Source organism: Quercus suber, unplaced genomic scaffold (genome assembly GCF_002906115.3).
Source record: "Quercus suber isolate HL8 unplaced genomic scaffold, Cork oak 2.0 scaffold_503, whole genome shotgun sequence".
Lineage (NCBI taxonomy): Eukaryota > Viridiplantae > Streptophyta > Magnoliopsida > Fagales > Fagaceae > Quercus > Quercus suber.
Genome location: NW_027069952.1, coordinates 355,420 through 490,262, shown reverse-complemented (window position 1 = coordinate 490,262; position 134,843 = coordinate 355,420). Strand labels below are relative to the sequence as shown.

Here is a 134,843-nt window from a genome sequence, read left to right as displayed (position 1 = left end):
AGCTAATTGTCCCACAGAGCACAAATTATAGGATAGGTCAGGTACATGGAAGACCCCAGGAACAGAGAGGTTAGAGGTCGAAACAAAACCTAGACTATTCCCATGCATGGTGGAACCATCAGCTATATGAATATTAAGAGGATGTGGTGCAGGGTCAAGTTTGGAGAGTAAGGATGAGTGAGGTGTCATGTGATTGCAACAGGCAAAATCAAAAAGCTAAGTTTGAGACTTACTGGGCAGAACTGAGAGAGCAGTGGAAAGAGATGCATTACCAGCCATACGAACAGCCTGAGCTATGATCTCCTGTAGTTCAGTAGGGGAGAGGTTGATAGTGGATCCAGAAGACTGGGACTCAGCTGAAATGGAAGGCATCGGCGGAGTAGGCTCAGTATTAGCAACAGCAGCAGTAGATTTGTTGCAACGGTAACAAGTCTCAATGGTGTGGCCAGGACGCTTGCAATAATTGCAGAACTTCTTGTTGGTCTGCTTGCGACGATTGCTAGAGCCAGAGGAATCACCTGATTGCTGAGGTTGTTCAATGAAAGGAGCAGAAGGAGTAATAGCCAAAACATTGAACTTATTCTGGGCTTGAAGGGTTGCAAGCCGAGCTTCTTCTCTAACCAACTCGTTTACAGCAGTATCAAGAGAGGGAGAAGGGCTGCGATTAAGAAGCTGACCTCGGATGGGCTCAAAGTCCTTGTGAAGAGACATCAGAAATTCATAGAGACGAAATTCATCTCTAACTGTAGCATATTGTTGAGCATCTTTTGAGCATGCCCAAATTGGATCAAAAAGGTCAATACGGTCCCAAATGAAGCGAAGATGGTCATAGTAGTCATTGATGGATTGCCCTAGTTCTTGTCGAAGTTGATGCAATTCAACTACCAACTGATATTTCATGGATCCGTGAGTAGTGAAGTACCTTTTGCCCAACATATTCCATGCTGATTTTGCATCATCAAAGCTGCCCAACAGATTGGAGATGGAGGGAATGGAAGTGTTCCGAATCCATGTGAGGATCATGTGGTTATGACTATCCCATTCAATCATGCGACCAAGGAAGGCAGCATCTTCTTCACTTGCTCCCTTGACAGGAATGGTAATTGCACCAGTACAATAATGCCAGATCATGCGACCTTTAAGAAAACTGCGCATAGCTTAAAACCAAAATAAGTAATTCTTGTTTCCCTCCAATACAGTATTGATGGGGCGAGGAAGAAAAACATCATTTTTATCCATTTAGAAACACAATATGCAAAAACAGACTGCAAAAATGAAATCTACCCAAAAAACTGGGTAAGGAGAACCTGGACTGTAAAAAGTCAACTCGTAGAAAAGCCAACGGTCAAAGTCAAACCTCGGTCAAAGTCAACGCTGGTCAACGGTCAGTCAACGATGACGTCAGCTGTGGTGGATGATGTCAGCAGATGAGTGGATGATGACGTCAGCCCTAGGTGACGTGGCAAGATGACATCACGAATGACATCAGCAGGACTGAGGGAGGCGCGTGAAGGCGCGTGACTGAGGCACGGCTTCTTCAGGCGGCGCGTGAAAGCGCCTGCAGGCTCCGATGCTTGTGAGACTTCCACGAATGCGTAGATCAAGGCGAGATGATCATGGTGGTATGTGAAAAAAACATTATCGGAGGAAGATGCACGGCGGAGACGGTGATTGCAGTGGTCTGTGTGGTGCGGGACTCCTCAACGACGGCGGCTGCAGTTCCAGAACCTGAGGACAACGGCTGAGAGACGTCGTAGGTTCAACAGTGAGTGGCTACAGTGGCTATTGTGACGGCGGAAGCGATAAGGGTGGAATAACACCAAGAGAGACAAGACTGCTAAAAGAAAGGTCAGAGCAGTGGCTCTGATACCATGTTAGAAATACTGAATAATTGTATTGTATTTCTTAATCAAGGAATATACTTGTGATGCCTTTATATAGGAGGCATATGTGTGCGGTACAAGTAAGCATATGTGTGTGGTACAAGTAAAGTGTAGTACAAGTACAAGTGTGCTATACAAGTAAACTAGCTGGGCCTAAAGCCCAATCATAATATACATTAACAATAAGTAAATGTTTTTTATGATAAAGCCTTGTCAATTGAGAATTTATTAACATATCATATGCGATTTCCACTCACACTTGTATATCAATCATACAAAACTATGTGTTTTATCTTGCATGATAGTTGGTGCTCCATAATAATTAGTATAGAGCTAATAATCAAAATTTGCGTAAAAACTTTTTTATATAAAATTTTTTCTTGATGATGTGCCTTTTCTTTTTTTGGTTTTAATATTAGAAATTTAGAAGACTGGTTTGCACATTGTATTTGGTTGAGATGATAGAGAGTGTTTTAATTTTTCATGTATGTTTAATAGAAATGATGGAAAAGTAAAAATATGGAAAAAAACATTTTATTTGAAGAAATTTACTATTATACCCCTATTACCTTACGAGATGAAGATGATAAAAAATATTGTAATTATGAGGGACAAAATAGTAAATCCCATTTAATAATTTCTCTCCACCTTTTCCTATTGTTTTTGGTAGGTCCTATGAAAAACTTCATCCATCATTTTTTCCATTCTCTCTCCTTTTCACCACATCAAACAATGAAATGCTCTCATTTTCCATCCAATCAAACGAACCATAAAACATCAAAGGGGATGCCAAATATGTGAGAATCTATTAGCAGCTCTATTTTTGAAATTTGAACCCTTCTAGCTTATTCTCTTTCTTATTGAAGACAAACTGGTTCCTTATAATTTCTCTCTTTTTTTCATTCTATGTATGTACCAAGGACTGGAAATGCCCCTGTTCACTTAGCCATCAAAATTTGGATGTTTGTAGACAAGGAAGACTAAGCCTTTACTATACTTGTCTTTTAGCCCATTGGGCCTTTTCTTGTAATCTTCAAAGAAGAATTCCCATCTTTTTAGTCTTTAGTCCTGCATTCCATTATGAATTCTTCCTCTTTGGTCTTGATTTGAACAAGAATTATCCATCCAAATAAAAATAAAAACGTGTATCATCACATCAAATACTAGTTGGTCTTTGCGAAAACAAAAAACAAAAAATAGAAAAGAAAGTTGGCCACAATGCTACGGATGTGCCATGATTGGCAAGATTCTCATAAGAAGAATTAAATAGAAGTAGTGAGAATTTTCGCACCCCAACTCATTTAATATATATATATATATATATTTGCAATTCTTATCTTCTCTTGTGCTCCATTTACGAGTGACGTGAGCTCTGGATTTACAAAACTCCACCACACCACCAAACTCTTCCTTAATATGCATTTTTCTAAGGTGTTTGGCAGGGCAGAATCTCTGAATCTGTTAGATAAAATTTATAGGATTGAGGTAGTTATAATAATGTTGGTTACGATAAGCCAATGACACAAATGATTAGAAAGACAGCCATGCACAGCTCAACCATTGAGAATTTGCACCATATTACATATAATATCCTGAAGAATGCCACCACATATATATGTTTTTAGACCAATTTTTCTTATTATAGATGAATAGTTTGGTTCTCAAGGAATGTTTGAGTGCCTAATATATGCACTAATAAGCAAATTTAAGAATAATATAACGCAGCCTACACAGGTACTTTCTCTATCATATGTGCACGCGTCATTTCATGTAGCGTAACTATAGGAATTGCATGTGAAGGGTCGGTGATTGCGTTTTTTAAATGAATAAACTAATGTCCAGCTTATATAGTTGTTGATCAATAAAGAAATATTGAATCTAAGCTTGGAGTTCGCAAAAAAACACCTTTCTTTGACAAACAAGCTAGCCTCCATTCTCCAAAAAAAAAAAAAAAAAAAAAAAAGCTAGCCTCCATTCATGGAAAGAGACATAACAGTCCCTTTTGACTCTCTTATATGACACTCAAATCCAACCAAAGACCAAGCAAGGTGAATGGGTATTTGTGTACATTTTTGACAATGTCAATGCTTCCGAGTTTTAAAAACTATAAATTTTGGTTTCTTAACTTATAGCCCCAAAAGCTAATATTTAATTAACCAAACTCTTTTGGGGTTCACTATATATAAATCATATATAATCGTACATCTCAAAAACACGTAGCGTGCTAAAGATGGAATTGAAATTGTGTGCAATGGTGACGCCAAAGCGAGTGTTTCGGCAATTTAGAGCTCAGAATCAAAAAAATTCAAGAAGCAACATGTTGGAAACAGTTGTGAATGTAAATGGTGGAGGTGTTGTTTCTTGTATTGAGAAAGATGGAGTTATGAGAGTGAAGATTGTTGTTAAGAAACAAGATTTAACACAAATGCTTGAAGTGATGGGTGGTGGTGGCAAGAGCAAAGCTCATCTTCAACCATCAATTATGCCTTCATTGTCAGCAGAGCAACGCCTTAATCTTTTGCAGAAAAAGCATGTTTTGAGAGCTAATACAACAAAGGAAAGCAGCTCAAGTTCTTGGAGTCCTGCACTACAAAGCATCCCTGAAGAACTCTAAGCTGGTTTTCTTCTTTTTTTGAGAGAGCTACAAGGTTAATTATATATATTTCTTTTGTGTACAATGTTGATTTTATTTAACTTGTCAATGTGTAGATTTTGTTCCATTCATAATATTGTTTCTCTCCTTGAAGTTGAAATCATCCTCTCTTTCTTGATTATTTATTTATTTATAATTATTATGTTTTGTTGTTGTTGTGGTTTTGGTTTTTTAAAAATACATATGGAAACACGGAACTTTTACTTGTGCTATTTTCCTTGACGGCTAGTCCTCAAATGAAATCTATACGGTATATTGCTGCCAATTTTAACTCACTTTAATCTTAATTGATGTCACTTTGAATAGTTCTACCGGTGCACATCATTACATATATTAGGGAAAAAGGATAAAGAAAAAAAGTTTCTTTATTATAAATAATTCGATAAATATAATAAGGAAGGAAAAATTGAATCTTGAACGTTTCTGTTGGAAATACTAAAAATTGTCAATTGAGTAACCAAAAACTCTTAGCAAAGGCGAAAAAAAAAATCAAAACATATCAAACATAGTTTTTTGACGAAAAAAAAAAAAAACTATGTTTGAATGTAGGTTTGTGTGTGAATGTGTGGAAGGTGGGATGCTTTATGGAAAGATCGTGGAAATCAAGGTCTTTCGCCAATTCTAATATGCACAAACACCAACACAAATCTTGTGATCACATGGTGTTCACTGATGACACTTCAATGATAAAGTCAGATTGGGTCTAGTTTAACAAAGTAACAACTTATTATTATGAGTTTTCATGGTCATCCCTTCATGTGAAAGTGCGAAGACTGTTTACACTTTACAAGCGTCATTCTTTTCCTCTTTTTCTGTTTATATATATCCCACCAATCTAAGACTTTAGGGATGATGTGATTCTCATCACTTTGACGCAACATTCTATAGGGCACAATCCGGTGGCCTTGGTATGCCCGATGAGGAGCAGATTACATCACATTATATGCAATGTAAATTAGTTGTGGCGAAACAAATGTAGAGATGATTGCATTTGAATGACCAACGCCTCCTTTGAGATAAAGCTAAACGACCAACGCTTCTTTCTAGGCTAATCTTGTTAACATGATGCTCAGATTGGACAATAGGATTCATGAGATTGGCATCCTTTTACATCTTTACCCTCCATTTATTGCAGAGTTTATTCCTTCTTCAGTCTCACCACTCTCTACATCGTTATAATAGGCTTGAATTCCCTGATCAATCTTTTTCTGACTGCGAGGATCCCACCAGGCTGCCTTCTAGTCATAGTGACCTCCTTTGTGAGGAGGCACCCCTTCTCCCAAAGTTATGGGGCTATTTTGTCGGGTTCCTAGTTCATCTTCAAGTTGTCCTGCCTTGGCTTTGGTTTTGAACCCCAACATTTTGTTTTGTTTTTGTTTTTTTTTTTTTTTTGGTTAAAACCACATTTTGTTCTATATTTTCACGCGATTTCTACTTTGGTCCCTATCTTTTATTTTCACCACTTTTACTCCCTATTTAGAAAAACGCCTCCATTTTAATCTTTTCGTCAGTGCTCTAAAACAAAGTCCTACGTGCAAATGGAACTATTAAAATAATAATAATAAAATTTATTTTGGCATTAAAAATGCCACGTCAGCATCTAAATTAAAAAAAAAATTATTAACTTTAACTAAATAAAAAAAAAAACTTAAAAACAGAATTAAAAACCAAAAATCACATGAATTGAGATTTAAGTGGTCTTGAACAAGAAAAACAAATAAACAAACCCAAATTTAAGAACAAGAAGAACATTTTCCTTTATTTGACATTTTCTCTTTTTCTTTTTCTTAGAAAACAAACACAAAACACAAACCCAAAAAATTAAAATAAAACCAACACAACACTCCCAAAGGCTCTCTCTCTCTCTCTCTCTCTCTCGTAAATTCTTTATATCTCTCTCACTCTCAAACTCATCAAAGGCTCTACGATTCATCACCCACCAGTCCTTCTTCTTCGTCGTCCGATTAGGCGACCTTGACTCCCTCAAGCAGCTCTTGGATAAGCTGTCTGAAGATGACCCATCAGATGCTTCCACCATCTCCAATCTAATGGGTTTGTAGAACGATGTAGGGGAGATTGCCCTGTTCTTGGCCGCAACCAATAATCTGCATGAAATTTTCAGCTACTTGCTTAGCTTCTCTGATATTCAAACCCCAAATTTTTAGCTACTTGATTGGCGTGGATTTGTTGACTAATCAGTGGGTTTGGTGACTACTTCGATGGGTTTGGTGATTGATTGGTGGGGTGGATCATTGGTTTGGTGACTGATCGGTGGCAAGGGTGGTGATTGGTGGTCTAATTTGTTCATGTGGGTTTCGGATTGCAGGGTTGGTTGGTTGATTGGGTTCGTTGTTGTTGTGGGTTTCGGACTTGCTTGAGGTGGGTTTGCTGGGTTCAACGTTCATTGTTGTTATGGGTTTTGGACTTGCTTGAGGTGGGTTTGCTGAGTTCATCTTGCTTGAGGTGGGTTTGCTGAGTTCATCTTGCTTGAGATGTGTTTTCTTGAGTTTGAGATTTTTTTTGTTTGGATTGGTTGTGTTGTATTATTGGATTGATTTGGTACTTTGGGGCTTTAGGATTTGATGATTTTGCTAGGTTTGAGAAAATGGTGATTTTGAAATTTTTAATTTTTGGATTTTAATTTCTGGGTTTGTGTTCTTGTTGTTCTTGTTCAAGACACACTTAGATCTCAATTCATGTGATTTTTGGCTTTTAATTTTGTTTTTAATTTTTTTTATTTAGTTAAAATTAATAAATTAATTTTTTTTTATATAATTTAGATGCTAATGTGGCATTTTCTAATGCCAAAATAAAATTTTTTATCATTAATTAAATGGTTCCATCTGCCACGTAGGACTTTGTTGTTAGGGCACTGACAGAAAGGACTAAAATGGAATGCGCTTTTCTAAATATGGAGTAAAAGCCGTGAAAATAAAAGATAGAGACCAAAGTGAAAATCGCATGAAAATGTGGTTTTCGCCTTTTTTTTTTTAATTAGGATTTTTTTTTTTTTTTTTTTCATTGTGGATCAATTATGTGTGAATTAAATCTAAGCTTGTGTGATCAATTGATAAATCCATTTAGGAAAATATTAAAGTTATTACCAATTTTACTATAAAAAAATTTACTAACTTATGTGGTAAAAACATAATTGGTATCACTTAAACACCACTATAAATCCTTTCTCAAAAAATAAAAAAAATAAAAAATAAAATAAAAAATAAAAAAAACCCTCTATAAATGAATGTTTGAACATGTTAGTTTGTAAGACTTATGTTATAGAATTGAGTAATGCGAGGAATAGAAATTTTTTTACAAAAAAAATTTGTAAACTACTAATGTGATAAGTGGTTATTGGTAAATGAAAAAGTAATATTAATAGTGGCCTAGATGAAAACCAATAAGAAGTTAGTCAAATTAACAGTTCGAAAAATGTTGTAAAATAGTTTGTGACTGTAGCATTATTCTATAGAATTTGTAACATCTCTAACATCAATCATCCATTAATTACACTATGTAAAACACGTGGCGGTCTAAAACAATTTTTTCAAGTGATATCCAAGCAATTATAAAACATAATGTCAAAATAGAATTTTTCATAATAGAATTTATAAGTGCAGACCCTTTTAAGGTTGTCTAGCAATTTACATGTGAACTAAAAATCATTTGTCCCACTTTTTGTGCCTCAATTTATTTTTCACTAATCACAACTTTTCATGCGTAATTTTTTTTTAAAATTTTAATCTTTGATTATTTTATAAAGAAAGAAAAAAAATAATATATGATAAGTTGTGATTGGTAGAACATACAATTATAGGGGCAGCAATTCGTGTTCGCGGGTCGGGTTTATGTCGTGTCAAGTCATGAGTATTCAGCTATATGGGTTGACCCAAACTCGACCCGATTAGTAAAATTGTCAAAATCTTCAATCCTAACACGACCTGTTTATTAAACAAATCTGCCTGACATGACACATTTATCTCATTTAATTAACAAGTAATGTAAAAGTCAATACAAATAACTCATTTAATAACTTGTTTGATTAATAGGTCATACCTAACTTGAATAACCTATTATCAATTCCCATATATCTAAAATTAAAAAACAATTACAACAATAAATATAGTAATAAACATATAATTACAACCATAAATTAAGCAATAATAATAAAAGGTAATTTCTTTATAAGCTAAATGAGTCAAACGAATCAAAACAGGTTCGCATGTTGAACTCGAACACAACTCATTTATTAAATGGGTCAATTGTGTTAACCTGAATATGACTCAAACCTATTTAGCCTCAACCTATGACTTGTTTACAAATAGGTTAGTCATGTCAGGTTCACAAGTTGCATCAGATTTTGCCACTCCTACATAAAGTGGGCATGATTTGTGCCATTTCAACACTACGATAAAATGAATAAATAAATGCTTGAACACATCAATTTGCAAGACTTAGTGTGCATTTAACATTTGATTATAAGCTAATTATTTGCTTATTTTATGTATTATTTGTAAATCTCATATTACCATTTGTCTTAACTTTATTTCAAATAATCTAAGTTTAGCTTTTAGAAATAAGGTAGTTTTCTATCTTTTATCTCAATAAAAGAATAATTTTTAACTTTTTGTCTCACATACAAATAAGCTATCGAAAATATATAATAAAAAAATTTCCAAATGGACACTTATTTTATAAAGTATCCATGACCTCACTTATCTATTAATTACGTTAGGTAAAACTCGTGGAGTCAGATTTTTTTAAGTGGTATCCAAACAATTATAACACATAAGGTCAAAATTGTGCTTTCTTTTTTAAACAGAATTTATAAGTGCAGACCCTTTTAGGGTTGATCTAGCAATATACTTGTTGAATAGAAATTCTTTTCCCACTTTTGTGTCCTAATTCTACCAATCATAACTTTTTACGTGTATTTTTTTTTTTTTCATTTTAATCTTTTATTATTTACAAGGAAAGAATAAAAAAATATGTAGTAAATTGTGATTGGTAAAACATAAAGTAGGACAAAGATCTTTATTCCAAAAAAACTTACAAAATGATGTGATAAGACATGATTGAAACCACTTAAACACTACAATAAATGAATGTTTAAACAAATTAGTTTGTAAGACTTATGCCATAAAATTTATAATATTTTAATATCATTCATTCATTATAATTTTTATTTTATTTTATTTGAAAAAAAAAAAAGGTGAGAGAAGTTTTATTGATACCAAAGTTCTCTTTGGAATATAGCATCTAAATCAAGTGGAAGTTTTTCCATCCACACGTAGCATAACTCATTCATTGTTTACCAAAAAAAAAAAAAACTCATTCATTAATTACACGTACTATTTAAAACACATGGCGGTCTAAAACGTTTTTTTCAAGTGGTGGCCAAGCAATTATAACACATAAGGTCAACATAGAATTTTTCATAATATAATTTATATGGGCAGACTCTTTTTTATTTTTTATTTTTTAGTTTTTGATAAATAGTTTTAATTTATGACGTCCACTCTTGATGATAGTTATTTATTATTAGATCAAGACACCAATCAGTTTTTTGTGTAAGTGGATATTGAACCTCATATTTAGAAGTGTGTATGGGTTTGGTTGAGTCGGGTTGAGGAGATTTTTTTACCCAACCTACCATAGTGGGTCAAAAGGGTTGGGTAAAAAAAAATTTAACACAACCCAACCCATCACATAAGTCCAACACAATCCAACCCACATGGGTTGGGTTGGATCGGGTTGAATTTATAGGTTGGACAATTTTTTATTATTACTATTATTATTAAATTGAGCAAAAAATATATATCACACTTGCCACCTGAGTTGATAAATAAAATATATTTTAATATATAAACTAATATTCTAATTCAATTGTAAACAAAATATGTTTAAGTATCTAACTGAGTTGATAAACAAAATATAAATGAACTAGTATCCTAATTCACTTATAAACAAAATATACATGAGTTCCTAACTCAGTTATAAACAAAATATATCTAAAATTTTTAAAATTTTTTTATTAAATTTTTATTAAATATATAATATATTTTAAACATATATTAAAATATGGGTGGGTAGAGTTGGGTTTAGCGGGTTTGTAATTTTATGACCCAGACCCAACCCGACTCGTTATAAAAAAAATTTGTAATCCAACCCAACCCACCAAGCCCTAAAAACCAACCAAACCCCGCGGGTTGGGTTTGGCGGGTTGGGATTGACGGGTTTTCTGCACACCCCTACCTATATCTCTTATTCGAGCATCAAAATCTCTTATTCAAGCATAAAAAATTTTACCAATTAAACTAACTAGATTTTATATGTGCAGACTCTTTTAGGTTTGACGAGCAACATAACTACTAAATAGAAATCCTTTGTCTCTTTTTTGTGTGTCAATTTATGCTTCATCAATCATAACTTTGTATTATTTTTTTTTTTTTTTCTATTCTAATCTTTGAGTATTTTATATGGAAAAAAAAATATATATGGCGTGATGCAAGGGGAGTCGCGAACACTTTCACAAGTAATGCTCATTATATATATATATATATATATTTATTTATTTACTGTGTGTGTGTGGAATCTGAGTTAGAACCAAGAATTTTGACCACATTTCCATTGTCACCAAAATATCTTGCCCACATTTACATGGTCAGAAACGCATTGTACATGGTCAGAATAGCACTAATGGAATTTTTTTTGAATATAATTGTCCAGGGTACTTGGCCTTCTTATTTAATTCTAGATTTGTTATGTTTATAAAATATGCTACAACAAGTCACCAGCACCTTGTTCATGCCACTACTCTCCAAGCATGATGAAAAGCAAATGTGGGACGTTGAAAATATGATACACTCGCAGAATCAATCAACCTTAGCAAGGTGTTAGTTACTGATTTCTATGCAATATGCAATAAAAGAGTTTGATTGATGGAGTGAGTCGATTCACATAAAACCAATTAATACTGCCACATATATTGTAAAATTGAGTTAATTTATCGTTTGTAATTCATGCATACATTTGAAAAGGATCAAGGCTAGTATAAGTAGTACAAAATGACATTTTATATGATTAAGATGGTGACAAAAAAATTTATTTTGAATACAATAGAATGACAAAGAAATTAAAGATATATGAAAACAATCTCAATTTGCCTGTGCAAAACCCATAATCGATTCCAAAGTTTAGTATAAAAGAAATAATGACAATCTCAATTTGTTTGTGGCTACTTATTGTCGTTATTGTTTGTATTTAAAGAAATCGGTATGATCAATAAGTCTATGATTGCTTAGAGATAACAGGATATAGTGTTATATACTATTCATATTTATAATAATTTCATGCTTTGATCTTAAATTGAAAGAACAATAATATTTCACTTAGGAAAATGCTAACGGATGCTTTGATCTTGAAATTGATGTGATCAATCAGTCTATGACTGCTTAGAGATAACAGGATATAGTGTTATACACTATTCATATTGCATATAATCATTTCATGCTTTGATCTTGAATTGAAAGAACAATAGTATTTCACTTAGAAAAATGCTAACAAATGCTGACAAATGCTTTTAGGGTAATGATTAACAATTCATTTTTAAAAAGTTTTTATAAATTGTTAATCATTGTCATAAAGACACTCGTTAGTATGACCCTTTAATTTATTCAACGAACAGTTTAAAAAATAAATAAAAAAATAATATATTTATTACTACTATATATTATCTTTTCTTTTCTTTTTAAATAAAAAGATAATATATAGTAATAATAAATATGGTAAAGTACAAGTTGTTCTAATAGTTTGAACTTTGAACACAAGGCATGCTACCTTACTACCTACACGTATTAATAGACTTAGAATCTAACAACTAACTTCTCAGAAAGTCTTAAAGGTTCCATTAATGAAGACTGCGTACAAAGCTTTGATAGTCCACACATCAATTCAATAAAGTAGATCACAGAAAATGGAGCTGAACCAAGAAAATGCTAGAAGAAAGCAGTTGGAAGCCATAGCAAGAAGAAATGGTGGAAGTGTTGTTTCACATATTGAGGAAAATGGGGCTGTGAAGATGAAGATTGTTGTGAGAAAGGAAGACTTAAACCAAATGTTACAAATGATTAGAGGTGGCAAGAACAACGCTCATCACCAACCATCAAACATGGTGTCATTATCAGTAGCAGAACATCAGCTAAAATCTTTGTCAAAGAAGCATCAATTTAGAGCCAATATTGCAGTGAAGCAAAGCTGTCGGAGTTCTTGGAGTCCTGCACTACAAACCATTCCTGAAGAGCGTTAAGTTTACCCTTTTTCTTTTTCTTTTTATGTTGTTGTACTGCAATAGGTAATTAATCAAGTTTGAATAGAAATTTAAAGCAATTTCAAACATGAGCCAGCTATAGACTATAATAACTAATATATGTTTTGTTCTCATCCATACATGTCTTCTTTTTTCTCTTTTTTATTTGTGGTGATTAACTTTTGGTCATATTGTTTTCCTATTTGTAGGTAGAAAAAACCTTTCTTTTGATGAGAATAATACCTGTCGATCTTAATAACTAGACCAAGGAACTGAAATTTTTTTTATTGAAAAGCTTGCTTGATTAAGAATTTTAATTATTTCTCCCATTATGATAAATTTTGGCAACATATCATTAGATGTGACAAGAGAAATAAAACGTAGAGTAGAAGAAAAATCGGGACTCTCTGATATATAATCTTCTCAAACCTAAGTGAAATAAGATGGTAACTAACTTAAATTAATTTGTTATTCTTCATTTTTTTTTTAAGTTCTATTGTGGGTAGCTTTTTAGAATACCTCGGCATCTCACCAATCTTGGATTAGTATAATTCTCGAGTCTCACACACACCAAATAATATAGAAATGAAACTCTAAGAAGTGGCCTCACGTCCTGTTGTTCGTCTATAGTTGAATGGTACATGATGAACTTTTCACACGGTATTCTCTGTAGGTTACCCTGTACTTGAATCAAATTTGCTTTAGATGGTTTAATAAGCTTGCTTTATACTCTAATGGAATAAATTTGATTTGTAAGAAAAGATGGTTTCATGGACATAGCCTTGTGAAGTGGCACCAGTTCTGGCTTTGCTTCCGGGACTTGTAGAGTTGTGCTTGCTTCCTTCTCTTTCTTTTCTTTTTTTTAATTATTGGAAAATACATTAAAAGGCCAAATTTTATGTCTTATTTTATAATAGGTTTCAAGTTTTTAATTTTGAAAATTAAAAACTTAAGTTTATGAAACTATATATTTCAATTTGAAATTCATTTCCATTCCTGTTATTCCAAGGAGTAGAGAAAAACTAAAAATTGTTGTTAAGACTTGGTATTTCAGTTAGGTAATTAGCTTCCATTTTCTGTCAATCACTTTCCATTCTAAGCAAAGATTTTCCTCTCTAAATGAAGCTTTCTCTCACCCTATCTTTAATATTCAATAACAGCCAAATTCATTATAAAAAAGCATAGGTGAAACGTAGAGTTTAATCAGTAGTTTTCACTTTTCTCTACTCCGTTACTTTCTAGAATAAAATAAATTAATATCATAGCTGGACAAAGTTTTCAATTGAAAACGATTTCATAAATTTTGGGACTTTAACTAACGAAATTAAAATTTTGAGAAATAATTTGATATAGGAAAAAACTCAAGACATTTTGAAGTAATTTCCCTTTTATTTTTTTATTTTAAATAATCTTCATATAATATATGTTGTATTGGCAAAAAAACCTTTTTTTTTCTCCCTTTACCTTCTAACCTTCTATCCCTTGTCATGGTAGGATTTATTTTAAAACCTCATATGTCAAGTACTTCTAATTTTTTCAGAAAAAAAAAATGTACTCCTAATTTTAAACCAAGTTTTAAATCTCGATAAGATCTTTCAGTTATAAAAACCTTAAATAATATTTTAACTAAACATGATATAGTGCAAATCAGTAACACATCAATGAAAAAGAGCAAAAATGATAGAAATATCAACCTAAGTAACTATATAAATATATTTTAAAAATTAAAAATTAAAAACTTGAAATATATTGGTAAATTGAAATTTATTTATAAAAAATGGCTAGATATGTCATATCAATATATATTAAAATAGCAATTATTGTAATAAATATTGAATTATAAAAAAAAAAAAATTGCTTTTATGACTTTGATTAAATTATAATTTGATGAAATGTCTATCTCACTAGATATTATGAAATCTTAATAGTTTTAGTATTTAAAATATTTGCTTTAATTTGACCATTTGCTTAAAGAAGTATCAAGCACATTCCATGACATTTGATGACATATTCGTAAATATTTAATATTTTTAAAAATAATTTTATTAACAAGTGTCCTAATTAATGAAAACATTTAAAGTATTTTTATTATTCTATCACATAGTTTTCATTATTTAAATAAATAAAGTCAAATTGTACATATATTTTGAGAAACGTCAACACAACTACTTTGACTTTATACACATGTTCCACTAAATCATTAATAAGCATATTTTTGCTTGAAGGAGAAAAAAGAGTATCATAATTTATAATCAATCATTTAACATTCTATTATTTTTGTACTTAAGACAACCAATAACAAATCCCTTTAAAATCAGGGACAAAGTTAGAACTTTGAGATAGGGGGGCGGTTTTATTGTTGGCTGTGTGCGGGGGTTTCAACCTCTGATTCTGCTACTTAGTTGTTGAGTTTTTTTTTTTTTCGGTAAGAACAAAATTATTTTTCTTTAGAATTTTTTAAAAGGCAGGGTTATTTATTTTGGATAAAATTAGTTAATTTTTAGTTTTACTGATAATTTTTGTTGTTGAGCTATTTTTTTTAGGCTTGTATATTTTGTTTTAGATTTTAGATCTATAATTTTTTTTTATAGTCATTAAAATGAGGAAAATGCTAGAGTTACAAGATTTTTTTTTTATAAATTACTGATGTAATAAGTTATTACTGGTAAGTGAAAAAATGATGTGAGTGGTGTGCCCGTATGCAAACCAATAAAAATTTGCTACCATAACAATTTGTAAAAATTTTATAAAAAAATTTGTGAGTAGAGCATTACTCTTAAAAGAATCAATAATATTGCTAAAGGGAAACAAAATGTAATTTTATAGAACAAAATTGCTAAAATTAGTACACACACAAATATATAATAATATTTTTTAAAAAAAAAAATTTAGGGGGGGCAGTCCAAGTGTGGTTTCGTCCCTGTTTAAAACAAATCTGTTTTAAAAGTATTTAAAATATTCTATCGGAATTTGATCAAATAGTTAGAAATCATCAATATTTTTAAAAATAACTTTGTCAAAAATTGTCCTAATGACATAAGCTAAAGTATTTTTATTATTCTATCACATCTTTTTTATCATTTGAAAAAAAAAATTAATGCACACATATGTTGAGAAAAATACACAATAATTTGACTCTATGCAGGTGTTCCACTAATCAGTAACAATCATTTTTTTTTTTCTTTCTTGAAGGAAAAAAAGTGTATTTTAGTTTATAATCAAACACTTATTATTCTATTATTTGTGCACTTAAGACGCCCAATAACAAAACCCTTTAATACAAATCTTGCTTTAATTAATCACCATGTTAATTAAATATTCAAACACATTACAATTCATAATTCTTTTTTCCAGCAGAAAAATATATTGATGTTCCTTTAACCCTTTTAATAATCAAAATCTTGCTTTAAACCACTTGGTTACCTAACATCCAAACACATTTGCATACTTTAGCCCTCATGTATTCTCTCCAATAATATGTTATTTCAGTGTCAATAAGTTTTGTAACACGATTGTTGATGTGGCCTATTATGAATACCACATAGTAAAAATAATGTTAGTAAAAAATTCATGTGAAACCAATGTTACAATAGGATGAGTAAAATTTTTTCCATTCATGTGAAGAATGCCACATTGTTCCAAAGAAGATTTCAGAGACCACGAGAAGAGAAATAATAGTGAGGGATTCAAAGGTCTTTAACCACACCAGAGATGGGGCATTTGCTCATGTAGGTTTTATTGGTAACCCCAGTTTCTAGGAACACTAGGAAAAATTGTAAAACAGTCTTGGCTAGATATGTTGTATTAGCACAAAGAGGCAAAGAATCTACCCGACAACGTATATATTACTTAAGAAAGTCAATACATTTAATCAAACGAGGAATAATTGCATGCGAAGTTTATTCAACTTTCATGACATTGACTTATGCAACTTTGCTAGTTTCCACAGATTAGTCAGATATGCAGGCAGCATGATAGACTAGCTAACTTGATTGAAACCTTTTTCTTTTTTTTTTTTCTTTTTTTGATATCGACTTTATTGAAACATTGAACAAGCCAAATGCTGAATTAAAGAACCTATTTTCAAAGTGGTCTCTATGCAAATTCATTGATAGCTAGGAGGACATAGCCAATTGAAGTTTTTCACAATATGTGAAAGTAGAATGGTTGCTGTATGAAAGCAGAATAACTGTTAAGGAGATATATTTAACGAGGATTAAAGGCTACTCTACTATTTTTTAGGTTAGTTGCACTTTTCCCTTTCAACTATTGGGTCCACTTCAATGAGTTCAATCCCCACTCCTAAACTTTAAAATCTACCAATGCCCCCCATCGTTTCTTAATTAATACCGTTAACAAAATTTAAGAATTTTGTAACGACAATGTGTGATTTTCTAATTTCCAATTCTTATGGAGGACATTGCTTAATTTTAAAGTTTAAGTGGGTTCAAAGACTAACTTATATACCCAACCCCCCACACACACAACAAAAAAAGACAAATAAAAGTAGGAGTTAATTGAATTCTCACCTAATTAGAACATTCACATTGGTGAAGCTAAAAATTTAGCTATTTAGCACTTATAAAAGTCACTTTATCTATTTTACTTCTTCACTTTACAATACACCCAACATCAATAAATTTATACTTTTAACTATTTTATTATAATAATATTAAAAAATCATTAAAATAAAATAAAAAATATCCACCACAACAACCTTTCATCCACCCACAATCACCTCCACCACCACTCCACCAACAACAACCTCCATGTGCTAACTACAGCCCACAGCAAGAAAAAAAAAAAAATCAAACTACCACCAACATGGTCACAACCAAACTTACAAACAAAACAAAAAACCAAACCACCACCATAGCCACAAATCCACCACCACAACTACCATCACCACCACAACCACCAAACCCATAGAAAAAAGAAAATAAAAAAACCAAACCACCATCATAGCCACCAAACCCATAGAAAAAAAAAAAAAAATCAAACATTGTGCCACCACCATAGCCACCACAACCAGTCAACCACCACCACCACCACCACAGCCATCAAACCCACCAAAAAAAAAAAAAACCAACACACCCAAATTCTGATTTGAGCAAAGAGAAAAAAGATGTGTTAGGTTCTAAAAACTTAGGATTTAATGTATTTAGAACTCTAATATGTATTGTTGGCAAACCATGATCAAAATAGGTTATTTAGTCTTGTTTAGACTTGCTCAAAGTTGAATTATTTATGTAAAGTTGGAACAAGATGATGCAGGAATTAATAGTGCTTCTCGGCCTGGTTCGATTGATCGAAACTTAGGCTCGATCAATCGAAAATCAGGTCAGATGCGTTTTTTCTGCAGAATTCCAACTCAACCCTAACTCCTAAAATGTTTAGGGTTTTATGTTTTTTTCCTTAAGTATATAAGGCAAACCCTAGCCACGTTTTAGAGGTTGCTCATATTACTGTTTTGTGTAAGTCTCTTATGAGATCTAGAGGAGCTTTCCTTTACACAAAACTTAGGATTTTTAAGAAAGAGATGTTATCTACACCTTGATGATCAACTTAGTTGCTGCCATTGAAATTTAAAGAAAAACAAGCGTGGGTGCTTATACTTGCTGTGGTTGTGTTAGTAAGTTCTACTGGTGGGTAGCAATAAGAAGTTGAGTGTGGAGGCTTATAAGTCTTATTGTATGAACTTCGATTCTTTCAAGATAGTGGATTCAAGTTTACCTTGAGGATAGCTAGGTTAAAGAAAAACAAGCGTGGGTGTTTATACTTGCTGTGGTTGTGTCAGTAAGTTCTACTGGTGGGTAGTAATAAGAAGTTGGGTGTGGGGACTTATAAGTCTTATTGTATGAACTTCGATTTTTTCAAGATAATGGATTCAAGTTTACCTTGAGGATAACTAGGTTAAATCTTCCCCAGGTTTTTACCGCATGGTTTCCTAGGTCATCATATCATTGTATTATTTACTTTTCCACTGCTATATATTTGATATGATTGTTTAATTGTAATAACTTAGATTTGCGTAATTTGACTAAGTTAATCACTTGGCTAATTAACTAGGTTAATCTGGTTGGGTTAAAGGGTCTAAAAATTGTTCAAGATGGATTCAAGGGCGTGACCTAATCTAAGATGAGAGAGGGGGATGAGAGAGAAGAGCTAAGCTGAAAGGAAAAAATGTAATAAAAAGAGAGCAAACGAATAAAAAAATATTAAAACAATTAGCTACTTACTATAGTAAATAGGTACTGTAGCATGTAGCTAAATTTTTTATTTATGGCACCACTAATGTAGCACAATATTTTGTAGCTTGAGGAGGAAAAATAGTATTATAGCAATATGCCTCCACCAATAATGATACTCTTATAGGGTACACTTCAATGGCCCCTAAACTTTAAAATAGACCAATGTCCCCCTGAAGTATTAAAAATCAAGTTTCTCCTGCCCATTACTAAATTCCATGAAAATTAAACTTTTGTTACAACTTGCTCAAGTAGTAAGTCATGAACGGTGGAGTAAAAGTGATAGTAGGTTCATAATTTCATCACTTATAACTTGCTACATAAGCAAATTATGATTACCACATGAGCAAGTTGTAATCCTAACATTATTTCAATTTTAATATCACCACAAACCGGCACCTAATACAAGTCGGTTGGGCCTTCTTTTCTATTAGACCTCATCCACGTCAACATAGTTTTGGGCCTCACTTCTTTTTTTATTCTTTTCTTCTTTTCTTTACTTCATGGCCTCACTTCTTAAGTCGGCTTGATAATCGGCCTGGCCCACCAAGCATTCAACTTGTGAATTGTTCAGCCTGTACACGTGGATAGCCTTTACTTTCCATAAAACAAAGATAATATATAATAAGTCACAATATAATATAAAAATAAGGTTAACAATAATACTTTATTAAATATATTTCATTCACATCAATTGTCATCTCAATTCCTAAACCGAAAGAATCATTAGCAAAAATTTGACAACAACCATTAAAATCATCTTTCATTAGCTTTTTCATTAGCTTTTGTCACAGAGGCTGAATTTGAATCCTTATCAATATATCATTAGCCTATATAATATAATTTCACGTGACTTGAGAACATGGTTTTAAAAACCGAATTTGCCTCTGGTTTCTAGTTTTGATCAATTTTGGGCATTTTTACCTGGACCAGACTAAAACTTGGTTCCCTATTGAACCGGTCCGGTACGTCTGGTTTGGTTTTTAAAACCATGCTTGAAAATGGATTTTTGTTTCAAAATTTGTATTAATATAATTTTTGATAATCAAATTTGTATTATTATAATGTGTGTATTATGTAGTTTCATATAGGGGTGTCAATTCGTGTTCGCGGGTCGGGTTCTTGTCGTGTCGAGCCATAAGTACTCTGCTATATGGGTTGACCCGAACCCGACCTGTTTAGTAAACGTGTCAAAAATCTTCAACCTTAACCCGACTTATTTATTAAACAGGTTGACCCAACCCGACACGTTTAACTTGTTTAATTAATAAGTAAAAATTAATACTAATAACCTGTTTCATTAATAGGTCATACATGATCTAAATAATCTATTATTAATTTCTATATATCTAAAATTAAAATACAATTACAACCATAAATATAATAATAAACATATAATTACAACAACAAAAATTAAGCAATAATAACAAAATTTAATACCTTTATTACCTAAACGGGTCAAACGGGTTCACATGTTAAACACGAACACGACCCGTTTATTAAACGGGTCAGCTGTATCGACCCGAATATAACCCGAACCCATTTAGCCTCAACCCATGACCTGTTTATAAACAGGTTAGTCGTGTCGGGTTGGCGGGTCGTGTCAAATTTTGCCACCCCTACTTTCATAATCATAATACAATATTTAAAAAATTTTAAGTTACCTTATTTTTAGTTTTAACCACTCTTTTGCTATATAGAAAGCTACACTTGTTATGTTATTGAGTTAGAATATGTGCTTATAGCTCTCTAAATTACTATGAAGATTAGAAAAGACTACTTTAATTTGAAGTGTACTTGAAACTAAGGCTTATATGGTCATCCATTGATGGCTTTCATTTATACACTTAAAAAAAAATGTATACACTTAAGTGGCAACAACTATCCCATAAATTTGTCAATATACACACACACATATATATATATTTATAACACGTATCTATGATTTCAAAAACCGGACCAAATCGGTCGATTCAATCAGGAGCCGGATACCAATCCGGTTCGATACAAATTCTCAAAATCGATCAAAACTAATCAAAAACTGGAAATTAAAGGCAAATTCGATTTTGTTCCTTGTGCATTTTTAAAAACCATGCTTATGTCAATAAAGCCTAGATGTGAAAAGAGTAAGGTCAATGACCTAAAGCAAGTCTAGGCCCGACAACAACATATTAAGTATGGCATGTCACATGAGCTAAAATCTTACAACCTTTTAATAAACGAAAAAAATAGAGCAATTTCAAAGAAAAAGATCAAAAAACTTTCACCAATTGACTTAATTAGTTGCCTTCTAGGAGAAGGTAAGATTTTAATTATATTATAAAATAAAATTGCCAACTTTACTCTATAAAGTACTGTGAACTTTATGCAGCAAAAAAATAAAAAAAAAAAGGAAAAGAAAAGTACCGTGAACTTTTGAGGAACATTCTCTTGTAACTTGCACCATGTTCTATGACTAGAAAAAATTAGGACAGGTAAATGTAAGTTGAAACATATATTTTTAATCTTTAAATAATATTACACATATTTTTATATATTTTTTTATTTATATATATTTTTAAAAATTATTATTTAAAACACGCAGCAAACCTAAAATTTCAAGATAATTTAGCAGTGCTAAATTAGCACTGGCCCATTTTGTACTGTTGTACACGTGCAGTCTAGCGTCTGGGCTTGACGCTTATGGAAAGTATTTGGTCCTTTGGAGTCCTTGTCATGGATGAATTGGCCTTATAATAATTAAACTCACAGCATTAAATACCTTGTTCACCCACCATTCTCCATGGCAAAAGTGGGAGATTCCAATGTTTGAATATGACGTAAAATTTTGGACAACTGTATTTGCAATATTTTTATAATATTTATAATATTTTCATAATAAATATTAGAGTATTAATTGTTATTAATTTTAATTTAATTTTTTTTTGTAATCTTTTTTTTTTATTGGTAATAGTCAAATCCTTGTGCATTTTTAAAAACCATGCTTATGTCAATAAAGCCTAGATGTGAAAAGAGTAAGGTCAATGACCTAAAGCAAGTCTAGGCCCGACAACAACATATTAAGTATGGCATGTCACATGAGCTAAAATCTTACAACCTTTTAATAAACGAAAAAAATAGAGCAATTTCAAAGAAAAAGATCAAAAAACTTTCACCAATTGACTTAATTAGTTGCCTTCTAGGAGAAGGTAAGATTTTAATTATATTATAAAATAAAATTGCCAACTTTACTCTATAAAGTACTGTGAACTTTATGCAGCAAAAAAATAAAAAAAAAAAGGAAAAGAAAAGTACCGTGAACTTTTGAGGAACATTCTCTTGTAACTTGCACCATGTTCTATGACTAGAAAAAATTAGGACAGGTAAATGTAAGTTGAAACATATATTTTTAATCTTTAAATAATATTACACATATTTTTATATATTTTTTTATTTATATATATTTTTAAAAATTATTATTTAAAACACGCAGCAAACCTAAAATTTCAAGATAATTTAGCAGTGCTAAATTAGCACTGGCCCATTTTGTACTGTTGTACACGTGCAGTCTAGCGTCTGGGCTTGACGCTTATGGAAAGTATTTGGTCCTTTGGAGTCCTTGTCATGGATGAATTGGCCTTATAATAATTAAACTCACAGCATTAAATACCTTGTTCACCCACCATTCTCCATGGCAAAAGTGGGAGATTCCAATGTTTGAATATGACGTAAAATTTTGGACAACTGTATTTGCAATATTTTTATAATATTTATAATATTTTCATAATAAATATTAGAGTATTAATTGTTATTAATTTTAATTTAATTTTTTTTTGTAATCTTTTTTTTTTATTGGTAATAGTCAATAACAACCTGCAATTTAAAATTTTATTGTAAAAATGTTGCATAAATTACTTAAAATTGTCACTTTAAACCTTTTTTTTTTTAGTTTTTTAATAAGAAATCACCATCTATAACTAGCTGGATTAATTGTAGCAGTTAAGTATTTTGAGAAAACACCAGTATTAGAAAGAAAATGACAACTAAAATACTATCCACTTATATCTAAGAAATTTTTCAAAAAAAAAAAAAAACAAGTACAACCGTACATCAACAACAACAAAAAAACAAGATCCTTAACATACTAATTAGAGTCCATCTTAAGAAGAATTCATTTTCATTTGTCTTTTGATAAATTAATATTTCACAAATATTTCAATTAGAGAATGAGTGTATAAGATTTTTATTTTATTTTATTAAAAGAGAGTTTTTCTCGCTTTAACATGCTTGAGATGGAATGAAATGTGCTTTAAAAATATTAGTATTATCAAAGAAAATATACTTTAAAGAAGTCTATTATTCTATTCATTTTCCTTTTCCTCTTTTTCCATCTTTTAAAGAGATCGCCTCTTTACTAAACAAAAGAAGATTTAGAATACAATTGGGATTATTGAAATTTCTTAACATTTGATCATAATTTATAAACAAATTTTTGTTTCCCATGAATAAAGGATGATTCTCATTGCTATGCCAATCTTATAAAAATAAAAAATAAAAATAAAAATCACCACTAACACATATTGTTAACCAACCCTCAATCACGCCATAAATTACTTTACCTATTCTTCTAGAATCCTGCATCAACTACACATTGTATTGGGCATTGACCCAATCAAGACAATACTTATCTAATTCTTCTTCAAAAAAAAAAAAAAACTATTTCATGTGCAAGCCAATGAACAAACCACACAGCAACAAAAAATATAATAAAAAAATTAAAAAAATATCTCTTGATTATTATTATTACTATTATTATTATTATTTTAGAAGCAAAAAATGGGGGTCTTTATGATCATATTACACCCCCGGGCAGGAAGCCAGTGTCCTCGGTACCCGTTTTATACCCTCTGTGTGAGAATCACCTCACATTTTGTGAGTACACCTTACCACTAAGTTTACCTATCAACGAAAGCCTGCGAGCAGTGAGACTCGAATCTAGGTGAATAATATCTTTTGATTATTATTATAATAAATGAAAAACACAATCCATTGCCACGAAGCATATTCTTAATATCTTTAATCATATTTAAAAATAATAAAAAAGACAACCTTTAATTTATTATATACAAATGTGTTTGGCTTATATCTAATATTCTAATTATTTAACAAAACATGAAAACGACGGTGCATAGAAGATCATAAAGGCATTTTTAACGTGTTACATCTTTCACTCATGTAAATATAAATTTTTCTTTCAAATTCTAAATATGGAGTACACTAAGTGAGACTCGAATCTAGGTGAATAATATCTTTTGATTATTATTATAATAAATGAAAAACACAATCCATTGCCACGAAGCATATTCTTAATATCTTTAATCATATTTAAAAATAATAAAAAAGACAACCTTTAATTTATTATATACAAATGTGTTTGGCTTATATCTAATATTCTAATTATTTAACAAAACATGAAAACGACGGTGCATAGAAGATCATAAAGGCATTTTTAACGTGTTACATCTTTCACTCATGTAAATATAAATTTTTCTTTCAAATTCTAAATATGGAGTACACTTTTATATATAAAAAATAAGGTATAAATGTATAATATACAAGATGTACTGAATAATTTCATGACAATTCCAATGTCTAAATATATATAAAAAAAGATGGTATAATATCCCCACAATTTCAATGTTTTACATCGCTGCCCAAACAGCTTTGTTATATGCAAATCATCCACCCAAAAAAAAATTTTAAAAAAAAAAAAATCAATTTACAGAATTTGAAAAAATTAGAATTCCTATCCTATCTGCCAGTCCAAGCTGTGAAATTACAAAAATACCCCTTAAAACCCTTTAGTCAACTTTCTCATCATCAACATCATCGTCGTCTTCGTCCTCCTCATCGTCCTCCTCCTCCACAACCACAACACTCCTCCTTCGCTCCCAAAAAAACACATCCTTAACCCTCGCGAAAACGACGTCGTTAATCCACGAAAAGCAACCGAAAAACCCGCCCCCGCAACTGTCGGCGCCGCAGCAGCCGCAGCACGTGCACTTGTCTTTCAACCTTCCGAAAATGCCCTTTCGCCGAACCTCCTGACGCGTGGACATGGGCTGGAGATAAGCCAAAGCCGCGTGTTTGACCAGCGGGTTCTTGATTGGGATCTCGTCGTACCAGCTAGAGTTGATCATCATCATCATCGCCGGAGTTATGGCGGACGGCGGCGATGACGACGACGACGACGACGGTAACAGGTCCTTGAGGCTCGTGTACGTGACTGAAGGTATGGTTATCATTTCTATGTCCGAGTCTGGCAAGTCCGCGGAGTTGAAACCGTTGTGCAAGAGAAAACTTGGGGAATGGGAATGAGAGTGAGAGACTGAGTGATAGGAGTTAGTGTTAGTGTGAGGTTTTATTGGGAATTCAAGTCTTGGGTTTTTGTGATTTGGATCCTTATTTATAGCTACAGGGGTTGCCATAGAAGTGAGATTCGGAAAAAAAAAAACTAGTTGTAGTGGAAGTAGGATTTTCTTTTCTTTGTGTGTGTGTTTGGTATTTGGGTTTTTGTTTTTGTTTTTGTTTTTGTTTTTTTTTTTAACTAGTTAACTTAACAAATTATGAAGCCAAAAAAAAAAAAAAAAAAAGTCGTAATATCTCAAAGAATTTACTTGTGAAATAAATCGGTATGCATAATAACTAACATGCAACATAGTCGTTAGATAACAGTATCTGTTTATTTGAAAGTGACGAGATACCAATTTACATTTAAGTAGTATTAATAATGATCTATGTAAAAGTAATTTGACACCGATCATAACTTATTATCTTAATAAGTTGTAAAAATAACTGTCTCTAATATTAGTCAGAGATAGTATTTGTGAAGTGGGTGGGTGTAGATTAACATATTAATATATTATACATATTTGTTAGATGAGATAATTAAAAAAAAAAAATTATGTCTATTTTTTTATTGTAATGAGATGCCGCTTCACATGATAAAAGAGACGATGCTATAAAGCGTACGTGTGTAATTGTAAATACATTTGTAATTTAATAAACTTTTTTGTTGTCGAGGAAATTGTAATTTAATAGACTATATTCTTAAAATATGACATAAATTAACAATAGTGGCATTTGCAAGTTAAAAAAAAAAAAAAAAAATTGTAGTGTAAAGCATGTGATATTTGAGTGTCATTGTGTCAGCTCGATGCCAGCAAGCAGATCTTGCCACCTAAGTGGGTAGTCAGCAAGAAAAGTTCATGATGTAATTACATGTCGAATTTGATCATACAATTTGCATAATACTCTATTTCACTATATGCATGATCAACCTTCTTACTTCTTCAGTTCTTCTATCTCAAATAATAATAATAATAATAATAATAATAATAAAACCCTTCTTACTTCTTAGTAATACATGCTGTGTTTCCAAAACAACTCTTTTGTTATGCAGTGGCATTGACATGGCAAGATTATATGTATGCTAGCTTTCTATTGGATTTTGCATGAGTGTTTTTTATTTATATAAATATGATAAAACTTAAATCTATAACATTTGTTTTATGATATTCGACAATAAAGAATTTTATTTATTTTCAATATGTCAATAGTGAAAGAGGAGAGTAAAGGCTTCAACTACAAATATGAGATTTTACAAAAAAATATCATTATTGCCGAACTATTACTAAATTAATTATAATCTAGTGGAAGCAACTATTCTTATTATATGTTTACAAATCATTTTTTGAGAATAAAAAGCAAAAGTTTGTTTGTGGCAATGCAAATTATACCCCCACAAATCATCCACATGTACTACAATTTACAAAGTTCAAACTAGTGCAATTTTTTTTATTATGACTTAATGCAACTCTAATCTATATATAGCAATTTTGTTTTTTTGAGGCGGGTCTATATATGGTACTATAGCTAAACTAACATAAGTCATATGATACAAGCTCAAAAGCATTCTTTCTTCTTCTTTTTTGTTAAAAACTAGAACACACCTTAATTAGAGGACTTTCTAGTGTGCCAAATGGGATGGCAATGGAGTGGGGCAGGATTGAAGGATGGGGTTTTCATCTCCATCCCATATGGTTTTGTCTTGCCCCATCCCCGCCCCACCCTGCATGAGGGAGAGAACTTTCTCACCCCATCCCCACCTCTTGGGGTCCCGCGAAGCCTTTCTCTACCCCGTAAAACTTTACTTTTTGTTAATTTGCCCTACAATTAGTATAATTTTTCTAATGAAACCTATTTCATTAATAAAAATATACTTGAAATTACAACTAAATTTATCCCATCAAATCAAATTAATTTTTTTAAAAAAATTGAATAATATATCCAAGCGTTTAATAAGACAATAAAAAAATAAAAAAACTCATAGTATAACATATAACAAAATAAAGGCAAAAATCACAATGGGTAGAATAAAATAAGCTAATATTGATATGTTTATTTAAATAGTAGGACTTTAGGGTATGAAAAATTTACAATTATAATTCTAAGCAATGCGGGGACGGGGAGGGGCTAGGCGAGCCGGGGGCGGGGAGGGGCGTGGTGGATCTAAAAAGTCTAAACCTATCCCTGTTCCGCCTTGTAGTGTGGGGTTAAAATCTTACCTCATCCCTGCCTCACCATCTTTGCGGAGTGGGAAAAATTCATGCGTGGTGAAGCAGGAAGGGGCGGGTTAAGCGAGATGGGGCAAAATTGTCATCCTTATACCAAAGCTTAGATTGAGTCATTGAGATTTGGTATAATAGCTAGTTGTTATATTGTACAATTATGGCTGTGTTTAGTTGGGTATAAAATATTTTCTAGTGTTTGGTTGTGTTGCTAAAAATGCTCTAAAAAACCCATTTTTATCATGTTTCTCACATTTTCTTAGGATCCAAATAAATATTATTACAGAGAATCAAAATATATAAACAACACAAGAAACAAAAATAAAGACAAAAAAATCAAAATCACAAGACTAATTGTGAGAGAGGGACAGAGAGAGATTGGTTCATGGGTGCGACTCGCCGATGGATGATCGGTGATAAGGGAGGGGTGGATCGGTGATGGCTGGCGATCGGTGATGAGGGAGAGGCCCGGCCCAGACAGCGGTGTTGTTGATCTCAAACATGGGCTAGTGGTCGGTGATGGCCAGATCGGTGACGTTGAGCGGTGACGGCCAGATTGCCCAAATCGGGAGAAGAAGCATTGAGGAAGAAAAAAAAAAAAGCTTGGCCGGCGTGTGATCTAGGTGGTGGGGGCAGCACAATCTGGGCTGGCCAAAGCTTGGCTGGCTGAAGGGGTGTGCTTTCTCTTCTTACTCTCTCCCTCTCTCTCTCTCTTTGTTTGCAAGGGCTGGAAACCATTTGAAGGTAAAATAGAAACTGAAATTGATTTCCAGCTTGAGAGGGGTATTTTACAGTCAAAGCTGAAATTAATTTCTGTTGACTCTATTTTCCTGTGCTTACCAAACAAATATAGGAGTGTAAAATGATTTCCTGAAACCATTTTCAGTCAAAACAAACTGATCCTATATTTTAAGTTTTAATGAGTGAGATTAAAAGTAAACAAAAGTTCAATTTTTTTAATTTCAACCTTTAGATCAAAATTTTTAATTTTTAATTTTTGCTTTCAGCTTTTACTTACGTCAATATTATATGGTATTTCACATCAGATCCAATCAATATTTCTTGTGCCCAACCCAAGGGCCGTTAATTGCAATTCATCATGCCTAAACAAAAAACTTGAGAAAGGGCAAAAATCTCATCAACTAACCATTGAGCCTTTTAAGCCATGATAAGATCAATCGGATATAAGGGATTTATTACATGGAGAGAGAAGAAGAAAGATATAAAAGGACTCCTCTTCAGAAGGAGGGAGAAAGCAAAACAAGGGCAATGAAATAGAGTATAAAATAAATATCCTTTCTTTTTATCTTTGCTAACTTAACCATCAAAACGACTCTAATAGTCCTCCATGGGGCCGATCTTTGACTTCTCTGTAGACTATAGGTTTTCTTATGGTTCAGGAATGTTGATTAATGATGGTGGTGCTTAGGAAGCACCTTTCTTCCACACTTGTGATCGTTCTACCCATCAAACTTACCCATTTTTTCTCCAAAAAAAAAAAAAACCTTACCCATTTAACATAAATAATGTTCTCTTCTCAAAAAAATAAAAAAATAATGTTCATTATTTTTTAAAAGGCACGTTTTAAGGTGAGTTTCGTTTAGTTTTTTAAAATTGATCTTTTTGGCAAAAATAATAAAATAAAATTAAAAAACTTTTTGTTGTTGCTACTCACATCGTCTAATAGATACACAAAAAAAATCACTCTGTTTTAGACCCAAAACCAAATGGCACAATTTGTAAATTTTACATTAAATGACCTTTTCAAACCGCAATCGTAAGTTTTTTGCCAAAATCTTGGTAATCAAACGGGGCACTTAAATCTTAAAGAGCGTTAGGCTTTCAGCCGTTGGATTTGTAGATTTTGAGTTCTCTGTCTTTCTTATCTCCGTCTCTCAGAAACATGCCAAGTGGGGCTCTCATTTCATGGCGTGTCGGCTTTGCCAAAATCACACACTCATATCTAACGTTGTGTCACATCTCTACCAAACAAACCACCATAGCTTTCTCCTCGCTCTGTCTCACTCCCCTTTTGAAAGGTATGTTATATGTATCTTCTTCTTTTCTTCTTTTTCTTTGTTTATGTACTCACACTTGAACTTCAAGTCGTTTTGATCTTATGGGCTTGTCTGTCTCTGAGATTGTTTACCTTAACCCAGTGAGAAGTAATATTTTCATACGTTTTACTTTTGGGGGTATGGATGAAATCTACCCATCAAACTTACCCATTTTTTCTCCAAAAAAAAAAAAAACAAAAACTTACCCATTTAACATAAATAATGTTCTCTTCTCAAAAAAATAAAAAAATAATGTTCATTATTTTTTAAAAGGCACGTTTTAAGGTGAGTTTCGTTTAGTTTTTTAAAATTGTTCTTTTTGGCAAAAATAATAAAATAAAATTAAAAAAACTTTTTGTTGTTGCTACTCACATCGTCTAATAGATACACACAAAAAAATCACTCTGTTTTAGACCCAAAACCAAATGGCACAATTTGTAAATTTTACATTAAATGACCTTTTCAAACCTCAATCGTAAGTTTTTTGCCAAAATCTTGGTAATCAAACGGGGCACTTAAATCTTAAAGAGCGTTAGGCTTTCAGCCGTTGGATTTGTAGATTTTGAGTTCTCTGTCTTTCTTATCTCCGTCTCTCAGAAACATGCCAAGTGGGGCTCTCATTTCATGGCGTGTCGGCTTTGCCAAAATCACACACTCATATCTAACGTTGTGTCACATCTCTACCAAACAAACCACCATAGCTTTCTCCTCGCTCTGTCTCACTCCCCTTTTGAAAGGTATGTTATATGTATCTTCTTCTTTTCTTCTTTTTCTTTGTTTATGTACTCACACTTGAACTTCAAGTCGTTTTGATCTTATGGGCTTGTCTGTCTCTGAGATTGTTTACCTTAACTCAGTGAGAAGTAATATTTTCATACGTTTGTACTTTTGGGTGTATGGATGAAAATTGAAACCCCATTTGCTTCATCCTTTGGCTTGTAAAACCAACATTGTTGTTATTGCTGTTTTTGTCCTTTTTTAGTAGTCTTTGTGTATGTACGTGGGAGTTGCTGTAAATTTGTTTGTGTAAAGGATTCAAGATAAGAACTTTGAGTCTTTATTAAGAAACGAAATTGATTTTGCAGAGAATAGAGGAGGAACTTAAAACTACAGACTTAATTTTATGATCCCACAAAATGATAAAAAAGATCATACACTTTTTTTTTTTTTTTTTTTTTTTGAGAAAAGGTTAGTGAAGGATCATAATTTGGTATAAAGAAAATGTTGGCCCTTATGTGTGATGCATGATTGTGTTTGATGATCAGAATTTGATATTTTATGGATAAAATGAGTTAACAGGAGACCTATTAGGTATTTGTTGTAAAAATGAACTAAAATGTGCTTAGTTTTCATTGTGAGGGCTATGCAGAAAAGCTTCCTCTAGTGAGAATTTATTTAAATATGTGAGATTGCAGAGTTTTTGTTTTCTCTTATTTCCATTCCATTTCATTNGGATCATAATTTGGTATAAAGAAAATGCTAAAGTTAATATTACCAGTTTGCTGCAAAGCATCATAATGTGATTGGTGTTGTTTCATCAATAATGGTGTCATTTCCAATAACAAGCTTTAGTCCCAAAATTTTAGAGCCGTCAACCTATGGTAATCCTCCTCTTTTTGTGTGCAACTTTTTGGGTTTGAAACTTACTGATATATGAGCAGAACATAATAAATAAATATTTAAATGACTTTTTTTTTTTATGTGACACATCACTTTGTATTTGTATTTGTATTTATGGAGTAAAAATGATTGTTGTAATCCTTTTATAATAAAAGTTTTTTTTTTTTTTTTAATTACTAGTTCTATATTACATGCAGAAACAGAAAAATTCATTAACTAAGCAAACTTCTGCTCAAATGATGGAGCATAATACCTCTGAGTATGCTGTTTTGGGTGAAGCATCATCTCCAAACTTAGATAAATTTCAAAAGGTATCAATTATACCCCTAGTTTTCCTAATCTTCTATGAGGTCTCTGGAGGCCCTTTTGGTGTTGAAGACAGTGTCAAGGCTGGGGGTCCCCTTTTAGCTCTTCTTGGTTTTTTGCTTTTTCCATTTATATGGAGCATTCCAGAGGCCTTGATAACTGCAGAGATGAGTACTATGTTCCCTGAGAATGGTGGATATGTTGTTTGGGTTACATCAGCTTTGGGACCTTTTTGGGGGTTTCAACAAGGTTGGATGAAATGGCTTAGTGGGGTTATTGATAATGCTCTATACCCGGTTTTGTTTCTTGACTATCTGAAATCAACTATCCCAGCTTTAGGAGGTGGTATTCCTAGGATAATAGCAGTGCTGGCTTTGACAGTGGTTCTCACTTATATGAACTATAGAGGTTTAACCATTGTGGGATGGTTTGCTATATTGCTTGGAGTGTTTTCACTTCTTCCTTTCTTGTTTATGGGAATTGTTGCATTTCCAGACTTAAAGCCTTCAAGGTGGTTTGTGGTTGATCTAGGAAATGTAGATTGGGGTTTGTATTTGAATACTCTCTTCTGGAATCTGAACTACTGGGACTCAATTAGTACTCTTGCCGGAGAGGTGGACAACCCGAGTGAGACTCTCCCAAAGTCCCTGTTTTATGCTCTTCTATTGGTTGTTTTTGGGTACTTCCTGCCTCTTTTAATTGGCACAGGAGCCATTCCACTTCATCGTGAGTTTTGGTCTGATGGGTACTTCTCAGATATTGCTAAAGTACTGGGAGGCGTATGGTTGAGAAATTGGATTCAAGCAGCTTCTGCCCTGTCAAACATGGGGATGTTTGTGGCCGAGATGAGTAGCGATTCCTTTCAACTTCTGGGGATGGCAGAGCGTGAGATGCTACCTTCTGTCTTTAGCAAGAGGTCTCGCTATGGGACTCCTCTCACTGGAATTTTATTTTCTGCATCTGGTGTAATTTTACTCTCTTGGTTGAGCTTTCAAGAGATTGTAGCTGCGGAGAACTTCTTGTACTGTTTTGGAATGATTATGGAGTTTATAGCATTTGTGAAATTAAGGATGAAATATCCGGCAGCATCTCGGCCTTATAAGATACCAGTTGGTACATGTGGAGCTATTTTGATCTGCATTCCTCCAACCCTGTTAATTTTTGTGGTTTTAGCTCTTGCTTCTCTCAAGGTCATGGCTATCAGCTTATTGGCTGTGATGATTGGGATGGTAATGCAGCCTTGTCTCCAATACACCAAGAGAAAGAGATGGTTCAGGTTTTCCATGAGTTCTGACCTTCCAGATATCCTTAATGCTCATCATCAATGTAATGAAGAATGAATGGTAGCAACATTTTTTTATTTTGTGGTAACTTATACTTCTGTGCTGTACCATGTTTCTAGACATCTTAAGTTCGCAAAGAATATTTGGTGAAAAGCTACTTGTAATGTATAGAGTTAGATATAAGTTTTTAGAGATAGGTATAAGGATTGGTTGGCATGCAATTTCACCAGAGATTGCTCAAATCACATAGGTGTCCAAGTTCTGTTAATTGGAAAGGCTATTGATGAACTTGTGTTGACCATGAGAGGCCTTAGAAAGGCTAATTTACTGGACTTCTATTAGATTATCTGTAAGTTAAATTTCATTTCCACTCTTTTACATAACACCAACTGCCTATAACTTTCTCTTCGATATCATCACATTTTTCTTTATCTTTTGTTATTTTCAACGGGTACTTATGTTCAACTCTCTCTATGAATTATGTTTGCGCATATTAAAAGAATAAGATTGAGCATCCAAGCCAACCAAGTGTTCCAAAAAACAAAAAAAACAAAAAAATACTCCCCAAATTCTTGTTAATGACAAAAAATGTCAAAAATAGAAAACCTACAGGTGGTCTATATGAAGCTGGATTTGGGTTGGCATGTGTCTTGTTTATATGCCCTGTAGAATGTATTTAAAAGAGTTTTTTTTTTTTTTTTTTATAACCTTATTTAAAAAAGTTGGTGTATTAATTTTAACCTGTATACTTTTTACTTATGCCTTCTTTTAAAAATTCCCAGCCTTTGGTTTATGAGATCTGCATATTGCCAGGATGTCAGAGAGACATTTGAATTTGAGTTAAAACTAAATGTATATCCCAATTAAATAGTTCTTATTTGATGCTAATTATTAGGCATGTTGTTGTATATCCCAATTAAATAGTTCTTATTTGATGCTAATTATTAGGCATGTTGTTGTATTAGATTTGCTTCTAGTTCTAATTACTATGTTTCCCTTATCTTAGGGATTTTTTTTTTTCTGATTTTTATTTATTTTTTTAAGATTATGAATCCCTTTTATCTTAATTTCTATAAGACAACATTGTGTAACTTTCCATTACGACAAATCTTTAGGCCTTGGTGCTTCGTACTAAAATTGTTCAGCCAAAAAAAAATATCTTCACATTTGATCATTCAAAATTGCTAGTGTCAAGCAGGTTCAACCGTTTTATAGAACTAACCACTGTACTAAGAGCCATTGTTCCTTGGTTAAGTTATGCTTTATACGTGTATGTGTGTGTGTGTGTGTAAATTCATGTTTTGCTACTTTTGTTTTACAATTGATCCAGTATGCTAGTGAAGGATGTGATGAATAAACATAGTGGATTTCAGATTTCTACTATTGGTTTGCAACATCAAATCAGATTTTTTTTTACCCATAGATTCAGTGTAATTCTCATAATAGGAGTTTGAAAAAAAGAGATTGATGGATATCCTTTTTCATTGTCCTCTTCTTTTCCAACCACCATTCTCTTCTCTCTCTAACTCTCTCCCTCTCCATCTTACTTATTGTTGGTCACCATCCTCTTTTTATTATTGGTTGGTAATTTGCCTCTTCAAGAATCTAGCGGTCATTATTAACTTTTTTACAACTTTGTTGCATGTCTGAGCCTCTGGGGCAGTCTGCATAGTCTTTGTTAAATCTATTTCATCCCACTTTGATCTGCTACACTTGGTAGTTTTAATTACAATAGCTCCAAACAGTCCGTTAGAAAGCCAACTTCTTGTATTTTCTTAAAGCCACCTCTTCTTTTCCAACCACCATTCTCTTCTCTCTCTAACTCTCTCCCTCTCCATCTTACTTATTGTTGGTCACCATCCTCTTTTTATTATTGGTTGGTAATTTGCCTCTTCAAGAATCTAGCGGTCATTATTAACTTTTTTACAACTTTGTTGCATGTCTGAGCCTCTGGGGCAGTCTGCATAGTCTTTGTTAAATCTATTTCATCCCACTTTGATCTGCTACACTTGGTAGTTTTAATTACAATAGCTCCAAACAGTCCGTTAGAAAGCCAACTTCTTGTATTTTCTTAAAGCCCTTCCTTTAATAGATGTGGACCCTTTGATTCAAAACCTTCAGGTAGGAAGGTTGGCAAGGCACATGTATGCGGTGTTGTCTTGTACCTTTGGCTAATATGCTGTTATGAGGTGACACAAGCTGTTATTCATGGCCACCAACTTACAATAACTAGAAAAGCCCACGTGGCGTTCACCCACATGAGGAACAGTAACATAGAAGATCCACAAGGACTTTTATCACTTTCCTTGTCACATTGCTATGAAAATTCCATAGTCAATTGTGGGTCGGATATTACAACTTTTCTTGTCTATAAAACATCAGCTGTCCTTTTGGCCTTTCTTTCAGAACCCAACAAAAAACAGTGATCGGTAGGAATACCTAAAATTTCCTTTGAGGCCCCTAGAAAAGATATAATCATACATTTCTAAGCAACCATCTCTGATGGAGGAAAATAGAGAGGGTAGATAAAGAGGTAGCTAATGGATGGAATCAAATAAAAAAATGGGTGCTCGCCGATGAGATCAAGCTCAACTGACACTTCCTTCTCTTGAAGTTTCTAGGTGGAGGGCAACGTCATGAATTCAAGACCCATTAGGTTTGAGTTCAACTTACCACCAATCGAAAAAATGGGGGCTCAAAGAAAAACCCTGCAGGACCTCTTTAATCTGGAATCCTATAATATGAAAAGAATTAAGCATGGCAGCATCACTAGCAGGCTATCCTTTTCTAATTCTATAAATGAAGACATTCTTTCTATTATCTCTCACTGTACGTTCATCTTCACCTTCACTGACCCTTCGGAATCTCCTTCAAAGCAAGATCTCAAGCGAGTCAAGCTCACTCAGCTCCTCTCCATCTTAAAATCCTCAAAAAAACTCCAAGATCAAATTTTAGCGCCTCTCATGTCCATGCTATCGACCAACCTGTTCCGGCCACTCCCTCCACCTTCCAACCCCAGCATCAGCTCAGACTTGATTGATGATGAAGACTCCATTTCTTCTTTTCCACCAACATGGTCACATCTCCAAATTGTTTATGATATCCTATTAAGATTAGTTATCAACATGGATCCTGAGACACTTCGAGACTATGTCAATCATCCTTTCCTTCTCAATCTCCTCTCTCTTTTCCGATCCGAAGACCCAAGGGAACGTGAGAGCTTGAAGAATGTGTACCACCGGATATATTCAAGGTTCATATTCTATCGTTCATTCATGCGGAAATCAATGAATGATGTGTTCTTGCACTACATATTTGAAAAGGAGAGGCATTGTGGCATCGGAGATCTTCTAGAGATATGGGGAACTCTCATCAATGGATTTACAGTTCCACTCAAAGAAGAACATAAGTTGTTTTTAATGAGAGTGCTAATTCCTTTGCACAAGACCAAGGGGATGCACACTTACCATAGGCAGCTGGCTTACTGTGTTTCTCAGTTTGTGCAGAAGGAGCCTGTGCTTGGAGTGGTTGTTTTTAGAGGAATTTTGAGGTATTGGCCCGTCACTAATTGTCAGAAGGAGATTTTACTATTAGAAGAATTGGAGGAGCTGGTGGAGAATATAGATCCTGATCAGTACACAAAGTTAGCACTTCCTCTATGTACCCAGATTACGAAGTGTTCGAACAGTTGGAACTCACAGGTAAGCTCAATGATACTCTCTCTCAAATTGAAACTCTTGGTAAATTCTGTTTAAGGTCTATCCTTTATTGAGTTCTAGGATCTTTAGTTTTAATGAATTTTAGAATAGAGTCCTACAAACTTTGTTTCATCTCTCATGCATTCCATTGTATTTGCAAATTGATTGTACCAAAGAAAAGATAATTTGGAATTAACTACTACTAAAACCAGAGTTGCCATTCCAAGTATTTTATTTTCAGTTACTTTTTTTTCTCCCATCCGTCACACGGGAATGTTGATAAATCTTTGACTTATGGGACTAGCTGCTGCTTAATATTGCTATGAAAGTCAATTAGCTTTTATTTTGGTTCTACATATCCCTCTCCTATTTCCCTGATGAACTTAAGTGTCCTATAATTTTGGATTCAGGTTGCTGAGCGTGCACTATATGTATGGAACAATGAACACTTTGTGAAGATGGCAACACTGGAAATAGAAAAAGTATTTCCAATTGTCGTTGAAGGTGTGGAGAGAAATCTCAAATGGCATTGGAGTAAGAGCGTTCGGCAATTTACAGAAACTATAAAGGAAATGCTGGAAGATTTGGATTCAGCTTTGTACTCCAAATGCCTGCAGGAAATTGACCTCAGAGAATACAGAGCTGGCCAAGAAGAGATCAAGAGGAGAGAAAAATGGGAGAGAATAGAAATGGCAGCCAAAAAGAATTAGTTCCTCCAACCATCACATCGCATATGTGTTTCTTATTGAAGAACAATTGTCTACAAGGAGAGAAGGTATTTCATGCATCTGATATATGCTTCCTTCCTTTGATAGCACATGGGTCAAACACAGCTGTGGAGCCTAAATCTTAGGAGAGGGAAGACGCATATATCCAATGTGTGAGATAAATATTGCTACTAAATCTTTGTTGGCAATTAATGCAAAATCCCATGTAACATTAGTATCATGGAAGAACAGTAGCAAGATTGCTTGCTACTTGATGAGCTGGACTGAGAATATTTCAGCAACAAGGAAAACCATCTTATACCTGAAACCAACAGGACATGTATGCCAGCCAATCTATGCATATACACATGCAATATGTATATTAAATTTGAAGTGGTTAGTTTTCCAACTAAGTAGGTTCCAATCATCACTATAGGATGATTTTGGTGTTGAGATTTGAGAGGTCCATGATGTAGTGAAGGTTGTAACACTAAAAGGTCAATCAATGTCCATTAAACCAGTCATTGAGATCAAGCCAATCAAGTCTTTTTATTCCCAAAGGTTCAAGGCACAGAAAAGAATCGGCAAATATAAAACCCACTTTCTTCATGCTTCAACAACCATATAGGTGAACAATAAATTCGAAAACATTTGACATAGTTTCAACTCTAATTTGTTCTGCGTTTGCATAGTCAAGCGGACATTATAGGTTTCATTTCAAATATTTTATTGGATTACAAAAAGGAAAAAAAAAAAAAAAATTGATGACCCTTCAACTTTAGCCTACTATAATCTTTTATTGGATTACAAAAATCACTGATCTAATCATCTAATAGTCCCTTAAATCTTTTAGGTAGTATTGCATCCTGTAAGATTATTATCTGCTCATATCTAAATATCTGTTGAAGTACCACGTGCTTGCGAATAGTTAATTCACCACTTTGGTGTATACATGGGATTTTCAATATTTTTTTCCGCATTTTCTAATCAATGTCATTTGAAAGGAAGATTTTATTCTAATTGTGTTAATAATAATAATAATAATAATAATTGTGGGACTCTAAGCCAAAAATAATTACAAGTGCAACACTTGGTCTAGGCAAAAATTGACCCCACAATAATAATGTAGAAGAAATTTCACAATAAAACTTACACAATAATCATAAAACAAGCCCCTCCCCCCTCCCCCACATATTCTTTGGTGATGAAATGATCACATCTGCAATGAAAAACAAAATTTGATGAAGTAAAAAACCAATAAAGAACCAATACCAAGGGAAAAAACAATTCAAAGGTACCTCTACTCCAATAAGGAAATTCACTATATAAAGAAAAGTTTTACAATATAGCTCATACTTATGACTCTAGACTCTACTCAGAAGATAAACTTATTAATGTGGCCCTACACCAACTCTAAAGACTAGACCTTCTAAACTCTTTGTATATAAACCCCTTCTCACAATCGCTCGAAGAGTAAGTCCAACAAAATCCTTTAATTTTTAGCCATTTGCTCTCCTTTCATCCTCTCTATATTCTCAATCACTGTGAAAGTAGTTTAGAGCAAGCAAACTGAAAATTGATTTCCATCAACTCAACTGAGATTTTTTGCTCAATTGGGATTTTCTGCTTAAAATTCAAGTTGTGCCGTAAAAACCCAACCAAACCCCCACATTGAGCCTTTATGACTTATAAGGATAAAAAGGTAAATAAATCTTGTATATACAACAAACAAACCCATCCCGAACACTTTTTATATACTCATGTCATTTACACGTTTAATGTTGTTTTATCACACCACAAACAAATGCCAAGTCCAACTCTTCTTTTTTATATAGAGTAATATAAGAAAACCATTTGTGCCTTGTTGTGTGTGTATATAGATAAGGGCACAAAACAATATAATTGTGAAAAAACACATAAACACAAATGTTTGTAAACATAAACAAAGAAATAATTTTTATATATATTCACATACACCAATTCATTGTTTTCTAGACATTCTTTGCATTAAACAATATATCCCAAATTTGTGTGTACACACACTCACACACACACCAATTAATTGTTTCCTAGACATTCTTTACATCAAACAATATATCTCAAATTTATAATGTGTTTAGCATTGGTTTGTTTTAAGTTGTTCCATTCGGCACAAATTCTCATGCTATACATATGTCAAGATGCACTTATATAAGACAATAATTAACATTGTTGTGGAATTTCAAAAGTAGACACTTACTTTTGCCCATTTAAGCCTATTAGGACATTCATGTTAATCATACATTAGGCACGACTTCTTAAGCTATATATGTGTCAAGATACACTTATGTTAAACAACAATTAGCATTGTTGTGGAATTTCAAAAGCAGACACTTACTTTGGCCTATTTAAATGTCTTTGGGCATTCATACCCTATTTGACCTGACACTTGTTTTTGCGAGAACATGACTCCTAATATATGGTCTAAGTACAGATTTCTTTGTAAACGAAACTTTATTTGAAGCATGCTACAGATACTATCCAATCCAATGGATAACTTGTAAAACTTCTTTATACCCTAATTGAGGATACTTTTTCTCATTGCAATCATAAATTAACTTATATAACATACTTTGACCTATTGTAAAAAGATCTAATGATCAAAAACTTATAAAACAAGTGATGAATTACATATGGAAATATTGCATATGTATAAACAAATGTTTTTAAAAAAAGTTAGATTAAGCTAAAGGGAATTTATGACATTAGATGATATATCATGTTAAGTCTTCTAATTTTTATTTATAGAATTTTCAATGATGAATATTGTCAAAACTATATTTCACAACAAAAAGGGAAGATAATATTTTAATTGACTCTTTGATCTTGTGTTTTTTTTTTTTAAATTGCAAAATTTAGTGTAGAATCAATCATAAATGTTTTCGAGATTTAAAAGAAAAAGAAAAACGTATGAAGGTTCCCAAGACTTCACATTCTCTACCAATTATAGTATGGATAATTTTTCTAGGTAGCAACTCTTAAAGCAAAGAAGCATTGAATAACATAAATAATATGTTTACAAATCAAATTTATAATTGATGGTGCACACAAATAATTGAACTAAATTTAATATGTAACTGACCAACATGGTAAACTTGAATGTCAATACATATATATACACATTATAATTAAAACTTTTCTATTATCAAGATAAAAAAAAATACTCTTTTAAGAACTCAAAAGTAAGATAGAAAAATTATTTATTTTTAAAAGTAATTTGTTAAGCACATATAACTTTTAAAGATAAAAGGTAAATACATCTCGTATATACAACAAACAAACCCATCCTAAGTACTTCTTTTATACTCATGCTGTTTACATGTTTAATTTTTTTTTTTTTTTTTATCACACCACAAACAAATACCAAGTCCAACTCTTCATTTTTATACGGTGGAATATAGTATAATCATGCACACCTTGGTATGTGTATGTATATATAATGGTACAAAACAATACAATTATGAAAAAACACATAAACGTAAATGTATATAAATATAAACATATGTATAAACATAACTTTTATATGGGAAATTACACTTTTGACTATCCTAAACTATGCATCATATTACTCTAAACTATTTGAATGCATACTTTGCATCCTAAACTATCACACTTTGCACCCTAGTGTTACTTTTGCTATTATGTTTAACGGAATACTACTGCACATGACAAACACATGCTTCTTATTTAGGTGGAACAAATTTAAAAGACTGAAACACCCTTCTTCAAAATCAATTAAAACAAAAGCTAATTTTTTCCACATCTCTCTTGCATGTGTGCCTCTCCCCAAATTCAGATTCTTGTAAACCTTAAATCCACAACTCAAAAATTGCTTCTGCTCCACCACCGCTCCACCATCCCTCCACCACCGCAACACCATCCCAAATCGAAACCTTGCACTCTCTCACTCTCTCGCTACTGTTGCAAGTGCTAGATTCAAGGGCAGCAAGTGCAAGGGCTGTTTGCACTATTGGTTTAAGAATTTCAACTGTTACATTAACAATATATGGTGGTGATGCTAACAATGAGCATGTGGTGGTGCCAACGTTGGGAAAAGCCATTCAAAGGGTGCAGGCTAAGAAGAAGAAAAAACCTTGGCTTTGAGAAAATAGAATTAGTTTGTGTTGGGTTGTGCAAGCTTTTTGTATTAGACAAAAAAAATTATGTTCAATGTAATCCATACATTTGGGTTTTTTTTTTTTTTTTTTTTTTTTTTTTTTTTTTTTTTTTTTTTTTTTTTTTTTTTTTTGTCATTGTCAATTTGTGAACAATGATTTTTGCTGGGTATTTGCAATTTAATGTTCTATGTAATCCATACATTTGGGTTATTTTTTGTATCATTGTCATTAGTGAACAATGAGTTAATGACAAATTTGATATAGTCATTGTTACAAGTGCCCATTTTTAATTCTCTTATTGTTCTACAGTTTTTGTTGATTTTTGTTTTTAGGTAATGCTAATTCTTTAACATGAAGTTTAGTTGTCAATCTCTTTGGAGGATATAATGTAAATCCACTTTATTTTATATATTTTAGTGGGAATTGAGTTCTTAGTAAAGCTATTAATGTCAAAGCACTTTACTTTGTGTATAGAAGACAAGAAGTAAGGATTTTTTTTTGTGTACCTCATTATTATATGTTAGGTGAGTGTACTAGTGCATTTACTAGAAAAGCATGACTAAATGCGTCATAAAACCAAATAACTAATATTTTTTCTAATTAGAAAATTGAAAAAATTCATGCCATTGATGACTTCAAATTCACCTGTAAGATGAATCTTATTTCTTTGTAAATGACAACAAAAGCAGTATTGAACGCTAAATACATATCTAGTCATATCACTGGAGAAATCAAACAAACAACAAAAATCTCCACCTAACAACTAACAACGAAAATATCCACCTGGTTACTATAAAGGATTTAATTGAAATTCAAGACTTTCTTACAACCTCTAACTCAAGCTAAAACATCATCTCTAATCACCTTCAACAGCCATCCTCTGTTGTTTTTTCTTTTCTTTTCTTTAGGTTATACATTGTTGGTGCAAACACAATAATAATGGAAACAACACTAAGAGAAACTGTACTAACATACATATACCCCACTACCTCACTATCTAGCCTCCATCCCATCATTATGAGAGGAAACAGGCATCCTTTGTTCTCCATGTGGATGCTTAGAAATGAGGTTCTTACATTAGGAGAATCTCTTTAGCATTTTTTTTTTTAAAAAAAAAAATTCATGTCCTAACAACACTGAAAGCAACTCTATAATCATATTTCAACAGCAACACCATATGGATATATTCAATAACATACCTTAACCTATTGTACAAAAACTCAATGATAAAAAAACTTATAAAATAATTGACGAATTGCACATGAAAATATTGAATATATATATATATATAAACAAATGTTTAAGTAAAAGGCTGGAATAAGTGTAAGAATATTTAGGATAATTAGATGATATATCATTTGCTACTTATAAGCATACTTGTATTAAGTTTTCTAGTTTTATATATAGAATTTTCAAGGCCAAAATGGCCAAATACTATCTTTGGCTAAAATATTTAGCAATGAACTACTGTTTGTGAAAAATTTATAAGCATGCTTATATTAAGTCTTCTAGTTTTTTGAGAAAGTGCTTGCCAATAGTTAATTCACCACTTTGGCATATACATGGGATTTTCAATGTTTTTTCCGCATTTTCTAATCAATGTCATTTTAAAGGAAGATTTTATGTGTTAAAAAATACTAATAATAATGTAGAAGAAATTTCACAATAGAACTTACACAATAGTCATAAAACAAGCCCCTCCCCCCCCCCCCCTCTCTCTCCCACACATACACACACATTTTTTGTAATTAAATGATCACATCTGCAATAAAAAAAAATTTTGGTGAAGTAAAAAACCAACAAAGAACCAATCTCAAGGAAAAAAAAAATTCAAAGATACTTATACTCCAATAAGGAAACTAATTATATAAAGAAAACTTTTACAATATAGCTCATACCTATGACTCTAGACTCTACTCAATAGATAAACTTATTGATGTGGCCCACACCAATTACAAGCCTTCTTATCTTTTTCTATATGAATTCCTTCTCACAATTGCTCATATAATAAGTCCAACCAAATCTTTTTTTTTATTTTTAGCCATTGGTTTCCTTTCATCTTCTCTATATTCTCTATTAATATGGAAGCAGTTTAGAACAAGCAAATTGAAAATTAATTTTCATAAACTCAACTGAGATTTATTGCCTAAAATTCAAGCTGAGCCCACATTAAGCCCATATAACTTATAAGGATAAGAAAGCAAAATACATCTTGTATATACAACAAATAAACCCATATTGAGCACTTCTTTTATAATCATATCGTTTACACATTTAATGTTGTAACTTTTATCACACCACAAACAAATACCAACTCCAACTCTTCTTTTTTATATATAGTAATATAAAAAAAATAAAAAACCATGTGTGCCTCAGTATGTGTATGTATTTACAAGGTACAAAACAATATAATTATAGAAAAACTCATAAACGTAAATGTATGCAAACATAAACATAAAAATAATTTTTATATATTCACATACACACCAATTCATTGTTTTCTAGACCTTCTTTGTATTAAACAATGTATATCAAATTTGTGTGCACACACACCAATTAATTGTTTTCTAGACATTCTTTACATCAAACAATATATTTCAGTTTGTAATGTATTTTCCATTGGTTGTTTTAAGTTTTTCTATTAGGCATGACTTTTTTTTATGCTATACATGTATCAAGATGTACTTATGTCAGACAACAATTAACATTATTGTGAAATTTCAAAAGCAAATACTTACTTTTGCCCATTTGAGTCTATTTGAGCATTCATCCATCAGGTACGACTTCTTATGCTATACATGTGTCAAGATACACTTATATAGAACAAAAATTAGTATCGTTGTGGATTTTTTCAAAAGCAAACATTTATTTTTTCCTATTTGAATCTCTTTGGGCATTCACAACAATGATACATTAACTTATATAGCTTACTTTGGCCTGACATTGGATCCTGCCAGAATGTAACTCCTACTATTTGGATTAAGTTTAATTTAGATTTCTTTGTAAACAGTGGCGGAGCCAGGAATTTAGGTCAGGGGGGGGGCAAGATTAAAAGACAAGATTGGAAATAAAAAATTAATCTAAAAAAATTAATTGGTATTAATAACAAAATAAGTAAACAACTATATGATTACGTAATTGTTATACAGAATCTAACATAAAATGTAAACTTAAATTTATTTTTTCACATCTAGCTTATTTTACTCAATTGCCCTTGGCGATTTTTTATATTTTGAAACCGCTGCATGATTTATTCACACTCAATAGTCTTGAATATATCTTTCTCAATATATGTGACTAAGCAATCATTCATCACTGATCTCCTATTCGATTGCGTAATTGATTTTTAATTATGTTCATTACTGAAAAAGCTCTTTCAACAGTAGCTATTGTAACATTCTTTTATAATCATATCGTTTACACATTTAATGTTGTAACTTTTATCACACCACAAACAAATACCAACTCCAACTCTTCTTTTTTATATATAGTAATATAAAAAATATTAAAAAAAATATTAAAAAAAAAAAAAACCATGTGTGCCTCAGTATGTGTATGTATTTACAAGGTACAAAACAATATAATTATAGAAAAACTCATAAACGTAAATGTATGCAAACATAAACATAAAAATAATTTTTATATATTCACATACACACCAATTCATTGTTTTCTAGACCTTCTTTGTATTAAACAATGCATATCAAATTTGTGTGCACACACACCAATTAATTGTTTCCTAGACATTCTTTACATCAAATAATATATTTCAATTTGTAATGTATTTTCCATTGGTTGTTTTAAGTTTTTCTATTAGGCATGACTTTTTATGCTATACATGTATCAAGATGTACTTATGTCAGACAACAATTAACATTATTGTGAAATTTCAAAAGCAAATACTTACTTTTGCCCATTTGAGTCTATTTGAGCATTCATCCATCAGGTACGACTTCTTATGCTATACATGTGTCAAGATACATTTATATAGAACAAAAATTAGTATCGTTGTGGATTTTTTCAAAAGCAAACACTTATTTTTTCCTATTTGAATCTCTTTGGGCATTCATGACAATGATACATTAACTTATATAGCTTACTTTGGCCTGACATTGGATCCTGCCAGAATGTAACTCCTACTATTTGGATTAAGTTTAATTTAGATTTCTTTGTAAACAACAACTTTATCTGAAACATGCTACAGATGCTATTTGATCTAATAGATAACTTGTAAATCTTTTTTATATCCTGATTAAGGATACTTTTTCTCATTTAAGTCCAGCCATAAATTAACTTGTATAATATACTTCAACATATTGTTCAAAGACCTAATGATCAAAAACTTATAAAACAAGTCACGAATTGCACATGGAAATATTGCAGATCTATAAAAAAATGTTTTAGTAAAAAATTAGATTAAGCTAAAGGGAATTTATGATCATTAAATGATGGCGTAAATGCACTTTTAGTCATTACATTTTATTTTTACCACTTTTAGTCCCTAAACCAATTAACGCATTCCATTTTAGTCATTTTCGTCAATCAACCAACGAAAATAGCTGAGGTGGCAGCCAGAGCAATTAAAATATTATAAAAATGCCACATCACCCATGACACATCAACATATAAATTTAAAAAATTAATTTATTAATTTTAACAAAATTAAAAAACATAAAAACAAAACTTAAAACATAAAAATGCATTAGAAAATCAAACCCAAGAATATAAATTCAAAATTAAACCTGTTGAATTAAATTAAATCCAAGAACATCCGTCATCAGCCCATAACCCAGAAAATCAATTAACTTCTTCTCTCACTCTTCTTTCTTCTTTATTCTTTCTTGGACTCTCTCTCTTGATTTTTTGGCAGTGGATTGGAGGGGCTGTGGATCAATGGTGGGTCTTGTGATTTGGGTATAATGGGTTAAGATTTTGGTCGGTGGGTTGAGATTTTGGTCGGTGGGTTGCGATTTGGGTTTCAATGGTGGTGGCTGGCCGATTTGGGTGGTAGTTGGGTTAGTGATTTTCGGTTTGCGATCTAGGTTTCGGTGTGTTGGTCTTGTGTTTCGATGGTTACGATCTAGGTTGGTGGTTTTCGGTTTGCTTGTTGTTTGCTCATTGTTTGCTCGCCGTTTGCTTGCTATTGGTTTGTCGTGGGTTTGCTCGCTGTGGGTCTGGGTTTGCTCGTCGTGGGTATGGGTTTTGTTTGCTGTGGGTTTGCTCGCTGTTGCCATTAGCCCCAACTCCACTTGCCTAGCTTATGGATCCATTGATCACTCAGTCAAGCTCTACAAGTTTCCCGATATTCTAATCTATGTTTCTCCATTTCTTGTGTTAAGTATGAAGTTCATGGAATTTTGATGGTGTGATTTAAAAAAAAAAAGAAAAAAAAAAAGAAAAGGAAAATTGGGTTTGATTTGTGTTTCAACTTGGTGGGTTTTCTTTCTGGGTGTCATTTATCAATTCAGTTTTTAGATTTGCATGATAATTATTTTGTGCTCTATTAGGATTCTCTCAAGAATCAAGCTTGATGTGTGAAATGTTTAATTTTTGTTGGAATGCTGGTCTGCTCGTATAGATCTTTGTTGTGGGCTGATGACGGATGTTTTTGGGTTTAATTTGATTCAATGGGTTTAATTTTGAATTTGTGTTCTTGGGTTTGATTTTCTAATGCATTTTTATGTTTTAAGTTTTGTTTTTATGTTTTTTAATTTTGTTAAAATTAATAAATTAATTTTTTAAATTTATATGCTGATGTGTCATGGGTGATGTGGCATTTTTATAATATTTTAATTACTCCGGCTGCCATCTCAGTTATTTCCGTCAATTGACTAACAGAAATGACTAAAATGGAACGCATTAATTGGTTTAGGGACTAAAAGTGGAAAAAAATAAAATGTAGGGACTAAAATGAAAAAAGTCAAAATGTAGGGACTAAAAGTGCATTTACGCTTTAAATGATATACCATTTGTTACTTATGGGCATACTTGTATTAAGTCTTCTAGTTTTTATTTATAGAATGATGAATATTGTCAAAACTCTATTTCACTACAAAAAGGGGAAGATGATATTTTCATTAGTTCTTTGATCTTGTATATTAAAAAAACAATGTTGCAAAATTTAGCATAGAATCAATCATAAATGTTTTTGAGATTTAAAAGAAAAAGGAAAATGTATGAAGGTTCCCAAAACTTAACATTCTTTACCAAGTATACTTTGGATAATCTTCCTAAGTAGTAATTCTTAAAGCAAAGAAGCATTAAAGAATACAAATAATTTGTTTAAAGGTCAAAATAATAATTGATGATGCATACAAACAATTGAACTGAATTTAATATTCAACTAGCCAACACGGTAAACTTGTAGGTTAATACATATATAAATATTATAATTAAAACATCTCTATTATTAAGATAAAAAGCAAAAAAATTAATAATAACATGAAATTTTCTTTATAAAAAATTGTATTTGCATTTATTGTATGAGTTATATCTATTCTAATGTACTTCAATGATGTACACAAATTTGTGAGTAAATATTTTTTAAAATAAACTATTTCTCTATCTTATGCTTTAAGTTATTGAAAAAGTTTGTTTTGCTTTCCATCTTGATGATAGAGAAGTAGTATTAATTATAATGTGTACATATGTATTAACATACAAGTTTATCATGTTGGCCAATTGAATATTAAATTTAGTTCAATTGTTTGTGTGCATCATCAATTATTAATTTGATCTTGAAATAGATTATTTTCATATATGTATTAACATACAAGTTTCCATGTTGGCCAATTGAATATTAAATTTAGTTCAATTGTTTTTGTTGCATCATCAATTATTAATTTGATCTTAAAACAGATTGTTTGTGTTACTACCTAGGAAGATTATGATATGGATGTCCAAAGTATTATTAGAGAAGAAGGTGAAGTTTTGAAAACCTTCTTACATTTCTTTTTTCTTTTCTTTTAAATATTTATCATTTGAAAATTCTACATATAAAAACTAGAAAACTTAGTACAAGTGTGCTTATAAGTAAAAAAAATAGTACATTATCTAATTGTCATAAATTTCCTTACACTTATTCTAACCTTTTACTAAATATTTTTTTATACATATGCAATATTTCCATGTGCAATTCATCACTTGTTTTATAAGTTTTTGATCATTGAGTATTTGTACAATTGGTCAAAGTATGTTATAAAAGTTAATTTATGATTGCTCTCAAAAGAGAAAAAAATAACCTCAATAAGGTAGCTTGCTTCGTTATGGAAACTTCAGCAGTTCCACATATTATTAAAAGATGTATTCTCATGGAACTAATGACTGTGTGCTATATAAGTTGATATATGATTAGTATGAAAGGTCAAACAGACTCAAATGTGCAAAAGTAAGTGTTCGCTTTTGAAATCTTACAGCAAAGCTCATTGTTGTCCTACATAAGTGCATCTTGACACATGTAAAGCATAAGAAATCATGTCAAATGGAACAACTTAAAACAACCAATAGAAAGCACATTACATGTTTGAGCTATATTGTTTGATGTTAAAAAATGTTTAGAAAACAATGAATGGGTGTCTGTATATACACAAAAATTGAGATATATTGTTTAATAAAAAGAATATCTAGGAAACAATGAATTGGTGTGTGTGTTTGTGTGTGTCTATATATATATATATATATATTGTTATGTGTATATTTATATTTATGTGTAGTTTATATACATTTATGTTTGTATTTTTTTTTTTTTTGTAATTATATTATTTTGTAATCTTAAATATACATACGCATAGTGGCGGAGCCACATTAAGACTGAGGGGGCGCCATGCCCCTCTTTTCTCCCAATATTTAAGATTATTTTTGTTTTTATAATAATAAGGAATTTTCTTTATAAAATATATTTTATATTTTATATTTACATTATTATATGAGTTATATTTATTCTAACGTATTTGATGCACAAAATTTTGAAAATAAATGTTTTTAAAAAATAGATAAATTTTCTACCTTATTTTTTTTTTTTTTTTTTTGNTTCAGAAATTCTCAACCAAGACAATGTACTAATTTCCTAAGCCACTACTAACTAATAGATTAATGAATTCAGAAAGCAAAGCCCATCAAAGACTGAGCTACTGAGATATAATAAACCATTAACTACGAACCTTTTGATCCAAAGAAGAAGAAGAAGGAGAAGAAAAAAGCAGTTGTGTCTTTCCTTTGATCAAAGCTACTAAGCAAAATGTAAGGAAATATATATAATAAATTGTCTTTAAAATGGTGAGTGAATGGCGAGTTGTCTAATTAAAATGCAAGTTGTCCATTGTTGAATGGGTTAATTACAAATTACAGTCACCCACCTTAAACTATGGTGGCATTTGAGATGTGAACCCAAAAATTCAAAATTGTACAATCAATTATTTAATTTTAATTTTATATCTACTCCAATGTCTAGATTAATATTAAGGTTCTTGAAAATCAACTAGAATAGTATGATGTTCTTAAATGTTGTGTCATTGTTAAGATCAAGGAAAATGCACCAAGTGTTTGGGTTCGTTACAAGAATTGAAAAATGACTTTGAGTTCAACAAACTTGTTGACCTTAAGTTATTCAAGTACATTTGAATGTCAATTTCAATAGAAAATATAAAAAAATGTCAATGATCAATTCAATCAATATATATATATATATATTCTTATGTTTATGTTTGTGTCCATGTGTGTGTGTATATATTTATGTTTTTTTTTTTTCACAATTATTGTTTTGTACCCTTTATATATATACATACACATACTTGAGTACACACAATTTTAAATATAACGGGTTTATATGTTTACATCACTAGGTGATGTAAAAAGTGTTTACATCAATACTGTCCAAGGAGGTTCAATTTTTAAAACATGTGTTCCATCTAGCTTAGATATTCTTAAGCCTAGTTGATATTCTTGGATATGTTGACCCAATCCTGTAACCAAACAAAACCAAATTTATTTCGCTGACTAGGCAGGCTTCATCAATTCCCTGGACCCTCCCGTGTGCCATGACATGAGATACGCATTAATGTAAAAAGTTTAAATCAAAAGTAGATATAAACTAAACATTTCAGTTAAATGTAAATGTAATGGTTTTTTTGTTAATACAAAAAACTTGTTATGTTGATTTATAGATTTGGACAAGCTGAACTAAAACTCATCTATTGAAATAGAGGAAAATCGTTAGCTTGTATTATACATTTGATTATATAAAAGTGTTATAGCTAAGATTTTTTTAATAATAACATGAAATTTTCTTTATTAAAAAATTGTATTTGCATTTATTGTATGAGTTATATCTATTCTAATGTACTTCAATGATGTACACAAATTTGTGAGTAAATATTTTTTAAAATAAACTATTTCTCTATCTTATGCTTTAAGTTATTGAAAAAGTTTGTTTTGCTTTCCATCTTGATGATAGAGAAGTAGTATTAATTATAATGTGTACATATGTATTAACATACAAGTTTATCATGTTGGCCAATTGAATATTAAATTTAGTTCAATTGTTTGTGTGCATCATCAATTATTAATTTGATCTTGAAATAGATTATTTTCATATATGTATTAACATACAAGTTTACCATGTTGGCCAATTGAATATTAAATTTAGTTCAATTGTTTTTGTGTGCATCATCAATTATTAATTTGATCTTAAAATAGTTTGTGTTTACTACCTAGGAAGATTATGATATGGATGTCCAAAGTATTATTAGAGAAGAAGGTGAAGTTTTGAAAACCTTCTTACATTTCTTTTTTCTTTTCTTTTAAATATTTATCATTTGAAAATTCTATATAAAAAACTAGAAAACTTAGTACAAGTGTGCTTATAAGTAAAAAAAATGTACATTATCTAATTGTCATAAATTTCCTTACACTTATTCTAACCTTTTACTAAATATTTTTTATACATATGCAATATTTCCATGTGCAATTCATCACTTGTTTTATAAGTTTTTGATCATTGAGTATTTGTACAATTGGTCAAAGTATGTTATAAAAGTTAATTTATGATTGCTCTCAAAAGAGAAAAAAATAACCTCAATAAGGTAGCTTGCTTCGTTATGGAAACTTCAGCAGTTCCACATATTATTAAAAGATGTATTCTCATGGAACTAATGACTGTGTGCTATATAAGTTGATATATGATTAGTATGAAAGGTCAAAAGACTCAAATGTGCAAAAGTAAGTGTTCGCTTTTGAAATCTTACAGCAAAGCTCATTGTTGTCCTACATAAGTGCATCTTGACACATGTAAAGCATAAGAAATCATGTACAGTCTTGGTTGAGAATTTCTGAAAAATTAGCAATCCCATTTGAAGTTTGAGTGTGAAATTATCAGTTTTGTGACAAATAAAATTTGAGCATTGCTCTAAACTATCTATAGTTCTTGTTAGGCATCTAGGTAGGTTTTCATTTGCTACCACTATGTAGTGTATGTTGTGTTTGTTGTGTTTGTTAATCTGTCTAGCTGAGACATTCTTTTAGGAGTGGCTTAGGAAATGTCAATTTATGGTTAAGTGATGTGCATTATTCATTTGAGTTTCTTTTTTTCTTTTCTTTTTTTTTTTCACCCTTAAATTCCCACTGAGGACTAAAAGCTAAGTTGCATGGACACCAACACAAGAATGGGTACAATACGGGTACGGGGACGTCATTTCTTGAAAAATTAGGGTACAACATGTTTGGAGGTATGGCAATTAATTAATTAATTAAAAGTTATATTTAGGTATATTTTAAATATTTTTAGACATAATTATGTTTATATTAAGTTTTAAAATTAAGTAACTACAAAAATGCTTGAAAACATATCTAAAATTAGGGTTGAGATCCAGCGCAATTGTAATACCGTGCAATTAGCCCCCTCCCTCTCATAACATTTTTTTTTTCTAATCTTAATTTTTTACTTATTTATTTATTTATTCAATAGTTGAGATTTAAATTTGTTTTTCGCAACTTTAAATCTCAGCTATTCATAGCAATTACATCATGGGCAATAATCACAATCCTTAAAATTTATTATCTAAGTGATTTCAAGGAGGTTTGGGGTACTTTTGTAATTATGTATGTGCTCTGGGCTTTTTTCTCTTAGTTGGGGAATTTTTTTCTTTGATAACCTTAATTAGGAAATTTTGATTTTGGGTTTGGGTACTTTTATACAGTAGTTTTTTTTTCTTGGATTTAAAGGGGGCTGTATACACATGAGCCAGCAACCCAACCTATTCACACTAAAGCCCAGACTGAAATTTAACCAAGCTCAAGCCATAACCCACTACAAAAATATAAACCCAGACCCACTTTAAAGTTTAAACCCAAAAATAAATCTACATCTCTCTCGCCCAAGACCCAGACAAAGAGGCTAAGAGCTCCGTCACTAAAACTATCATATTAGCAGTAGGTGTGATTACTTACAAATTACAACCCAAATTCAATTCTGGATGTTGCCCTACCACTCACCATACATTCATTACTACAATTAACTATCGACATTGATACTATTGCCATCATTGTCATTTAGAGTTCCATTCACTGCCACCATATCTCCCATCAGTTATGCATGTTTTCCCTAATGTCTATACTGTTCACCGCCAGTTCATCGTCACCATCAACTACTGCCAGTTTGTCACCACCAATGATCATATTTTTACACCTTTACTTCTATATTTCAACCATTGTTAATATTGCTACACTATCACATCAGTTAATTGTTTTTGCCACCATTAAATATGCCATCCTACAATTTCGATATGGCATTTAACCATTTATTCAATAAAATTACCAAAATATATGCATCCCTCTGAGCAAAAAGAGGTCCCTTCTTTTTCCCTTTACTCTAGAAGTTGCTAATAAAACGCTGTCTACATACACACTTCTCAAGTATGCATTTAGGAATGCCGATTTGACATCAGTTGGTATATTTTCCAACTTATGATGGCTGCAAGAGAAATCTACATTCTCACTGTGTCAAGTCTTGCTACTGTAGCAAAGACTTCTTTATAGTCCACCCCATACTTTTGCTGTACCTTTAGCTACAAGTCTTGCCTTTAGCCTCAATCCTCCCATCAGCAGTGTGCTTAATCTTATGTTCCATTTCACACCAATGGTTTTTTGACCAGGAGGAAGTGTAGTCAATTCCCAGTGTTGTTTCTCTCAATGGCATAAATTTCTTCTTGCATGGCATTCCTCCAACAATCCTCTTTCACAGCATCTTTGAAAGTAAAGGCTCATGGTCCAATTACAAACCAAAGAGATTTGTCTCTTCACTTTGTGCATAGATATTTTCTAGGCTCTCATTTTGATTCGTGTTAGAGATTGAGAAATGCTACCTGGGCTTTGAACTGATGAAGTGCCTGTTGATGATGCATAGCGGTGAGGTGTTGAGGAGGTCTCTCTGGACCTTCATAATTCACATCTTCTTCTTGGTCTTCTAACTCAAGTGGCTTCTCTTTACTTGTGATGTCATCATTCCATCTCCATGACTTCTCTTCGCTGAAAATGACATCTCTACTCACCACTACTTGTTGGTAAGTGGATTGTAGAGAATGCTTTCAACTCCTCACTATACCCAATGAAGACGCACTTCTCCCCACGATCATCCAATCCATTGAATGGTGAATGTTATGTAGTGATAAGAATGGTATACATGGAGAAACATTGAGTAAAGTGATGCAGAGAATGGAGATTTTACTGAAATTGGTTCACAAATAAGAGACTCAGTTTGAACATCATCCTTCAAAATTTCAACCATGAGCTCAAATAGTAATACATAGTTTACTTTTCTTTGAATAATTTTTACACCAAAAGAGAGAAGATAAAGAAAAGAGGAGCAACATTAAGAATTCTATTCTGGAGTCTACATCTTCATTTAATAGTTAACAGCAACTGTTTTGACAACAAGTTTCCAAAGAGAGCTCTAGCTTTCCCATTTTTCCAAAGGCATACAGATTTCTTCTCAAAATTCTTTTCTTTTACTTCTTACAATGCTAGGGACATGACATCAACAGATGAGCATCTGCAAGTTTGAGCTGCACCATGCATTGAAAATAAACACTTCTAGGTACATCATTTAATTATGGGGTTCTCCTCAGAATCAAAGCTAACATATAGCAAAGGGCAGAGTCAACCGTTGATAGCGCGACGATGAGCACTGCAACGAGAGCAAGAGTGAGAGTAGCAGTCTTCAACTGCAGAACAGCAGAGAGAAAACCTCAGCTATATGCAACATTATATGACATCAAACTAAACTAAAATAAATTTTGACAACCACTGCAAGTCTGCAACATGGTTGTAGTACACTTCTGAACTTCCAAGTGAACCATAAAAACTCTACATACCGTGCTCTGGAAACCTGGCCACTCTATGTACTTCAGCTGACTAGGTTGCTCAGCAAGAAATACAAATAAAGATTTCAAGCCCCTGAAAAAGAATATAAAAACGATACTTAATTTACAATTTGTTCAATCATCAATGTATTACAAGAGAGTATAACAAAAAGCTGTTAGTACAATACCAAAAAGCATCCTTAATCCAACTGAGCCAAAAGGGCTCCTCAGACAAGTCATCATCATCAAAACTCAACTGATGATGATGGTTTCTTCTTCCAACAGACACCACATATCTGACACCAAAATGCTGCTGCTTTGGATGAGAACATTGAATCCTTGCTCTATGAATCTGCCAGGTAAATTCCCAATGTTCAAAGATGAGATGTCACATAAAAAGTATAAGCTGTTACATACAGACACCCAAACGCAGAAAGGAATTAATAAGTTACCAGTGTAGATGGTAGCTGAAAGGCATTATAATCATTATATCTGGGAGATTTATGTCTTCCATCCTTGAATGGTAGTTTAGAAGGGCAATGAACCAAACCTACAGAAAATATAGGACATTAAATATAAATATATATATATATACACATATACANTGAAATTGGTTCACAAATAAGAGACTCAGTTTGAACATCATCCTTCAAAATTTCAACCATGAGCTCAAATAGTAATACATAGTTTACTTTTCTTTGAATAATTTTTACACCAAAAGAGAGAAGATAAAAGAAAAGAGGAGCAACATTAAGAATTCTATTCTGGAGTCTACATCTTCATTTAATAGTTAACAGCAACTGTTTTGACAACAAGTTTCCAAAGAGAGCTCTAGCTTTCCCATTTTTCCAAAGGCATACAGATTTCTTCTCAAAATTCTTTTCTTTTACTTCTTACAATGCTAGGGACATGACATCAACAGATGAGCATCTGCAAGTTTGAGCTGCACCATGCATTGAAAATAAACACTTCTAGGTACATCATTTAATTATGGGGTTCTCCTCAGAATCAAAGCTAACATATAGCAAAGGGCAGAGTCAACCGTTGATAGCGCGACGATGAGCACTGCAACGAGAGCAAGAGTGAGAGTAGCAGTCTTCAACTGCAGAACAGCAGAGAGAAAACCTCAGCTATATGCAACATTATATGACATCAAACTAAACTAAAATAAATTTTGACAACCACTGCAAGTCTGCAACATGGTTGTAGTACACTTCTGAACTTCCAAGTGAACCATAAAAACTCTACATACCGTGCTCTGGAAACCTGGCCACTCTATGTACTTCAGCTGACTAGGTTGCTCAGCAAGAAATACAAATAAAGATTTCAAGCCCCTGAAAAAGAATATAAAAACGATACTTAATTTAACAATTTGTTCAATCATCAATGTATTACAAGAGAGTATAACAAAAAGCTGTTAGTACAATACCAAAAAGCATCCTTAATCCAACTGAGCCAAAAGGGCTCCTCAGACAAGTCATCATCATCAAAACTCAACTGATGATGATGGTTTCTTCTTCCAACAGACACCACATATCTGACACCAAAATGCTGCTGCTTTGGATGAGAACATTGAATCCTTGCTCTATGAATCTGCCAGGTAAATTCCCAATGTTCAAAGATGAGATGTCACATAAAAAGTATAAGCTGTTACATACAGACACCCAAACGCAGAAAGGAATTAATAAGTTACCAGTGTAGATGGTAGCTGAAAGGCATTATAATCATTATATCTGGGAGATTTATGTCTTCCATCCTTGAATGGTAGTTTAGAGGGCAATGAACCAAACCTACAGAAAATATAGGACATTAAATATATATATATATATATACACATATAATATATTTATATTTATACAATTCTGATAAACTATATACAAGATTAACAGCCTCTGAGAAAAAGAAACCTGAAAAATTTGCTGGCAAGCCAGAAACAAACACCATTCTGGATCAACCGATTTGCTATAGCCGTGTCTACAGAAATGCAAGAAAGAAACTTTTAGACTGAAGGTTGCACGGACACGCGAAAATTTGGCCAAGTACCCGTGTCAGACACGTGTAGGACTCCGGTACTGGTGGACCGAAGATCGAGAGAGGGGAGAAAGCGAGAGAGAAACGCCGCCTGTGGTGGCGGTGGTGAGTATGGATGAGCGGCGGAGCGCGGACGCTAGATCAATTTTAATGTTGTCGTCTATTGGTGACAATAGAAGTAGTATTGCGGTCACAATGGTGTAATTGATGGCAGAGTAGAGATCATAGTAATTTAGGTTGGAGTTGAGAGCTAAACATGCAGTAAGTAATAAATATCTGAGACTTCAAAGACAAGTCCTATATATCGTTACTGCACAGCAAATCAATGCTAGCAAAAATTTGTTAGCCATTTGCAACTATACCAATTAGTTAGTCACTTCAAAAATATAAGTTTTCAAGCTTTGAAAACCACCATATCGAATCTCAATAACGCTCTTCTACATGCTACCACCCATTAAACTTAAAGTACTCTTTGTGGTTCCATTGCACTTCAAATCATGCCTTGGAAACCATGGAAAATGATTATAATTTATAAGAGGCTGCTCAAAGTCAAGAGTGAATGAAGAAACAGAGGATTATGAACGAAGTCATTGCAGTTTAGATTTTTCACTGGAATTGAAAATCACTGTCTTGAGAACTTAATTCAGTCAAAGAGACTCTTAACACAAATACACGAAGACTAAAACTAGTAATTTCCACTTTTCTCTTTTGATACAATATAAAATGATTTCCAAACATGAAATTATTCAAACCTTACATTTTTTTTTTATTCGAACCTTTGATAGTTTGATTGTTACATGTTAATATACAGTTTAAACCCGAGCCCTATGAAGTACTAAGAGATGCTCTCCCTAAAAATTGCTGATGTTACATCAAAAGAATACAGTCAGTAACATTAGATCGGGTAAAAGATAGGAAACTTTTCAGCAGCAAAATCTTCAGGAAGCAGTTTGCAGAAAGGTGTCCTGCATATTTAAGACTTAAGACATATCAGCCTGGCAAAATAAGTTTTCCTATTCCAACATTTACAAAATAACATAAATATTGTTCGAAGAAATACAAATTCCAATCCTTTTAAGCCCTTAGCAAGCATATCCAGTAAGATGAAAATAAAGGGTACTTGTCATATGGACAACACCCATAACACATACATATGGTGCCCCCAATTGGAGTAGAGTCAGTAAACCAGTCAAGAGCTTTAAGCAGATGCTGAGCTAGTATTTCCACAAAGAAATAAAAGGGGGAAAACTGACATAGAAGTGACACTAATGAGATTTAAATATATGGATCTTTTTCTTTTTTTTTGCTGAAATATATGGATCTCTTCTTACATTATTACATCAGGTAAGTGTTAGAATTCAGGGAGAGCATGAGTCACAGGAACCTCTTCCTTTGATGTTCTGCATTTCCTATTTTTGCTTTTCTGCAGCCTGTTCATCACCAAAGTTGACTCAGTAAGAAGAACAAGAAATAAAAAGAACAAAGTAATGGAATGTAAGCATAACAAGATACAATACTTTCCACAGCAATATATATATATATATATGCTACCAAATGACATATCCAGTTGATTGAGATCAACTAATCTTTTTTTTTTTTTTTTTTAGAAGTACTAAGAGATGCTCTCCCTAAAAATTGCTGATGTTACATCAAAAGAATACAGTCAGTAACATTAGATCGGGTAAAAGATAGGAAACTTTTCAGCAGCAAAATCTTCAGGAAGCAGTTTGCAGAAAGGTGTCCTGCATATTTAAGACTTAAGACATATCAGCCTGGCAAAATAAGTTTTCCTATTCCAACATTTACAAAATAACATAAATATTGTTCGAAGAAATACAAATTCCAATCCTTTTAAGCCCTTAGCAAGCATATCCAGTAAGATGAAAATAAAGGGTACTTGTCATATGGACAACACCCATAACACATACATATGGTGCCCCCAATTGGAGTAGAGTCAGTAAACCAGTCAAGAGCTTTAAGCAGATGCTGAGCTAGTATTTCCACAAAGAAATAAAAGGGGGAAAACTGACATAGAAGTGACACTAATGAGATTTAAATATATGGATCTTTTTCTTTTTTTTTGCTGAAATATATGGATCTCTTCTTACATTATTACATCAGGTAAGTGTTAGAATTCAGGGAGAGCATGAGTCACAGGAACCTCTTCCTTTGATGTTCTGCATTTCCTATTTTTGCTTTTCTGCAGCCTGTTCATCACCAAAGTTGACTCAGTAAGAAGAAGAAGAAATAAAAAGAACAAAGTAATGGAATGTAAGCATAACAAGATACAATACTTTCCACAGCAATATATATATATATATGCTACCAAATGACATATCCAGTTGATTGACATCAACTAATCTTTTTTTTTTCTTTTTTGGATAAGTGTTGATTGACATCAACTAATCTATACTAGTATAATGACATAATCAAATCAGGAGACATTTTTACATCACAATATCATGCCAGTTGAAGTTGGTATCTACAAAAAAGGTAGAATTATATGCTATCAATAGGTGTATCAGACCATTGCATATGATATTGCCATTTGTTTTATATTAACATCTACAACAACAACAACAACCAAGCCTTATAGTAAAAAAACTCTGCCTATGTATGTATGTATGTATGTATGTATGTATCTAGTGTCGTATTTTGATGACAGCTGGTCCCAAGCATGAAAAAAGGAGGGAGGTAGGTTGACAACCAGTTTAAAACTGAATCACTTTATTATGGATGTATCCACATATTAACATCTATAACAATATGCTTATCAAAAACATCAATAACAATAAATTAAAAATGCGCTATTGGAAGCCAATTAGAAAGTCTAATATAATTTTTAGTAAAAAGAACCCTACAGTAGGATGAAATGATCATCTGAAATTGGACTACAATAGTTCTTACCACACATTCAAGTTAATGGCAAACGTTACTATCTATAATGAATGAAATATAGAGAAAATGAAAGTTTGAGATAAAGGAATCCTGAAGGCCACAATCCAACAACTCAATCTATAGTTAATCAAACAAGGTGATTTAAATTTGTGACATCCCTTATGCTCATCGCAAGTTTGGATGGAGTGCATTAAAAGAAAAATATGGAATCTTAAATAGTCAAAAACAAAAATCAAACCTTCCGGAGTTTCATTAAAACAGAATCTTCAAATGCAGTATAACCAGCCCCAACCAAATTATTTAGTTTAGGCTCTGCAGATTTTGGGGGAGAACTCGGAGTCTCTGCTGCCATTGGAGGATGAAGAGGTAAAACTAGCAATGGATTAGAAAGATGACCAAATACACTTCCTGTAGCAGCAACCTAGCCAAAAGGAAAAACCAAAATCAGTGATTAAACAAAACAACGAAAAAAGCAATACTACAAGTGCACTGGATTAACTTAGTATTAGTATTCATCATAACAAACTCACTGCTCCATCTTTAGCCGCCATCACCACAAGTGCTGAACCCTTTTTCTTTGAACTCTTAATGACAACATCTTCCACCTCTCCAAACTTTGAAAACAACTCTCTCAACTTCTCGGCCGTATAGTCTTCCCCAACCTTCTCCCACGAAACTTTAAGCATCTTCTCTTTATCCATTGTGGAAGCCCCGGCACTACTCATACTCTCCTTTCCAACTCCTGTTGACTCCCTCCTAATGTTTGATCCCATATTCGCCCCTTTATTTGCGTGCATTGCACGTATTCGCGCAATCTCTTCTTTCAACTTCCTAGCAATTCTCTCCTCATCTTCTCGCGCTTTGGCTTCCGGGTCAGGAGCAAATGCAGCTCGTTCCCTTTCTTCAAGGTCCAAAACCATCTTCTGTCGCTTGGAACCACGCCTGGAATCAAGCTCTGCCTTCCGACGTTGCTGCTCACGCTTAACTCGAAGAAGATCATCAAACAGTTTCCTGGCTTTCTCATCCTTGAGAATCTCATACGATGACTGAAGCCTCTGGAAATCAGCAAGGGCTTGTTTATCACCGGGCCTCTTATCCGGGTGCTTCTCCAAAGCCTTCGATCTGTACCCCTTTCTAATATCATCCGCACTCAGCTTAGCACCTTCCTCACCAGAAGGCAACCCAAGAATAACATAGTGATCAACTTCCACATCCATATCTGAAATTCAAAATATGGAACACTCAGTTTTCGTTCAGAACTTTTATCGAACAGTTTGACGACAATATTCAAAAGGTGTAAAAACTTGAAATTTGCAGTGACCCAAATGTAAACATGTTGAGCACAATTCCAAACTAGTGAGGAATTACTAAAACTACGGAAATTAAATAGTTCGAGATAGACCTAGCATTCATATCATCAATATATATACACTTTCATATTTTGCTTTTGACAAGTATCAGTATATATATATATATATATATATAAAAAAAAAAAAAAAAAAATGCTAAAGAGATTCTCCTAATGTAAGAACCTCATTTCTAAGCATCCACATGGAGAACAAAGGATGCATGTTTCCTCTCATAATGATGGGATGGAGGCTAGATAGTGAGGTAGTGGGGTATATGTATAACCTAAAGAAAAGAAAAGAAAAAACAACAGAGGATGGCTGTTGAAGGTGATTAGAGATGATGTTTTAGCTTGAGTTAGAGGTTGTAAGAAAGTCTTGAATTTCAATTAAATCCTTTATAGTAACTAGGTGGATATTTTCGTTGTTAGTTCTTAGGTGGAGATTTTTGTTGTTTGTTTGATTTCTCCAGTGATATGACTAGATATGTATTTAGCGTTCAATATTGCTTTTGTTGTCATTTACAAAGAAATAAGATTCATCTTACAGGTGAATTTGAAGTCATCAATGGCATGAATTTTTTGAATTTTCTAATTAGAAAAAATATTAGTTATTTGGTTTTATGGCGCATTTAGTCATGCTTTTCCAGTAAATGCACTAATACACTCACCTAACATATAATAATGAGGTACACAAAAACAAATCCTTACTTCTTGTCTTCTATACACAAAATAAAGTGCTTTTACATTAATAGTTTTACTAAGAACTCAATTCCCACTAAAATATATAAAATAAAGTGGATTTACATTATATCCTCCAAAGAGATTGACAGCTAAATTTCATGTTAAAGAATTAGCATTACCTAAAAACAAAAATCAACAAAAACTATAGAACAGTAAGAGAATAAAAAATGGGCACTTGTAACAATGACTATATCAAATTTGTCATTAACTCATTGTTCATTAATGACAATGATACATTGTTCACAGCAAAAATCATTGTTCACAAATTGACAATGACAAAAAAAAAAAAAAAAATCCAAATGTATGGATTACATTGAACATAATTTTGTTTGCCTAGTACAAAAAGCTTGCACAACCCAACACAAACAAATTCTATTTTCTCAAAGCCAATGTTTTTTCTTCTTCTTAGCCTGCACCCTTTGAATGGCTTTTCCCAACGTTGGCACAACCACATGCTCATTGTTAGCATCACCACCATATATTGTTAATGTAACAGTTGAAATTCTTAAACCAATAGAGCAAATAGCCCTTGCACCTGCTGCCCTTGAATCTAGCACTTGCAACAGTAGCGAGAGAGTGAGAGAGTGCAAGGTTTCGATTTGGGATGGTGTTGCGGTGGTGGAGCGGAAGCAATTTTTGAATTGTGGATTTAAGGTTTACAAGAAACTGAATTTGGGGAGAGGCACACATGCGAGAGAGATGTGGAAAAAATTAGCTTTTGTTTTAATTGATTTTGAAGAAGAGTGTTTCAGTCTTTTAAATTTGTTCCACCTAAATAAGAAGCATGTGCTTGTCATGTGCAGTAGTATTCCGTTAAACATAATAGTAAAAGTAACACTAGGGTGCAAAATGTGATAGTTTAGGATGTAAAGTGTGCATTCAAATAGTTTAGAGTAATATGATGCATAGTTTAGGATAGTCAAAAGTGTAATTTCCCATATAAAAGTATGTTTATACATATGTTTATATTTATATACATTTACGTTTATGTGTTTTTTCATAATTGTATTGTTTTGTACCCTTATATATACATACACATACCAAGGTGTGCATGATTATATTATATTCCACCGTATAAAAATGAAGAGTTGGACTTGGTATTTGTTTGTGGTGTGATAAAAAAAAAAAATTAAACATGTAAACAGCATGAGTATAAAAGAAGTACTCAGGATGGGTTTGTTTGTTGTATATACGGGATGTATTTACCTTTTATCTTTAAAAGTTATATGTGCTTAACAAATTACTTTTAAAAATAAATAATTTTTCTATCTTACTTTTGAGTTCTTGAAAGAGTATTTTTTTTATCTTGATAATAGAAAAGTTTTAATTATAATGTGTATATATATGTATTAACATTCAAGTTTACCATGTTGGTCAGTTACATATTAAATTTAGTTCAATTATTTGTGTGCACCATCAATTATAAATTTGATTTGTAAACATATTATTTATGTTATTCAATGCTTCTTTGCTTTAAGAGTTGCTACCTAGAAAAATTATCCATACTATAATTGGTAAAGAATGTGAAGTCTTGGGAACCTTCATACGATTTTCTTTTTCTTTTAAATCTCTAAAACATTTATGATTGATTCTACACTAAATTTTGCAATTTTTTTTTTAAAAAAAATATACAAGATCAAAGAGTCAATTAAAATATTATCTTCCCTTTTTGTTGTGAAATATAGTTTTGACAATATTCATCATTGAAAATTCTATAAATAAAAATTAGAAGACTTAATATGATATATCATCTAATGTCATAAATTCCCTTTAGCTTAATCTAACTTTTTTTAAAAACATTTGTTTATACATATGCAATATTTCCATATGCAATTCATCACTTGTTTTATAAGTTTTTGATCATTAGATCTTTTTACAATAGGTCAAAGTATGTTATATAAGTTAATTTATGATTGCAATGAGAAAAAGTATCCTCAATTAGGGTATAAAGAAGTTTTACAAGTTATCCATTGGATTGAATAGCATCTGTAGCATGCTTCAAATAAAGTTTCGTTTACAAAGAAATCTGTACTTAGACCATATATTAGGAGTCACGTTCTCACAAAAACAAGTGTCAGGTCAAATAGGGTGTGAATGCCCAAAGACATTTAAATAGGCCAAAGTAAGTGTCTGCTTTTGAAATTCCACAACAATGCTAATTGTTGTTTAACATAAGTGTATCTTGACACATATATAGCTTAAGAAGTCGTGCCTAATGTATGATTGACATGAATGTCCTAATAGGCTCAAATGGGCAAAAGTAAGTGTCTACTTTTGAAATTCCACAACAATGTTAATTATTGTCTTATATAAGTGCATCTTGACATATGTATAGCATGAGAATTTGTGCCAAATTGAACAACTTAAAACAAACCAATGCTAAACACATTATAAATTTGAGATATATTGTTTGATGTAAAGAATGTCTAGGAAACAATTAATTGGTGTGTGTGTGTACACACAAATTTGGGATATATTGTTTAATGCAAAGAATGTCTAGAAAACAATGAATTGGTGTATGTGAATATATATAAAAATTATTTCTTTGTTTATGTTTACAAACATTTGTGTTTATGTGTTTTTTCACAATTATATTGTTTTGTGCCCTTATCTATATACACACACAAGGAGGCACAAATGGTTTTCTTATATTACTCTATATAAAAAAGAAGAGTTGGACTTGGCATTTGTTTGTGGTGTGATAAAACAACATTAAACGTGTAAATGACATGAGTATATAAAAAGTGTTCGGGATGGGTTTGTTTGTTGTATATGCAAGATTTATTTACCTTTTTATCCTTATAAGTCATAAAGGCTCAATGTAGGGGTTTGGTTGGGTTTTTTTGGCACAACTTGAATTTTAAGCAGAAAATCCCAATTGAGCAAAAAATCTCAGTTGAGTTGATGGAAATCAATTTTCAGTTTGCTTGCTCTAAACTACTTTCACAATGATAGAGAATATAGAGAGGATGAAAGGAGAGAAAATGGCTAAACATTAAAAGATTTTGTTGGACTTATTCTTCGAGCGATTGTGAGAAGGGGTTTATATACAAAGAGTTTAGAAGGTCTAGACTTTAGAGTTGGTGTAGGGCCACATTAATAAGTTTATCTTCTGAGTAGAGTCTAGAGTCATAAGTATGAGCTATATTGTAAAACTTTTCTTTATATAGTGAATTTCCTTATTGGAGTAGAGGTACCTTTGAATTGTTTTTTCCCTTGGTATTGGTTCTTTATTGGTTTTTTACTTCATCAAATTTTGTTTTTCATTGCAGGTGTGATCATTTCATCACCAAAGAATATGTGGGGGAGGGGGGAGGGGCTTGTTTTATGATTATTGTGTAAGTTTTATTGTGAAATTTCTTCTACATTATTATTGTGGGGTCAATTTTTGCCTAGACCAAGTGTTGCACTTGTAATTATTTTTGGCTTAGAGTCCCACAATTATTATTATTATTATTATTATTAACACAATTAGAATAAAATCTTCCTTTCAAATGACATTGATTAGAAAATGCGGAAAAAAATATTGAAAATCCCATGTATACACCAAAGTGGTGAATTAACTATTCGCAAGCACGTGGTACTTCAACAGATATTTAGATATGAGCAGATAATAATCTTACAGGATGCAATACTACCTAAAAGATTTAAGGGACTATTAGATGATTAGATCAGTGATTTTTGTAATCCAATAAAAGATTATAGTAGGCTAAAGTTGAAGGGTCATCAATTTTTTTTTTTTTTTTCCTTTTTGTAATCCAATAAAATATTTGAAATGAAACCTATAATGTCCGCTTGACTATGCAAACGCAGAACAAATTAGAGTTGAAACTATGTCAAATGTTTTCGAATTTATTGTTCACCTATATGGTTGTTGAAGCATGAAGAAAGTGGGTTTTATATTTGCCGATTCTTTTCTGTGCCTTGAACCTTTGGGAATAAAAAGACTTGATTGGCTTGATCTCAATGACTGGTTTAATGGACATTGATTGACCTTTTAGTGTTACAACCTTCACTACATCATGGACCTCTCAAATCTCAACACCAAAATCATCCTATAGTGATGATTGGAACCTACTTAGTTGGAAAACTAACCACTTCAAATTTAATATACATATTGCATGTGTATATGCATAGATTGGCTGGCATACATGTCCTGTTGGTTTCAGGTATAAGATGGTTTTCCTTGTTGCTGAAATATTCTCAGTCCAGCTCATCAAGTAGCAAGCAATCTTGCTACTGTTCTTCCATGATACTANCGGACGTCTGAACTTGCTGCTGTGCTTGGAGCTTGGAGCTTGGACCGGATCGGAGTACTGCTGTGTGAGAGTTGTTGTCGCCATTTGCTTGTTGTTGCCAGATCGGAGCTTGGACCAGGCGACCCAACCGGATCTGTGTGAGAGCTGTGTGAGAGAGAGCTTGGAGAGTTGAGAGAGTTTTTTTCCGGAAATTGATTGAAGGTAAAATGGAAGGTGAAATTGATTTCCACCGGTTGAGGGCTTATTTTCGGTCAAAGCGTAAATTGATTTCCGTTGACCCAATTTTCCTAGGCAGCCAAACACATCAATTTTACGGAAATTGATTTCCGGAAGTAGTTTGAAGTTGAAACAAACACAGCCTTAGATATGAGCAGATACTAATCTTACAGGATGCAATACTACCTAAAAGATTTAGGGACTATTAGATGATTAGATCAGTGATTTTTGTAATCCAATAAAAGATTATAGTAGGCTAAAGTTGAAGGGTTCATCAATTATTTTTTTTTTTTTCTTTTTGTAATCCAATAAAATATTTGAAATGAAACCTATAATGTCCGCTTGACTATGCAAACGCAGAACAAATTAGAGTTGAAACTATGTCAAATGTTTTCGAATTTATTGTTCACCTATATGGTTGTTGAAGCATGAAGAAAGTGGGTTTTATATTTGCCGATTCTTTTCTGTGCCTTGAACCTTTGGGAATAAAGACTTGATTGGCTTGATCTCAATGACTGGTTTAATGGACATTGATTGACCTTTTAGTGTTACAACCTTCACTACATCATGGACCTCTCAAATCTCAACACCAAAATCATCCTATAGTGATGATTGGAACCTACTTAGTTGGAAAACTAACCACTTCAAATTTAATATACATATTGCATGTGTATATGCATAGATTGGCTGGCATACATGTCCTGTTGGTTTCAGGTATAAGATGGTTTTTCTTGTTGCTGAAATATTCTCAGTCCAGCTCATCAAGTAGCAAGCAATCTTGCTACTGTTCTTCCATGATACTAGTGTTAAATGGGATTTTGCATTAATTGCCAACAAAGATTTAGTAGCAATATTTATCTCACACATTGGATATATGCGTCTTCCCTCTCCTAAGATATAGGCTCCACAGCTGTGTTTGACCCATGTGCTATCAAAGGAAGGAAGCATATATCAGATGCATGAAATACCTTCTCTCCTTGTAGACACTTGTTCTTCAATAAGAAACACATATGCGATGTGATGGTTGGAGGAACTAATTCTTTTTTGCTGCCATTTCTATTCTCTCCCATTTTTCTCTCCTCTTGATCTCTTCTTGGCCAGCTCTGTATTCTCTGAGGTCAATTTCCTGGAGGCATTTGGAGTACAAAGCTGAATCCAAATCTTCCAGCATTTCCTTTATAGTTTCTGTAAATTGCCGAACGCTCTTACTCCAATGCCATTTGAGATTTCTCTCCACACCTTCAACGACAATCGGAAATACTTCTTCTATTTCCAGTGTTGCCATCTTCACAAAGTGTTCATTGTTCCATACATATAGTGCACGCTCAGCAACCTGAATCCAAAATTATAGGACACTTAAGTTCATCAGGGAAACAGGAGAGGGATATGTAGAACCAAAATAAAAGCTAATTGACTTTCATAGCAATATTAAGCAGCAGCTAGTCCCATAAATGTACTTTTTCACCCATGAGGCTCAGGATGTTAGTCTCAAAGATTTGATCAACATTCCCATATGATAGCAGAGTCAAAGATTTATCGACATTTCCGTGTGACGGATGCGGGAAAAAAAAGTAACTGAAAATAAAATACTTGGAATGGGAACTCTGGTTTTAGTAGTAGTTAATTCCAAATTATCTTTTCTTTGGTACAATTAATTTGCAAAAAAAATGGAATGCATGATAGATGAAACAAAGTTTGTAGGACTCTATTCTAAAATCCATTAAAACTAAAGATCCTAGAACTCAATAAAGGATAGACCTTAAACAGAATTTACCAAGAGTTTCAATTTGAGAAAAAGTATCATTGAGCTTACCTGTGAGTTCCAACTGTTCGAACACTTCGTAATCTGGGTACATAGAGGAAGTGCTAACTTTGTGTACTGATCAGGATCTATATTCTCCACCAGCTCCTCCAATTCCTCTAATAGTAAAATCTCCTTCTGACAATTAGAGACGGGCCAATACCTCAAAATTCCTCTAAAAACAACCCCTCCAAGCACAGGCTCCTTCTGCACAAACTGAGAAACACAGTAAGCCAGCTGCCTATGGTAAGTATGCATCCCCTTGGTCTTGTGCAGAGGAATTAGCACTCTCATTAAAAACAACTTATGTTCTTCTTTGAGTGGAACTGTAAAACCATTGATGAGAGTTCCCCATATCTCTAGAAGATCTCCGATGCCACAATGCCTCTCCTTTTCAAATATGTAGTGCAAGAACACATCATTCATTGATTTCCGCATGAATGAACGATAGAATATGAACCTTGAATATATCCGGTGGTACACATTCTTCAAGCTCTCACGTTCCCTTGGGTCTTCGGATCGGAAAAGAGAAAGGAGATTGAGAAGGAAAGGATGATTGACATAGTCTCGAAGTGTCTCAGGATCCATGTTGATAACTAATCTTAATAGGATATCATAAACAATTTGGAGATGTGACCATGTTGGTGGAAAAGAAGAAATGGAGTCTTCGTCATCAATCAAGTTTGAGCTGATGCTGGGGTTGGAAGGTGGAGGGAGTGGCCGGAACAGGTTGGTCGATAGCATGGACATGAGAGGCGCTAAAATTTGATCTTGGAGTTTTTTTGAGGATTTTAAGATGGAGAGGAGCTGAGTGAGCTTGACTCGCTTGAGATCTTGCTTTGAAGGAGATTCCAAAGGGTCAGTGAAGGTGAAGATGAACGTACAGTGAGAGATAATAGAAAGAATGTCTTCATTTATAGAATTAGAAAAGGATAGCCTGCTAGTGATGCTGCCATGCTTAATTCTTTTCATATTATAGGATTCCAGATTAAAGAGGTCCTGCAGGGTTTTTCTTTGAGCCCCCATTTTTTCGATTGGTGGTAAGTTGAACTCAAACCTAATGGGTCTTGAATTCATGACGTTGCCCTCCACCTAGAAATTTCAAGAGAAGGAAGTGTCAGTTGAGCTTGATCTCATCGGCGAGCACCCATTTTTTTATTTGATTCCATCCATTAGCTACCTCTTTATCTACCCTCTCTATTTTCCTCCATCAGAGATGGTTGCTTAGAAATGTATGATTATATCTTTTCTAGGGGCCTCAAAGGAAATTTTAGGTATTCCTACCGATCACTGTTTTTTGTTGGGTTCTGAAAGAAAGGCCAAAAGGACAGCTGATGTTTTATAGACAAGAAAAGTTGTAATATCCGACCCACAATGGACTATGGAATTTTCATAGCAATGTGACATGGAAAGTGACAAAAGTCCTTGTGGATCTTCTATGTTACTGTTCCTCATGTGGGTGAACGCCACGTGGGCTTTTCTAGTTATTGTAAGTTGGTGTCACCTCATAACAGCATATTAGCCAAAGGTACAAGACAACACCGCATGCATGTGCCTTGCCAACCTTCCTATCTGAAGGTTTTGAATCATAGGGTCCACATCTATTAAAGGAAAGGCTTTAAGAAAATACAAGAAGTTGGCTTTCTAACGGACTGTTTGGAGCTATTGTAATTAAAACTACCAAGTGTAGCAGATCAAAGTGGGATGAAATAGATTTAACAAAGACTATGCAGACTGCCCCAGAGGCTCAGACATGCAACAAAGTTGTAAAAAAGTTAATAATGACCGCTAGATTCTTGAAGAGGCAAATTACCAACCAATAATAAAAAGAGGATGGTGACCAACAATAAGTAAGATGGAGAGGGAGAGAGTTAGAGAGAGAAGAGAATGGTGGTTGGAAAAGAAGAGGACAATGAAAAAGGATATCCATCAATCTCTTTTTTTCAAACTCCTATTATGAGAATTACACTGAATCTATGGGTAAAAAAAAATCTGATTTGATGTTGCAAACCAATAGTAGAAATCTGAAATCCACTATGTTTATTCATCACATCCTTCACTAGCATACTGGATCAATTGTAAAACAAAAGTAGCAAAACATGAATTTACACACACACACACACATACACGTATAAAGCATAACTTAACCAAGGAACAATGGCTCTTAGTACAGTGGTTAGTTCTATAAAACGGTTGAACCTGCTTGACACTAGCAATTTTGAATGATCAAATGTGAAGATATTTTTTTTTGGCTGAACAATTTTAGTACGAAGCACCAAGGCCTAAAGATTTGTCGTAATGGAAAGTTACACAATGTTGTCTTATAGAAATTAAGATAAAAGGGATTCATAATCTTAAAAAAATAAATAAAAATCAGAAAAAAAAAAATCCCTAAGATAAGGGAAACATAGTAATTAGAACTAGAAGCAAATCTAATACAACAACATGCCTAATAATTAGCATCAAATAAGAACTATTTAATTGGGATATACAACAACATGCCTAATAATTAGCATCAAATAAGAACTATTTAATTGGGATATACATTTAGTTTTAACTCAAATTCAAATGTCTCTCTGACATCCTGGCAATATGCAGATCTCATAAACCAAAGGCTGGGAATTTTTAAAAGAAGGCATAAGTAAAAAGTATACAGGTTAAAATTAATACACCAACTTTTTTAAATAAGGTTATCAAAAAAAAAAAAAAAAACTCTTTTAAATACATTCTACAGGGCATATAAACAAGACACATGCCAACCCAAATCCAGCTTCATATAGACCACCTGTAGGTTTTCTATTTTTGACATTTTTTGTCATTAACAAGAATTTGGGGAGTATTTTTTTGTTTTTTTTGTTTTTTGGAACACTTGGTTGGCTTGGATGCTCAATCTTATTCTTTTAATATGCGCAAACATAATTCATAGAGAGAGTTGAACATAAGTACCCGTTGAAAATAACAAAAGATAAAGAAAAATGTGATGATATCGAAGAGAAAGTTATAGGCAGTTGGTGTTATGTAAAAGAGTGGAAATGAAATTTAACTTACAGATAATCTAATAGAAGTCCAGTAAATTAGCCTTTCTAAGGCCTCTCATGGTCAACACAAGTTCATCAATAGCCTTTCCAATTAACAGAACTTGGACACCTATGTGATTTGAGCAATCTCTGGTGAAATTGCATGCCAACCAATCCTTATACCTATCTCTAAAAACTTATATCTAACTCTATACATTACAAGTAGCTTTTCACCAAATATTCTTTGCGAACTTAAGATGTCTAGAAACATGGTACAGCACAGAAGTATAAGTTACCACAAAATAAAAAAATGTTGCTACCATTCATTCTTCATTACATTGATGATGAGCATTAAGGATATCTGGAAGGTCAGAACTCATGGAAAACCTGAACCATCTCTTTCTCTTGGTGTATTGGAGACAAGGCTGCATTACCATCCCAATCATCACAGCCAATAAGCTGATAGCCATGACCTTGAGAGAAGCAAGAGCTAAAACCACAAAAATTAACAGGGTTGGAGGAATGCAGATCAAAATAGCTCCACATGTACCAACTGGTATCTTATAAGGCCGAGATGCTGCCGGATATTTCATCCTTAATTTCACAAATGCTATAAACTCCATAATCATTCCAAAACAGTACAAGAAGTTCTCCGCAGCTACAATCTCTTGAAAGCTCAACCAAGAGAGTAAAATTACACCAGATGCAGAAAATAAAATTCCAGTGAGAGGAGTCCCATAGCGAGACCTCTTGCTAAAGACAGAAGGTAGCATCTCACGCTCTGCCATCCCCAGAAGTTGAAAGGAATCGCTACTCATCTCGGCCACAAACATCCCCATGTTTGACAGGGCAGAAGCTGCTTGAATCCAATTTCTCAACCATACGCCTCCCAGTACTTTAGCAATATCTGAGAAGTACCCATCAGACCAAAACTCACGATGAAGTGGAATGGCTCCTGTGCCAATTAAAAGAGGCAGGAAGTACCCAAAAACAACCAATAGAAGAGCATAAAACAGGGACTTTGGGAGAGTCTCACTCGGGTTGTCCACCTCTCCGGCAAGAGTACTAATTGAGTCCCAGTAGTTCAGATTCCAGAAGAGAGTATTCAAATACAAACCCCAATCTACATTTCCTAGATCAACCACAAACCACCTTGAAGGCTTTAAGTCTGGAAATGCAACAATTCCCATAAACAAGAAAGGAAGAAGTGAAAACACTCCAAGCAATATAGCAAACCATCCCACAATGGTTAAACCTCTATAGTTCATATAAGTGAGAACCACTGTCAAAGCCAGCACTGCTATTATCCTAGGAATACCACCTCCTAAAGCTGGGATAGTTGATTTCAGATAGTCAAGAAACAAAACCGGGTATAGAGCATTATCAATAACCCCACTAAGCCATTTCATCCAACCTTGTTGAAACCCCCAAAAAGGTCCCAAAGCTGATGTAACCCAAACAACATATCCACCATTCTCAGGGAACATAGTACTCATCTCTGCAGTTATCAAGGCCTCTGGAATGCTCCATATAAATGGAAAAAGCAAAAAACCAAGAAGAGCTAAAAGGGGACCCCCAGCCTTGACACTGTCTTCAACACCAAAAGGGCCTCCAGAGACCTCATAGAAGATTAGGAAAACTAGGGGTATAATTGATACCTTTTGAAATTTATCTAAGTTTGGAGATGATGCTTCACCCAAAACAGCATACTCAGAGGTATTATGCTCCATCATTTGAGCAGAAGTTTGCTTAGTTAATGAATTTTTCTGTTTCTGCATGTAATATAGAACTAGTAATTAAAAAAAAAAAAAAAAAACTTTTATTATAAAAGGAATGAAATGGAATGGATATAAGAGAAAACAATTAAACTCTGCAATCTCACATATTTAAATAAATTCTCACTAGAGGAAGCTTTTCTGCATAGCCCTCACAATGAAAACTAAGCACATTTTAGTTCATTTTTACAACAAATACCTAATAGGTCTCCCTGTAACTCATTTTATCCATAAAATATCAAATTCTGATCATCAAACACAATCATGCATAAACACATAAGGGCCAACCCAACCATGGTGCTTGTGAGTCGTGACCAGCCTATATGCAAATAAATCCATTCACCAATTGAATAAGCCAAGCTAAAACTTTCAACAAGCAATCTTGAGCAAGGTCAAGAAAAAGAGCAATGCATTTTAATGTTAACCAGGAAAAATAAAAACCCCATTGCTTTATACAAGAGTATCTCTAGCATTACTACAAATTTTACTCCATAAATACAAATACAAATACAAAGTGATGTGTCACATATAACAAAAAAAAGTCATTTAAATATTTATTTATTATGTTCTGCTCATATATCAGTAAGTTTCAAACCCAAAAAGTTGCACACATAAAAGAGGAGGATTACCATAGGTTGACGGCTCTAAAATTTTGGGACTAAAGCTTGTTATTGGAAATGACACCATTATTGATGAAACAACACCAATCACATTATGATGCTTTGCAGCAAACTGGTAATACTAACTTTAGCATTTTCTTTATACCAAATTATGATCCTTCACTAACCTTTTCTCAAAAAAAAAAAAAAAAAAAAAAAGTGTATGATCTTTTTTATCATTTTGTGGGATCATAAAATTAAGTCTGTAGTTTTAAGTTCCTCCTCTATTCTCTGCAAAATCAATTTCGTTTCTTAATAAAGACTCAAAGTTCTTATCTTGAATCCTTTACACAAACAAATTTACAGCAACTCCCACGTACATACACAAAGACTACTAAAAAAGGACAAAAACAGCAATAACAACAATGTTGGTTTTACAAGCCAAAGGATGAAGCAAATGGGGTTTCAATTTTCATCCATACACCCAAAAGTACAAACGTATGAAAATATTACTTCTCACTGAGTTAAGGTAAACAATCTCAGAGACAGACAAGCCCATAAGATCAAAACGACTTGAAGTTCAAGTGTGAGTACATAAACAAAGAAAAAGAAGAAAAGAAGAAGATACATATAACATACCTTTCAAAAGGGGAGTGAGACAGAGCGAGGAGAAAGCTATGGTGGTTTGTTTGGTAGAGATGTGACACAACGTTAGATATGAGTGTGTGATTTTGGCAAAGCCGACACGCCATGAAATGAGAGTCCCACTTGGCATGTTTCTGAGAGACGGAGATAAGAAAGACAGAGAACTCAAAATCTACAAATCCAACGGCTGAAAGCCTAACGCTCTTTAAGATTTAAGTGCCCCGTTTGATTACCACGATTTTGGCAAAAAACTTACGATTGAGGTTTGAAAAGGTCATTTAATGTAAAATTTACAAATTGTGCCATTTGGTTTTGGGTCTAAAACAGAGTGATTTTTTTGTGTGTATCTATTAGACGATGTGAGTAGCAACAACAAAAAGTTTTTTTAATTTTATTTTATTATTTTTGCCAAAAAGAACAATTTTAAAAAACTAAACGAAACTCACCTTAAAACGTGCCTTTTAAAAAATAATGAACATTATTTTTTTATTTTTTTGAGAAGAGAACATTATTTATGTTAAATGGGTAAGTTTTTTTTTTTTTTTTTTTTTGAGAAAAAATGGGTAAGTTTGATGGGTAGAACGATCACAAGTGTGGAAGAAAGGTGCTTCCTAAGCACCACCATCATTAATCAACATTCCTGAACCATAAGAAAACCTATTGTCTATAGAGAAGTCAAAGATCGGCCCCATGGAGGACTATTAGAGTCGTTTTGATGGTTAAGTTAGCAAAGATAAAAAGAAAGGATATTTATTTTATACTCTATTTCATTGCCCTTGTTTTGCTTTCTCTCTCCTTCTGAAGAGAAGGAGTCCTTTTATATCTTTCTTCTTCTCTCTCTCCATGTAATAAATACCTTATATCCGACTGATCTTTTTACGGCTTAAAAGGCTCAATGGTTAGTTGATGAGATTTTTGCCTAGGCCGCCTTTCTCAAGTTTTTTGTTAAGGCGGGATGAATTGCAATTAATGGCCCTTGGGTTGGGCACAATAAATATTGATTGGATCTGATGTGAAATTCCATATAATATTGACTTAAGTAAAAGCTGAAAGGGCAAAAATTAAAAATTAAAAAGTTAAAAATTTTGATCTAAAGATTGAAATTAAAAAATGAACTTGTTTATTTTTAATCTCACTCATTGAAACTTGAAATATAATTGAACAATATAACAACTAGCTATTATACAAAATCTCAATGACTCAATCTGAGCTTTGGCATAGGGATAGCAATTTTGCACCGTCCTGTTTAACCTGCCCCTCCCTGCTTTGCAATGCATGAATTTTTTCCACTTCGTAAAGGTGGTAGGGTAAGGTTGGAGCATGATTTTAGCCCCACACGGGACAGAGTAGGGATGAGTTTAGACTTTTTACCCGTCCCTGCATTGCTTAGGACTATAATTGTAAATTTTCCATACCCCTAAATCCTACTATTTAAACAAACATATCAATATTAGCTTATTTTATTCTACCCAATGTGGTTTTCTGCCTTTATTTTGTTATATGTTATACTGTGAGTTTTTTTTTTTTTTTTTGTGATTTTCTTGTAAACACTTGGATATGTTATTCAATTTTTTCTAAAAATTGATTCGATTTGATGAGATAAATTTAGTTGTAATTTCAAGTATATTTTTATTAATGAAATAGGTTTCATTAAAAAAATTATACTAATTGTAGGGCAAATTAACAAAAAGTAAAGTTTTATGGGGTGGAACAGGACTTCACGGGGCCCCAAGGGGCACGAATGGGGTGAGAAAGTTCTCCTTGTCATGCGGGGTGGGGCAGAAATGGGATAAGACAAAACCATATGAGGTGGAGATGAAGACTACATCCTTCGGCCCCGCCCTATTGCCATCCTGTTTGGCACACTAGAAAGTCCTCTCATTAAGGTGCGTTCGAGTTTATAACAAAAAAGAAGAAGAAAGAGTGCGTTTGAGCTTGTACCATATGACTTATGTTAGTATAGCTATATTACCATATATAGACCCGTCTCAAAAAACAAAATTGCCATATATAGATTAGAGTTGCATTAAGTCATAATAATAATAAAAATTGCACTAGTTTGAACTTTGTAAATTGCAGTACAGCTGGATGATTTGTGGGGGTATAATTTGCATTGCCACAAACAAACTTTTTCTTTTTATTCTCAAAAAATCATTTGTAAACATATAATAAGAATAGTTGCTTCCACTGGATTATAATTAATTTAGTAATAGTTCGGCAATAATGATATTTTTTTTTTTGTAAAATCTCATATTTGTAGTTGAAACCTTTACTCTCCTCTTTCGCTAGTGACATATTAAAAATAAATAAAATTCTTTATTGTCGAATATCATAAAACAAATGTTATAGATTTAAGTTTTATCATATTTATATAAATAAAAAACACTCGTGCAAAATCCAATAGAAAGCTAGCATACATATAATCTTGCCATGTCAATGCCACTGCATAACAAAAGAGTTGTTTTGGAAACACAGCATGTATTACTAAGAAGTAAGAAGGGTTTTATTATTATTATTATTATTATTATTATTATTATTATTTGAGATAGAAGAACTGAAGAAGTAAGAAGGTTGATCATGCATATAGTGAAATAGAATATTATGCAAATTGTATGATCAAATTCGACATGTAATTACATCATGAACTTTTCTTGCTGACTACCCACTTAGGTGGCAAGATCTGCTTGCTGGCATTGAGCTGACACAATGACACTCAAATATCACATGCTTTACACTACAATTTTTTTTTTTTTTTTNTTGAGAAATAATTACAACATGCTGCTAACCCTGTAACTTGAATCTTTCTCCCCTAGACCCCTAAGCATAAACCCTAGACCCCTAAGCACTTTGTATATAGGGAGGTGCTAATTCAACTACAAGACCTTTGGCAAAATATGATTTGCCTTTTCACAACTATAATTTTGTAAAAATTTAAGATATTCTTCTTATTGGACGTGAGTGGTTGAGACTTATATTAATCATATAATAACCTACCTATTAATTGGGATTTAAGATGTATTATTAATTTTCATATTATTAATTAATCAATGAGAGAGAGAGAATCTGCATGTTGGCCTGAACTCTTGCAAAACCATCATTGATCTAGATAGAAGTAGAACACCTGATCAGACTTCTTGTCAGGTCTACCTAAGGGGTAATTGTTCGATATTATACAGCTTTATCTTACTTGAATCATTGGTCATTTTAGTTAATAACTTAAAATATGGGGAGATTCATCTGAGTGGAGGAGTACTAAATCCCCGTAATATTGAATAACTTTTCCTATTTAAGACAACAAAAATTTTGATTTTCCATCTCTTCTAATTTTTTTTATACAAGATAGAAATCCTACTCTATCATAATTATAATATATAGGTATATGAAGCTACGTTTTAAAAACTTGAACCCTAACTCTTATTCCGCCCCACAAGAGCAGAACATGCGACTTTTTCTAACTAGAGCAACAGTTTTGCACTAGTCCATTCCATCGTTTAAACTGAGCAATCCACAACTAAAGGGCCATGAGATGACTCATTTGATGCCTTCATTATCCTGGTTCGTATATCTTTTCTAAAGTGACGCCTCAACTGTACCAATCATGAATCAACTATCAAGGGTAGAGCTTCTAGAAAAGCATACAGTAAGCATATACTTTTTTTTGACGATAGGATCTCAAGCTCAACTCTCAAGTTTTTACGAGAAATTAATATAATAAGTCATTCCAAAGATGGAGCCCATTCTTGACTGTATGTAGAAAGCATGATAATTTTTTTTAAGAAAAAAAGAAAAGAAAAAAATAATAATAATAAGGAAAGAAAGAAAGAAGAAAGTCCTCAGAGTTGTCTTGTTAGATTCTTGCCCAATACCGCGTCCTTGATAAATCCAAAGGTCATTGTCCCATGATACCTCATTGTCCCATGATACCGCGTCCTTGATAAATCCTAAGGTCATGCCGAAGGAATATACCGTTGGATTCTACTCTACTTTTATGTAACCAAAATTACTCTCACAAAAAAAAAAAAAAAAAAACCAAGCTAATATATTAATCACATATAATAATACAAATATTTACATGAAAAATCTTCCTGGAATGGGACAAATTTAAATAAATCTACTTGTATACTATTATAATATCAATTACAATTTATTCTCAAGTTTATTCCTAACTTGTCAGCAAAATAAAAAAAGGTTTATTCCTAACTGGAGATCCATACCAAATAAAATAATAGAGATTGTAATTTGTATCACTAAAAAAGACTCCTCCCTATAAAAAGAATCCCAAATTTATCTTCATGTCTCACAAAAAAAAAAAAAAATCTTCTTAATTTCTTTGCTTTCACACATATTATTTTTCTCTCATTGGTGGCAAGTGCTGATTACACTCTCCTCTCTAATTAGTAGTTTTTGTCCCCCAGCTCCCCTTGGCAATCTTCTTTTCTTTTTCTTTTTGTTCTAGGCGCATTCTCCCTTCTTTTCTTTCTTCATAATATTAATCCAAATTTCATAAATTCTCCTTAATTTGTGAAATTTACAAAATCTTTGTAAAGAAAACTCAAATCTTGGTTTCTCTCTCCCCTTGCAATACATCACAAGTGAATTTTTCCCCCCCTCTCTCTATCTCTCTCTTGATTTTATCCATTTTATGAATTTTCTCCTCTACCCACAAGGGAGGACCATCAACCAAATCCATTAAGTCCTTTGTAGTGCTCTTTATTTATAAAATTCAATTTTTATTCTTTCGTGAACAAGGAATAGACTCTATTTTCACTTTATAATTTTTTTTTTAACATAAAAAAATTCAAAAAATAATCAAATTAATTTTCATTTTTCAACTAAAAAACTCAATTATCTTACTAGGTCACAATTGAAATTTGAGGTAATCTCTAAACATATGCTTTTTGAGTCCAGAAAATAGTTGTAATTATCGATTTTTAAACGTAGAGGAAGTTGATTTATACAACTTGTTTAATAAATGAGTGTGTATATGTATATTGAACTTTTCACTGGAGATCATATCAAGGAAACTACCCAATTTGTCTTATTCTTTCCCCTTGTAGGCAAGAAAATGGAATGTCCGGGAAAAGTCCAAAATAAGGAAATAGTTGAGAATTTGAGATGTTACCATCATCTTCTTTAGGTTTATTTTATTTTATTTTATTTTATTTATTTAAATTATTTAATTAAGAAACTGTTCAGATATCTTCAAGAAAGTGCCAAGCAGTCTTTTTTCTAAACTCAAAATCTGAATTTTCATGCTTCTGTGGCTTTTAACACGTTGATTAATCCGAAATCCATTTATATTTATCAACTGTGGCTTCAGTTTCTTCCAGACGTTAAAACAATGTCCGTTAGGTTCCTCCTCCTCAGCCAATTTACAAAGTTAACTTTGATGGAGCTGTGCTCAATGATGACAGAAAGGCCGGTGTTGGAGTGGTGATCCGAAACAATTTGGGACAGGCTATGACTTCTATGACAGAGAAATGTAATCTCCTCACATCAGTTGAAGAAGTTGAGGCTATGGCAGCGGCCAGGCAGTTGGTTTTGCTCAAGAACTGGGGTTTTCATCGATTGTTCTTGAGGAGATTCAAAGATAATTATGAATTCCATCAAAAATGATGTACCGTCTTTTGCTTCTTATGGTCATTTGATTGAAGAGGCAAAACTTTTAACAGAATCCTTTGTTGTTTTTAGTGTTTCTCATGTTAAAAGATGAAAATTCTATAACTCACAATTTTGTTAGATATACTGGACATATCAGCGATTTGTCGATGTGGATAAAGAGTGATCTTTTACATCTTAATGTTGTAACTTTCGCCGATTTGGCTATTTAGTTTTCAATAAAGTTACAGTGTTTTTTTAGGTCACAATTTTGCTAGATATATTAGACATATTAGCGATTTGTCGATGTAGATGGAAAGTGATCTTTCACATTTTAATGTTGTAACCTTAGCCAATTTGGCTATTTAGATTTCCATAAAGTTACAGGGCTTTTTTTTCCAAAAAAAAAAAAAAAACAAACAAACAAACAAACTAGTATGCCATTCACAATCCTCACTATGTCCATGGATCAGCCTTTAAGAAAAATTGATAAAATCGTAATAGTAATGTCAAAATAGGAAATAATAAAAACTTACAAAATATAATGACTCCTTGCTTTAAACCAAATCAGTTGAGATCAACAGCAGTTTGTTGCATTGTAAGTTGTAAATATTGCTTACATAATCTAAGGAAGACTTCTGGCTAGTAGCAAAGCAATAAAATGAGGGCTGTATCAAGGGAGAGGGTTTAAAGGAAAGAAGAGGAGTATCTCCGGGTGTATATTATATACATCCATAATTATATTACTTATTGATATTATGCATGAAGGGGATAAAAATAAAATATGACAGATACATGAGCCTGACGACAGTAAATAATATAAGGCGACAGATCAAGGTTCTGGACGGAAAGAATGCATGACAGGTGGTCCTAGACGGATGAAATCCTTGGCGTATGGACACGAGGGCAACTAATGTCAAGGCCACGTGGCACCTACATGGCTTAAGTGAACTCCAAGGAATAAAAAAGAAAAGGCAAATCATATCTTGATTTTTTTTTTTTTTTTGTGTGTCTCCTATATATATATATATATATAAGGTTTATTTGTCACAAACTGATAAATTATTTCATTAAAATAAAATTTAATCAATCTAACTAATTGTTTCAATTAAAAATGTTTTGTGACATAAAAAGTTGTGTTTTTGTTGTATAGTTGTACGTATCACACATTATACAATGCTAACAATCATGCACTAAAAAAGTCTTAATTAGTGGGTGGTCCATCGTAGGACTATATGTCAATGCTTGATGCTATGAGTTGCTTAATCCTTTGCATGTCTATGCTTCCATGATCATATGTTGTATTTGCTTTCCCTTGCTTATCTCACATGACATTTAGACTTACACTTAGGTCTTAGATACAAGTGCACACCTTTTGAGCCTTTAGGATAAGTTTACTTTCCATCCAGTTGAGCAATGATATATGAAGGACAACTACGGCTATGTAGGCTTAGGGTGCTTAACCTCTTTCCATTCTATACTGTAACTCCGAACCTTGTCTGGTAGGTAGATCTTCATAGAGTCATGTTTTGGTTCCTAGATCTATAACCATGTGGTGACTCTTCCATCTCTTTTTTAACAAGCTTTGCGTTCTACCAGGCTCAAGTTGGCTTCAAGTCTAAAGCTGCTTTCAAATAGAATAAGTATCGTGCACCCCGTCTTCGCGAGAAGGAACCGACATACTGATGTGTCACAAAGGGGGTACAAATCACAAAACTTATAATAGCTATATTATTTTTCTTTTGTATGTGGGTTATATGCTAATTTCATGTCCTAACAAGCAAGAGATAAATAAATTAACGGAACAGTTGTCAAAATAGTTTGCAATGAAGACCTTGGTGCTACAAAGCAAATTCTTGGGAAGAGGTTACGATGGAAAAAATAACTTGTATTATGAAGTTTTCACATGTGAAGCATGTTAAAAAGGTTTGCAGTAGATTCAACATGAAACAAGAAAATACAGAGAGTATTCTTTTGGCTGGTCACTTCAAACTAAGTAAAGAGAACTTACCGAAAACGTAGGAGGAGCATGCCTAGTAGGGGTGTGCACGGTTCAGTCAATGCGACGTTTTCACAAATTTATCACCAAACTGATAGGGATCGGTTTTCTCATAATTGGTACCAATGCACACCGTCTAGGGTCGGTTTTCTAACCTATAGTAGTGCTATTTTTTGTGGTCATCGGTTTGGTCGGTGTTGATACCATATTTTGTCCATCTTTGATTTGCATGCCGGACCTCGAAAAATCCAAAAATATCATTTTCTCTCTACGAGGCCATGAGAACATCTAGCACGACATAGCACAACCCGTTCGGGCACCGGAGCACCCGAAGTGCCTTTTCTGCTAAAATGGCTGAAACGCCCCTAGTCCTAGGTTTGACTGAAGGTCAAACGAGGTCCAAACTTTTGTAAAATGAAATTTTTCATAGTTTTACTTCAAACCCGAGCTTCTCGAAGATTTTTAGCCACTTTGACCAAGTTTGACCTGAAGTTAATCCGGGGTGGGCCTAAAAACCTTAATTTTGATCTGACTGTCGGAACGGGTTGAAACCAATATCATTGTGAATATTATCAAACTCTCATTCCAACAATTATTAATGGGTCAAAATCGGAGTTAGAACGGCTAAGATATCACAAAAACTGGGATGACGAGCTAATCGATGCACCACAAACTTCCGAGAGCCATAACTTTCGATCCGATTGTTGGATTTTCAAGATCCATACCTTTTCAAAAACAGAAAGTCAAGATCTTTCCAGGAATGTCAGGATCTATTCATGATGGGGCCTTTCGAGGCCGGCGGCCCTACAAGGGTTGCCTCCAAGGCCTTCGACGACCCTACAAGTGTCACTACCTCTAAAAACGTGTCCAGGGCTATAAATAGCCCCAGGCACCCCATAGACAAGGAGGACACCTTTTTTTTGTTGAAATTCGCCTTCTGCCTAGCCTCTCTACACGTTTTTTCTCTCTTCCAAACACCAAAAATCACCTAAAACACACATCAAAACTTCTTGATTCATCTATTTCACCAAAAACATAAGGTATTGTTCTTATACCCAATCTTCCTTTCCTTGGTTCTACACTTTGGATTTGAGGTTTAGGGGTGTGGATGTAGCTTTTCTAGCTATCATCCACACCCCTAACCTTCTAAATCTTTTTCTAGTTTTTATTTTGCTTTTATGCCTTAATAACATGATTTATTGCTTTCTTTAGCATGTTTCTTTGCTTTCTTTGTGTCTCTAGCTTAAATCTCCATACTTTTTATGTTTTTTGCCATGTTTCATGGTTAGATCTACATCTTTACATGCTTATATGTCTAGATCTAAATGCTTTAGGCTCTATGCCGTGTTTTCCTATATTTTATGCCTCTTTTAGCTCTAGGATGACGTTAGGGTTACGTGCTCACATGCTTGTATGATGTTGTTGTCTATGCCTTGCTTGGATCTATGTGTCTTATGTGTTTATTTTCGTGCTATATGGTTAGATCCTTGTCTTCACATGCTTATATGCCTAGATTCATGTTCTTCCATGTTTATGTGCTAAGTTTCTACATGTTTACATGTATGTTTCTATGCCTATATGTCTAGATCTATGTTCTCATATGCTTGTGCGTTTGGATCTATGTTCTTTACATGCTTTATGCCATATCCCATATGCTTGTGCGCTCCATGCCATGTTTGTGTGCCTAGACCTAGGCTATGTTTGTCATGCCATGTGCTATTATAGCCCTTTTGTTGCTTTGTCTTTCTTTATTGTGTTTTGGCCTATTGGTTAGGACCCGATCTAGACCCTGTGGTCTTTGTCATCATCCATATACCTTGGCACATATCAAAGCGTTTGGATCCCCCCATTTTGCATGTCTATGCTTGTTTGCTTCTATGCTTTATTCTTGTGTTAGCCTCTCTAGTTTTTGGCTTTGTCATGTTTGTGCCCTCCACGGGCTTGACCTTGTGTGGGTACATCCAGCACCCATGAGGCCTTGTGTGGATGTAACCACTTGGGATGCATCTACAGATGTCGGGTCGCTCTGTGCGTACTTTTTCTCTTTTTCACTCCATGCGATGATACGTTTGCCATGCTTGTTTGTGCCACCCATTGGCTTTCTCTGCATTTTTACATGCTTGCTTATATGTCCATTCATAAGTCTTGCTTGTTAGTGTGTCATCCATGCTTCAACACAATGAAGTTATGGACATCCGATCCAAACCTACATTTGTCCTTCACAGACACCATCTTTTGTTTGCTTTCTTGTTAGTTCCCCCTTTTACTTGTTCGCTTGCTATCTTGCTTGTTTGCTTGCTTTATTACTTCTTTGCTTGCCATGTCTATTATGTTTATCTACTTCATGCCCCTTTCAAATGCTCTTTGCACATTTTCCTTCCATGTCTGCTGATTTCTTGTCTTTGCCTTTGCCTATACGCACATGGAGCGAGGACACTTGGAGCGAGGGCACGGTCTCCCAAGCGCAAGCAAAAAGGGTGCGAACACGAGCATGTCGATATAAGCCAAGCGACGATAGGCAGTATGTTTAAGGGTTTAGTTTTCCTATTTGGTTATGTACTCCTTTAAACCCCTCTCTTCCTCCTCCCTTTCTCTCTTAGATGGGTTGTATTAGGTATATCATGCTGTGCCATTCATTCTCATCTCTAGAGTATGGCAACCCTTGTATACTTTCCTGCACTTATATTTTAGGCCATGCTCTAAGGATGTAGGCATTTACTTTCCTGCTCTATGCTTGCATTGTGCATGATGTATGTATATATATACACGCTCCCTCCTTTCGGTGTGATCGTCACAGTCTGTGTCACCTAAGGCGAGTAATGCCTAATTTTCGCTGCGAAAGCAAGGTGACATGTCGCCGGATTTTCTCCGTGGAAATATGGCATTTTGTTCAAATGCCATAGGAAAGCATAGATTGGGACCACACCCTTTTAAAAGCCAAACCTCAAAGCCCTATGTATGAAAAGCCCCGAAAGCCAATGCCGAATCATGTTTTTTCCTGCCAATTTCCAAAAATTAAGGTTTTATCAAAACAAAGTATTGTCCTTGGACAGGCATTGTGGGGTGCCTAACACCTTCCCCACACGTAACCAAACTTCCAGACCTAAGAATTAAGATTTTTTGTCATCCACATTAGATTAGGAAAAATGTCATTTTTTCTTAACCTAGGATTGGTAATAAAGTCAACTAGAAACAGTTAACCAATCACACCTTAGAAAAAACTCAATGATTGGTGGTGACTCCACTTACCTTTGGTAAACACCTAAAATTTGGCCCAGATTCCTGCCATAACGCCAAAGGTAGACCTACCTTCCTCCACCGAGAAAGAGAGAGAGAGAGCACTTGAAGTTTTGCGCGAACAACACCGTATATACACATTTCGAGAGGGGCCCTCCAATGAGGCCCCACGTGCGCGGGAACTGTCGCCACGAAGAGTGGTCGAACGAGGGCCCACAACGACAACAGCGGTTTTTTTTGCTCCGTTCCGATCGATGCTAGGCATTGACAATCGGTTTGAAATATTAAAAAAACTATATATATATATTTTAAATTTTAAATTGGGATTTCAAGCCTAATATCAATACATCAACCTATTTCAAGATTTCAAGTAAATACAAACTTTTTATTTATTTAGCAAGCTGTCAAAGAAAATCCAATGTCCAATAAGTAGTTAAGCATTTAGGTAGTAGCTCAAATTCAAAATCCTTCAAAAATCAAAAATCAAAATAAAATCTATATACAATGGTCATTAGTAAATAGTGATTACCTCTGCTTTTAGTGAAGGATTGAAGAGTGAGAACTCTCTAAGTCTCCCTTAAATCGAAATGTTGTGAAAGGAAAAAAAAATGTCAGCACTCAATGCCACTTAAAGAAATATGAAATAAAGCTATGAAAGTATACTAGAGACCGAGAGTGAGATTGACTTACTAGTTACCGACTCTCCGACTGTGTCGTAGTGAGCTAGCAGCTTCGGTGCTATTATGCTAAGGGTGAGACTTGAGAGGCGAGAGGCACTGTGAGGAGGGGGGGGGGGAGAGAGTTTTGAGGCTGTTGAGAGAGAAAAGATAGCATTTATACTACATAAAACCTATACCATAACGTCAGCGTTTTATTACCTTTTTTTTTTTTTTTAACAACTTAATGAAATGGCGTCGTTTCAGTCCACTCATACACACATATTAGGATTTGTCAGTAGGTGACTCTGTCGGTTTTGAAAACTTGATCCAATGGTCTTACCGCACTGGCGTCGGAAGGTCCATCATGCTTTACTTACCGACGTTGGCTTCTTCTGTTGGCCCAAAGCCTAGTTCGGCCGCTGCAGTGAGGGTCGGTTGGTGCATAGTCCTACTTGTTGATGCTCCTTGTAGAGAATATAATATATATGAAGTAAACTTAAAAGAATCCCATATGAATAATGTAAAGAAACTTTCATTACTATTTATTTATATTATACTTAGAGATAGGTTCAAATTACAATTTGTGTAATTCTTGTAAAGTTACACCTTTTTTACACCGTAAATTTCTAAAAGATTTAACGGTTAAAAAACTATTATTAAATGCTATTACTTTCTACCTCATTCCTAATTAATACCAGTAATTTTTTCTCTCTTTATTTAATGTTTTATTATTTTTCACTTGATTAAAGGCACACGCCATTTTCAACAACCTAGAAACCATACTAATCTACTTCAGAGCCAATGCACAACAGCCAAAGCTTTTTGTTGGGATGATTCTTATTCTTATTTTTGCCGAATCACTGGCTCTCTATGGTCTCATTGTTGGCATCATCCTTTCTTCCCAAGCTGGTCAAGTCCAGAGCTGACTGAAACTAAGAGAGCACATTCTTCTAGGTGGTTGCAGTTGTGGTTGTGTGGTTTATTATTATTATGTTTGTTTACTAGAGATTCTTGTGTATGTGGGACCAGCGAGTGAGTGCAATTGTTCTACCAATATATGTTTTAGAAGTTGCCTAGCTATGGTGATAGGATATAGAATTAAAAATTAGTTTCTACTCTTAAATTTTAATAAAGTCTTTTCTCATCTTTGTGATTCGGCATTGTGAGGATTTAAATTTAAAGTTAAAGTTGTGTAGAATTATTGTATTATCATTTTTGGAAGGATTTGTCCTCGTGCCTTTGTTATCTTTATCAAAAAAAAAAACCATGGCCAAATCAAGTGGGTTGCGTGGAGAGAATTTAATGACTCATTTAATTAAGTGAAAAACAATAAATAAGGAGAGAGACAAAAGTGGAAAGCAATAACATTTAATAGTGTCTTTTTTAAGCGTTAGATCTTTTAAAAATCTATGGTATAAAAAATGTGTAACTTTACAAGAATTACACCAGGTGTAACTTGAACCCATCTCCCTTACTTAATATTGACAATCTTTTCTTATATCAACCATCTCAAAAGGGGGAATGTATTAAAAGAATTATAATTAAAATTCTTTCAAATATATTCATATTCTTATACTTAAAAATTAATTTTCTTTTAATATTTTTTATGCTTTATTATTTTTGTAAACTTTCTTATATAAGTTGTAAAAAAATAAAAATATCATTGACAACACACACACATATATCATTTATATTTTAGTTAATTATTAATTAATTATGACGTCATCACAGTTATTTAATCTCTGTTGAACTTTACTTGACCTCAAAAATCTTAAACCTCTTTTTTTTTATGGTTCTTTGAATAATTTAGGTATCAAAATCATGGTAGTGTGTAAAGAGAGAAACAATTAAATTTTTTTTTTTTGATATTTTAATAAAATAGAGTTTAAAATAAATAATATGACGTGGATGTTTTTAAAAAGTAGTAAAGTAAAATAGAAAAAATAAGTTCTTATATTGAAATAGAAAGAAATATTTGCACAAGTTGATATAAATGACCTTTTGCGATTGATGTCAAGACTTAAATTGCTTATTTTCATGTTATTTTTGAATTTGGAAAAGAATAAAAGTATCCCACAGGATTGATATCAAGACTCCAGAGCTGATTTTCATGTTTTTTTGGAATTTGGGAAATAATAAGAGCTATTTAGTAAGAGATTTCTAGTAATATTGTTTAAATATTGTAAAAATACGTATGAGTTAAAAAAAATGTTGTAGAAATACGTGTTGTGATGTTTAAACACTAAAAAAATAATTGTGGTTTAAACAACTGTACCAAACACATTCTAAGAGCACTCACAACAGTGGTGCTATATTGCTATATAGCAATATTTTAGCTCCTCAAACACTAAAACCAAGCTGCAGCAGTGGAGCTAAATCTATTTTTTTTAGCTCCATTGCTACAGTGCACATCTATAAATAGATGTGCACTATTCATGAGAGCTAAAAATAATAATAATTTTTTATTCCCTGCCCCATTAAAATATTACCTCTCTCTCAACTCTAATCATCTCTCAACTCTCACCTCTCTCTCTCTCAACTCTCTCAGCTCTCTCTCAACTTCCTCTCACGGTTGCCGGCCCACCCCCACGCCACCGGCTCACACCGCAAATCCGCCGCCGGCCTACACCGCAAACCCCGCCGCCGACTTACACTGCAGACCTCGCCGTCAATCCACGTCGTAGACCCCGCCTTTCAATCCACCCCGCCCTCCGATCCACATCGCAGACCTCGTCCTTACTTTTTTTTTTTTTTTTTTTTTTTCTGCTGTGGGCTGTTTTTTTTTTTTTTTTTTTTTTTTTTTGCCTGCTATGGACTACTGCCGGTGGTGGTGGTGGTGTTGGTGGTGGTTGTGGGTGTGGTTGTGGGTGTGGGTGTGGCTGATGGTAGAGGTGGTTATGGCTATGGATGTTTTTTTGATAGTGGAATATATTATTTTATTGTAGTGATTATATTATTTTATTGTGATGTTTATATTATTTTATTGTGTTGAAAGTTAAAATAGATCCACTGCTGTAGCATGTATGTAGGTAAAATAGATAAAGTAACTTTTAGTGGAGCTAAAAAGCTAAATTTTTAGCTCCACTGCTGTAGATGCTTTAAGTATCCTAGAATAAAATTAGTTGGGTGTGTACTCATGGCTGGAATATTACTTCCGCGATGCCATATAATACGCGCTTTGACATTTTGAACCAGCCATAAACTTCAGATTAGCCTTTATATATTTTAATTAGTTCCGTAGAAGACTGACTACAAATATAGATAGATAGAGTGCAATATAAGTATGTTTCTTTGCTTCCTAAATTACTATCCGGCTATCCCAGCAGTTACATGTCAACAACATAATGGTGTAAGACATTTATTAATTATTATTATTATTAGAGGAAGATAGTACTATTTATTAGTCATGGTGAAGATAATACTAACCATTTTCGCGCATGTCATTTTCTCTATATTACAATATCTCATTTTCTTGCTCAAGAAGTCACGCTAACAGCATTCCACATTCTTTTGATGAATCACAGCATTCCACATTCTTGACATAGGGACTAGAGCAATTTACATCACCACAATTTATTATTATTATTATTATTTTTTTGACTTTTTGTACCAAGTGCTACTTGAAGTCTACACGTGTAACAAACGATAGGCTCAAGTGATTTCAATCAACGACCAAGTACTAAACGTTATTTTATTGACTTTTAACCATTATTTGTAAAATTATGATTGATTTTTATATGTATCCATTTATTTTCTATTACTTATAATTGGATACATCAATAGTTATAATTTTTTTTTTTAATCAAAATGTGATTGAAAAAGGGTGAGTTTTGTACCAAGTGCTACAAGAAGTCTACACGTGTAACAAACGATAGGCTCAGGTGATTTCAATCAGCAACCAAATACTAAACATTATTTTATTGACTTTTAACCATTATTTGTAAAGTTATAATTGATTTTTATATTAACCATTATTTGTAAAGTTATAATTGATTTTTATATGTATCCATTTATTTTATATTACTTATAATTGGACACATCAATAGTTATACTTTTTTTTATATAATCAAAATGTGATTGAAAAAGGGGGAGTTTTGTTAATAATATAAAGTGAGAGAGAGAAAGATTGAATTGTCTGTATTTTGATTTATATTCTGTATAAATAACACTGTACAATAAATAGCTTTATATAAACTGAGTATGTGTGAAATACAAATAATATGAGTATACGAATGCTAGACTAAGCTATATACTAACAAGTTTAACATCAGTTTTAACTTTTAGCTTTTAAGGTTTTAACTTTTATGTACAGTTTTTTAAAACCTTACATTTTCTCGTATTGTCTCACTTTTGCAAGGTACAAGTATACTTTGTGTCCATTTGAGAATAATTTATTTAGCTGAAACTAAATTTTTTTTGTTGAAAATACTGTAAATAAAGCTAAAAGCTAACTGAAATAGTACAGTGAGACTCATAAATAGTACCAAAAAGTGTAATAGAACCCATAAATAGTAGTAAAAATAAACTAAATAGTAAAAAGAGTTGTCTTTTTAAGCCAGTGCCAAACGCAACTTTTAGCACACTTTTAGCAAAAAGTTTTCAATAAAAAGTTAAATAAGCTATTCACAAATAAACCCAAATTTTAACATAATCATAGATAAATAATATCTAAATTTTTTTATTTTTAAGAATTGATAGCACATATTTATAAATATATGTAACAAAATTTGTAATATCCCTTCTTACATATGCATGTAGTGTTGTCATAGTGTTGTCACCACACAATATTTTTTATTGACTTTTTGTAGCAAGTGTTATTAGAAGTCTACACGTATTAAAAAAAAATGATAGGCACTATCATGTCGTTTTGTTTTGTTTTTGTTTTTGTTTTTGTTTTTTTTTTTTTTTTTTTTTTTTTTTTAAAAAAAAAAAAAAAAAAAAAAAAAAAAAAAAAAAAAAACCTTCAAGAAGCTTCAGATGGCGGCTCCACCGTGGGTTCCATTTCCTCATCGGTAGTCCTGCTTTTTTATTTTAAAGCTTGGCGTTCTAATCAAGTTCCCAGTTTTCCCTCCAATTCCATTCAACCAAACCTTGTGACTTGTGACTTGTGACTAGTGACTACATAGTTTCGCTGTTGAGCTTGAGCCTCCACTGCTCGTCGATTCTATTTCTACCTACTCCTTTATACCAAGTAAGTAACACACTATGTTTGGTTCCCGATAACTCTCTCAGTTTAAGTTTATAGCAACTGCCTTACCTTTTATTTTTATTTTTATTTTATTTTTTCTATGTTCTCGTTTCGTTTCGTTTGCTCAGCACCCAAACACAGGAGTGTTGTACCTTTCTTTAGCGATTTTTTTTTTCTATATATTTCTTTTTTATTTATGACTTCATAACTAACACCCCCACGCATCAAAAATTCAAAACGTTATTTTCTATGCAACCAATATATATCTTTAGCTTAAATATACGATCGATTCTTTTAGTCTATAAAGTTTAAAAAGTTTAAAGAGTTGCTTTTAATCTTTTGGATGTAGTGATCAAATTAAAAACTAACGTGTTATACCTCAAGTTTAGGGATGGCCATGAATCGGATATGAGTCGGGTATACCCATACTCAATCCGATTATTTTACCATGAGTACTCGATTTCCTTACCCAATTAGTATATGTACCCAATTGCTATCTGATTTGTTTACCCATGAATATCTATACCCAACCTATACTTGATTTCTTTGGCTTTTTTCTTTTTTTTTTTTTCTTCCCTTCAGTTATGGAATTTTAAACAGACCAAAAAGAAAAGAAAAAAAACTTCTCTATTCGATAAATGTCTAATCTTGCTACAACAGTTTGTGGGTTTCAGTTAACTCAATTGGTAAAATTTTTTATGATTGTATAAAAGATCTGGGGTTCAATCCCTGCCTACACCAAAAACCGATTGGTGTCTTGGTCTGATGATAAAGAGCTATCATCAGGAGCGGACGCCATAGGTTGAAATTCTCTAAAAAAAAAAAAATCTTGCTACAATAGTTTAATACTTTAATTAATGGAGAAAAAAAATGGTATTTATATTAATTTTAGGAGTACACCAAATAGTTTAATTAGTCATTGAGTTTGTAGGAAAGTGATTCCTAGAATTGTGCTTAGAGCATATTCTCTATATTGTTGTACTTTTTGAAAAATAAACAATAACTTTTATTTTTGCCTACTTTTTTTTTTCAAATACACTCTTTACCCTTTCTCTATTCCATTTAAAATAATCATTTTTATTTGTTTTTTTATGTAATTGTTTCAACATTTTTACTTTTGAGAGAGAGAGAGAGAGATATGGGGTTGAATATTTTATTCAAATAAATTCTTTTGTTAATGAACAGTAGCACTCTAGACAAAGAGAGTGACTGCTCATTAGCAAAACACTTTTTGAACTTTGGAGAATTTATTGGAGTTGTGTTTTTATGTTTTACTTCTAAATTAGAGATTTTTAGAGAAAATTTTGGTTTTTGCTCATCTATTGGAGATGCTCTTATCCTTTTGTATAAATTGATAACAGTATTCAAATAAAAGCATCAAATTATTTATCCAAAAAATTATATTCGCTACTAGATTGACTGTGATATCTACTAAAGAAGCAACCACCAACCATTATCATTTATCACCTTCATTCTAGCCAAAAGTAATGCACTACAGATCACTGCAGTAGCAGTAGCAGTAGCTCAAGTCCAGCCCAAAATCAAGGACAAAATTATGCACTGACTTATTTACCTTTCCAAGATTAACTTGTAGTTGACTTTTGTATTCAAAAACCTTCCTATTGTAAAACTTGCTTTTACAAATATGAATATCAAACCAATCACTAGCTCCTAGAGAATTCATCCCAAATCTTTGTTCTCCGATTGTTTTTATCTGTCATTTCTCCTTTTACTTTAGTCTTTAGATATGATCACAAGGAGGCACAAAAACGGGTTTAGGAAAAGACTAAAGAGGCTAAGATAAGGTAAAAGGTATCGTTGTGCTTATCCTCCTCCCCTTTTCTTCTTTTCTTCTTATTCCTTTATCTTTTTAATGGATTGGATTCGGGTAATAACCATTCCCAACCTGAAATATTTTTGGATTTTACACAAACCCGACTCGATTAGCTTTACCCATGACATATCAGGTAATACCTGAAAATTTTGGGTTGGATAGGGTAGGGTATCCATTACCCATTGGATTTGGCCATCACTACTCAAGTTTGTTAGGAATTAAAATCAATCACATTAAATTTTGGTAGATGTTGAAATGAAAGATGAAATATAAAATTGTAGTAGAGAAATAAAGTAGATATAAGAAAATTGTAGAGCAGAAGCAGACTAGAAAGGAAAAAGAGAAAGAACGCAAAGAGAATTAAGTGGTTCGGCTGAAGAGCCTATGTCCATAGGGGGATTTTTTTGGCATTTAATATCAATTTTCTAACAATTTCGTTAGTTGTTAAGTTTTTGATACTATTCTCTAAACTAGCATCTCAAGTCTCTAAGACTTGAATTTGATAACAAAACTTGAGCCTTTAAGACTCGAGTTCCAGTGTTGGCATATAGCTAACATGGAACAATTTATCCACATGGAACTTGAGTTTCTCAAACTCAAGTTCTATAGAGAAGATCCAAAGAAGAAGAAGCCGAAGAAAAAGAAGAAGAAGAAGATCTAGAGAATAGGGAGAATAGCAGGAACTCGAGTCTCTAAGACTAAGGTAATTTGATGTGGAAGAAAAAATCCATGTGGAACTCAAGTCTCTTGTAAGGTAATCTGATGTTGAAGAAGAAATCCACGTGGAACTTGAGTCTCTAAGACTAGACACTTGAGTTTCACGTGGATTTTTTCTTCCACATCAGATAACCACCTTTACGATAAGAAACTTTTTGAACATGATACGATATATATTGCGTATCATACGATGCTAACAAGTATAGATACAGATGTATCAGATGCACACTAATATATGTATGTGTGTGTGTGTATATATAGATATCTATTAATTACGGTTGCGGGTAGGGTGCGAGATTGACACATAGGGCTGACCAAGCAACCTGGCCACCCAACCCAGTTGACCGGAACCAACTTGTGGCAGGTTGATCTGACACCTCCGGTGGTCGATGGTAGGTCTCAGCCCTCAAAAACTGACTCCGGCATGTTGAGTGGCAAGTTTCCTCCTCTGAAAGCCGAGCCACCCAACCCAACCGACAAGCACTTAAAATGAGGCCGAATATACCTAGATTCGGCAACGATCAGACCATCCTCTGCTCAAATCCAGCCACATTTGGCTCTCCTTCGCTCAAATTTGGGCATGTTCGCTCATATCCTCTCAAATCTAGCGAAGATCTACTCTCCTCTGCTCAGATCTACTCTTCTCCTTCACTTATATCCGGGCATGTTTGCTTAGATCTGCTCAAATCTGACGATATTTTGCCCAGATCTAGTGAAGATCTACTCTACCCACCACTGCTCCCTCATCGGTTTCAACCTAATAGACCAATTGTCCTCCCGAGCTTGATCTGGCTCATCTTCTTTCACCAACTTGAATGGGTCGAGTCCAAGTTGAGCCTAAAACTGACTCGTGGATACCCCTAGTGACATAGGAGAAAGGAAAAAAAAGATCTACTCATACTTGGTAGATCTATGATGGTCTCCACTCCTCTTTCTCACTCTAATATTGTCCACAATCTGTAGTCTAGCAAAGCTCACTAGCGCTAAAGGCTATTGAGACCTCTCGTGGATTTAGCCCACCTGTCCAAATCAACTAGCACAATTCAAAAACCGTTTGATCCGACTCCTGTGATAGTCGGTGGCGGTTTAGAGCATTACCATCAGGTGTGCCGAATGCCAAATATTTGGCATTTCGCACACCAAACACCAAAAAAATCTCTCATGAGATGTTCTAAATGTTAAAATATTTAACATTGATGAACAGTGCACTCTCAAATATGGAAGCATATAAACAGACTTTGTAAAATTTTAATGATTTTTTTTATTCTTTTCTCTCTCATCTCTCTGTTAGTCTCTTCCTCTCTCTTTTTCTCAAACACCGATCCTATACTCTCTCAACCTCTCATCTTTTCTTCTCCCACCATCACTTATCTTCCACGCAGACGCCGATGCATTTCCATGCTGACCTCTCTCTAACAATCGTTTTTTTTTTTTTTTTTTTGGGAGGGGGGGGGGCGCTGTGGTTTGATGGGTGGGTTTAGACGGTGATGTGTGAATTCAGATGGTGTTGGCTAGGTTCGGTTTCGACGGTAGATTCGGGTGGGTTAGGCTATGGGGTTCCGATGGATGGGTCGAAGGTGGGTGGGTTTTGGTGGGTTAGGCTGTGAGTTCCGATTGATGGCTGAGGTTCATGGCCAATCGCTTCAAGGCTTGCACCACCACTAAGGTTCGCCATCTCTCTGCTTCTATATTTTGTTTCATCCTTTTTTTCTTTTTCTTTTTTTGTTCTTGTCTCTAATCCATGCCATGGCCGAAAGCTCAATTTTGTCAGGGTTTGTTGTTGAGGTGGTGGTGGGGCTTCCGATTTGGTGTTGGTGGGCTATAGGTTTGTTTTGAACTATGTTTTGGGTTGTGGAGGATGTGGTGATTGTGTGATGGTGGCTGTTGGTTGTTGGCAGCTGTGTGGCTGTTGTTGACTATGTTTGATGAGTTGTAAATATTATTTTAATGTGTTGTATATATTATTTTAATATATAAAATTGAAGAATAGAACATGTGATAAATGATGTATTGTAAAATGATGTAGTAAAATAATAAAGTAGGTTTTTTGATGTGTTGAAATGGCATAATTTTGCAATAGCTGATGGGAATGCTCTTACGACGTCCAAAACCTGATTTTGGGGAGTTGGTTGGAGGTTGCATCAAAACCTAATTTCAACCGACCCAACCGATTCCACCACCAAAAGGCTATTGTTCTCCGTTGTTAGATGAATTCCCTGTTAGATCTCGCTAGATCCAGTGAGATGTCATCGAGATTTATCTAGATCCGGCAAGATCCATCAAGATCTTATGTAGATCCGGCAAGATCTCACTGGACACGGCCAGATTTTCGTCCAAATCCAAGTTTTGGCCAGATCTCCTCCCCCCTGACTCCTTCACTAGTCGGCGGCAGGCTTGGAAAATCTCCACCCAATTTGGTCGGCTTGGTTGCAGGTTAGGCACAAACTTGACCCAGACCAACCTATGGACACCCCTACCAACGCTGGCCTAAGCCCATCAGTACTTGTCTCGGTCATTTTCTCTCATCTATGAGGAAGAAAGCTCCCATTGGCGAAGTTCATTGGCCCTGGTAATGATTAATCAGAGCAGTGTTGCCCATCTGCAAACTTCATTTAGGAGTTATCAACGCTCCTCTTTCTGCATGAGTACAGTTCGTGCCCATATCAAGATAGTATGAAAATGAAATCTTTCGGGCACAGAAAATTGTTGCAATTGACTAAACATGAAACAAGCTGATTTCACTCAACCTGCTACTGTTATATTATTAAAAGCATTTCCATTTACCAACTTACCTAATCCACATAACTTATCATAAATTTATCATTTTCATATTTAAAACTCACATTGCTAACCAAATCCAAACAAAATATCCTACACACTTCCCTGCATCATATTTGGTTTTACACAACATTACTAGGGAAATGGCTTTGAAAGTTTGCTTTGGAAAGGGAGTCTTTATTGCAGTGATCATAGGTTCTAAATATGGAAGTGATAGGGGTCGATGAGTTTCAATGACTCTCATGGTTTGTCTCTTTAGAAGCATATTAGAAACGGGTGGGAGTGCTTTTCTTGATCTATTTGGTTTGAGGTGGGGAATGGATAATGTTCTTGGTTTTGGGATGAATTGTGGTGTGGGGAGGCTTTTTTTTTTCTTTTTTTTTTTTTCTTTTTTTTTGACAACGAAAAATTGTATTAAGAAAAAAAAACCTAGTACACTGGTGGTGTACTAAGAGAGAACTCCCTCTCAAGAGACTCCCTCTCTATCCCATATCTCCAAAGTCATTTCCCTAACAAAACTTGATTAAATCTTCTCAGGTTCCTTATACCTAGCTCTCCATAACGAACTGGTTCACAAAACATAGCCCACTTAACTAAATGTGATTTTTGTCTCTCACTAATCCCACTCATAAAAAGTCCCTCTGTATTTTTTCAATGCAATTGGCCACCTCCACCGGGATAGGGAATAGGGAGAGTGAATAAGTTGGCAAACTTGAGAGTGTGCTTTTAATGAGAGTGAGCTTCCCCCTCTTAGATAAATAAAGGTGTTTCCAAACCACTAATCTTTTTTGCAACTTCTCAAGAATAGGGTTCCAAATCGACCCCTCCTTTAATTTAGCACCCAAGGGAAGACCAAAATATTTCAGTGGAAGCGTAGACTGTCTACATCCCAACACAACCACTAAATCCCCCATGTTGCTCACTTCCCCAACAAGTACCAACTCAGATTTCCTCAAATTAATCTTCAGGCCTAAAACAAACTCAAATAGCAAGAGAATATCCCTCAATTTTTCAATCTAACACAAGTCAGCATCACAAAAAATTAAGGTATCATCCGCAAATAAAAGATGTGACTCCATTAAAGGCCTATTAGTTGTGGTATTTACTGAGAAGCCCAATAGAAGCCCTTCATTTATTGCTACAACCAACAAATGACTCAAAGCCTCCATCACAATGCCGAATAACATCAGAGAAAGAGGGTCTCCTTGACGAAGAACTCTAAAACTCCCAAAAAATTCAGTGGGGCTGCCATTTATCAGAATGGAAAAACATATTGTAGAAATATAAAACATAATCCACTTCCTCCATCTTTCTGAAAACCCACACCTCTGAACATATACATAAGAAAATCCCAAGATGCATGATCAAAAGCTTTTTCCACGTCCAACTTACACAAGCATTCCTAGGTTTGTTCCAAATTGCTCAAAATAAAGATGCTAATGTGATGGATCTTTTAAGTTGGCAAAATGGGGATATGTAGTGGGATGTCATTTTTACTAGATCCCTCTTCATGATTGGGGTTGGGGAATTTGCAAGCTTTATTTAATCTTTTCTATTCCCGAAAGATTGATCAGCAGGTGGAAGATCGGTTGTGTTGGGTGTCTACGAGAAGTGGCTTCTTTGAGGTTCAGTTGTATTATAGAGCTCTCACAAATGGAGGTGTGCGTTCCTTTCCTTGGAGAAACATTTGAATGGTGAAAGTTCCTAATAACAGCCTTTTTCATTTGGGATGCTACCATGGGAAAAGATCCTTACTTCAAATAATTTGAGAAAAAGGAATTTTTTTGTTGTCAATAAATGTTGTTTGTGCATAGTGCTGAGTTTGTGGATCATCTATTTAACCATTGGACATAAGTGAGTGGGTTATAGTCTTTCATCTTATTTGTTTGCAATCTCTTGGGTGATGCCAAAGCATGTGGTGGAGTTTAACACGGGAGTTTCTAATAAAGAACCAACAGATCCAACAACCCTTGTTGTCTTACAAGCCCAAATAAAGGAATCCTACCATTTGAAAGAGAGTTCAATTTTCCCTTGGTCTTGAGCTTAATTTAATTTTGAGAGAGTTCAATTTTCTAATTATTTCAAATCATATTGTATCCCGGTATCAAATTGGTATCAGAGCAAGTCTATCCTGTGGATTTATCCAAGTTATCTTTGTTGTTCCAAAAAACTCTATTCATCTCCTATTGTGAGGTTGATGGATTGTTGTATTCAAAACATGTTTGAATGTAGTGAAAAAATGTTCTAAAGAAGATGTTACCAAGGATTGGAATTCTCCACCAATATATGGCAAGTATCTTGATGAAGATTGTGGATTGTGCAAACAGGTCTTGGAAGATGATTATGAGTCTTTCTTTGTTCAAATACAAAAGGCTGTTGATTTTACAAAAGAGAGATTCATTGTTGTAGCATTATCTCTTGAGGAGTAAAATCCATATGTTGATTTTCTTGGGGTTGAAAAATACTTTCCCAATGATAAACTTGATTTTGATTTTGGCCCATCAATTGAGATAAGTAAAGCTTTTTTGCCATGTGAATTAAATGGGAAACAAAATCTAGGATCAATGGATGAATATGCTGATTTATTTGTGACATTGGCTTCATGTATTGTACTATGGCAAAACAAATTACAAATCAGAATTCGTTTAGCAAGGTTTATCATGAGAGAGAAAAGATTGGTAAGTAGCATGTTGGTTCCACATGTATTATTGAAAATAAAGGGATGGAAAGGAATGATTGGAAATCCAATAGATCAAGGAAAGTACACTAAACTCAAGCCTAAGGCTGATTTGCTTGACCACTATGGAGTTTCAACAACTTTCAATGTAGCAAACTTCTCTCCATTCTATGGTGCGAACAAGAAGTAGACGAGTATTTTCCAACCAAGGGAGTTTGATGCAGGAGTGTCTAATAAAGAACAAACAGACCCAACAGCCCTCGTCTTACAAGTCCAAATATAGGAATCTTGGAGGCCCAAATCCTACTCAATTGTCCAAATCTGGTGCTACTAGTCAAGGCCCATTAAGGCTGGTCCTACAACATTTATTTAGTCAAATATTGTTAGTCCTAATGTCTTTAATTAGTCAATCTTGAAAGTTGAAGTTTGTGGGAAATATTAGACCATTTATGTGCATTCTTATTTTCTATGTATGGGAAACTATGTACTAATTTAATTCTCCCTTGCTTAGAGGGATGCTCTAAGCACTATATCTAGTTGGCTAGACTGAGAAATCAGATTATGAGTGTGGATTATTAAGAATTCTTGCGTTTAATTCTCTGTATCTCTTTGGGTGAATTCCATTGAGTGGTGAGTTTGTTGGCATTTTTTGCCAAATAGCATAATTTTAGGAATAATTTAGGAAAAAAGCACCAACCCAAAGTTATTTTGTTATGTAGCATCTTTTTTTTTTCTTTTTTCTTTTTTTGGGATAAGTAGTAAAGATATATATTCAAGAACACTACCTTATGCAGAAAAACATAAGGCAGAGAGAAAAATACAAAGGGAAAAGAAAGAGAATAGAGAAAAATGAAAGGAAAAGATACTAATTACACAGGAGAGAGCTAAGGAACATAAGGAGAGAATCACTAGATGTGAGTCCCCAAACCCTAGACCAGTCAAACACAGAGTCACTGAAAGAAGCCAATAGCTGGTCATCTGAATTTTCCATGTCCTCAAACGTCCTCCTATTTCACTCTCTCCAAAGACACCACATCAAGCATAAAGGAGCTAAATTCCAAATGTTAGACAAATGCTTTCCAAGCCAATTCCACCAACCAAATATAGTATCTGCAACCGATCTTGGCAAGACCCAAGAAAACCCAAAAGATCTAAACACCAAACTCCACAACCGATAAGCCTTACCACAATGTAGTAAAAATGATCCACCGTCTCCCCATTACTACGGCACATGATACACCAGTCGACAAAATCCATCTCTCTACCCCTCAAATTATCATTTGTAAGGATCTTATCCCATACAACAGTCCACACAAAGAAGGAAACACACCAAGGAGACTTAACCTTCCAAACACCTTTCCAAGGAAAAATAATGGGCAAGAGGCTTCTCAACTTATTGTAAAACGATCGAATATCAAAATCCCTATTTTTTGTCAACTTCCATCACATATGATCTCTGTTCTCATTGGGAGTAGATTTGAGCCCAAGGTATGGAGAAATTCATCCACACCACCCATTTCCCAATCATTTGGTCTTCGAGTAAAATGAACATCCTAGCTTCTTCGTTCCTCTATCCCCAATCGTTCAAGAAAAGAGGCCATCAATGCCTCTTTATTGGATGCAATCCCATACACACTCGGAAAAGTCAATTGAAGTGGAGAATCCCCACACCATTGATTTGTCCAAAGCTTCACTCTATCTCCCACCCCTACCTCAAAGCGAATATTTTTGCTAAAATCCTCCCATCCCATGCGGATACTTCTCCACAAGCTACGCCCATGTACCCCTCTACCTAGCTTGGAAGTCCATCCCTCCCATTCTTCCCCAAACTTGAGAGCTACAACCCTTCTCCAAAGCCTTGTCTCCTCAATCCCAAACTGCCATAACCATTTCCATAGTAAGGCTTTATTAAAATTAATTAATTTCCTTACTCCTAACCCACCGTAAAAGGTGCACGCACCTTGTCCCATCCCACCAAATATGTCTTGGGAGTCCCCCCACAAGAAATCTCTTTGCAACCTCTCAATTTTATTAGCCACATGCATAGGAATGGTAAAAAGAGATAAATAATAAGGAGACTAGATAATGTGCTTTTAAGCAACGTTAGTCTTTAACCTTTTGACAAATACATCTTCTTCTAACCGGCCAACTCACCCCCAATTTTCTCCAAGATAGGATTCCAAACAGTAGGGGACTTGTGGGACGCCCCAAATGGCATACCAAGATAGGTCATAGGCAAAGACCCGATTCGGCATCCCAAAATCTTTGCTAGGACATGGACATTAGGAACCTCCCCAATGGGAACCATCTTTCTCTTCAACGCATTAACCTTTAAACCTATCACTGCCTGGAAACAAAGAAGAAGCATCCGTACATGTAGAATTTGCTTCTCATTTGCATCGCAAAACAGAATATGTCATCCGCAAACAAAAGATGCGAGACACATACCCCTCCACCCCGTCTACCATCAGCCCTAAAGCCTCGAAGCAAACCAACCCCTTCAGCTCTTTTCATCATCTTACTAAGGACCTCCATCATAACCAGAAACAACATGGGGGATAGCGGGTCCCCTTGTCTCAATCCCCTTGAACTCCCAAAAAAATCAACTGGAGACCCATTAAACAAGATAGAGAATTGGACTGTAAATATGCATGTGCGGATCCATCTACACCACCTCACCCAAAATCCCATTCTCTTCAACAAATCAAGAAGAGCCTCCCAATTCACATGATCATACGCTTTCTCAATATCTAATTTACAAATAAACCCCGAAATCTTACTCTTCACCCTACTATCAACACACTCATTAGCAATGAGAACTGAATCAAGTACCTATCTACCACCCACAAAACTGTTCTGAGACTCAAATATCAATTGATCCAAAACCTCTTTCAAGTGGTTTGCCAACACCTTAGCCAAAATCTTGTAAACACTCCCCACCAAACTAATAGGTCTAAAATCTCAAATATTGGAGGCACTAATCTTCTTAGAGATTAAGGCTATGAAAGTTGCATTAAGAGATTTTTCAAACTTACTGTGTTGATAAAACTCTTCAAACACGACTAAAACACCTCTTTCCACAACTCTCCAACAATGGTGATAGAAAGCCCAAGAGAAACCATCAGAACCTGGTGCTTTATCTCCTTCCAACTCTTTGACAACTCGAAGAATCTCCTCCTGTTCAAACCTCCGTTCAAGCCAGTCCCTCTCCAACTCCTCTATCTGATCAAACTCCAAACCTTCCACAAAAGGTCTCCACTCCTCTGTCTCCTTGTACAAGTTTTTATAAAACTATACAGCTTGGTCTGCCATTTTTTATTCACCCTCATAGATAACCTAATTCACCTCCAACATACTAATATGATTATACCTTCTTCAAGAATTGGCCACCTTGTGGAAAAATTTGGTATTGTTAACTCCTTCCTTAATACAAAGCATCCTTGATTTTTGTCTCCACAAGACTTCTTCCAATGAGAGAAGGTTCTGTATTTGAGATCTCAACACAGCCTTCTCACCTAACTCCACTTCAGAAAGGTCATGCGACTTCCTTAACATCCAATAATTTCAAACCCTCCAACAATTCCATTTTTTTACGCTCTAAATTTCCAAACTCACTTCGGTTCCATAGAATAATATCTTCCTTCAATGCCTTCAGCTTCTTGGCAGGTACAAAATTGGGAGTACCTGAGAAAGAATGTCAATTCCACCAAGAATGAACCCTATCTTTGAACCCATCCGCCTTTAGCCACATATTCTCAAACCTAAAAATACTTTTCCCCCTTAATATCCCTCCTGCCTCCACTGATATGGGGAAATGGTCTGAAATAGGACGAGGTAAAACCCGTTGGGTCACATCTGGATAGTGATCCTCCCAATCATGAGAAACCAAAACCCTGTTTATCCTAGACATCGAAGGCTGATCCGAACCACTCGACCATGTATAACTCCCCCCTTCCAATGGCAAATCTATCAAGCTAAGCTCCTCAATGAACTCAGAAAAATTCTCCATGGCAAGGGTAAGTCATGATCCCTCCAACCGTTCACTTGGGAATCAAACAATGTTGAAATCCCCTATGTAACACCATGGAACTTCCCAAAGTTACTGAATTCCAATCAACTCATCCCACATCTGCCCTCTTAAGTTATTATCATTCGAGCCATAAACCCCAAAACATGCTCAAATAAAACCATCCCCCAAACCCTGCCACCGAACTGATACGGAAAATTGACCCACCATTACCTCCAACTTTTCTAAAGCCCTCCTATCCCACATCATCAAAACCCCACCAGCTGTCTGAACCGCATCCAAAGCTACCCAATCTACATAGGGACAACTCCACAAGTTGCAAATCAATTGTCTATCCATGCTTGCAAGCTTAGTTTCTTAAAAGCAAACTACATCACAATTCCATTCCCATAATAAATTTCTAACTACCAGATGTTTTCGCGAATCATTCAAACCTCGAACATTCCATGACACCATTCTTAACTTCATTGAAACTGTAAACTCCCTTTTACAACCTTAGTCAAACAATCAAAGAAAAGAAAACTATCTCCCATCATAATTAACCGAGAAAATCAAATTCCTTAACTCCCTCTTCCCTTTATCCTTGGAGACAACTTTTCGGTGGGCAGCATAAAACTGGGGAGTCTATGTTTCACCCAATTAGAAACATTCAGTGTGTTATCAAACCTCCTCACCTCAATATTACTATTCAATTCAGCCCTCACAACCAACTCCAGAGGATTAATAGACATCAAGGGGGAAGAATTGTCCACATCACCCAGGACCTCAATTGCATAAGCTGTTTCGAACTCAGTCAATGCCAACATCGACTGGTTAGCCTGATGGGAGGTGTCTATCCCTTGAATATCACTTGCACCCTCAACTCAACCACCTTCATCTCCACTCGGAACACCCCATTCCTCAAACCCAACTCTCGGTGGACTCAGAACGTAATTGGATAACACAAGACCTTTTAATGCCCTGTCACCCTCTGTTTCTGCCTTACCTAGAGTGAAAGGAGGCTCACCAACGCGATGCCCAACAAAAATAAGTCATGCAGCCTCTGCTGAAGTCTCCGCAAGGCAACCCATATGCTCGGTTAGAGGAATAGACTCCAAATATGTCCTCGTGGTGTGGAATAGAGCTATATTGGCCCTATCCAATGTCACCGGTGAGTCCCCAGCGTGAAACCCATTAGAAAAAGGACCATAGTGCACCACCGAAGCCTTCGCCAGACAGCGGTTCATCTTGGTTTGACCCGCCGAGCTCATCGCCGTCATTGAGGCTTCTTGTCGCACTATGCCGGCCTTTTCCGGTGGCGCCGGTGACTCCTCAGTGAGATCTACATCAGCACTTGTGATGTCTTGAGCATCCAAAGCTTTGTGAAGTGCTTTGGACATCACCGATGCGTAAGCTTTGGACATCACCGATGCGTGCGTTTCCTGGTTTAAAGGACTCGGGTCACCTAGGGATGGGCTTTCACCCACTTCCATCCTAATTGGGCTAGTGGGCTCTAGATAAGGGATCACTGGAAGGCCTATTTGAGTACCCATCTTGGTTTGAGCCCACCATAGGATATTTGTGAACCCGTGAACCGCTAGTCACGTGCTCCCTCTGACCCCTTGTGACCCAATTAGAACTCCTCAAACCACCTTTATTCCATGCCACACTCCTTTTTCCTTCCTCATTCACTTCTATAGTCAAGCTTTTTCCTACCCAGTCAAACTTCCCCAGTTCACGATTTTTTCCATAAACATGTTCAATCCAATTTGATTTGAAATTCAATGGAGATCTCCTTTTTTTTCCTACCGGACTTGTCTTTCCAACGTTAAACTCCTCTATACTGCGCCAAGAACCCACAACTCTCCCTCCTAGAGTCGTCAGACCTGGAAAGCTCACTGGCGCTTCGCTCAACATTCTTTGTTTAATTACTGGGTTTTGCTTCTTTGACTAGGTTCCTCCCCTGACCTGCACCTGATGCCCACGCACCGTATCAGCAAAAGATTTAAAAGGTTGAACCCCTGAGTTATCCTTATGAAGCTGAGCCACAAATTTCAACTACCCAATCCCACTATTCACATAGTTTTCAGGTTCCAACATCTTCCTTAACTCTAACCCAAAAACCCTCCATCCATTCTTTGCTCTACCTACTGGAATAATGATGGACCTCCTAGCCCCGCCAACTTTAAATTCAGTCAACAGTAGGAACAAGCCAAAAGAGTTGGAGCTCTGTTGGAGGATGTAGGCTAAATCACCTTCCTTGAACGAATAAAAATACTTCGGACTGATCCCAACGACAATCTGTTCTATACTGTTCATCAACCATTGTGCCACATTCTTACCATGAAGACTAACTTAATGAAGTACCTTCTCTGCTCAAAAATCCTTAAAGAAAAATACCGTCCCCTTTCCTCTACCACCAGTTGAAAAAGTTTGGATTCAATAAAAAAACTGCGAACACCACCCATAAAGATATTCCTAATTCTTTGACTTTTCAATCAAAGATATTCCTCATTCTGGATTTTTTTTGAGAAAGAGGTTGCAATCCAGATTTAAAAATACAGATCCTCAAATTAACAGTTCAGAGTGATGATTTTGACCCTGATAATATAAAATCACTTGCAGCATAAATATTTGTTCATCAAAATTGATCCTAGGATGATAGGCACAATTTATGATGGTAGGCTATAGCCAACATCATCAAGACAACAGATCGTTCAACCCAATACTCCAAAAAGAAATCAACAAAGTAGTTGAATCAGGGAAGGAAAAGACGGAAAAAAAGAAAAAGAAAAAAAAAAGGCTAAAAAGAAATGAAATAGAGGCAAGGAAAGAATTACAATTTCCTGCTCTGATACCATGTTAGGTAACAGAGAAATAAAAGAGAAAATACAGAAAGGGATAGAAGAGAGCTCAAAAAGCAAGCAAAATGACAATCAGCATCTTGAGTTCCAAGCATTATGGCAATTTGATCAAACATAATGCTTGGAACTCGAGTTTGGTAAACTCGAGTTCCAAAAAGATTCTACATAACTAAATAACTTTAGTCAGATGCTATTTAGCAAATTTTTCCTAAAATTATACTATTTAGCAAAATTTTCCTTAGTTTTTTACCTTTGCATCCTTGGTGATTTCCATTGGGTGGTGAAATTATGTATCCCTTTGGATTTTCCCTTCATGGTGAGCTTAATTGAATTTTGAGAGAGTTCAATTTTCTATTTACTTAAAATCAGATTGTATCCCGGTATCAGAGTTGTTTGCGTGTTGGAAAGGGGATTTAGAGCATCACAGGTCTGCAGATATTTGGGAGGCAATCACATTGTATCTCATGTGTACAATTTGGAGAGAGTGGAATCAAACTACTTTTGAAGGGGAGGAACACTCAATATTGCTGCAGTTTTTTTTTTTTTTTTTGGGGTTCTTTGTATGATTGGATGGCTGTGATGAGCAGCTATTCCTTCTCTTCTCTTATAGAATTTTTAGATTTATATACTTTCTGTTGATTCCTGTCCTTTAGTACACTGCCTGTGTACATGGAGGCTAGCATGTTGTTTTTCAGTTCTTTTCAATAAAATTTCATTATCAAAATAAATGAATAACTTCCTTGGAATTCTTGGAACAATATTGTTACAGAACATTTTCCTTCTTATATTCTGGCAAAATATCTTGTTCTTTTTTAATCACTGTAACTTAAACTTACAGAAGGCAACTTCCTTGGAAATTAACTATGTATTCATAAACATTGTGAAAAATTGCAGAAGCATATGGCCATAGCCTGTGGAGTTCAGAAAAAAAGTTGAGAGTTGTAATGTCATCAGAATTTCAGAGGGCCTAAGGCTATCAAATAGAGAGAATGGCAGAGAGTGCAGTGGGCTTTCTGCTTGACAAGCTTTCACGCTTTGTTGTATATGAGATACAACTCCTTAGGGGGGGTCGGGAAGAAGTTTTGTATCTTAGAGGAGAATTAGAACACTTCTGGGCCTTCCTGAAGGTTGCAGATGCATTTGAAGAAAGTGATGAAGAACTCAAAGTATGGATCAAGCAAGTACGAGAGATTGCTTATGACACTGAAGATGCTCTTGATGAATTCACACTTCTTCAAGTACATGATCAAGGACATGGATTCTATGGTTCGCTCAGTAGATTATCTTGTTGCATTAAGAACAGAAAAGCTCGTTCTAGGATTGTTTCTGAATTACAAGGCATCAACTCCAGAATTACAAATATTTGCAAAGGTTATGAGAGGCTGCTTCATAAAATGAATAAAGCTGAACAAGGTTCAGGCTCCACAAGTGCAAGCAATACATGGCAAGACCGTAGAGGTGACGCCCTTCTTATAGACAAGATAGATTTAGTGGGGATTGATGAGCCTAAGCAGAAGCTGGTGCAGGATCTGATGAAGGGTGGTTGTGGTCGTGAAGTAGTTCCTGTTGCTGCAATGGGAGGAATGGGTAAAACAACCTTGGCAAAGCAAGTCTATGATGATGCAGAAGTGAAGAAACATTTCAAAATACGCGCTTGGATCACTGTTTCTCAATCATTCAAGATAGAAGAACTCCTCAAAGACATGATTCGAGAAATCTTCCGTGTAGTCAGCAGACCAGTTCCAGAAGGATTGGATAGCATGAACAATAATCGTTTGAGAAGAATAATCAAGGACTTACTTCAGAAAAGAAGGTACTTGATAGTTTTAGATGATGTATGGCGCTTGCATGAATGGGATGCTGTCAAATATGCCTTGCCTAACAATAATTATGGCAGCCGAGTAATTCTCACTACACGTAATACTGATGTTGCTTCCACCTCTGTCACGGAATCTGTAGGTGAGGTCTTTAACTTGAAGCCCTTGGCTCCAAAGGAGTCTTGGGATCTTTTCTGTAGGAAGACCTTCCAAGGGAATGCATGCCCTACTTATTTGGAGGAAATCTGTAAAAATATTTTAAAAAAGTGTGAAGGACTGCCCCTTGCAATTGTGGCAATTAGTGGTGTTTTGGCTACAAAAGACAAGCGTAGGATTGATGAGTGGGATATGGTTTGCCGTAGTTTCGGAGCTGAAATTGATGGCAATGACAAACTGAAAGATTTGAAGAAAGTACTTTCTCTCAGTTTTAATGATCTGCCCTACTACCTAAAATCATGTTTCCTGTACTTGAGCATCTTTCCTGAGGATTATCTAATTGAGCGTATGAGACTAATTCGATTATGGATAGCAGAGGGATTCATTGAAGCCAAAGAAGGGAAAACACCAGAAGAAGTTGCAGAGGACTACCTCAATGAACTCTTGAATAGAGGCCTATTGCAAGTGGCAGACACAACAAGTGATGGAAGGGTCAAAATGTATCATGTCCATGATCTGCTGCGGGAAATTATCGTGTCAAAGTCAAGAAATCAGAAATTCACTGTAATTGCTAAAGATCAGAATGTGGTATGGTACGATAAGGTTCGACGCCTATCAATACATAACACATTGCAAAATGTACAGGAAAACATATCTGTTTCTCAACTACGTTCTTTGTTCATGTTTGGGGTGCTAGAAAAACTATTCATGCATACAATTTTTCCTCATGGCTTTAGGCTGCTACATGTGCTAGATTTGCAAAATGCACGTTTGAAGAAGTTTCCAATTGATATTGTGAACCTGTATTATTTGAAATATTTAAGCTTGAGGGGTACCAAAGTTAAAATCATTCCAAGCTTTATAGGGAAGCTTCAGAATCTGGAGACTTTGGATCTCAAGCATTCCCGTGTCACTGAACTGCCTGTTGAGATCTTGAAGCTCCAGCGACTACGCCATCTCCTTGTATATCATTTCAAACTTGAATCTTATGAATATTTCCACTCTAGATATGGTTTTCAGGTCCAGGAAAGCATTGGGCATTTGCGATCCCTACAAAAGCTGTGTTTCATAGAGGCCAGTGGAGGTGGTAGCACTTTAATGACAGAACTGGGGAAACTGAATCAACTAAGGAGGTTAGGCATTTTGAAGTTGAGGAAAGAAGATGGAAAATCTCTGTGTTCCTCCCTTAAAAGGCTGACCAACCTACGTGCCTTGTCTATTACTTCAATAGGGAAGGAAGAGATCCTTGATTTGCAGCACCTTTCTTCTCCACCTCTATTGATTCAACGATTATACTTGAGAGGACGTTTGGAGACATTACCTCATTGGTTACCATCACTTCATGGCCTGGTCAGATTGTATTTGAAATGGAGTAGATTAAAGGATGATCCACTTGAATTTCTTCAACATTTGCCCAATCTTGTACATCTTGAATTGCTGCAGATTTTTGAGGGAGACATGTTGTCGTTTAGGATGGGGGGCTTTAAGAAGCTTAAGGTTCTAGGACTTGATAAATTCAGTGAACTTAGATGCATGAAAGTGGAGGTGGGAGCAATGCCTTGTGTTGAAAAGCTAATTATCCAGCGGTGTAAATTGCTGAAGAGGGTGCCGGAAGGCATTGAATACCTGACTAAGTTAAAAGTTCTAGAATTCTTTGACATGCCTGAAGAATTTATCCAGACACTTTGTCCAGGCGAAAAAGGTAGTGATTATTGGAAAGTTGCTCACATCCCACAAGCCTATTCTACCTACTGGAGAGAAGGTGGATGGGAGGTCAATTCTTTGGAGAGTCTGAGTGAGGGAGATAATTCTCCCAGGCCCAATACTATCATTATAAAGAGCCATGATCTTCAGACGCGGTGGAAATGATATATTCTGAGATATGTGCTCAATATTTCATCTCTATACTTGTAATGACTAAGTTTGTAAGTGTGTAAGTTCTCATTGTGGTTGGATCAGAGGTGACATATAGCTCAGCAGTGCTGTAATTGTTGGGGCATGTTTGTACAAAGATGGGTTGTTGGCTTGTGGTAGATTAGAGATCTTATAAATGTAAATTAGTGCATTTGCTCATTGCCATGATGATCGTGGTTAAGGAGGTCTGTAGTGCTTGGGGCATTCTTGTACAAAGGAAGGTTGTGAATCTCTTCCGTATCAAGAACTTGCAAATTTGTAAATGATTGTAAACATCATCGTAATTGGATCCAGGGGAACATGTGGTTGAGGAAGTCAACCATCAACAATGCTGAGGGCATGCTTGAAGCTGGCTTGTGTGTTAAGAGGTTGCCAATATGCTGGTGATGGTAATAGCTGTTGTAGTTGGTTGACAGAATAACTGCGGTCACAAGGTTTATAGGATGCTTGGAGCATGGATGTACATAAAACAGGTTGTGAATTTGTGATGGATCAGAGATTGTAAAATTTGTAAATGATTGTAGTTAAATAAAAGATTACTCTGTGGTTTAGCTCTGTAATGCTTGGGGTACTTTTGTATAGATGAATAAGACTACGTGTAAATGAATATAAGTACCCCAACAGTTGTCCTAGACCACAAATTGTAAATATGTACAATGTAAGTACTCATTATAATGGGAGCAAAGATAACCTCTGGTTGTCTATAATACTTGGGATATTCATGTATTTAAATATTCTTTGTTAATTGGCGCAGTATTTGTCCTTGTGTGCTGCTGATTTTGGCTTTGGACACAGGTAGCTGTTTCCAGATTTGTATTTGTGGTGGTTTGATCCCAGTAACCTTGGGCTGTTAGGCCAGGACCTCTAATTTGTTTATATTTTGGGTTGGGCTTATCCCACAATGGGAGGTCCAAAAAGTGGTTGGTTGTGTTGCTGATGGGGAACTAGCCTTAGTTTGGCCTTAAACTACCTTGATCTTGGCCTCGCCGTGAAGACTACCCAGAAGCCAGTCCACTCTCTGAGTTGAGGGCTTGCAAAGCAGCCAAAATTGAAAATTAACATTGTTTGCCAAACAATATAATTAGTAGGCACTGTTTTCAAATTATATATATTACTAATATATCGAGTTTAAAAGACTCGATTTAGGCCTATAAATCGAGTCGGTTTTCATGGTTTGATCATGTCTGATGTGGCATTTTTTCCACGTGGCGTCCACTTGGAAATCGAGTCTCTAAGACTCGATTTATAAGCAACCCTTTAAAAAGAACACCATTCTATGTTTAGGGAAAAAAAAATTAAGATAAGATTAAAAACATCTATCGGCCTCTCTCTTCTCTCGTCCCTTTGCTTCTCTCACATTAACAACCAACAATGACCGCAACCACCGCAAAAACACCAACAACCACTGCATCCACACAAAACAGAACAACCACCCATCTCAATGCTACCATAAGCAACCCATAAACTCACTGATTGCAACCCACAAAAACCCATTCACCACTAAAACACCAACAACCACCGTGACAAACGAACCCTAAAATCCAACCCACCGCACACCGCCCAAATACCCATATATACCACCAACCCAAAACACCCAACTTGCAAACCCACAGTCGTGAACCCACGATCGACTAACCAACAACCAAAATCAACCATCGCCGCCTCCATAACAACCCCACCACCACCAAACCGGTGAACCGAGTCAACTTAGTGGTTAGGTTTCTACAGTTCGTAGTTGAAACCACCACCTATCCACATCGTTGCCGCCACCTAGCAACCCGGCATATTTGGTCTGTGCTCCTGAAAGAAGAGAGAGTAGACATAGTGAAAAAAGGGAGAGAGGACTAAGGTGAAAAGAGATGTCTGAATGATTGGGAGAAAAGAGACGTAACTGTGCATTGATTTGTGCTATATAGCTTACTAGCACTGATAGTGTTTGAATTAAATGTAAAGTGTTTTGTTTTGTTTGCTAGCACATCTTAAAGGGTCGGCTTATAAATCGAGTCTTAAAGACTCAATTTTCAGGTGGACGCCACGTGAAAAAAATGCTACATCAGATGTGATCAAACCATGGAATCCGAGTCTTTGAGACTCGATTTATAGGCCTAAATCGAGTCTTTTAAACTCGAGATGTTAGTAATATATATAGTTTGAAAATAGTGCCTACTAATTATATTGTTTGGCAAACAGTGTTAATTTCCAATTTTGGCCTTGTTTTCAAACTATATATATTACTAACATCTCAAGTTTAAAAGACTCGTTTTAGGGCCTATAAATCGAGTCTCAAATACTCGGTTTCCATAGTCTGATCATATCTGATATGACGTTTTTTCCGCAGCGCGTCCACCTGGAAATCGAGTCTCCAAGACTCGATTTATAAGCCGACCCTTTAAAAAGAACACCATTCTATGTTTAGGAAAAAATAAAATAAAATAAATTTAATATGAGATTAAAAACATCTCTCGGCCTCTCTTTTCTCTCGTCCCTCTGCTTGTCTCACATTAACAACCAACAGTGACCGCAACCACTACAAAAGCACCAACAACCACGGCATCCACACAAAATAGAACAACCACCGATCTCAATGCTACCATAAGCAATCTACAAACTCACTGATCGCAACCCACGAAAACCCATTCACCGCCAAAACACCAACAACCATCGTGACAAACAAACCCCAAAATGCAACCCACCGTGACCGCCACACACAGCCCAAACACCTATATATACCGCCGACCCAAAACACCCAACTCGCAGACCCACAGTTGTGAACCCACGACCGACTAGCCAGCAGCCAAAATCAACCGCCGTCGCTGCCTCCACAACAACCCCACCACCACCAAACTGGTGAACCGAGTCGACTTAGTGGCTGGGTTTCTGCAATTTGTAGTCGAAACCACCACCTATCCACGTCGTCACCGCCACCTAGCAACCTAGCATCTTTGGTCTGTGCTCCTGAAAGAAGATAGAGTAGACCTAGTGAAAGAAGGGAGAAAGGACTAAGGTGAGGAGAGATGTCTGAATGATTGAGAGAAAAGAGACGTAATTGTGCATTGATTTGTGCTGTACAACTTGCTAGCACTAGTAATGTTTGAATAATATTAAATGTAAAGTGTTTTGTTTTTTTTGCTAGCACATACAAATCGATGCTTAAAGGGTCGGCTTATAAATCGAGTCTTAGAGACTCCATTTCTAGGTGGACGCCATGTGGAAAAAACGCCACATCAGACGTGATCAGACCATGGAAACCTAGTCTTTAAGACTCAATTTATAGGCCTAAATCTTTTAAACTCGAGATGTTAGTAATATATATAGTTTGAAAACAGTGCCTACTAATTATATTGTTTGGAAAACAGTGATAATTTCCAATTTTGGCCCTATTTTTTGGTGAATTTGTAGTTGAATTTGACTAAGTAGTTTGTATCTTCGAAGTTAATCAATGTGTTTATTATCCTCGATCAATATTTTCTTTTAGCTTTTTAGTTTATTCATTTTTTAAAAGTTCAACATTTTCTAGGTATAATTATACTTAATGGACCTTCAAAAACTAAACAAATAAAATTGTAACAAAAAACTACATCTAAATGCATAATAATCAATTTCACATTAGATACTCTGTCTAATTGCCATGTAATTGGTTAAAAAGAGTTTGTTTTGGGGAAGAAGATAAATGGTTTTTACGATGGCATAGGCATTACTATTTATTTTGCTTGCTTAGATTGAGCCAAAGAAAATAAAATTTTGAAATGTAATCACCATTTGGGTTGGATTCGTCCATTATAATAATCTTAATTCCTCAAATATATTCATTAATAAAACAAATCACTCCATTTTATAGGTAGTTAAACTAGGAGAGGGTGGGATTTACTGGTAGAAAGTGGCGTGCTTTTACTTTTGGTTTGGTTAAAAATTAAAAAAAATAAAAAACCTATTACCTGTTTTTGCTCTCCTTGGTTTGGGAGGAGATTTTTCATTTCTGTCAAATTAAACTACCATCCACCCAAAGCCAAATACCTCATCCACTGGCCACCAACAACCAGCAATTAGCAACTAGCCACCACCCAAACCCAAGCAGCCACAAAAATCAGTCACCACCACCATGCCACACACCAACCACCAAAAGCCATTAAATCAAACCCATTAAATTAGAAAACCAACAAACCCCAATCAAAAGAAATTAAATGCATTAAATAAGAAACCAAAAGCCATTAAATCAGAAACCAATCTCCAGATGCGCCGATCAAAACTCCATTGGAACTCACCCGATCTCCACCCAAAATCAAAGAAAAATCAACATTATAAGTTCATAATCCCATCAGAAACAATCTGAAGCTGATCTCCACACCTCCACTGGCATTGTCTCCACGCCTCACCGCCGTCATCTCCATGCCTCCACACCTCCACACATACCCAGATCAACCCACAACCCAAATCACAACCCAGATCAATCAAGACCAAGCAAACCCACACAAACCTAGACCAACCCACACCATAAACTCAGATTGACCCACCATCGAGACCTTCCCACGTCTTCGCCATCGATCATCAACCCAGACCCACACCATCACCATCGAGACCATGCCACACGCCATGCGCCGATCTCACCACGTTGTGACCATACCCTTACCACGCCATAACCATGCCAAATCTAACCTAACTCCAATGGCAAGCTTTGAATGAGAGAGAGAGAGAGAGAGAGAGAGATGTGAGAGAGGGAGTGAGAACTGATGATGAAAGAAAGAGAGAATCGGAGAAAAAAAAAACAGCTATGAGAGAGAGAGAGAGAGAGAAATAATATAATAATTATACAAGATGCTACAGTACTGTCATAAAAGTAAGATGATACTGTAGCGGTATTGTAAAAAATTTTACAAGTTCACAAGTTTAGAAGGCCTGATGGAGTGGGTTTTTTGTGCATTGATGATAAAATACACTAACATATGCCATATACAATTGCCAATGGGAATGCTCTAATGCCATGACAAGCCGACTTCTAAGGAAATTGTATTGACGATACTTGCAAATAATTTCATATTCTGGAGTAGACTATATAATATTGTGCATCTACATATAATTAATCTTTAATCTATACCTTTAATGCAAGTCTGAATTTTTTGTCTCATTTTTACTACCCGACTCCATGCTCCACAGATAAAAACTTGACATGTGTAACCTAATTAGTTAAATTCTAATTTTATTCCTTTAATATTTCAATTATCCAAAATAAATTAAAGGGTAAAACTTAGGTAAAATAACTTAAGTTTTCATCTTAAATTTCAGCCATGTGTTTAAAATATACAACCCAGCAAATGGTGTTACGAGGAATTGCCGTTTTTTTCCCCCCCTTCTTTCTCTCATCTTTTCCCTCACATGCTAGAAAACCAGATAACTTCAAACACTTTCACCCTCATTTTCCCAAGAAACAAACAAATTTCAAACAAAAAATTTGACTGAAACTCAACAAATTTCTGGCAAGTCGCTTCATAACCTTTTCTCACATTGATTCTAGCCACCATGTGGGGAGGCAGAGTGGTTTTTACCCACATGAAACTCCATACTTTTAGAGAGAACCAACTTAAGAGAATGAAGAAGACGGCAAGGCATGGTAGTTGCGAAGGGATTTGCGGTGGTCAACTGAAAGGAACAACTCTTAATTACTCTCTCTCATTGTGGTTCCGTCGATTTGGGTTCACCTTATCGATCCATGGCCTTGCCCCTTATTTCCTATGATATGTTGTTAATCAATAATGAAACTTTTTTGGAAAGAAAGTGTGGATTGCCACTGCTGGGTAAGTAATAAAAAAGAGAGGATTTGAAGAAAAAGCTAAAGAAATTTTTTTTTTTTTTTTTTTAAAAAGACACAAAAGAAACTAATCATGTATTTGAAGGAGGAGACTTAGTGGAAGAAGTTGGTGGGGCAGATTTGAAATCTAAAACTGAAATTATTTGGTTCTCCGTTGTAGGCTAGTTAAAATAAAATTAGCCTCTGAGCACACACTCAAGCGCATGCTTAGAGGCTCTTCTATTTTTTTTTTTTTGGATAAAGGTTAATAATTTGCATCAATTATAATTTAAAATTGCTATATTTTCCAATCACAAAAGAACTTAGGGATGTGATGAAAAAATTATTTCACTTACAAATGCATAATACTCATTACACCCCTAGGTTTTTTTGTAATTGAAAAATATAGTAATTCCAAATTATAATTGATACAAATTATTAACTTTTACCCAAAAAAATAGAAGAGCCGGCTAGTTACATTTATTCCTTAAAGGCTTTTCTTTGTTTTTTTTTTTTTTTTTCAAATGCAAATACTTTATAGTTTTCACAAATGCATAATATAATTGGACAAATGCGTAAAAGTCAAAAGATCCTTACAGCACATGCGAAGTGCATGCATAAGCTTTGAACTCTAGATATTTTCTGTTGGATACACCAAAATATATCAATGCTTGTATTTGTTTTTCCCATTGTAAACAATGTAGAAGTGAATAATGTGGACATCATTTGTCAGTAAAGAATGTTGAGTTTAAAAGATCAAGATTTATATTTATTTAATTATTTACCAAAAAAATAGATCAAGATTTAGAGGCACAACTTCAAAGTCCAAACGTGTCATCTACAACAAATCCCAAAACCATATCAATTAAGGACTACTATTTTTCTTATAAGATGATTAATAAAGTGACTTAAAAGTAAAAAAAAAATTTATTTTTTTATTTTTATACAAGATAAAAATTCTACTCTAACTTAATTTAAGTGTATATATGTGTGAAGCTCCCTCTTGGAAACTTGAATCTCGACCCTTGCCTCTCACACCCCACAAGTACTTGTATTTATGGAGTGACCAGCGCGCCAAAGATACGCGGTGGTAACTAAAATAATAAATTTAAATTGACTGTGTGAATACACGATCCAAAGAGAAAAAACGAAACGTTTTTTGATAAGCAGAAACAGAGAAACTTGAAATGATATAAAGTAACCCATAAAATGAATAACAGCACAAAATGATGAGGGGCATTAAGCAAATGAATGCCCAGTTTCCCCACAATTATAGCCGAACTTCTCATCCATGCCATGATCATATCATTCTTATTAGGGCAATTCTTGACACTATGCCCTTGATGCCGATAAAGCAATCATATCTGCACATCACATAGCATAAAAAAAAAAAAAAAATCACCACTATAAGTTGACTTTATGCCATGACAGAACATTTTCCATCTCTAATAAAACTTCAATTCCATATATATTCAATCACACACTCCATAACTTATTGCTATCAAAATGAAACCCACTTGAAATCCAAAAACAATATTCATTCTTAATTTACTGCATAAAAATTCAAATAAAACCGAACCAACAAAATTTTTTTTTAGATAAAAGTTAGGCTTTGTATTAATAAAACAAAGAACGTATACAAAACTGAATGGACTGGCTAGAGTCTATCCATAAGACCCACAATAATTTAACCTCTCCTTAACTTCCACAACATTTAGAATCCCCAAATGGAATGTACTAGTTTTCTAGCATTTGCCATCATCGAACAAATCTGCTTTTTAAAAGAGAAAAAAGTCATGAGCATTTCAACAATATTTTTAAAAAAAAGTGCAACTATAATTTTTGCCACTTTGATTAGATTGAAGCAAATGGAATAACACCCAGATAATAATTAACGCTTGCACACATGAAATTAAAAATAGAAGTCTACCAAGGTTTTCAACATTTGTAAGAACATATAAGCAAACTTAAAAAATATATATAATTTCAAGACTTAAATGGTCAACAAAGGTCAATGTGGAAAAGTAAATCCATCAGAGCAAAACCCTACATTATAAACTCAATTAAAAAAAAAAACACACAAATGTTGCACATGATCCATTTTCATTTTCAAAACTTCCATGATCCTTCCTATATTACCGTTCTTGTGAGCAAACAAAGGAAAAAAACAAAAAAACAAAGTTTTTCTCCAAACTAGTTTGGAGAGAAACTCTTCAAATTTCTTATATATTTCTTTTTTTAGTGTGAATTTTGAAAATCTAACCATTGAATTTCATGTTCCTTATATTCTTAACATGCATATCCAATTTCATTCAAATCAGATATTATTTACTATTTGAACAATTAACTTATTTTTTATATACAACTTTAGATTACAAAAACTTAAAATTATAACATTTATTTGATGACATTGCAATTGATTTTTGATTTTCTTGAAATTTTGTAAGCATTAAGTATTTAATAAGAACATGCAATCTAACAGTTAAATTTTCAAAATTCACACTCAATTTAAATATATATGATGAGTTTGTAGGGTTTCCCTCCAAACTAGTTTTGAGAGAAACTTTGTTCAAAAAAAAAAAAGGTATCTGCAGCAATTTTTTAGTTTAATCATTTTTATTCATCATAATTTAGAAATGCTACATTTTTCAATCACAAAAATACATAGGAGTGTAATGAGATTTATATGAAAAAAACTATTTCACCTGCAAATGCATAAATCTCATCACACCCTTATTGGAAACCAAAAACTAAAATTTAGAACTTTCCCACCAAATAAAAATCAAATAAATATAAGAAAATAGATAATTAAACGAAGGTAAAATAAAACCGTGCTTGCTATAAAATGGACTACAAAATAAAAGTTAAATGTGATGAGTAATAGGCAGATTGTAACAATAGCGGCAATGATTGAAGTAAATAATTAAAAGTAAAAATAATATGAAAAGTGAAGATTTTATTTATGAAAAAAAAAAAAACCTCAAAAAATTATTGTGTTGTATTGATCTTGTTCTTCAAAATTCTTTAGGAAGAAAGATGAAGATATGTATTTTGTGACTTAACCTTGGTTCTTTGAATCTAAGGTTTGGATTAGAAACAAAAGATAATTGAAAAAGAGCGGTGATCATTCTTTTAAGTTGTAACTGGATTTTTTCTCCAAAAAAAAGTTGTAACTGGATGTTTTGGCAAAAAAAATAAATGCTCCGAATAAGAATTCAGTTTTTACTCAAGGTGACGAAGTGGGGACAGTCTTTCGAACCTTTTTTTAAATAAAGAAAAAATATCTAATTGGGTTTATTTTTGATAGAATTGTACGTGCCTAAAAAAAAGAGAGAGAGGAAAAAAAAGAAAAAAAAAAAAAAGAAGAAGAAAGATTTTATAAGTAATCTAAAATTTAGGATTTTAAAACTTAATACTTTTATTTAAATAAGTGAAAAAGAGTGGTGGATAACTTAATCTATATTATCTATAAGACATTCCTCTTTTTAAATTGAACTTTTATGTGGTTTAAAAATATCCTCATTAATGAAGGATAACTTCTCTTAGAAATAGGGTTATAAATGTCAAACAAATAACAGATTTCATTTTGAATTCAAAAAGAGAACTCCTAAAATTTAGAATTTTTTTTCTTTACATTCATCTTTTTATTCCCTAAAATTTAGCATTTTTTATTCCTTTTTCATCCGAATAAAAGTAAAACACCCCCAATTTAAAAAATAAAAACTAAAAAACTAAGAGAACACTTAAAATTTAGCCTCTTTTCCCTCAAGTTCATCTTATTTCCCCATCCAAACTTTTCTCTATATCACTACACCACTTTCAAACACACGTTCAAAAAAAAAATTATAGTTACTACTTATCTCTAAAGTTTATCATTTTTATTTGTTTGAAAAATAAAAATATATATATTTCCAAATTATAATAGATGCAAATTATTAACCTTCACTAAAAAAAAAATGGAAGAGCCTCTAACCACATGCACGCGTGCTTAAAGGCTAGTATTATTTTAACTGCATGAGATGAGATAATCTCATTAAAATTAAAATAAAAAATAAAAACTACATGGGATGATGGGATAAGGATAAGTTTTTTTTTTTTTAGTTTTTTTTTTTTTTTTACTCTAAATGAACTATAAAAGATAACTTAATGTGATCTAATTTAACTACAGAATACGGGAATAACGTTTTTTTTTTTTTTTTTTTTTTTTTTTTAAAGAAGGTAAAGAGAGAGAGAGAGAGAGAGAGAGAGAGAGAGAGAAGGAGAGTAACCATGTTTTGGTAATGTTGGAAAAATTGGTATTTGGTAGTGGTTTAGTGGAGTGGGAAGTTATTTAGCAAAAAAAAAAAAAAAAAAGGAGTGATAAGTTATTCTATAATGGGTTGTCTAGAAGTTATAAATGTAATTTTACTGGATTGTCCTCCATTTTTGTCCAAGTGTAGGGGTATTTTTGAACCACAAAAATGAGGATCCCAAATAGAGAAAGTTCCTTAAATAGTAGTATAGATAAAATAAAAAGCCAAGAAACGGAGCTTTATGCTTTAGCGCTTGTTTGTTGAGTAGTTTACATTAGACACATGGCTTAAATTTAAGAGAAGAACCTAAGGTACTATACCTAAATTTTACCCTAAATTAAAAACCCAGTACACCTCATCACCACTGCCAGTCCTCCACTAACCTTCACCACCACTAGTCCACCACCTATCTTTGCTAGCGCCACTAGCAAGAGACCGCCGACACCATAAACGCTACCATTCATGGCCAACCACCACCTTTGATGAATCTATCTCTCTTCCATTTCATCCCTCTCAAACCCACCCACTAGCATCGTTACCTTTATATTGAAGAGTTATTTAGTTATTTAAGGATTTGTTATGACTATTCAGATCAACTTGCAATAATCTCATTTAATTTTAAAAGAGTGTTGATGGTTTTGCTTTTTGATAGGATTGTTGTTTTAACCAAAAGTTTGATTTGAGTATTTGTTCTTTGGTTGAAATCAGGGGTGGGGTAGAAGAGAGATGGGTTCGTCAAGAAGGCAATATATTCTTCAAGGAGGTGATTGTGTTGATGGCTTCAGTAGCCTCTTGTTAGTGGTGCCGGTGAAGGTTGGTGGTGGGTTGGTTTGGGAGAGATGAAGTGGAAGAGTTCATTCATCATAGTCAATGGTTAGTCGTGAATGGAAGCATCGATGACATTGGCCGCCTCTTGCTAGTGGCATTGGCGAAGGAAGTTGGTGGACTGGTGGTGTGATGGGGTGTGTCGAGTTTTTAATTTATTTTGGGTAATTGAAATATTAAAGGAATAAAATTAGAGTTTAATTAATTAGGTTACACGTGTCATGTTTTTATTTGTGGAGCATAAAGTAGAGCAAAAAAAGTGGGACAAAAGATTTGGACTCTTTTAATGTCAATCTTATTATTGTCTAATTAAATCTCAAGCCTTGTGATATTAGTAAACATGCTTAAAAACTTATGAGAACGTCAATGGCTACCACAACGTGAAAATGCAAGGTATCAAGGTCACCACAACTAGAAACAACCCAAACATCGATGGCATTCACATCCAATGATCTTCAAGTGTCACAATTCTCAACTCCAAGATCAAGACTAGTGATGATTGCATCTCAATTGGCCCTGGTAACACTAACTTGTGGATTGAGAATGTTGCATGTGGACCTGGGCTTGAGATCAAGTAAAGAAATTTTATTTATTTATTGATCTAAATTAAAATATTATGTTATTGTAACAACTATATTATAATGATGCTAAATTGGTCATGGGTGTAATTGGTTGGTGCATTATTGGGAGTCTAGGCAAGGGCCAACAAGACCTTGGTGTTCAAAATAGTTAATTTTACCAATACTCCAAATGGAATGAGTATTAAGTCTTGGGAAAACCTAGCAATGGGTTTACTAGGAACATTCTTCTCCAACATGTTGTTATGATGGATGTCCAAAATCCAATTGTGATTTATCAAAATTACTACCCTGACAAAAAAGGTTGCCCTGGTCAGGTACGTTATTTTGAACTATATTAATTTTAGGTTTAAACTCGGATAAGGCTACTTATGAAAAAGCCTTAACATGTTCAAGGAGATTACACAAGATAGATTCTTAAAAATTTTAGCTGGCATAAGCCCATGATTGTGACCTTTAAAATTACTCACAATTACTCATACCCATTAGATAGTTGGACCCATGATTATGGCAAGCCGAATTTTTACTCTACATTAGTTCCAGGCCCAAATTAAGCTCCCAAAACCTTCTCAATGCCTTGCACTTGTGCTTTATAATCCATTATATCTCTCTTTTTCTTGAAGCGATGATGCTGCTCACAACGAGAAAGTATATGATGTTTCAGGATCTCTAAATCAGCATACAGTTGGTGTTTTTAAGGCCAATAAGAAATTGACACCTGGCCTAAAAGACACGTTAGTGTATTGAGCCATTTAAACTAAAATGACTAAAATTTTCCTTGAAAAAATTTCAAACACCCACCATTTACTCTTTACAAAACCAAAAATCAATTACTTTTCCTCTTTTCAAAATCAAATATCATTTTCTCTCTCTCCAGTCCTCATGCCACCATAGCTTCTACTCTCTCTCAAACCCCAACCCCGATAGCCACTACCCAGCTACAGCATCTTCGACGGCACTACATTGACACACATTGCAATTTCCGACAAGACCAGCATTTGTCTCATCAAAAAACCTCAATCTTCTTTTTCTAGCAAAACCATCCAACGATGGAAGCTTTCTTGCTCCTTCCAACACCTGACACTAACAAGAAGGTTTTTTTCTCTCTCTTTTTCTGTTTCTTTTCCGTATTTTCACATCTTTTTTGTGTGCTTTTTTCTTCCCAAAATTACAAATTAAAAAAAAAAAAAAAAAAAAAAAACAACAACAACAACAACAAAAGAAACTCCAAATGAATGTTTGTGTAGAAAGGAAATTTGTACCTGTTTGATAAAATATCTCAAAGAATTTGGATGCACTCCTTTGTTCTTAAACGATTATCAATCAATGGAATATAAAATATCTTTTTTTCTTTTTTAATTTTCTTTTGAATCAAATTAAAATTGGGGGTTTTTTTTTTTTCCACTTTTGTTATAGTTTCAAATGTAGAAACATAAAGCTTCTTTCTTTGTTTGACAAAATCTTGCACCCCTGTCAATTTGGGGACGGTTGAATGTATTTTTTTTTTTTTTTAAATTAATTGTTTGCTGATACAATGGTTGAAATTTTGGTCTTGAACAAGTTGATTTCGTGTGTGAAGGTTGTTGACCCCAATCCCATACTTTGTATTGCTTTTGTTGAGTTTAGTGGTGAAGGTACTTTGAAGTTGTGCTGCATACTCTATCCCAGATTAGTTGCTAGCCTCAATCCCAGACCTAGTCCCAAAAAACACAAAGACTAAAATTACTCCAAATTGAAAACATTGAATTTGGTCTCTCCCTCAATTCCAAATCATGTGGAGAAAGGATTTTGTGTTTTGTCAAGTAATTTTTCTTCCTAGGTTTTTTCTAAAGGCTCTCGCTTCACACCTCTCACTGATTCCCGCAAATTAAATTTTTCTACATGATTTACAAATCACTAAACTAAATTCCAAATCTATAACTGCATCTTCTTACCCAACTATTATTTTATTCTTCATTTCAATGTACGTGTGCACATGGCAATCTAAACTGAGGCAGTAAGCACGAAGAGTGACCTAAGCATACTTCAAATATTTTTGCTTTTAATTCTTTACCAAATTTGCTAGATGGTTATACTTTCTTATATATTAGTTTTCTATTTTTATGGTTCTCAGCACATTGGCACATTGATTATTTATATACTTTCTTACATGTGCATATGGCAATATGAACTTACCACATTGCCTGCTTTGTCTTTTTCTTTGTACTTTTTCATCATAATTGCAGTGAAGATTTATTTACCTATCCAAACAAAAAAAAAAATCCAGTATTGTTGTTGGCTATACTTATTATTAAATTTTGTTTCTTGTTGGATTATTGCAGGGGGTCGTCAACTATGTAAGATTTTTCATTAAAGCAATGAAGATGTCAATATGAAGTAGTGGGATAAATTGAAGCTCTGAAGTATCAATTAATGATGGATAAATACAAAATAGTTGTGAAGAAGCTGAAGTAGGCATCAATAGGGTCAAGGCTATTTTTTGTAGTTTGTTTTGGTGTGTTTATGTATGCTGGCAAAACAAGAGCAGCCTATATGCTGTGACCTTGATGTACCTTTTTGAATATTAACGCCAATAATAGTGGTGTATCAGAAAATGTATTTTATGTTAGCTTTTGGTTTACTAGACAATTGTAGATTAATGTTACCTTTTGTTGAGTTTATGAAGTTAAGTGAAAGTTTAGCTTTTTGTTAACTTTGATAATCATTGGGTACCAAAGACAGACAACACCAACACCACTAATTAAGGCAGGTAAACAACACTGTTGCATCTTATATAATCTAAATTATAGATATTGAGGCAAACAGCAATGACACACTACATATAATCTAAATTCCAAAATTGTGTCTAGAAAAAAAAAAAAAATCTTACTCAAGCTTTGACAGAAGTATTTCATTTTGCAATGACATGTTTTCTAGTATGACAAAATAGGTATTCCCATAAGAGTTTCCCATGCTATTGATGTAGCAACATAGTCATGTATATCACCTAAATATGCAATCTGTAAAAATGCAGCTTTATTCAAGATAAATAGGTGAGAATTATCAGCAAAGCTACAGAATTATATTAAGGACAAAAAAAAAAAAATTACAGAATTATTTGCAGCTACATAATCTTTATCACCTAAAGCTCCAAAATTATCGCCACCAAATGTATATGGATTACATAAAACAGATTATTGTTATATGTTCTCAAATCCTCTGAGGTTTGTTCTTTTTCTTGGCCTACATCCTTTGAATTTGAATTTCCAGCACTTGCAGCAGCAGCTATTGAATCTTCAGCATCTCTAGGATACATTATTGTGTATAAATACAGCATTATCGTGTGTGATCTCTCTCTTGTACAGATGAAGCCAAGAACTCTCTCTAGGGAGGAAGAGACTAAACTAGCACGCAGTAACAAAAAGGTCAAGGGTAGGCATCATGAAGGGTTCAAAGATGGGTCTTGTGACTGGTCTGGAGAGAGCTCCCCAACCACTGACTGTTCAAACCCTCCAAATGCTAAGGAAACTTCCTTCAAGGATAAGTTGATAGGCACTATTCTAGGGGCATTTGCTAAAGCATTCAACCTTGCTGACCAGATGGATGAGGACACATACTCCGACGATGACGATGCTGAAGTACACGGGTTGCTCCGGAAAGGAATGGTGGCAGTCAAGTAAACCAAGGAAACCAAGAATCGCATTAGGAAATCCTGGTCAAAACCCGTCATTGTGAAGTTGGTGGGTAGATCAGTAGGATTCAACTACATGTAGGGTTCAACTACATGCAAAGTAAGCTTGTGCAACTTTGGAGACCGACGGGGCATATGGACTACGTGGACCTTACCCATGGGTTCTTTCTAGTTCGGTTCTACACTAAAGAGGATTTGGACTCAGTTTTGGATAAGGGGTCATGGTTTATTAGTGATTTCTTCCTCTCTTTAAGGTCGTGGGAACCTTTTTTCAAACCATCAACGGCAAGTGTGTCCTCTATTGCTGTATAGGTCAGGCTACATGAGCTTCCTATTGAACTGTATGAGACCGGTGCCCTTAAACAAATTGGTAAGTCTTTGGGAAAAGTGTTGAGAATAGATGCCCATACTACCATGGAAGCTCGAGGGAAATATACAAGGCTATGTATTCAGATTGATGTTAACAAGCTGTTGGTAAACACGATTCTTATTGGGCACTTCGAGCAACCGGTGACGTATGAGGGTATTTACAAGCTTTGTTTTCCCTGTGGAAGAGTTGGACACAAGGTGGAGGCTTTTCCATACATGATTCAGCATGGGAATGATACGACAACTCCGGGGGAGGATGGTCAGGATGGTGTAGCTGGCAACTCACGCAATAAGCATGAAGACCAATGACCTACTACTGACTGCAGCATACCAAATGAAAATAGGGAAGTGGAGTCTAAGGGTTAGTATGGCCCTTGGATGGTAGTGGCTAGGAAGAGGTACGGAAATATGGGTACCAAAAAAGACCCTCATGTGGTGGGGTTAAGTAAATTTTCTTGGGGAGGGTCACTTCACCAGGGTGAGGCAAATTTGGAGCAAAGAGATGCAGGTAGTAAAGATTGGAAAAAAGCCCAAGAGCTAACTCTTAAAGGGCCCAAGCCAGTAAGTTATCCCCCCTTTAATTTCGGTAATGAGGCCATAGCCCATTCTGCCTTTGAAGCTAGCGGCCCTGGCTCGTCTAAAAGGGCAGGATCAAAGGCCTCAAGTTTGGTACAAAAGAGCAGCCCACTAGTTAGATCCTCATCCATTTCGGTGAAAGGAAAGAAAGTTCTAGCAAGAGCCAAATCCTCAAGTACCAATGTTAAGAGTGCCACCACTCCCCAGATAGAAGGTATCTCCTTCAGCTCACCCTCTCCCTCATAAAATTTTACTTTTCGTACCAACCTTGTTACCAAATCATCTTCAAATGCCGCCTTTAAGTTTAAGTCCTCTAATTTTAACAGAACGAACTTTAAGATTGGGAGTGGAAGTGATCAAGACCCCGGTGTGCGACATCGTGGTGATTTAGGTGACTCTTATGATTTTAATGAGAGAGCCCAACTGCATGTTCAGGGAAGTATGGAGGTTAGTTCTGCCGTTAATGGTGGGAACAAGGAGAATGGAGCAGCTTACAGTAACGAGTTCAGTGTAGGGACAGATGGATTATCCATGGAAGCAGTCTCTGCTAGACGGACTGGTGAAGCTGATGAAGACCAGATGGAGATGGTGGAAGGAGACGGAGCCTCTACCTCCGTTTAATGAGGTCCCTAACCCCAACCATCTTTTTATAATGAATATTGTTATTTGGAATAGCAAAGGTGCTCTGAAGCCAAACTTTCAGAACCATGTTCGTGATTTAGCTCAGACCCATGGTCCGGCCATTTTTGTTTTTATGGAAACAAAATTAGGAGGTGACAGGGCAAGGGAGATTACAGATCGATTACCTTTTGATGGAGCAATCCATAATGATACGATTGAGTATTTCAACGGGCTGTGGTTGTTATGGAATTCTGACAAAGTGGAGATACAGAGGCTAGCAAGCACGGAGCAGGAGATACATGTCGAAGTAAAGGTACACTCCTCAAACCTTTCTTGGATTTTTTCTATAATCTATGCAAGTTCCAGGAGTGAGGAAAGAATTATTTTGTGGGAAAATCTTGCCAAAGTAGCTGAACTACATAATCTTCTGTGGGTGATGGTTGGGGATTTTAATGAGCCGCTTATTGATGAAGACAAGTTTGGAGGTAGAGGGGTTAGCATAAACCGGTCACTCCTATTTAAGGATTATTTGGATGGGTGTAGTATGATGGATCTAGGCTTCTTAGGTCCCAGATACATTTGGACTAACAAGAGGGATATTAATAATTTGATTCTGGAGAGGATTGATAGATTTTTTATGAATCCTGATTGGTGTGCTTTGTATCCAAAAGCAAAGATCACGCATCTGCCCAGATGCCACTCGGACCATTGCCCTGTCCTTCTTGAAACCTGTCCAGGCAGAGCCATACCACTCACCAGACCTTTTAGATTTCAGGATTTTTGGTTGTCAGATACGTCCTTTCCAAATGTTGTTGCTAAGGCTTGGTTTAACAATAGGGGTTTGGTTGACTCAATTGATTCTTTCTCCAAGGAGGCTACATTATGGAATAAGAATCATTTTGGAAACATCCATTCTAAGAAAAAGAGGATCCTTGCAAGGTTGTATGGTATCCAGAAGGTGCTATCCAATTATCCAAGCGCTTCTCTTCTCAACCTTGAAAATCAACTCCACCATGATCTTGAAATTGTTTTGGATCAAGAGAGGGACCTCTAGTTACTGAAATCTAGGGTCAACTAGATGATACAAGGCAACCACAATACTTCATTCTATCACATATCTACCTTAGCTATAAGGAAACAAAATCATATAGCCTCGATTAAGGATGAAAGGGGAGAGTGGATCACAAATGATAGGGAGGTCACAGAGTACTTCCGAAAGGGTTTCATTTCTCTATATTCCACTTCGCACAAAGCTGCCTCCCGAATCCCTCACCAAGCTGTTCAGTGGCATGGCCGACTGCTAGAGAAGGTAAAATGCTCCCTTGCTACCACAGTGTCTATTGAGGAAATCAAAGGTGCTCTCTGGTCCATGAAACCATACAAAGCCCCGGGGCCTAATGGACTACACGCAGGTTTCTTTCAAAGATTTTGGCTCATAATGCGTGACTCAGTGATAAGGGAAGTGGAGAGGGCTTTTACTTTTAGGAGAGTTTCAGACTACCTTAATAAGACCCTTATTGTCCTCATTCCAAAGATGCAGGGTCCAAAAACCTTAAGAAATTATAGACCTATAAGTCTGGTCTACAAGATCATCACTAAAGTGATTGTTGCTCGAATTAGACCTCACTTGGATAGCATCATCTCTCCTTACCAAGCTGGTTTTATCCCGGGAAGAAAGGGCATGGACAATATTATTATAGCCCAAGAGCTCATTCACACTATGGGTAGAGCTAAAGGAGGAACAGGCTACATAGCCATCAAAATTGATCTTGAAAAGGCATACGACAAGATCGAATAGGCCTTTATTAGAGAAGTGCTTATTAAGTTCAATTTCCCAAATAGTATCATTGACCTCATCATGAGTTGTGTGTCGTCAATTTCCACTTCTCTCTTATTTAATAGGGGATGCTTCAAGTCTTTCCTCCCTTTTCAGGGTATTAGGCAGGGAGACCCTTCCTCCCCATACCTCTTTATCCTTTGCATCGAGTATTTGGGTTGTCTGATAGAGGAAAAATGTGAAGCCAAGCTTTGATCGCCCATAAAAGCCTTGAGAAGTGGTCTTGCTTTCTCTCATATCTTCTTTGTGGATGACCTTATTCTTTTTGCAAAGGCTGATCAAGATAATTGCAATGCCATAAAGGATGTCCTTGAAGTATTTTGTAAGAAATCCGGGTAGACCATGAGTGAAGCAAAATCACGAGTTTATTTCTCTCCCGATGACAACTCTGATTTAAGGGATATCCTGGCTAACATCCTTGGTTTTAGATTAACCCCTAATTTAGGCAAATACCTTGGCTTTCCTCTTAAGCATTCGAGTAGTGGGGGGGTAGGATTTTGACTTTGTTTTGGATAGAGTCAAAAAGAAGCTTGCTAGTTGGAAAGCAAATTTACTCTCCATGGTAGGTAGAATGGTTCTCATCCAAGCATCTTCATCCACCATACCCACCTATGTTATGCAGAATGTTCAGCTACCCGAGAAGATTCTCAAGGGCATAAATAGGGTTAACAGGAATTTCCTATGGGGGTCTACAGGCAACTCAAGGAAAATGCACTGGGTTAATTGGGAGAAAGTCACTACCCCGAAGGATATGGGAGGTCTGGAACTCCAATTAGCAAGGGGTAGAAACATAGCCCTCTTAGCAAAACTCAACTGGAGATTCCACTCGGAGAGTGATGCATTTTGGGCTAAGGTGCTGAAGCTGAAATATGGGACTAGGTAGTGTATAAACTCCAGAAATGAATCCAAGTTGCCGGGATCAAACATCTGGAGGAGTTTGAAGAAGGGAGAGCAAGTTTTTAAAGATGGCATGAAGTGGATTCCAAGGAAGGAGAGTCAGCTTGATTTTTAGAGAGAGAGCTGGTCGGACTTGGGGCCCCCTAGATCCATTATTCATGGCCTAATCCCTCTTCAATCCGTTAATCTTAAAGTTAAAGACGTCATCTCCCCATATGGCTAGTGCTGGTCAGACATTCCTTTTGACTTACCCCAAGATACTAGGGAGAACATTCAAGCAGTCCCTTTTCCCATAGCAACTAGAAGTGTCGATAAACTAGCTTGGAAAGGGTCTTCTAAGGGTGGTTTCAGCTCAAAAGGTTCCTATAGTCTTGCTACCAAGTCAATTAAATCAGCCTCCTTTTTGAGGTTATGGATATGGAAAGTATGTACCCTTCCAAAGATTCAAATGTTTATTTGGCAGTGTATGCATAATAGTGTGGGAGTAAGGTGTTGCTTGGCCGAGAGAGGAATGCATATTCCTATAGTTTGCCCTTTATGCCACACTGAGCCTGAATCCATCAGCCATGCTCTACGTGATTGCAGATTTGTCAAGCCTAATGGCAACAGTTGAGGTAGCAAAGGGTAAATTAGATTTTTCAGTCCCAAGACATTAGAGACTGGCTAGCTACTAATGCAAAAGCCAAGACTTCCCAAAATGCTAAGGGTGTTCCATGGAATATTGTTTTTCCTTTTGCTATATGGCTGATTTGGAAACATCGCAACCAAGTGGTTTTTAACCGTAAGAGCCCCAATCCGTGTCTTGCCAAGTAGATCAAAATGCAAGCTACTAAATTTTTTTTTTGTGTATTAATCATCCAAGAAGCAATTGTTGCATGATTACAAAACACATCGGGTGGGAAAAACTAGCCTCAGGTTGGATGAAACTCAATACCGATGGTTCTTTTGATGATCTGTTGGGAATTGCTGGAAGGGGAGGTTTGATTAGAGATGAGTAGGGAAATTGGGTGGCGGGGTACACTAGGAGAGTGGGAAAAACAAATAGTTTCATAGCAGAAGCTTGGGCACTCAGAGACGAACTTATGTTATGCGGTCAGCTGAACCTGTCTAGTGTCATTGTTGAATCAGATGCAAAAGCCTTAGTAGATGCATTGAATAACCCAATTTATGATAATTCAGTGGTTTTGCCTCTTTTTGATGACTGCAAACAGTTGGCTGCCCAAATTCCTCGGCTTGTTTTGAGACATATTTATCGTGAAGCAAATTCGTGTGCAGATCGTTTAGCTAATATGGGTCAACTACAAAACTCTGAGTTTGTTGTCTATAACTGTCCGCTTGTGGACCTGATGAACCTTATTGTGGATGACTGCCAAGGATTGTACACTAAAAGGCTCTGCCTTGATACTCTGCTTTCTTGCTAAGTTGTCTTTTTTTCCCTTTTACCAAAAATAATAATAATAATAATCCCCCCTAAAAAATAAAAATAACATAAGAGCACAAAGCTAACCTTGCCTCATTAAGATTCCTGAACATGAATTAACCCATTAAGATTCCTAAGCCTTCTTCCATGGTGAATCTCAAAATTTAAATCATCTTCCTCCATGTTGTTGTTGTCTCTGTTTTGCATTAAATATTAGCTTTTAGTTGGGGGGGGGGGGGGGGGGGGGGGGATCAAGCAATGATCCTTTGAATATCCAAAAAGACCTTCAAAAGGCAAACACTAAGAAGTCTAAAACTAAACAAGTCAAGAAAATTCCCTAAGTTTGACCAACACAAATTCAGACTTGGGAATTGGGGGGGGGGGGGGGGGGTTAGTTAAGGGGCAACTAATGAGTCTAGAAAAATCATTAAGGTCATCCATTAATATAGACGGCCTTACATCATTAGTAGACCATCATGGAAAAAGATGTAACCGCTCAAGCACATTCAACACATTAATGACGACAATTACTCATAAATCTTAAACTCCCACTAAGATAGAGATCGTTACATACAGGGAAATAATTACCTGCAATTGTGTACATGAAGATATTTATGAGCATAACAGCTATCCAAGCTACCTATAAAAAGGGACAATTTGTCCATTTGCTGAGGTATGTCAGAAAGACTACAAAATGCTATCTATATACAAAATATATTGGTGGATATTGACTCAAGCATCAGAGGCTCCTCCACTGGGGCTCACCCCAGTGGTCTCCTAGACCAGCTTTATTTCTCTTGCAGATCTTAGAAGCCCGTCAAAAGCTCTAGATTGGATGAGTGACCCAATTGACGATTTTTGGTTTCATCACTAACGTTTGGGCTTACAAACCCAATTCGGGAGAAGGCAATTTGATCTTAGATATGATTTTCTAGGCCCTAGAATTTGGAAAGTCTTAGCCCGAAGGGGGTGTTTTTTTCTTTTTAACTCATCATGTCTTTTGGTTTTGGTTTTTTGGTTTTTGTTTTAATACATTATTTATTTTTAAGCCTAAAGAAGTTGTAATTGCTACTCCCACGGACTGACAGGAAGCAGAAACGACACTTTCTCTACTCTTCCTCATCAATTGAAATCAAATTTGGACTCTTTACCCCCCTCCTCTACCTTTTTTTTTTTTAAAAAAAAAAATTTATACAAGACAGAAATTCTACTCTAACATAATTTAGTTGTATATGTGTGTAAAACTTTCTCCTAGAGACTTGAACTCCAGCCCTTGCCTTCCTCTCCCTCCCCCCCCACTCCAAAAGAACTTTGTACTTATGGGANCAAGTCAAGAAAATTCCCTAAGTTTGATCAACACAAATTCAGACTTGGGAATTGGGGGGGGGGGGGGGGGTTAGTTAAGGGGCAACTAATGAGTCTAGAAAAATCATTAAGGTCATCCATTAATATAGACGGCCTTACATCATTAGTAGACCATCATGGAAAAAGATGTAACCGCTCAAGCACATTCAACACATTAATGACGACAATTACTCATAAATCTTAAACTCCCACTAAGATAGAGATCGTTACATACAGGGAAATAATTACCTGCAATTGTGTACATGAAGATATTTATGAGCATAACAGCTATCCAAGCTACCTATAAAAAGGGACAATTTGTCCATTTGCTGAGGTATGTCAGAAAGACTACAAAATGCTATCTATATACAAAATATATTGGTGGATATTGACTCAAGCATCAGAGGCTCCTCCACTGGGGCTCACCCCAGTGGTCTCCTAGACCAGCTTTATTTCTCTTGCAGATCTTAGAAGCCCGTCAAAAGCTCTAGATTGGATGAGTGACCCAATTGACGATTTTTGGTTTCATCACTAACGTTTGGGCTTACAAACCCAATTCGGGAGAAGGCAATTTGATCTTAGATATGATTTTCTAGGCCCTAGAATTTGGAAAGTCTTAGCCCGAAGGGGGTGTTTTTTCTTTTTAACTCATCATGTCTTTTGGTTTTGGTTTTTTGGTTTTTGTTTTAATACATTATTTATTTTTAAGCCTAAAGAAGTTGTAATTGCTACTCCCACGGACTGACAGGAAGCAGAAACGACACTTTCTCTACTCTTCCTCATCAATTGAAATCAAATTTGGACTCTTTACCCCCCTCCTCTACCTTTTTTTTTTTTAAAAAAAAAAATTTATACAAGACAGAAATTCTACTCTAACATAATTTAGTTGTATATGTGTGTAAAACTTTCTCCTAGAGACTTGAACTCCAGCCCTTGCCTTCCTCTCCCTCCCACCCCCACTCCAAAAGAACTTTGTACTTATGGAATGACTATCACGGCAAGGGTGCACGGTGGTCAAATTTGAACTCTCTACCTATTACCTCTTCAAAAGCTCTCTCTCTCTCTCTCTCTGATTTGGACTTTATCGTGTTAATCCTCTTAAAGTTTTTATCTCTTATATCACCATTTAACTCTTCAGAGCTTCTTCTCAGCTACCAAACTACTGCTCATAATTCCTCAGCTACTTCTCAGATCTTCTCAATTCTCTTGCTTGCAAAAACTGGGATGAAAGACAATAGGTTGGCAGAGTTCATGTTTGTGTCAGCAGATATAAAGCCAAGCATAGCGTAGGCCCAAGTCCAATCATTGATGTGCAAGCTAAGAATACTACTTGTACTACTAGCCAATTAGCCATAGTCTAATTTACTATATTGGTTCATTATAACTATGAATTGAGATTACAATGAAGATGTAGTCATCAAGGCTTTCTTTTCGTGTTACGCAAAACCACACAAACCTTGTGTTCTCTCTCAACTTTCTTTCTCCATATTTTCCTAAAATATAACATGTTATCAGAGCTAAAATTTTGATTTCTATCCTTACAGTGCTTTCGAGAGCCGTCCTTTTCTATCTCAATGTTCTTTCGTTGTGTTCATCCTCTTCTGCATCCCTTAACTGTTTCCAAGCCAAAAGTTTCTAACGTAGCCCTACTGTCGTTAAAAGCCGCCTTATTGTTGTGAGCGAGTAAGTATATGATGTTTCAGGAACTCCAAATCAGCATATCGTTGGTGTTTCTAAGCCCAATAAGAAATTGACACTTGGCCCAAAAAAGAAACGTAAGTGTATTGAGCCATTTAAACTAAAATGACTAAATTGTCCCTGAAAAATTTCGAACACTCACCATTTTTACTCTCTGCAAAACCAAAAACCAAAAACTTTTCCTCTTTTCAAAATCAAATCTCATTCTCTCTCTCTAGTCCTCATGCCAGCATAGCCCCAGCTCTCTCTCAAACCCCAACCCTAATAGCCACTGCCCAGCTGCAGCGTCTCCGATAGCACAACACTACCGAACATTGCAAGTTCTGATGAGACCAGCCTTTGTCTCATAAGAAAATCTCAATCTTCTTTTTCTAGCAAAACTATCCAACGCCAGAAGCTTTCTTGCTCCTTCCAACACCTGACAGCCACAAGAAGGTTTTTTTTCCCCCTCTCCTTTTCTGTATTTTCACATTTTTTTTTTATATGCTTTCTTCTTCCCAAAATTATAGATTTAAAAAAAGAAACTCAAATGAATGTTTGTGTAGAAAGGAAATTGTACCTATTTGATAAAATGTCTCAATGAATATGGATGCACTCCTTTGTTCTTAAACTATTATCAATCAATGGAATATACAATATAAAATAATGGGTTAATCTTCTTTTTTTTTTTTTCAAATGTTCTTTTGAATCAGATTAAAGTTGGGTTTTTTTTTTTTTTTTTTTTTCACATTTTTTTTTTGTTATAGTTTCATATGTAGTTTTTGAGGAGAACATAAATCAATAGTTTTTGGTGGTAATGAAATATGATAATTACTTGATCAATTTCTTTTTTGTTTATGCCAAGGTGCAAATGTTGCTTATAGTATGAGAGACAATAATTGGATTCTACCTTGTGATTTTGTTGCCTTCTAAAATGGTTAGATTTACATGATGATTTAGTTTGATGATACAGTGTTCTTGAACAAGTTCATTTGAAGTGTATGAATTCATTATAATATTTGGATTATAATATTCAGAGAAAAGCTCTTGAAGTGGGCTCTAGCATTCTCCTTAACATCAGTGCTAGATTTACATGATGTTAATTTTCGGGGCAAGGTTGTTTCTCTTTTATTGTTTTGATTGCATTGTTGATAAGCACGAGTTATTTGCATATGTTAGCTGTAATATTGGCATGCCATTAAATTGTTCTTTGACGATTTGGAATGAATAATGAATTGCTGTTGTTAAAGACAGTAAAGAAATGGACCAAACTAATGGGTTTTCTTCCAAATACTTGATT

At 34.5% G+C, this 134,843-nt stretch overlaps 9 protein-coding genes and 1 long non-coding RNA gene across 14 annotated transcripts; 4 read left to right on the top strand and 6 right to left on the bottom strand.

The window, feature by feature from the left end:
• Window positions 1-30,293: 30,293 nt before the first annotated feature.
• On the top strand, window positions 30,294-33,352 carry LOC112036140 (probable polyamine transporter At1g31830). Of its 2 annotated transcripts, none has more exons than XM_024068955.2 (2): window positions 30,294-30,495; window positions 31,559-33,352. In XM_024068955.2, exons 1-2 carry the CDS (start codon window positions 30,360-30,362, stop codon window positions 33,022-33,024), a joined length of 1,602 nt encoding a protein of 533 aa, XP_023924723.2. In that variant the 5' UTR covers window positions 30,294-30,359; the 3' UTR covers window positions 33,025-33,352. The 2 variants fall into 2 exon arrangements, with proteins under 2 accessions (XP_023924723.2, XP_023924724.1); XM_024068956.2 differs by having other exon boundaries at window positions 30,382-30,495; window positions 31,576-33,352.
• A 1,967-nt stretch (window positions 33,353-35,319) lies between these two features.
• Window positions 35,320-37,896, top strand: LOC112000773 (serine/threonine protein phosphatase 2A 57 kDa regulatory subunit B' beta isoform). Its single transcript, XM_024032933.2, has 2 exons — window positions 35,320-36,668; window positions 37,076-37,896. Exons 1-2 carry the CDS (start codon window positions 35,604-35,606, stop codon window positions 37,373-37,375), a joined length of 1,365 nt encoding a protein of 454 aa, XP_023888701.2. The 5' UTR covers window positions 35,320-35,603; the 3' UTR covers window positions 37,376-37,896.
• Window positions 37,897-54,226: 16,330 nt separating this feature from the next.
• LOC111997358 (uncharacterized) lies at window positions 54,227-57,040 on the bottom strand. Its single transcript, XM_024029446.2, has 5 exons — window positions 56,789-57,040; window positions 55,334-55,431; window positions 55,070-55,233; window positions 54,894-54,975; window positions 54,227-54,743 (listed from the first exon to the last, which is right to left on the bottom strand). The coding sequence occupies exons 1-5, from the start codon at window positions 56,823-56,825 to the stop codon at window positions 54,630-54,632; spliced, it is 495 nt and encodes a 164-aa protein (XP_023885214.2). The 5' UTR covers window positions 56,826-57,040; the 3' UTR covers window positions 54,227-54,629.
• On the bottom strand, window positions 55,512-56,691 carry LOC136063245 (uncharacterized). The gene is made up of 4 exons (XM_065763357.1): window positions 56,575-56,691; window positions 56,311-56,474; window positions 56,134-56,215; window positions 55,512-55,983 (listed from the first exon to the last, which is right to left on the bottom strand). Exons 1-4 carry the CDS (start codon window positions 56,689-56,691, stop codon window positions 55,870-55,872), a joined length of 477 nt encoding a protein of 158 aa, XP_065619429.1. The 3' UTR covers window positions 55,512-55,869.
• A 552-nt stretch (window positions 57,041-57,592) lies between the features above and the next one.
• LOC136063244 (uncharacterized) lies at window positions 57,593-58,514 on the bottom strand. The gene is made up of 2 exons (XR_010624949.1): window positions 58,244-58,514; window positions 57,593-57,877 (listed from the first exon to the last, which is right to left on the bottom strand). It is a non-coding gene; the product is annotated as an uncharacterized LOC136063244 (long non-coding RNA).
• Window positions 58,515-58,521: 7 nt separating this feature from the next.
• Window positions 58,522-61,062, bottom strand: LOC111997281 (uncharacterized). Of its 3 annotated transcripts, none has more exons than XR_010624948.1 (4): window positions 60,341-61,062; window positions 60,049-60,231; window positions 59,021-59,119; window positions 58,522-58,668 (listed from the first exon to the last, which is right to left on the bottom strand). XR_010624948.1 is itself a non-coding variant. In XM_065763355.1 (3 exons), the coding sequence occupies exons 1-3, from the start codon at window positions 61,025-61,027 to the stop codon at window positions 59,099-59,101; spliced, it is 891 nt and encodes a 296-aa protein (XP_065619427.1). In that variant the 5' UTR covers window positions 61,028-61,062; the 3' UTR covers window positions 58,686-59,098. The 3 variants fall into 3 exon arrangements, 1 of the variants encoding a protein (XP_065619427.1); XR_010624947.1 differs by having other exon boundaries at window positions 58,522-58,654; XM_065763355.1 differs by lacking the exon at window positions 58,522-58,668 and having other exon boundaries at window positions 58,686-59,119.
• Window positions 61,063-66,886: 5,824 nt separating this feature from the next.
• Window positions 66,887-69,515, bottom strand: LOC112036138 (serine/threonine protein phosphatase 2A 57 kDa regulatory subunit B' beta isoform). The gene is made up of 2 exons (XM_024068954.2): window positions 68,188-69,515; window positions 66,887-67,707 (listed from the first exon to the last, which is right to left on the bottom strand). The coding sequence occupies exons 1-2, from the start codon at window positions 69,250-69,252 to the stop codon at window positions 67,408-67,410; spliced, it is 1,365 nt and encodes a 454-aa protein (XP_023924722.2). The 5' UTR covers window positions 69,253-69,515; the 3' UTR covers window positions 66,887-67,407.
• A 1,672-nt stretch (window positions 69,516-71,187) lies between these two features.
• On the bottom strand, window positions 71,188-74,450 carry LOC112000782 (probable polyamine transporter At1g31830). Of its 2 annotated transcripts, none has more exons than XM_024032946.2 (2): window positions 74,206-74,450; window positions 71,188-72,981 (listed from the first exon to the last, which is right to left on the bottom strand). In XM_024032946.2, exons 1-2 carry the CDS (start codon window positions 74,339-74,341, stop codon window positions 71,516-71,518), a joined length of 1,602 nt encoding a protein of 533 aa, XP_023888714.2. In that variant the 5' UTR covers window positions 74,342-74,450; the 3' UTR covers window positions 71,188-71,515. The 2 variants fall into 2 exon arrangements, with proteins under 2 accessions (XP_023888714.2, XP_023888715.1); XM_024032947.2 differs by having other exon boundaries at window positions 71,188-72,964; window positions 74,206-74,319.
• A 16,137-nt stretch (window positions 74,451-90,587) lies between these two features.
• LOC112040104 (disease resistance protein RPM1) lies at window positions 90,588-110,387 on the top strand. Its single transcript, XM_024073006.2, has 2 exons — window positions 90,588-90,895; window positions 106,663-110,387. The coding sequence occupies exon 2, from the start codon at window positions 106,758-106,760 to the stop codon at window positions 109,608-109,610; it is 2,853 nt and encodes a 950-aa protein (XP_023928774.1). The 5' UTR covers window positions 90,588-90,895; window positions 106,663-106,757; the 3' UTR covers window positions 109,611-110,387.
• A 16,012-nt stretch (window positions 110,388-126,399) lies between these two features.
• LOC112040093 (uncharacterized) lies at window positions 126,400-127,422 on the top strand. Its single transcript, XM_024072995.1, has one exon. The coding sequence runs from the start codon at window positions 126,400-126,402 to the stop codon at window positions 127,420-127,422; it is 1,023 nt and encodes a 340-aa protein (XP_023928763.1).
• The last annotated feature ends 7,421 nt before the right edge of the window (window positions 127,423-134,843 follow it).

What these genes read in the sequence shown, in the direction of transcription:
- LOC112036140 (XM_024068955.2), top strand. Translation starts at nt 30,360, where the DNA reads ATGCCAAGTGGGGCTCTCATTTCATGGCGTGTCGGCTTTGCCAAAATC. An exon ending in TCTCACTCCCCTTTTGAAAG is followed by an intron (nt 30,496 to 31,558) that starts GTATGTTATATG and finishes TTTAATTACTAG; the next exon opens with TTCTATATTACATGCAGAAA.
- LOC112000773 (XM_024032933.2), top strand. Translation starts at nt 35,604, where the DNA reads ATGAATTCAAGACCCATTAGGTTTGAGTTCAACTTACCACCAATCGAA. An exon ending in CGAACAGTTGGAACTCACAG is followed by an intron (nt 36,669 to 37,075) that starts GTAAGCTCAATG and finishes TTTTGGATTCAG; the next exon opens with GTTGCTGAGCGTGCACTATA.
- LOC136063245 (XM_065763357.1), bottom strand. Translation starts at nt 56,691, where the DNA reads ATGTCCTATATTTTCTGTAGGTTTGGTTCATTGCCCTCTAAACTACCA. An exon ending in TGGATTAAGGATGCTTTTTG is followed by an intron (nt 56,216 to 56,310) that starts GTATTGTACTAA and finishes ATTCTTTTTCAG; the next exon opens with GGGCTTGAAATCTTTATTTG. An exon ending in GGCCAGGTTTCCAGAGCACG is followed by an intron (nt 55,984 to 56,133) that starts GTATGTAGAGTT and finishes GCTGTTCTGCAG; the next exon opens with TTGAAGACTGCTACTCTCAC.
- LOC111997358 (XM_024029446.2), bottom strand. Translation starts at nt 56,825, where the DNA reads ATGGTGTTTGTTTCTGGCTTGCCAGCAAATTTTTCAG. An exon ending in CTTGCCAGCAAATTTTTCAG is followed by an intron (nt 55,432 to 56,788) that starts GTTTCTTTTTCT and finishes TATTTTCTGTAG; the next exon opens with GTTTGGTTCATTGCCCTTCT. An exon ending in TGGATTAAGGATGCTTTTTG is followed by an intron (nt 54,976 to 55,069) that starts GTATTGTACTAA and finishes ATTCTTTTTCAG; the next exon opens with GGGCTTGAAATCTTTATTTG.
- LOC111997281 (XM_065763355.1), bottom strand. Translation starts at nt 61,027, where the DNA reads ATGGATGTGGAAGTTGATCACTATGTTATTCTTGGGTTGCCTTCTGGT. An exon ending in TGGCGGCTAAAGATGGAGCA is followed by an intron (nt 60,232 to 60,340) that starts GTGAGTTTGTTA and finishes CCTTTTGGCTAG; the next exon opens with GTTGCTGCTACAGGAAGTGT. An exon ending in TTTTAATGAAACTCCGGAAG is followed by an intron (nt 59,120 to 60,048) that starts GTTTGATTTTTG and finishes GGTGATGAACAG; the next exon opens with GCTGCAGAAAAGCAAAAATA.
- LOC112036138 (XM_024068954.2), bottom strand. Translation starts at nt 69,252, where the DNA reads ATGAATTCAAGACCCATTAGGTTTGAGTTCAACTTACCACCAATCGAA. An exon ending in CGAACAGTTGGAACTCACAG is followed by an intron (nt 67,708 to 68,187) that starts GTAAGCTCAATG and finishes TTTTGGATTCAG; the next exon opens with GTTGCTGAGCGTGCACTATA.
- LOC112000782 (XM_024032946.2), bottom strand. Translation starts at nt 74,341, where the DNA reads ATGCCAAGTGGGACTCTCATTTCATGGCGTGTCGGCTTTGCCAAAATC. An exon ending in TCTCACTCCCCTTTTGAAAG is followed by an intron (nt 72,982 to 74,205) that starts GTATGTTATATG and finishes TTTAATTACTAG; the next exon opens with TTCTATATTACATGCAGAAA.
- LOC112040104 (XM_024073006.2), top strand. Translation starts at nt 106,758, where the DNA reads ATGGCAGAGAGTGCAGTGGGCTTTCTGCTTGACAAGCTTTCACGCTTT.
- LOC112040093 (XM_024072995.1), top strand. Translation starts at nt 126,400, where the DNA reads ATGAATATTGTTATTTGGAATAGCAAAGGTGCTCTGAAGCCAAACTTT.